Source organism: Monodelphis domestica, chromosome 2 (genome assembly GCF_027887165.1).
Source record: "Monodelphis domestica isolate mMonDom1 chromosome 2, mMonDom1.pri, whole genome shotgun sequence".
Taxonomy (NCBI): Eukaryota; Metazoa; Chordata; class Mammalia; order Didelphimorphia; family Didelphidae; genus Monodelphis; species Monodelphis domestica.
This window is the reverse complement of record NC_077228.1, coordinates 440669060-440793761: the sequence shown is the minus strand read 5'-3', so window position 1 is coordinate 440793761 and position 124702 is coordinate 440669060. Positions and strand designations below refer to the sequence as shown.

General features: G+C 37.3%; 1 protein-coding gene across 2 annotated transcripts; it reads right to left on the bottom strand.

The window, feature by feature from the left end:
• Positions 1–11639: 11639 nt before the first annotated feature.
• SYTL3 (synaptotagmin like 3) lies at positions 11640–117459 on the bottom strand. Of its 2 annotated transcripts, XM_007484833.3 has the most exons (13): positions 117052–117458; positions 99363–100054; positions 95759–95977; positions 76277–76341; positions 56483–56534; positions 54958–55024; positions 53148–53220; positions 46054–46178; positions 35672–35806; positions 22657–22835; positions 19764–19866; positions 15830–16003; positions 11640–12536 (listed from the first exon to the last, which is right to left on the bottom strand). In XM_007484833.3, exons 2-13 carry the CDS (start codon positions 99470–99472, stop codon positions 12468–12470), a joined length of 1371 nt encoding a protein of 456 aa, XP_007484895.1. In that variant the 5' UTR covers positions 99473–100054; positions 117052–117458; the 3' UTR covers positions 11640–12467. The 2 variants fall into 2 exon arrangements, with proteins under 2 accessions (XP_007484895.1, XP_007484899.1); XM_007484837.3 differs by lacking the exons at positions 46054–46178; positions 53148–53220 and having other exon boundaries at positions 117052–117459.
• Positions 117460–124702: the final 7243 nt, after the last annotated feature.

Genomic DNA, 124702 nt, shown 5'->3' with positions numbered 1-124702 from the left:
CCCTTTCCACTGAGCCACCTAGCCTCCTCAATCCCTATTACTTAGAAAGATAGATTTATACCTAAGTTGGGGTTGCCTGAATAAGACAAGATGTTTGGTCTTATTTACCTGTTAGTTTTTTTTCCAATTAATGCTTCTTGGCCATAGATACCTGAGGAATAGCATCGTTTAAGTTGATAAAGATCTGGCCTTGAAGAGTCAAAAAAATGTGGGTTGAAGTCTTTCTTTGGTCCTATACTGGCTGTGGGTAATAATAAATGTCACTTATTTTCTAAATAGTGTGTGGGTTCCATGATCTGTGCACCCTTCTAGCTATAAATCTGTAATTCCCTCACTTTGCCTCTTTGTGCCTCAGTTTCCTCATCTATAAAATAGGGGAGTTGGACTTGGGCTCTTTGGTCCCATCTAGCTCTCTCTGAATTTTAGATTTACTCCACCCTGCTTAGTCTTTAGAAATCTAGCAACCAGGAATGTATACACCCCCACTTAAGGATAAGGATGTGGGGGGAGAATAGCCTATGACCAGCATGTGCTGGCAAGTGACAAATCAGAAACAACTGACTTGATCCCTTGGGCTGTCTGTCCTGAGCCAATCTTAAGCCATCATTGGTACATGTGAGACACAGGAAGTGATGTAAAGAGCTGCCTATATATTTTGTGTCACTTCCTGTGAGGCTCTTGGTGGCATTTGGTGTGCTTGTGACTTTGGCAGTAGAGGTCACTGGGAGGAGCTCTGTAGGGTGGTTTATTTAATCTGAGAAGACTCCTTGGCTTGGCAGCATCAGCAGATCCACAATGCTTGAGGGAAGTGTTTTGTTTTTTTTATCACCAAGACTTCTATATGTCTAAAATAATAGGTCTGGTCCAGAACAAAAAATTTTTTTAATTGATGCATCATGTATTAGTATCCCTTTTGGGAATGGGAAGGCTACCTTAGCTTACAACTGACTTGTTTAGATAAGGCAGCGAGGTGCCATAGCCAGAAGAGTACCTAAGGTTCTGGTTATTTCCCTGTCTGGAATGCTCTCACTCCTTATCTCTGCCTACTGGCTTCCTTTAAGTCAATATCAGGCAGACTCCTCTGGCAGAGTTTGAATCTGGTTTCAGACATTTCCTAGTTGGGTGGTACTGGGCAAGCCACTCAGCTACACTTGCCTCAGTTTACTCAGCTGGAAAAGGAAATGGCAAACTACTTCAATATTTTTCCCATGAAAACCTCAAATGGGGTCATGAAGGGTAAGTCAGACATGACTGAACTAGGTGAACAACAACCCCTTAGCTTCCAGTTTTGCCACCTCAAAAAAGCCATTATTAACCTTTTTGTATGCCCTTAGAATTTGCTTTGGGAATTCTTTCTCCATAGAAAAGCCATCTGTGTGACCCTGGGCAAGTCACTTGACCCCCATTGCCTAGCCCTTGCCACTCTTCTGCCTTGGAGCCAATACACAGTTTTGACTCCAAGATGGAAGGTAAGGGTTTAAAAAAAAAAGGAAAGCCCTTCATTTTAAGGCACTTATTACAACAAGATTGGTGTAAGAAAGAAGAGGAACAAAATAGTGCATTGATTGATTCTTCAGGAAGTAGGAGGGGAGGGGGAAATGATACTGAATGCTCCCTGGGGTTCCCCGCTGCAACCATTTCCTTGAACAGACCAAGGCCATATTTCTAGGGAATAACATTCTTTCCCAAAGCGGCTTATCATTTTCACTTAATCAAGTTCTTCTTGGATGTCTTTGTTCCCTTTATGAAATAATTTCTGAATTGCCGTTCATGTGGGTTGAGAGAAAAGAGTGGGAATTAGCGTTTTCACTTTTTTTTTTAATTAAAAAAATCCTTTAATAGCCAACCCCCCCCCCCCAAACCAAAAGTGAATACTATAACTCATGGGTAGATCAGGATTGGTGGAGGGGTGGTTAGGTTTTTTTTCTTTAGAAGATTTAAGTAATTTAAATTGTTTAAATACTTTGCTGTATTATCCCTTAGTTAATAGGCATTAAGCTTTGAGATAACCATTTTTGGCAGGTCAGTTGCCATAGAAGCAAGTAACCTGCTATTGAAAAAAAATGTCATTACATCATTATTGTTGATAATAATAATAATAACCATAACGTCCATTTACAGTTTGCAAAGCACTCTTCTCATGAATCACTACCTTCATTGTGTAAAACGGACTCAGAAAGGTTAAAAGACTTCAAAATGTAGATCATTGAAGTCAAAAGAGGCTTCAGCTAAGAAGTGGGTCACCCCACTGAGGACAAAGGAGCACTTCAGCTGGAGATTGCCATTTTTGCTTTGGGGGGGGGGGGTATTGGAGGATGAGACAACCACCTTTCCCCCCGGGGCAAGGAAACTCCGAGGGTGTCGGTGTCCCGGAAACAGTCCAACCCTAAGGACCGTAAAGGGTACAGGGAGAGCTGCCTCCCGTCCCTGGTCCTGTGTGTAGGCGGTTATTCCTGATTGCAAAACAGGAAAACATTTCAATATATTGCTAAGTCTATTACGAAAGAGCATGTGGAGCCATGTGAACTAGAATGGAAATCCTGCAGGACTGGAGTGCAGCCGGGGACTCTGTGATCTCATTAAACCTGTTACTCGACCTCTAGTCCTAATCTGGAGATTTATCCTTGGACACAAATTCTCCTTCACGGGAGATTAAGGATCTGTGTGGCTCTCGGGGTCCCGCCATAGTCTCCTTCCCTCAGAGCGGTTCGCCTCATTCCCCTCCCACGGGGCGCCCTGCTGGAGCCCAGCTAACCAGGGAAGTCTTGCTGTTGGGATTTGACAATTCAGCATTTATGGTTGATGTTTTTACTTGAGCTCTGGAGATAATCAACCTTGGCCAGGGAGCACGGGATGGAATGCCAAGTGGCATTCATTTTGCTGTCTCTGCAAGGCTGGAAGGGGAGGGGACGCACTTATTAAAATACTCAGTCAATCAATCAACCAGCAAGCATTCATTCATTCATTAAGTAGCTGTGTGGCAGGCACCAAGGAGAAAACCAGCGGCTGCTCTTAGAGGGTGTCTGTGCTGATAGGAGACAATGACAGCAAGTGTCCAATAAACAAGAAGGCAAATTAAGCTAGTTTGGGACAGGACTTGAGTAGTTTTGGGGGGTGTTTTTTTTTTTAAACCCTTAGCTTCTGTCTTAGAATCAATACTATGTATTAGTTCTAAGCAGTAAGGGCTAGACAATGGGGGTCAAGTGACTTGCCCAGGGTCACACAGCTAGGAAGTGTCTGAGACCACATTTGAACCCAGGATCTTTGTCTCTAGGTCTGGCTCGCCATCCAGCCGCCCCCCTAGGACTCTGGTAGAGACTCAGGGAAAAGTTCTAGTAGAAGTTGGTGATTGTGGAGCATCTTTAAGGAAAAGGGAGGGATTCCATAAAGTAGAAGTTGGGCCATGGTCAGAGGCAGACCCAGCTAGCCAAATGCATTTGAACCATGAGATGAGAACCTGCCTGTTTGCTGCAAGGGTGAATATTGGCATCCTGAAACCCAAGAGGGGGAGGTATTTTTGACCGTAGGAGCAACACTGGTGCCAGGGGCCCAGGCCAGTAGAGAAGATCTCAAAGATAAGTTCCTGGGCTCCCAGGGGTCTGCCATTCATCGGAGCAGTTACTGAACCCTCGCTGTGTCCAAGGCTGCTCTGGAGGTGCAAAGAAGGGGAAGACACAGCACACAGCCCTGGAGAAGCTTTGAGAGCCTGAGGAAGGGCTTAAATCCTGAGTACCATGCAATGAGCTTTGAGCATCTCTAGTTCAAAAGGCAGCTGTCAGAGCAACCGTTACCCAGAACCTCTCATGCCAGCCACACACATTTTGTGAGCCTTCAACATCGTCAGCATTACTGATCTAAATATTCCCTTACTTGGTGGCTCAGTGGATGGAGAGCCATGCCCAGAGATTAAAAGTCTTGGGTTCAAATTTGGCCTTAGATGCTTCCTAGCTGTGTGACCCTGGGCAAGTCACTTAATCCCTATTGCCTACCTCTTACCACTCTTCTGCCTTGGAAAAAATACAAAGTAATAATTCTAAAATAGTAGGTATGAAAGTGTTTTGGAACAGATATGGCAGCTGGTTTGGTGTCTGACAACAGGACCACATGTCCCATTCTCTACACTTCCCCCACCCTGTCATGCATACCCATTATATTATATTGAGTCTAAAGAGCTGCCCAGATGATTCAGACTAGAGTGTGATTGGTGTCTATCCATCACTACTAGCGCCCGGCATTTTTCCTCCCAGCTGAGCCTTCTTTAGTCCTAAATCATGCCAGGCACTTTGCTAAGCACTGATTTGTTTGGATGCTTGAGGAATTGGATGGACATTAGCATTTTGTCAGAGTAGTAAATAGGGATTTTTGTACCTAAAACAAAAGCCATAAATAAACAATTACCAGGAGGTGAGGGGAGGAGGAGAAGCATTAATGTATAGATTTAGAGACAAGATCACTGTTAGGGATGGCATGGGCATTGTACCCCCAGAAACTGGGCAAACTATTATCAGGGAAATTCCTCTGCTCCCTCAGGCCCTCCCAACCCAAAACACCTGACCTGGAAGATTATCCTGCTTGGATCACCCCATTGAATAGAGATGGCCAAAGAGACACACCTCATTCATACATCCTCCAAATCATGAGAACCACCCCCATGCTCTTGGGCAAACCTCCTCCCCCATCCCCTCCCTCCAGAGTCAAGCCCTCACTACTGTAAAAGAATATAAAACCCCCAGAATTGAGGCAATGGGGAGCAACCCTGCTCCACTCCTGCTGTCTTCCTGTCCTCCTGAGGAGCTGCTCTTCCCCCCATGCTGTTCCACCTAGGAAGCAGCTTCTATCGAAGCTGCCTTCTGGTCAGATTCAACATTACTTTCCAAATTAATAAATTTCTCTTTATTTTTAAGCCAAGTTTCAGATCTTGCATTCTCGCAAAAGGTATCCTTCCTGAACCCCACAACAGGGATGCTACCCACCTCTCTCCTAGGTAGAAGAAGACCATTATGTGGCTTCCTATTGATAGACCTAAGCACCTAGTTATCAAGAATAATTAGTTGTTTCTTCACACTTCCCTGATTACTAGGGGAGAGTGTGTAAATGTTTATTTATAGCAGCCAGGTCCTTGAAGCTAACCCCACCCCCCCAAAACCTCAAAGCATCATGTTAGATCTGGATGGATTTCTAGGGGTCATTTCATAAATCGTAGCCAGCATTTCTATAATGCTTTACAAACACAGTATTTTGTCCTCACAAAACCCTGGGAGGTGGGTGCTATTATTATCTCTGCGTTACAGATGAGGCAACTGAGCCAGACTTTTCCAGAGTCACCCAGCTAGAAAGTTTCTGAGGCCAGATTCCTGGTTCTAGATTATCCCCTGCAGCACTCTCGTTGCTTCTATTCCAACTTCTGGATTTTGCAGAGGACTCTGAGATCCCAGAGAAGGGAATTGTCATGTGGAAGGCTCATTCAACTCTAATCAGTTAAGCCTGAGTATGAATGGAGCTTGAATCTCAGAGTTACAGACTATTAGAGCTGGAAGGGACCTCAGAGACCACTTCACTCAGCCCTTTTTACAGAGAAGGAAGCGGAGACCTAAGATTAGTATTAGAGTCAAGGTTGGGCTTTGGTTCTCCCCAATCCCAGGCAATCCCACTCTTTCAATCAGGTTTTGCAAATCTGGCTTCCTTGTGGGTGTCAGGTGCGTGAAGATGCCAGCCTTTTCAGGGCATCAGTCACCCAGTCTCATGAGTCAGGACAAGTCACCAGGTAGAGGAAGGATCTCTCCTTCATTCTCTCTCCCTTTCCATATTCCTTGCAGTATTTCAGCTCCCTTTTTATATGTTGTCTTCATTCACTAGAATGTAAGTTCTCTGAGGACAGGGGCTATCTTTTTTTTGTTGTTTGTATTCCCAGTTCTTAGTACACAGTGATTAGCACTTAAGCGTTTTATGCCTCCGTCTATCTATTTGTCTAGTTGTCTAGCTATCTGTCTACCTATCCACCCACCCTCCCATCCATCCATCCATCCATCCATCCATCCATCCATCCATCCATCTATCCATCTGTCAACTGGGTTTTTGGGACCCCCAAGTTTGCCCCTGTCCCTTGGGAACATACCTTAAGGGAAGTCCCAGACTGACCTTGTTTCAGACTGAATAATAGACCTTAAAGTACTTAATGATCCCAGTTTATTTGGGACTAGTAGATATAATAAAATGTTTCTCCCATTGTATCAAAGTCCTCTCTTTCTCTAGTATCCATTGTAAAGCATCAGCCTCTCCCTGATAATCCTGTCTTGAACTTCTCATTTCCTTGTAACCATTATAAAGCCAATCAATCATACTTCCCTGTCTTTAGCTCCCCAAAAGGTATATAAGATCCCCATGTTCTATAGTTCTTTGGAGAATCATCTGACTGGGATTCTCTCAGAGACACTGTTCCCAGAGTCCCAGAGCCTTTGGCTCTGAGATTTTCAAGCACTTGATTTTACGTGGGAGCCAAATATTAAGGACTTGTCTCTTTCCTGATTAAAGATTTGGTTTTATGACTACGTTAGTGGTTCTGTATTTTTCCAACTTAACATATCCAGCTATCTATCTACCTATCTAGTTAGCTCTCTACCCTCCCCACTCCCCCACCCATCCATCCGTCCATTCTTCAGTCCATCCATCCATCCATTCATCTATCTATCCATCCATCCTCCTAACTATCTAGCTATGTGCCATCTGTCTATCTGTCAGTCATGTCCATTTGTTCCACTCACGATTTCTATGACTTCCCAAATCAAGGACCCTTTCTCTGACCAATACTCCCCCATATAGGTTGTCTTCCCTTTTAGTGGGAGCAATGTACTTAAGTCCCCGAGCTGTTCTAGAGCAGTTATTGACTCAGAGGACTTAAGATTCGGGCTGTTGACATCACTTGACCACATTTCATATGTGGTCATGGCCCAAGTATGAAACAGCCACAAGGAGCTCCAGGGGCCACATTAACATCTGATCATGATGAACAACTCAGTCAGGAGAGTTTTCTTTAGGTGAATCAGTTGATGACACCCTTGATGTATTTTCTTATATAATATTCACCCACATGCAATATGCAAGCAAATATCCTTTTGTTAACTGTGAATGACCTATGAATGATCATTTTAATGTCAAACGTAAACTAATAGGAAATTGGCTTGAATCAAGTCTGGCTAATACAGACACAAACAAAGTATTAAATGTAAACTCTTTGGGGCAGCTAGTTAGCACAGAGGATACAGTGTCAGGCCTGGAGTCAGAAGGACCAGGTTTCAAATCCATCCTCATATACTTCTTTACCAGGTGACCCTGGGCAAGTCACTTAACCACTATTATCTAGCCCTTGTAGCTCTTCTGTCTTAGAACTGATACTAAGACAGAAGGTATGGGTTTTACAAAACCAATATGAAGACATGATGAACATTCTCACTTTCATATTTGTAGCTCCAGGTCTTGGCACAGTTCATGGCACATAGTGAGCACCTAATAAATGCTTTTTTAATTTATTCATTCATTTGCTAGAGAATGAAAAGGGGGATGACAGGCCTAGGAGAAGGGAACCAGAGAGCTAGGCACACAGGGGAGGCAGATATGCTTCCTAAAAGCATGGGCCAGCAAAAGAACATGAGGCAAGATACTAAGATTGAGGCGATGTGTCAACACAGAGAAGAAATTCGGATGCCATAGGAAGGAAGTATGCCCTTCCCCTCCTAGGGAGGAAGTACTCTACCTTGGGACAAAGCTCCATTTGCCTAGTGTTAGTTAAGGCTCTGCCTGCTTCTAGTTTCTTTAAAGCAAGCCACATCAGACTCTTGGCAATTGTGTAATCTTACAGAGTTAGAAAGATGTCTCCTCTCCTTGCCCAGAGAGGGAACAAACCTGAATCCCAGCTCTAGGACATTATTTGTTAGTTATTGTCATTTTTTTTTCTAGTGGTTAGTATTCAGGATATTCACTCAATCAGTCACTCAGTGAACTATTTGTGAAACTTTGGAACCTGCCTTAGACCTGGGGCACATGCAGGGCCCTTTTCTCATTGCTCAGTTCCTTTCAGGTACTCCATTTTGGAGAGGGGCCAAGGTTGGGTGACCTTTATTTCCCTCCTGGCTTTGCTACTTGCTGGGGGCCATCCTTGACAGAGTCACGTGTGGTAGCTGGGGAGACCACAGAGTGGTCCTTGGCAAGATGTGACTGCCCACTCTATCCCCCTTGCATGACTTCTTTCATCAATGCCCCTTACCTATGAATTGACATATTATTATTCCCCCTAGTCTCAAAAGATATAATGCAAGAGCAAAACACCTGTACCCTTGTTCCCCAAAACATCAACAAAAGATCAGACCCTCAAATCCAATCCCAAAAGACTATCATGGGTTAACTTTTACTTAGGTACATAATTCCCAGCAAAACCGCAGCTACAGGCCAAGCCCAAAACTTTCTCATGAAGCCAGCACACAAATCATTCATAGAGGCCCATACAATACGTACAGGTACAGTACAGGTACACTAAGCTTCAATATGCCTCAGTGACTCAATTACACAAAGCAGTAACTCAAATTCCCTAGTAAGCCACCTGTGACGAAATCATTTATCTTGTGTGCAACCTTTATTCTGTCTTTAATCACAATACAAAAATATAGAATGTTAATCAAGTGATTTGTTAAAAGTTAATGTATAAGAAAACATCTAATGCCCAGTGGACTTACGCGTCGGCTATGGGGGGTGGGGGGGAGGAAAAGAAAATGATCTATGTCTTTAACGAATAATGCTTGGAAATGATCAAATAAAATATATTAAAAAAAAAAAGTTAATGTATCACTTTTCCAATTATCTCTTTGATTTTGTATACCTGTATGCCAAGAAAATGGGCATAAAAATAAATCCCAGACCTGGGAATGTCAGAGCAGCTGATATGCAAAGCAGTCCCATGGCCATTATGATTAAGCTGTCTTCCTTTTGTTATTTATTTTATTTTATTTTATTTATTTTGGCTGATCTTTTGCCACCTGGCGGGAACCCTGGAGTTGTGAATGAGGCTGGACCCTGACCGAGACAGCTACTGACTTTCTGGGTTTCAGAACTATATTCAGAAGTAGCTAGGTGGCTGAATGGATGGAGAGTCAGGCCTAGAGACAGGAGGTCCTGGGTTCAAATTCGACCTCAGATATTTCCTAGCTGTGTAACCCAGGGCAAGTCATTTAATCACTCTTCTGCCTTGGAACCAATACTTAGTATTAATTCTAAGAAAGTAAGGGTTTAAACTTTCATCCCCCAAACCTCTTTTCCTTTAATTCCCTTTTGGTTGTTGTCTCCCCCCATTAGAATATAAGTCCCTGAAGACAAAGGCTATCTTTAGTTTTGTTAGTGTTTGTATCCCCAGCACTTAGCACAGTGCCTACCTAGCACATATATAGTAAGTAACAGCTTAATAAACACTTTGTTGCCTTGTCCTGATTACCAAGTGCCTACTATTTGCAAGGTACTATGCTGGGAGTGGGAGAGGGAATATAGAAATAAATTTAGTGATTTTTCTTAGGAAAAGAGCTTACAATCTAGTAGGAAAGCTCAGATATGTACATGGATAAACAAGATACAAATTAGAAAAGGAGGAGTGTATGAGAGGCATGTCAAATGATCATATTAGGAAGAAATACCTTGGGGGGGAGGAAGGTATTCCAAAGAAACTTACCATGTGAAATGGTAAACTTTTATTCTGAACTTAACATCAAATAAAATGGTCATTTCCAAGCACATAGTAAGTAGAACAGAAAAGAGGATTGTTCCTGAAATTGCAGATTTCTACTATGCAAAGCTTTTTCCTCTTTAAATACAATCTGTAATTTTGAATGTTGTTCTGCTAGATTCTGCTTTTCTGGCCTTCTGTCCTCCCATCATTAAAAAAGAAAAAAGATACCTTAATCATCTCCCCCTTTCACTCTTCCTGCCTTCTTTCCTTCTTTCTTTGTGTCTTTTCTTTCTTTCACTACTCTGTATCTCTGGAAAATGAAAGAACTATTATAACAAATATACAGTCAAGATAACAAATTCTTTCATTGACTGGGTCCAAAAATATGTCTTATTCTCCATCTTCTCTCCCCATCAAGTGGTGGGTGGTGTGCTTCATCCTTAGTCCTCTAGAATCAGAGTTAGTCATTGCTTTAGTCAGAGTTCTCAAGTCTTTAAAGTGTTTTTTCTTTATAATAAAATAAAACAAGTACTTTTCGATGAGTTTGGGGATAAGGCTCTCCAGATATGACAATAAGAAAGACTTGGCACATTAAAACACTCACACACACACAATTAATATGACATACTTTTTTGAGGCTCTACTATGCTTGAGAAATATTGACTGCAGGATTCACCTTGGGCATTTACTGTTTGAAAGAGTTACCCAAACCTGTGACTATGGCAGACATGCCTAGCTATGCTGACTGTCCTACTGTTATGGGGGTTCAGATATGTACCCCTGGGGTTCGGGAAGGGTACCTTTTGCAAGAAAGCAAGACTCCAAAACTTAGCTTAAAAACAGAAAGAGAAATTTATTAATTTAGAAAGTAATGTTGAGAGTGGCCAGGAGGCTAGCAAGGTGGGACAGCAAGATGGGGAGCAGTTCCTGGGAGGACAGCATGAAAGGAAAGGCTGTTCCTCCATGAGGACTGCATGGATGGAATACTCTTTACAACAGATGCTATGTCATGGTGTAGACATGACTTTAGAGTGCTAATCCCTCAGGCATTTGGTGAGGTGGGGTGGTCATCTGACTGGGGTCTGCCTGGAGGCATAAAGATTCATCTCTTTGTCCATCTTAAATCTAGAGGACAAAAGAGGGTAAACATCCCAGGACCCTAGGGGGTTCCTTGGGTGTTTCTAGGTTCAGAGTCTGGAGGAGGATGCAAGGGCAAGGGAATTTCCCTGATAATAGTTCACCTGGGTTTCTGGGGGTACTGTGCCCATGTTACTACCAGGTTCTAAGAGACAATAAGCCTTGAAATTTGCCACCTGCCTATTGGTCCAGAGCCATCAAATTCTGGGAGGGGAGGAAAGAATGCCAGTTTGATCTCTGTTTAGAGAGCAGGTAGAACCCTTTCCCTTCCTCCCACCCCAACCTTAAGTTAGATCTTAATCATTCAAAACACAAATATACAGTCTGTAGATTTTAATAATTCTCTAGTTTCTCTTCTACCCAATATCTGCCATTTCAAGGCTATAGAGCAGATCCTGTAAAGGGAAGGCAAGGTCAAAGAGAAAGATCAAATCAAAACAATAATCTAAACATTTTTCCTGTGCTGGGGGAATTGTTGGTGAGTGGAAGAGATTGACACTGGTGGCAAAAGCAAGAATGTGAATCCATGAGTTCAGTTGCTCGTTCGTGAGTTCATGAAGTCTCCCCAAAACTCTTCCCCAGGCTCATCACCCAGAAGGAAAGGCAGAACAGCTGTATATCAAGGGTTGGGCTGGGACACAGTTGTTGGAACTTTTGTGGTGGTGGAGGTCATGTATTTAGTAGCATCTGACATTCTTCAGATGCTAAATATTAAGAAGACATGGTGGTAGAAACTTGCCCTGGGGGTGTGCAAAGAAATCAGATTCCCATTGACTGAGTCAGTGTGGAAAACGAGTGTGAATCACATGAAGGTGAAATTTAATAAGAAAAAATGTAACAAGGAACATGAATTAAACAAAATTTAATGTACAAGATGAGGAAAACATGGCTAGATTGTGGTTTATCTGAAAAAGATCTTGGGGGGGTTTGAAAGTATTTAAGTAGATTACAGGATTGATAAACACCAGGGCAGGTAGGTAGCTCATTGGATAGAGAGCCAGGCTAGAGATGGATTCAAATCTGGGCTCAGACACTTCCTAAATGTATTGCCCTGGGCAAGTCACTTAATCCCAATTGCCTAATCTTTACTACTCTTCTGTCTTGGAAGCAGTATTTAGAATTGATTCTAAGAGGGAAGGGAAGGGTAAAAGAAAATGATATACACCAACAGTGATACTGCAGCTTGAAAAAGCCAATTCAATCATGTGTATTTTGCTCTGGTCAGCCCATATATAGACTATCATATTCCCTTGGGACCATGAATTTTAAGGACATTGACAGGCTCATTCAGAAGACGGTAACCAGCATGGTAAAAGCCTACAGGATCATGTCATATAAGGATCAGTTGAAAGAACTAAGGATGTTTAGTCTGAGGAAGAAAAGGCAAAGGAGACTTGAGTGTCCAAAGGACTGTCCCTTATTCTACTTGGCTTCAGAGAGTATAATTATGGTCCATAAGGAGCAGCAAGCCTGATTGAGGATTGATATTTGAAAAAAAAATTCCCAGCAATGCCACAGTGGAAATGGGTAGCTTTGGGTGGGTGGCATGGCTCCCTTCTTCCCTGATGATCTTTGAGCAAAGCTGGATGAACCTTGCAGGGTATGTATATTACGAGGAGGTTCTTCAGGTAGAGGTTGGACTAGATGACTTTGGAGATTTCTTCCAACTGTGAGATTCTGTGATTCTGTGATTCTGTAAGGGAGGAGAGAAAAAACCACCTCATGAATCAGAATCAGCCTTGAGGGATTAAAGGTGTGCCCTCATTTATGGAAACTTGCAGTGCTTTTGTCCTGGAGCAAGAAAATGGAGGAGGGGCCAGGGATTGGAGCTTTGATTATGTGGGCCTCAGCCTTACCCTGAAGGAGGCAGGTAAAATGAGGATTCAAGGAAGGAGGTTGTAATACCCATCTCCATATTGAGCCTTGAGAGACAATGTACAAATCCTTGATTCTAATGGTTTCCTAGGAGGTAATAACTTGTTTGGACAAGTAATAGTAAGAGAGCCCAATTTCTATAGAGCTAAATTGGCATATTTATTGGCCCCTTCTAGTTTCTTTATGGGAAAAATATATTTAAAGGGGTGCAGAACAGATTTAGAGCTTAGGGTGTGGGTGGAAGGAATAGTGTAAATGTGAAAACTGGTGTGTATAACACAAAGCTCTCATTCTCACTCCTGAACTATTTTTTTTTCCCTTTAGTACAGGCCAGCATTTTTCATACCTGTGGAAACTCCCTCCAGGGATACAGATAAGTTATCTGTTTACAATATATAGTCTTTAGGAGTTTCCTGGGTACCCTGAGGGTTTAAGTGATTTTATTCAAAGCCATACAACTAATCTGTGTCAGAGATGAGATTCAAACCCAGGTCTTCCTGACTCTTAAGGTTTTATTCATGAACTGTGGCTTTTGACTTCTCACCAGGTTCTCCCCTCCAAAATTTAAACAATTGCGATTTGGGTGTCTTTTCAATTTTACAATAGGAATAAAGGATCAAAGGTGTGTTGGAAACTGGCCATCTTCTATGAAATAAGAAGCATCCCCATTCTTCCCTCTCTGCTTCGAAAACCATTCCCTGATGCTTTAAGTTCATGGATCTACTCCTTCGCCCACACCTCTGAGCTTGAGCCTTTTTTATTCTGCAAGGCATGAAACAACTTGCTCAGTGACATGTGGAAGAGAAACACTTGGGGTGCAGTGCTGTGAGCTAGAACATGAGAGAAAAGGGGCTGTATTGAGCTTCCTGAGTAGATCCATTGCTATAGGAGTTCTATCACTGGAGCTGTCTTTGGTGGGTCAACCTGGAAGAAGCCCGTGTCCACTTACACCACCAATCCAAATAGATTCTTCCATGTGACCTATCTAACTGATTTGAATTGTGCAAGTTTCACTTCTTTGCATGGAAAACATTCCTTTGCCTTTACCCTTTATGAGTTATGAGCAATGTATTTGCTCACTTTGATGACTCTTCAGTCACTGGACTTTGTGAGTTTAGTCAGTATTTAATTGACTGGGGGGGGGGACAGAAAATACCAAGGACACCTTTATAAGCCCCAGGCTTAATGAATTCTATTCCCTTTGAAGTGGTAGTGGCAGTGCTCATTATTTGAGATTAGAAACCAGAGGCTCTTATCTTTGTCCTTTTTTACATTTTGATGACCACTGGCTAATCTAACTAAACACAATTGATTCTGAAATGACTTGGGTGCCAGAAACTTGGGTGCCAGTCATTTGCCACCTGGTAAGATATCGATTTCATTTTTGGTTGATATTAAGATGCATCACGCTCAAACCTTCATTAGAAACTTACTGGTATGTGAGCTTGGGCAAGTCACTTGACTCTGCCTTAGTTTCCCTGTCTGTAAATCCAAATCCCTAGGAATGATAATCTTTTCACACTCCCAAACTATCATTAACAATTATGGAACTAATCCTGAAGTAACTACCTTTTGAGTTCAATATACTGTACTTGGTGAAGTTTTCTAAGGATTATTAGCTCTAATTAGCATTTCACTAATGTGTGGAGTGAGAAATTAGTGTGTTATTCTCAATATCTCCAAAAAGCTAGTAAAAACTGGTTCTCCCCACCCCCGAAAGTGTTTTGAATTGAGTCTTTTGAGTTTGTTTGGGAATTTGCCTGAGGCAGGAGTCCTAGGCTAGACTGTTCTTAGACCCTGAAGTACCCACTATCAAATCTTAAGTACCAATCTTGAGTACCCTTTTGTCTTAGAAATCACTGCTATTGTATCTTGAAGCTTCTCCCAGGAGGTCAAGCTCAATGGCTGGACAGATCCTCCTATCAGCCCCTCCCAGATAATCTAGTCCCCAAACTTTTCTCTTGGCATCTTGTCTCCAACTTCCAGATCATCCATTTAAAATGTTAAAATGCTTGATGGTTTGCCCCCACCCAAGCTATTCTCCAATTTCTTGAAGATGTTAATTAGCTCAAATGGGTGCATTATAAAGCTATTCAATATTCTGTCTCCAACCATTGTTAAGATATTAAAACCCCTTCGTGGAGGCTTAATTGTATCAGGATTCTCCTATAAATAAGGGATTTTTCTGCCAACTTTTCCATATTTCTCTTGAGTCTATAGCTTGAGATATTGCCCCACCCCCCATTTCTCTCTCATTATATTTTAAGTGATGGATTTTCCTGGTCAAGTTTTTTGAATAGTGGTTAAAGAGGGTGTTTCTAGGTCTCCTCAATTTCCTCTCCACACAACGAATTACTTAAAAGTTATAGTTCTCAGGTACATTTGAGTGTGAACTTCAGATTATAATAGCTGAGTAGAAAAAGTGAGGTATAGATGTTACCTCAAAGGCAGAGGAGTGGGTCAAATGCACCTTGACTTCAAAGCCTTCTCATGCCTGGGATTCCAGGCTGTGGATGTCAGGATTTTCAGGGTAGGGTGGGGTGATCAAACCCAACCAATATTGACTAACTTCAACTGAAATTTGGAAGGAGGTTCAGGAAATTGAGTAAGGTGCCAAAAGGAAGTCTTCGATAGGAAACGTGGGCACTACTGTGGTAGATCCTTTACTCTCCCACGGTTTCTTAATCAAATAATTTTTTAAAATATCCTGGCCGAATGATGTCCTCTTCATTATCTGTCATATCACACTTAGAGCATAAACTCCTGAGGATCTGGCTTAGGTGTCTCTTTTTGTTTATCTTATAATGAGTTTGCTTTTTTAAAGAAAAATGACTAAGAAGACATTTAAATATTTAAACAAAACCTTGGCAAGGATTTTTCTTTTTAAATCACAAAATAAACTGGCTCTGTAAAATCTTACTCTGATGTCTGTTTGCCAATTTTTGGCATTTCTTGCCTACAAAATTCAAAGCAGAGTCCTAGTCATAAGATATCCATGAAGGCAGATTGATTGAGATCCAACCTTTTTCCAGTAAAGTCTTCATCCCCCCTGACTCCTGAAGAGTTAGTTTTAGGAGAGATTTCTCCTACAATATTGAATCTAGGGATCACCTTGGCTTTGAGCTGATACCATTGGAATGATTGTTGTGTTGTACTATCTTCAAAGTTCCAAGAAGCCAGAGGAATCAAAACTTCTCCCAGAAACACTCTCCGAGTGAGTGTTCCCAAGTGCCACACGGAGACCTGAAGCAGCCGGGTCTGCAGCTGGGAATACTCCACACGATACTGCAACACAAAGTAATATGGAGGAATGACTTCCACCTGTCCCTTTGCAGCCAGGAAGACACACATAATATCACAGACCTCTCAATGCAAAAACTAGTGCTGAGAATAGAGAGAAGCACAAGGAATTGTTGGAGTTTCAGGTGTGCTGTCAGAATATAGAGAGAAGCTGCCTGGGACCTGCCTTTACAATGACCCTCTAAAGTACAAACATTCTCCTTGCTTCCCAGGTGTCAAATTTCCATTCCAAATCTGTACAGTCAAGCTCTCAATTTGGAAGAAGCAGAGGTTTACTGTTCTAAATCGGCATCCTCTGCTTAAAACAGGACTATTTGTTCTGGCACTGTCTCCTTGACTCTACCAGGGTGAGGTTCTTTCCTGGCAAGATGTAGGAATCCAATTCCATCCAACAAGCATTTATTAAGAACCTGCTGGGGGGGGGAGGGGCAGCTAGATGGCTCAGTGGATTGAGCCTAGGGATGGGAGATCCTGGGTTCAAATTTGGTTTTAGATACTTCCTAGCTTTGTGATCCTGGGTAAGTCACTTAATCTCCCATTGCTTAGCACTCACTGATCTTCTGCCTTGGAACAAACACTCAGTATTGATTTTAAGACAGAAGGTAAGAGTTGTTTTGTTTTGTTTTTAAACTTCATAGGTGTAAGACTGTGCTAAGAGCTAGGGATATATTTTATATATATATTTGAGATGTATGTGTATATGTATACATATATATCTCTCAAAAACAAAAAACAATTCTTGTCCTCAAGGAACTTAATATTCTAGAGGAATCAAACATTCTAAGCCAATAGCTTTGAAAGATGCAGTAGGAGCTTATTACTTAATCATTACAGTAATGTCACATGTTTGTGACCCTATTTGGGGTTTTCTTGGCAAAGACACTAGAGTAATTTGCCATTTCCTTCTCTAGCTCATTTGATGGATAAAGAAATGGAGGCAAATAGGGTTAAATGACTTGCCCAGGGTCACACAGCTGGTAGTTCTGAGGCCATATTTGAACTTAGGAAGATGAATCTTTCTGTTTCCGAGCCCAGAGATCCATCTACTGTGCCTCTTAGCTGCTTTCAGACTAGAAATGGACAAATTTCCCTAATAAGAAAAAAAAGTAAAAAAAGATACATTTTTCAAACCATAGACCAGGGGGTTTAATTTCCACTTAAGTATGAATGAATGAAAAAGTATTCCTAAGCATTTATTATGCAGCAAACACTGTACTCAGCTCTGGTGTTATAAATGCAAAAAGAAAGATAGCCTGCCCTTAGGGAGTTTATCTCTATAGGAAAATGATGGCCAGGGAAGTTTTTTAAGGTTAAGAAATCACAAAAGTAAAAACAATGAAATGATAGAAAAATTAATTAACACAACAGGAATAAGGCAGAATTATTACATTTACCTAAAAGAAGGGATGCAGTATGTAAAGTAAACCTTTAGGTGGAAAGGAAGCTCCTTGAGGGCAGGGACTATTTCATTTTTGTTTTCATATACCCCATGATGAGGCAATCAGTGCCAGTGAGGCAGAGAGATAGTTCCATATTCATAAAGATCTGGGATTGAAATCAGGGAGACCTGAAAATCTCACCTCTCACATTTACTATCTGGGTAACCCTTTGGCAAGTCACTTTACATCTGTCTGCCTCAGTTCTCTCATCTGTAAAGTGGGGATAATAAAAGCACCTACCTCCTGGGGTTGCTGTGAAGATAAAATGAGATAATCTTTATAAATCACTCAGTACAATGTCTGGCACATAACAAGCATTTAATAAATACTTGTTTCCTTTCTTCCTTTTTTAATTCCTTCTTTTTTTCCCTAATGACTAGTATAGTGCCTACTACATAGTATACGCTTAAAAAATGCTTGTTGATGGATTGGTTGCAAATCAAGAAACTGGAGCACAGAGACTTAAGTGGCTTCACGTTTGGCATATAGTTGGTAAGTGGTAATGTTGGCATATAAAGTCATTTTCTGGCACTAAATAATGAGCTTTGAAAAAAGCTAGAAATTCTAGGAGGGGAGGATAAGGATAAGGAGGGAGTGTATAAGACATGGTGGACAACCAGGACAAAGGAAGATGTGAAATGGAGCCTTAAGTGTGAGGAATGGCAAAAAAAGTACACTTTGGCTGGACCAAAAAGTTCATGGAAGGGAGTAATGTATAATAAGGATAGAAAATCTAATTATTCTTCCAGCTGTCAGTCCTTCAAATATCTGAAGTTTGGTATTTCCTTGGATATTTCCTTTGCTAAATATTTTCTTTTCTAGCCTCAATCTCCCATTCCTTTAACTGAGTCTTAGCAGACATCTCTGATTGAAGAACACAGGAAGTAGAATCAGAGAACAGAACTCCTTCCTCACAGGAAGGGGAGTGTCCTAAGGATGCCAAAAGACTCACCACTTGGCTGAATAGCACATGCTTCCCAATATGGCGCCAGCCCAGCTGACTTCATTACCTAATCAACTCCTTGTTTATAGATAAATAAGGAGCAGATCTCCACCCTGCCTGTAACAAAAGCCAGCCCAGTGATATATCTTTAACCCTGTGGGACCTAACCAGTTTCATAGCCTGAGGGAGAGATGGTTTTGTAGTTTTAAAATCAGACTCTTCTGGGAGGCCAAAGCAGGAACTATTTCTCAAAAAAATAAATCCCAATTCTATATTCATTTTCCATACACTGTTCTTCCCAAAGTGGTGAATACAGAACTGAACTCCAGATGTGGCTTATTGGAGAAGTGAACAATAGGACTAGAACCTTGTTCTGTGCTTCTCTTAACAAAAACTAAAATCACATTAGTTTTTAGGTTTTTATGTTATCTTGTTCACTCATTGAATTTGTGGTCCTCTAAAAAACTCAATCTATATCACAGAAATTATTGTCTAGCCACACATATCCCTTATCTATCTTGTACTTAGGAGGTTAATTTTGTTAACCCGTGTATTGATTTATTATGTTTTATCTTATAACATTCCAGTATGTCAGGAACTTTTGGGATCTTTCTTCTTATATTATTATTAGCTTATTATTATATTAGCTAATTAATTAATTAATTTCTTGACCTTGGGTATCTGGCCAGGTGGAAACATACCTAATTGTCCTATAATCTAGCCCACATCCTTCCACTGAGATTATTGAAACCTGGGGGTGTAATGACCTTCACAATCTAGAAATTTTCTATAGATGACACACATTCACAGAGCCTCAGTTTCCCCATCTGTAAAATAAAGTCAATAATCCTTACCCTTCCTACTCCATAGGATTGTGAGGAAGATGCTGTGTGAAGCTAAAAGTACCAAGTCTATGAGCTGCTATTCTTACTAACATGTTTCTCCATTCACACAGTGTGCTGCTTGAGAAAAACTCTGATATTCATCAAGATTCAGTAAGTCAAAGGAATTTTTTTTTTAACTTGCCCCTTGCCCAGTTCAGAGATGGATGTTGGGGTCCCGTCAAGATCTCTTTTTCACCCTTTTTTTTTAGAAATCATTAGCTAAACATTATTCCCAGGTTCAGTGGACACTGAACTTTTCCTGAACAAAGGCTGAACTTTATTTTTACCTCAACTTGCAACTTATTGACAGAGGTTGAAAGATGTCTATAGGATAGTTGTACATTTGGGTTGTTTGTTTTTTAATTTAACTGAATCATGGACTTGGAAAAATCCATTAATTTGACTTTGACCTTGTAGATATGGGGCCCAGAGCAGCAAAGAGGCCAGATCTTTTGAATGCAAGTTGACCCTGCTAGTACCTTCAGAGTCTCATGAAAGAGAGGATCCACAGTGTTCTTTTTGACGCTGGTCTTCCGCTTGGCCTGAGAGCCTTTATCCGGCAGCAGATAGGTTTTTATATAACTGGGGAACCAGAGAAGGGGAGAAGAAAGAAAAAAAGTCAGTATTCTTCTCTATGAGTGGACCAAAAAAGTTAAGTAACAAATGGTGAACCTTCTACCCCCTTCTTTCACCCCTTGCCCTTTGCTTCTTTTCTATTTTTTAAAAAATTCTTTTTAGTCTCTTACCTTTCATTTTAGAATCACTACTGTGTATTGGTTCCAAGGCAGAAGAGCAGTAAGGAGCAGGCAATGGGGGTTAAGTGACTTGCCCAGGGTCACACAGCTGGGAAGTATCTGAGGACAGATTTGAACCTAGAACCTCCCATTTTCCAATTTTTTAAGTGAATTTTGAGCTAAGGGAATATAATTGGTGACCTTGGAGTCTTCATGTTGTTATCCCGTATAAGCTGTTTTGTACCTTAAAGCCCATTTGGTGTCAAACTTATTTTAAATAAACTTTTTGAAATGCTTTCTAAGTAACACACGTGTCCAGAAACACTTTATGTCCTGCTTTCCACAGGGAAGGCACTTAGTGCAGCCTGTCTGTTCTCCTAATCTAACCCCCTTATCTTGTGATTTTTTAAGTGTTTTTTGATGTTCTTTTTTTCTCCACCTTCCAGTCACTTCCCAATGACTCCCTTAGTGTTGACCTCTAAGAGACTCTTTCTGTATGACAATGAAATAAAATTACTCATAGACTATGTCTGACAATGTATGCCTCATTTTGCACCAACAGTGTATCATGTCTCTGACAAGAGGTGGAAGCATATCATGTAATTTGTACAATAACTTTAAGCTTGGTTAGTCTTGTACTCATTCAAGACACTAGACAAGCCAAGAGCCCTTCAATTTTTATTATATTTTATATATATTATATTTTTATATAATTTAATTATAATCTATTATGATTATTATACATATAATTAATATAATTTCACTTTGAAATAACAAATTTGTATCTTATCTCTGTTTTCTTATGGATAAAAAAATGCACTGTGTTAAAAATCAATCCTAGCATTTATAGAGTGCTTCAAGGTTTGCAAACCTGTTGACCCATTTGATTCTCACTGTCTGATAAAGTGGGTACTATTGTTATCCTCATTTTACTGATAAGGAAACTGAGGCATAGTTAAGTGACTTGTCTATGGTCACACAGCTAATGTCAGGATCTAGATGTGAATTCTGGTCTCTCCTAAGTCCCAAAGTATCCCTTTCTCCATTATGTGATGCTATTTAATACTGGAAAGATATTCTGATAACACCAGATAAAAGAAAGCAATTTCCCTAATAAATCCTAAAGGAGTATGAAAAGAATGAATCCACAAGGGACTGTGATCCCCTTCTTCATCCTTCCCACCCCCACCCACCCAAAGGACCAAATGAGGGAAAACTGCAGCCTAAGAGATTTGAGCAGATAAAGAACTTGCTGACCACATGTATACTGAGGAATGTTGTGGATCTCCTCTGGGGGTTTTAGAAGTCAATAAATTCTCATCTGATGGGGGAGGGACTAAGCCTGGAGAACAAGAGTGAGGGAGGAGAGCCAGTTGGAGGTCCAGACCCACATATACACTCTTACCCTCAGGCTGCAGCTCCTCTCTGGTTCCCCCAGGTCTATCTTTGCTCAAGGAGAGATGAATGGGTGAGCATAATTCAGAGCTCTGTCTTGCCAGGGCAATAAGGCTGAGGCACTGGGGGGGACTGGCATTAGGAGCCACAGTTACCATTCCAAAGGAAGTAAAACCAGAAAGGCACCCTGGAATTGTTTGGGGAATTCACACCCCAAATAGCACCCCTCGGCTCACATGCACTGATTCACACCCCACCAAAATATGTCCTTTTCTCTATTGGCACACACACCAAATTTTACTTAGAATCACTCTCCCTGATTCCACCCACACTTTATCCTCTTTCCAATCTCTGACCACAATCCCTCTATCATAAATACTCAGAGACAGCCTCCAATCAGAAGAGTCCATCAATTACAGGCGCATGGAGGATGCCCTCTGTCCCTCGTGGCCTGGGGCATTGGGCAGGTGAGATAAATGAGTTGCTATTATGTACAGCTGTAAATCCTTCTTGGGGACCAGTTACTTGTCTTTCAAATTGGTGTCCCCAAGGTTTAAATGTGGGGCTAGAAGACTGAGGCTTCAATTCTTACCCTGTAGCCACTAAAAAGGGAAAAGGCCACTGCTGTTTTTGAAAATCTCTAAGAGCTTGATAAGAGTTAATAAAACAGACAGTGGAAGGTATTAAAAGATACTAAACAGGAGTTCTCAAAGTATGGCCTGGGGACATCTAGGGTACCAAAGGGTCCATAAGATGAAAACTATTTTCATCACAGAAGAAAAACATCTGATTTACCACTTATTTATATGGGTACATGATTTGGGGTTTTGGTTTTAAGAGATTACTCTCTTACAAAAATGAATAATATGGAAACAGGTATCAGGTGATAACACATGTATAACCCAGTGCAAATCCTTGTCAGCTTTTGGGAGGGGGGAGGGAAGAGGGGAGAGAGAAAATGAATCATATAACCATGAAAAAATATTTAACATTTAAAAAAGAATTTTAAAATAAAACTTTTCATAATAACACTGACATTTGATTTTGAATATGATGAATATCAATAGATATAACTCATATGGACAAGTGCTGTTGGCATGAGTGGCTCAATAATTTTTAAGAATATCGAGGGGTCCTGAGAGTCCTCATTTGAGAGCCACTGACATAATGTAAAGGAAAGAGGTCAGGGAGGAGAGAGAGTATTTTTCTTTATTGTCAAATGAAAAAAACAATAACAACTTACGGATTGCACTTTTTCTTCTTTTCTTCTCCAAAGGCTAGGTTCTTACAGGCTTTGATACAGATTTCTAAAGTAGAAGCCTTGAAGTCATACTGAAGGGCAAATTCTATTTCTCCAGTTACATTAGCATTGTCAAAATCGCCCACTTCTGTACAGGTGCTGCTAATGCTTGCCAGACTTCCCTAGAAAGAGAAAAACAGATAATAGAAAATCAATCTGCTCCGCTCTTGTCAGCTTTCTGTAATTCCTGATTTCAAGATATCAAATACATCAAAATGAACAAAACTGAGAGACCCTGATGTTTTTACATGTCACAATGTTACCATTTTATCCATATTTGCTTAAAAATGACCTAGTGCTACCCCAGGGTCTGGACCTCAGATACACCTGAAATTGGAAAGGCACGGACGGAGTCAATGACATCAACGACTTCCAAAGAACCAGGGTCTAACTGGGACTTGGACACTCTGGGGACCTACCTCTTCACTCCACCTCAGTGCTCCACAGTAAGTTTTTACTTAGGTCTCATCATGATAGTTAATAGCAAATATTTTAAGGATTACAAAGGATTATTACATATATTATCTCACTTGAACCTCATCAAACTTTATGAAGAAGATAATAGGTATTATTCCCATTTACAGGTGAGGAATTGAGTTCCAGAGAAGTTAAATAACTTGCTATGGATCATATCCATAGGGTATTGGGGAACTAGGTAGCACAGTAGATAGAATACAGACCTGGAGTTGGGAAGACATGAGTTCAAGTCTGATGTTACTACCTATGTGACTCTGGGCAAGTGGCTTAAATTCTGTTTGCCTCAGTTTACTCTTCTATAAATTAACTGGAGAAAGAAATGTCAAACCACTTCATTCTTTTTGCCAAAAAAGCCCCAAATGGGGTCATGACTGAACAACTATGACAAAAAAAAATGGGTCAATGGGTCATCCAGGTAATAAGTATTTGACACAAGATTCAAACTCAAATTCTCCTGATTCTAATTCCAATATTCTTTCTATCCTCTACACTATCTGGAAATAGGGACTTATGCTTTTTTGTATTCTTTTCTTTGTATTCCCAATACTTAGTTCCTGGAACATAGTAGGCAATTAAAAAATATTGTTCAATTGACTATGCCATCATTTATAACTATGCAACTGCTAGAACTCTGGATTCTGAAATTATCCTCTCATATTATTCATCACTAATTTCATCTCTCTTAAACATATTCAACTTTTTCTAAATCTTTGCTCCTTATTTTATGGCTAGTCTTGCCCTGCCAAGTCTCAACCCTGAGTTATTATTCTTGTCTTCATTCCTCCTCACTTCTTGCCAAAAAAAAGTTAAAGAAAATCATGAATTCTGTGCTGGCTGGATCCCCTATAAATTTGTTATGTAATCTAAACTGAGCCCTCACTGCAGCAAGGTTATCCTTTTTCACCTCTAATTGATTTACTTTCCTACTCACTACAGTGGCTTTTCCAAATCTTTTTATCCCTCTTCAAATCTTCCATAATTCCTGTCCCTCTATTCTCTTAGCTAAGAACCTGGCTAAAAGTAAAAAATAAGGCCATTTTCAAAATGTTTCTTCTTTTCATCTCTTCTTCATTTCATCTTACCCAAATACCTTTTACCTTTATCTCTTCCTTCCCTCATCTCACATCAATTGATTGCTCTTATCCTAGCAAAGGAAAACCCTCTATATTGTACAAGGGATCCTGTTCCATCTCTTCCACAACAAAAAGAACTTTTCCTACATGTATACATGGGTATATAATTTAAACATAAAGGATGATATCATAAGCAAATTAGGGGAACATGGAATATTTTACCTGTCAGATTTATGGATAAGGGAAGAATTTATGAGCAAACAAAACAGAGTATTATGGAATGTAAAATTGATTACATCAATTAAAATTACATTTTAGTACTTTATTTTTTCCTCAATTATTTCAGAAAACAATATTTTAACCTTCATTTTTAAAAAGTTTGGGTCAAATTCTTGCCCTCCTTCCCTCTGTTCTTTCTTTCCCTTTCCTTGAGATAGCAAACATATGTGTAATAGTGCAAAACATTTTTTTCTATATTAGTCCTTTGGAGAAAGAGAACACAAACAAGTGAAGAAAGAGTAAGAGTGTGTTTCAATCTGCATTCAGTCTCTATCAGCTCTTTGTCTGGAGGCAGATGGCATTTTTCATCACAAGTCCTTGAGGAATTTCTTGGATCACTGTATTGCTGGAAATAGCTACACCATTCATAAATGTTCATCACAGATTTTCTGTCAGAACATACAATGTTCTCCTGTTTCTGCTCACTTTGCATCAATTCATGTAGTTCTTTCCGGACTTTTCTTAAATCATTCTTCTCATCATTTTTATAAGACAGTAGTATTCCATTATAGTCATATCCCACAACTTGTTCAAACATTCCCCAGCTGAAAAAAGAGCTGCTATAAATTTTTTGGCACAAACAGGTCCTTTCCCCTTTTAAAAAATCTGTTTGGAATATAGGCCTATCCTCAATCTCCCTGAAACTTTTCTTTCCTCTTTCTCTCTTTACTACCTCCTCTTAAGCCTACAATTAAAACAGCTGTATGATCAGAGAAGTGGAAAACATTTTTTTCTTTTCTCCTTAAATTGAATTGATCATAGCTGGTATTTTAACCTTAAGCTGCAGGGCCCTGAGGTCTTAGCTGGGGAAACTGTTTCCAAATCTCCCTTCCCTTAGGGAACAAACCACCCTCACTGACAATACTAGCTGGCTAGATTACTCTTTACTAGCTGTGAGGAAAACCTGCAGAAAGTTTTGGCCTTGTCCTATTCCTGGAGGTCTACTTTCCTTTTTTTTCCCCAAGCTCCCACATGTCTCTAGTTTTTAAAATTAAGTGAGAAGTAAAAAACCTGGTAAAGCCAGCTAGAAAAGGTGGAGGCTTTGCTCAAAGAGGGAAACCCTGAAGGGGACAGAGAGAAGGCTTGTGACCCTCCCAAATTAAACAAAAACTCAGCCTTAGCCTCAGGCAAAAGGCTTTGTTTTCTGTCCCCTTTGGCCTAGAAGAGTTGATTGGATTAAAAGATACTACACCCATATCTTTTGTTTTCACACTTTGACTTTACCTCCTAGCCAGTAGCGACATCTACTGACTAAAACCAGAATTATAAATAATTTTTTAAAATATATGAAAATGGGGGGCAGCTGGGTAGCTCAGTGGATTGAGAACCAGGCCTAGAGACGGGAGGTCCTAGGTTCAAATGCGGCCTCAGCCACTTCCTAGCTGTGTGACCCTGGGCAAGTCACTTGACCCCCATTGCCTAGCCCTTACCACTCTTCTGCCTTGGAGCCAATACACAGTATTGACTCCAAGATGGAAGGTAAGGGTTTTAATAAAAAAAAAATATATATATATATATTTATAATATGTTTATAAATATAATATATATATATAAATGAATACTATGTTCTACGAAATTTTCATGGTGTTTGGAAAAATAGGGACATTAAAGATTTCAGAATGCCTCTCATTCCTTATGTTCTTAGGTCATTTTATTTTTATATTCCTAAATATTGTGACAAGAAATGCTACCTTGTGAAAATTTGAAGCTAAAATGCAGGCAAACATACAAAACCAATTAGATAAATACTTCTCACAGGGTAAAATGGCAAATACTGACCCCACCCAAAACATGTCTCACTTTTACAAGTTTGTTTCTGAACCTCTAAATGAAGAAAATCCTTCCCCAGAAATGGAGATGGAAGACACCTCTCATATAGCTCAACTGCTGGACTGCTTCTCTCGTGGTCTGCAACTCTTGGCTGAACTTACTTCCCAAGACCCTTCTGAAATCCCAGCTTCTCCTGAAATCCCAGTTTCTATTGTTCCTTCTCCTACCCCCAAACCAATTCCAGCCCCTAGGAAATCTCCTCCTTCTAAAGAAACTATTTCTAGTCTAACTGACAACCATGTACCAAATTCAACTAGAGGCCTTTTCCCTGATGAGAAGTACCTGAAATAGGACGCAATGGGAATATGGTGACTTTACTGCCCAAGACATAAATGAATTCATATGAAATGTTCCCACATATGAACAAGATCCCTTTATGGTAATGAAAAAGATGGTAGACATAGTTTTTCAGTAAAATCCATCTTACAAAGACGTTGGAAACTTACTCAAGGCTTTCTTAATGGAACGTGAGAAAAATAAAATAATTTCTCATATCAATAAAGTCTAGGGGCGCAATGCAGCACACTGGCCATCTCAAGATCCCGAATGGGACTATAACAACTCTGAAGATTATTTACAACTATATCATTGTAGGGAGGCCATACTTATTGCTATGAGAGTGCTATGAAAGCACAAATAAATGGACAGAATTTGAAAAACTTAAGCAAAATGATGATGAGACACCCTCCAGATTCATGGATAGACTAATTGAGTTTGGGGGGTCGATACCTAGATTTTGAACTTTCTAAAGAAAATTACACAAGACAAATTAGAAGACACTTTGTCAATAACTCTTGCAAAGTGATCAGGGATTATTTTAGAACTTACTGCCCAACATGGCTTGAAATGGATCTTGATAATTTGAGGGAAAATGCTGTATATGTTTCAAAAGGAAACAAAGAAAAAGAGAGACTAATGATTTCATGGATTTCACTCAACCAATGGCACTTGCCCCTCTCCAAGAATCTAACTATCGATCCATTACCTGCCAATTCTGTGAGAAGAAGGGCCACAAAATAATGGAGTGTAGAAATTTATTAAGGCTAATCAGAAATAATATGCAGTTTAATAACAACTATAGAAATAATAATTATAACTATAATAGTGATAATAGAAACTACAACTTTAGGAATGACAATTCTAGAAATAGAAATTGGGAAAATGATAACTCAGACCAAATGACCCAACAACAATATAACTTAACTGGAGCTCATCCAAGAAATAGTAAGGGTGCTACTGCCCCTCCACGTGGGGCAGAAGGTGGTGTCCCTTAGATTCTATTGTTTTTGTATATATTAACCCTTTTCAGTTTTGTCTCTCCTCCACATAGTAGCAAAGAAGGAAGATAGAAGAAGAAATGGATTTTTGAATACAGTACCTCTGTGATTATGAAATATACACATTTTTAACATTTTTGTTTTTCTTCCCTATTGATGGATATGCACTATTTTGTTGCACTTTATTTGTGCCATACAGTATTTGATTTTTTTTCTCTAATTTTTTGCATTTGAAGCACATGTCACCAGTATTGAGACTGATTGACTGTATCCTATCACATGCATTGGAGATAATAATCCATAGACAAGTAGATACTGTCTTTTGGGAACACATTGAATTCTTGAATTTTATTTTATTATTGCTTTTCTTTTATTTTGATTAGAATATTTGTTTTTTTCCCCTTTTCTCATTTCTTGTACTTAAGGTACATAGGATCAATATTATTTTTTTATTCTGCAGCAATATAAGTTTAATATATACACACACACTCACTCACACACACACACACACACACACACATAGTAAAAGAGAGAATCTGCAGGGCAAGACAAGCATGCAACACAAAGCAAAAGAACATTATCTGTCAATCAAAAAGTAATATTCCATTTGAAATGTTCTCAGGAAAAGGCAATTGGAAGCTAACCCCACAGCTGAAGAACTTCTCTCTTGGCTTTGGAGAGGGGAGGGAAGAAGAAGGTTTTGTGTGGCTGAGGGTGGTGACTGAACCTCAATAGCTAATCATGTCTCTGGACTTGAATTAACCAAGCTGAGATTATCTGGCTGTTTGAAGAAGAAGAAAGAAAAAAACAATATTTTTCCTCTTATCTCTCTCTGACTACTCTGATAGTGACTGATTGCCAATACTCCCAATACCTTCCTAACTCCTTGTATAAATTAGGGAATACCCCATCCCTCTTAACTCATCTTCTATCCTGTCCTATCTTCCCCAATAAACTTCCTTATTTGAGAAAGAGAGAAAGAGTATTTTTTCCAAACCTCATAGTCCACTCTGGGAAGGAGGGGGGAGGGGCAAAGCTAAAGGCTTCAGACGTGGAAGGTGAAGGGAGGTATTGAAGGAGGAGGAGGGTAGGAAAAATATTAATCAAGTAGTCATCTAAGAATTGATAGACACCCTCAGGTTTCCCCTAGTATCTCTCTAGTCACTCCAGAGTATCCATTTATTACAATTGACACACCAGTATCTATTCTAATACAATATATACTTGCAATAATATTAATGCATACCCAAAAAGCTTGAGACCGTGGGAATCTACCATTTATTGATAAATGTTATGGGACTGTGATTAATGTTTGTGTCTGATTCTCGGAAATGGGATCAAAAAAGCAGCCCAGACTTCATCTATACAGTGCCATAGAAGCACAAACTTAACCTGAATAGTGCCAAAAAGAATACACAGGTCAAAAGAAAGAAACCAATCCAGGTAGGACTGATGAACTTCTAAGCCAATACAAAAGGACTTGAATCTAGTGTGAGACTCGAGGTTGCGATGCTTGACATATATTAAGATGTAGGATTTCCTTGTATCCACACTCTTTGTGAAATACTCACAGACAGGTACTGAAGTTTGGCTATCATCCTGGCTCCCACTATCCCTGAGAATGAAAAAAAATCAGACCAGGGAATGACATTTCACTATCACACACACAAAAAATCTAGTCCTTTTTCTCTCTTATAGAATGGCAACTTCCGGTAGACTTGGGTGCAGATGGGTAAGTGAAATATTACTGCATTCTGTCCTATAAAGTTGTGGGATAGAAATTACTTTAATTGGACCCTAATACAAGGCTCATTAGAAATTTAATTGGACGCTAATACAAGAGACTATTATGATTTTATTCTTGTTTACTCAAAATTTTATGTACATAGATTTTGATATTTGGATTCTGATTTTGAATTTTTTCTTTCTCCCCAAAGTTTAACTTTCTTCCATTTTTTTCTTTATGTTTTTGAGGGTTTTTTTTTCTTTTGATAGTTGACTCATACACCCCCATAACTCAACCTTGCATCCTGAGCTGAACTGGGTGTTTCTCAACACCTACTTCAAGGGGAGATTGTATTTTCAAAAAATCCAAGATTTAAAATTTTTGTTTGAGAAAGATCTTCAAGGAAGCTTGCTAACTCCTAAAATCCAGAGAATGAACAGTTTGCAGAAAGATGCCTGAAAAACCTACACTACATCAAGAAGATCCAGAATGAACATTGGGTATGGTTGATTGAACTGAAGATTGATTGAACATTTAATTTAAATGTATATTCTTATGGTTTTTGTCAATGCACCCAGCAAAACATTGGTTTTGCTGTCTCTTTCTCTTCTATTTCCCTCTTCTAACTATTGTAGTTTCCTTTTAGAAGGTGAAATTTTGTATGTGCCTATAGATAGAAGATTTAGAGGTACAAGATGATTATGTTTAGTGAGCAATTGGGGAGACTAGTCTCCCAATCATCCTCAGGGGAGATTGTGAATTTTAGATTTACTCCACCCTGCTTAGTTTTTAGAATTCTAGAAACCAGGAATGTATACACCCTCACTTAAGGATTAACTGTATAGGAGGATGGTCTGTGACCTGTGTGTGCTAGTAAGTGACAAATCAGAAACAACTGACTGACCCCCTGGGCTGTCCTAAGTCAAGTTTAAGCCACCATTGGTACATGCAAGACACAGGAAGTGATGTAAAGAACTGCCTTTATATTTTGCGTCACTTCTTGTGAGAGGGGCTTTTGGCGTCCTTTGTGGCTTTGGTGGATTTTGGTGGTGGAGTTGACTGGGTGGAGCTCTGAAGTGTGGGTCTAGGTGAGACTGCTTCCTGAACAGCCACATGATGAATGATAAGGCTGACTCTCCTTTCCCTTGACCTTTCTGAAGGCACCAGCCTCCAAGGAGGCTCACCATCTTGGAGGAGGCCTTGTGGCTGGAAGCTGAGCTAGATTTAATCTTCTGGGAAGGTCCCTTGGCTGAGGTCTCTGAATTCCCCCTGGCTTAGGCCAGGCTGGGGCAGATCTTCTACTCTTTTCCTTCTTTCTCCCTCATTCTTAATTTCTTCCTTCTATTGTAAATAAACCATCATAAAATTCTATTCTGACTTGAGTATTTCATTGGGATTTAGTCTCAACCCTAAATTTTACCCATAATGGTAGCGATATTGTGGGATCAAAGGCCCTTTATAGCCCATTAGATATAGTTCCAAACTGCTCTCCAGAATGTTTGTATCAATTCACAACTCTACCAGCAGTGCATTGATGTTTCAATTTGCCACATTCCTGCCAGCATTTATTATTTTCCTCTTCTGTTACATTAGCCAATCTGCTAGGTGTGAGATTTTATTATTTGGGAATCATCTCTGGTGACCAATTATTTAGATTTTAAATCAAAACACTAAAATTATCTTACAATACATAATTACATCAAATTTAAAAAGGGTTTGTACAAATAAAACCAATGCAGCCAAGATTAGAAGAAAAGCAAAAAACTGGGAGAAAACAATTGTCCAGCAAGTTTCTATGAGAAAGATCTCATTTCTTAAATATATAGTGAACTGTGTAAAATTTATGAGTCAGGGCAGTGAGGTGGTACAGTGGATGGAGGAGTGCCAGGCCGGGAGTCAGAAGGACCTAGATTCAAATCTGGCCTCAGATACTTTTCAGTTATGTGATCCTGGGCAAGTCACTTAAACCAGTTTGCCTAGCCCTTGCCCTTCTTTCTTAGAGTTGTCCCTACAACAGAAAATAAGAGTTAAAAAAAAAAAGGAATATGATTCATTCTTTGATAGTTGGATATGAACTGATAGTCAAAGGATGTGAACAAGCAGTTTTTAGAAGAAGAAATCAAAGCTATCTATATTCATTTGAAAAAATGCTCTAAATTACTATTGATTAGAGGAATGCACATTAAAATAATTAATATGACAAAAAAGAAAAATTACATATTGGAGGGGGTGTGGAAAAACATGGACACTATTGCACTGTTGGTAGAGAACTGTTGCACTGTTGGTAGAACTGATCTAACTATTCCAGCAATTTGGAACTCTGTCCAAAGGGCTATAAAATTGCATACCCTTTGATTTAGCAATACAACATACTAGGTCTGTATCCCAAAGAGATTAAAAAAGAAAAGAAAAGAAAAAGACCTCTATGTACAAAAAATTTAGAGTAGCTCTTTTTGTGGTAACAAAGAATTGAAAAGCAAGAAGATATCCATCAATTGAGGAATAGTTAAACAAGTTGTGGTATATGATAGTAATAGAATATTATTGTCAACCTTTTAATCAAGAGTCACATTTGTTCATTCTAAATTAGTAAAAGAGAAAACCATTTTTCTATAAAGAAGATATTTATTTTCCAGAAAGAGAGAAAATTCAAAGGAAACATTTGTGCTGGTTTAGACAGACCCAAGCCCTAGAGAAAGTAGAAGTTACAGTTCTTGTTATGGTGTTTCGAGAAAGAAGGGAGAGAATCGGTTAAGACTGGGCAATGTGGGAAATTTCTGCCTAGCATAGGAGAAGTTGTCAAACTTTTGGAAAGTCCTCAGGTTGAGATTCAGATAAGATAAAGAGAAAACACTCCTTCAGAGCATGTTGACCTTTTCTAGTGGTCAGAGAAACATTGCAAAGTTATTTTCAAGACATAATCTCACTGCCTTATCAGACTGATCCAGATATTCCAAAACAATTATAAACATCACAATAGCCATTGGAAACTTGTTAATCTTTGGCACTATTATGCTATTAGAACCCACAAGACAAACTTTCTGAAAAACCTGGAAAGATTTACAGGAACTGATGCAAAGTGAAATGAGTAGAACCAGGAGAATGCTGTACACAGTAATAAAAATATTGTATGATGACCAACTATGAATGATTTAGCTAGTGTCAGTAATACAATAATCCAAGATAATTTTAAGGGAATTTATGGGGGAAAATGCAGTCCATCTCCAGAGAAAGAACTGGTGGAGTTTGAATGCAGATTGAATTATATTTCATTTTAAATTTTTAAATTTTTTATTGTCATGCGAAACATACTTTCATATTGGTCATTGAAAGAACAAACTCATACATAACCAAACCCCCCTCCAAAAACTCATAAATACACTGTTGTGAAAGACAACTTCAACAGTTTTTTCTCTGGAGGTGGATAGCATTCTTTGTCATGTCTTTCAGTATTATCCCAGATCATTGTATTGCTGAGAGTAGCCAAGTTTTCACAGCTGATCATCATCTAAAACTGCTAATATTGTGTACAATATTCTCCCAGTTCTCCTTATTTTGTTCTGCATCAGTTCTTTTAGATCTTTCCAGCTTTTTCTGAAATCATCTTGCTTTATCATTTCTTATAGCATAATAGTATTCTATCACCAACATGTACCACAATTTGTTCAGCCACTCCTCAATTGATGAACATCCCCTCAATTTCCAATTCCTTACCACCACAAAAAGAGTTGTTATAAATATTTTTGTACAAGTAGGACCTGTTCCCTTTTAAATTTTCTCTTTGGGGTATAGACCCAATAATGTTATTACTGGATCAAAGGGTATGCACAATTTTAAAGTCCTTTGGGCAGAGTTCCAAATTGCCTTCCAGAATGGTTGGATCAATTCACAACTCCATCAACAATGCATTAGTGTCCAATTTTTGCCACAACCCCTCCAACATTTACCATGAAGCATACTTAAAAAAAAACACATTTTTTTTTTATTTTTACCTTCCATATTCTACTTATTCTAAGGCAGAAGAGTGGTAAGATATAGGCAATTGGGGTTGACTTGTCCACGATCATACATTTAGGAAGTATCTGAGGCCAAATTTGAACCCAGGACCTCCCATCTCCAGGTCTGGCTCTTTCTCCACTGAATCACCTAGCTGCCCTGAAATATATTTTTCAAACTTTCATTTTTTTCCTTTTTCTTTTTGTCTGTTTTCTTTTCCAAAATAACTCATATGAAAATATTTTCCATGATCACATATCTATGTTAAATTGTTTGCTTTCTCAAGGCTATTTATATAGAGACTCTCTTTAGATTTCTCTGGAGCACCCAGAATGTCTATTCCCTCTTCCACATTCGTAGATTTTCCCACTATTTGCAGATAGTTAAGCATGTCTCCCCATCTTATTTTCAGACAAAATTTCACAGATTCACAGAACATCAAAGTTGAAAAAGACCTCAAACATCATCTAGTCCAACTGTATATGAATAGGGATCCCATTCCAGCTAAGTAGGTAATGAGCATTTATTAAGTGCTTACTGTATGTCACCCATTCTATGCCTTGAAGTACTGAGGATATAAAAAAAGCAAAAAAGATAATCCCTACCTTCAAGGAGTTTACCTCTGAATAGAGGAAAATAATATGTAAAAGATGAGCTGCAAATAGAGGATGGGAGTTGAAGATAGTGATAAGAATTACTTGGGCAGGTGGCAAAATCCTTAGGATCCAGAAGCATAGGAATGGTTAATACTTTATTACGGTTTTGCCACCTTCTTGTCCTGACATCACACAATGCAAACTCATTAAAATATTGGTGTTAGGTATATGTTTTTATCATTACAATTTCCTTCTTTAGAGATAAGGAAACTAAGACTGAGACTTTGTCATTTGCTTAAAGTTACATGATTAGTAAATGTTAGAGCCTAGAAACCTAGAACATAGACCTAGAATCCAAGTCTTTCCAGGGCTCCAAACACTGAACCACATTGCCAGCTCATACTCCTACTAATGTGGCCGTGGGGAAGCAGAAAGTTGTTTATTAGTTCCCCATTGAGAGAAAGTGCTCACTTCTAGGTTTCATTTATGATGTGTGTTAGATTTAAAATAGTTTTGAGCGTTAAATAGTTGTAGATAAGAGAGTGGGAGCCATAAACTGTGATAATTAAAATGTTTGGCAGCAAGGGAAATATATAACAATTATGACCGCTGAAATATGTTTTCTACTGTGTCTTGGTTTTATATAAATATAAGATGGTCACCAGCGAATATATTCCTAATTTATGAATATGCCCAAGCCAACTGGGTTTTATAGAGAAATTTAATTTATAATACACTGATTAATCAATAGAAAAAGAGAGAAAGTAAGAAAGGAATAAGAATGAAGGGCCTCAAGCCAATTAGGCCTAGACCTCAGTCCTAAGAGATAAATCAGTCAGTTGGTTTCATCACTCACCCAAGATCTCTCTCAGTAAGGCTTCTCATGCCAACCTCAGGCTCCACCTTCAAGAGTGCCTCCTTTCAAGAAATGTTTCCAGATAATCCTCCTCCTGTCTCCTCCTGAGTTCTCCTTCCACAGCCTCCTTCAAGACCTCTCCAGGAGCTCTCCCTCCAGGACCTCTCTCCTCTCAGACCTTCTTCAGAGCATCCACCCTCAGTCCTCAGACCCCACTATCTTTAAGCAAAAAAACTAAGTTCCCTCCCCTCAGTTCTCACATCTACCAATCACTGTCGATGTCTCCCCTGTGCCAATGGTGGCTCTAGCTTAACCCAGGACCGCCCAGAGGTCTGTTTCCTTTGCACATGTCTGTTGAAGGTCATATTCTCAAATAATTAAATCTTGATCTTTGCTGCAGCCCTTCCTAAATCCTGTTACTCTGAGTAGGGTGGAGATTGTAGTTTCCAAGACCTGGTTCTGTCATTCCAAGTATCTCTATTGTATCAATTCTAAAATCAATCATGACTCAAAAAACTTCCTGTTCTATGCTTAAGCATAGGTCAAAGCCCTTTCCATTGTTTAGCAAAAGGTTTCTGTCCTAAAGTAGTCTTAAGTAGGGAGGAGAAGGATCCTCCCATGCCAAGGAGTTTCATATTCCAATAGAGTTCTTACTATCAGTAGGAAAATTTTTCAAGTATGAAAGTTCCCAATGGGGAAATTTCCAACATTCATAAGTCTAAGAAATTTTAAGGTTTACATGTGCCAGTCTATACATATGTCCATATCACAATTATATCCTTCATATACAGTTTGCATTGTTATGATATTCATGTAAAATGTGCCAACCATATTAGATCAAAACTTACACGTTTGGTGCCAGCAGAGAACACAGAGCTATGAGTAAAAGTAGGTGAAATATTTTCTTGCTGCAAGATGGGATTAATAAAGCTTTCATCATCTTCTTGGTTGCTGAGTTTAAGATGATCTGATAAATTGGCAGTCTGAAAAAGAAAAAAAAGTAACTGATCATAAGGTTTGCTTACCTGTTTGCTTTTGTTTGAATGGCTGGTGAACACAGGAAAACATGCACAAGCTGACATAATCTATGTATAACCCATTCATCAATATGCTAATAATGAATATCTTGGAAAGTAGCAAATGGGGGAGGAAGGAGCAGAAGTGGAATTATTGCAAGTATCTATAAATCACCCATCTAGATAGAGGAAATGAATGTTGAGTTTGTAATATTACCATAGAGATTAAATATACTCAACTACACAGGACTTTAACTTCCTAAGCACCTGATAAATCACATTAAAAACAAAGAATTTGATGAATTCTTGATTCATTGAAAATTTCATCTCTTAGAACAGGCAGTAGATAGAGTACTAAAGTTGCAGGTCAGGAAGACCTAGATTCAAATCCCACTTCTAGAATTTCCATTAGGTAGTTAGAGATGCAATACTGGAGTTCACAGGGGAAAGATTCAGATATGTGTATATATATATATGCAGAGAAAAGATCATTAACTCCATTGGAGCTGATCAGGTCACCAAGAGAGTACATAAAAAGAAGAGAGTCTAAGATAGAGCATTAGAGAACAGGGGGTGTGACATGGATGACAAGAGCACAAAGGAGACTGAAAGAGCAGCCAGATAGGTAAGAGAACAGAAAAGGAGCCCTGTCACAAAAACTCAGAGAAGAGAGCACATATAAGACAGGTCAGTCAGCACTATCAAGTATAGTTTCAAAATCAATGAAAATGTAAAGCTCTTTGAAATGTTAATACTATTATTATTGTTATTATCATTATCATATGGCAAAGAGGTCAAGAAGGATAAGATGTGAGAACAGACTATTATCAGTGTAAACATTACCTATAGTAGAATATTGATAAATATATGGTTTGGTTTTTAATAAAAATCTCTATTCCCTAGAAGCAATCAACACATGGATTCAAGACTTTTCCGTATTTTAGTTTTAGAAGTCCTGAAACAAGAAGAGGAAGAATAATAGCCAATAATGACCCTCTCCCTCTTTTAGCCACTATCTTAGCATTTCCCAGTGAAGTAAAAACTAAACAATGTCTCAGAAAAAGAAATTAAACACTTAGACTGCAGTCAAAGTTCAGTAAATCAATGATAGGTCACAAACTACCAGTACAACCCTACTCACAAGCCTAACAAAATTATTGTTTGGCAAGATGGTCTAGTAGAAAGAACAATGGTCTTATGCTAAGGGACCAGAATTTAAACTCTGGCTCTGCCACTTACAAAGCATGTGATTTTGTATAATTTGTTTCCCCCAGGGTCTCAACTTCCATAGACCACAATAGCTAAGAAGCTCATCTTCAGTCCCTTTCCCATTCCCATTTCCATTTGCAGCTCTGCTTTTGAGCTATGGACAGCAAGTGAATAGAAAAAATCTCGAGTCATGTTGAGTTATGTTGACTCAAGAACTTGGAAGATTCCAATTATATATATATATATATATATATATATATATATATGTATGTATGTATGTATTTTTAATATTCTACTAGATGCCCTTGAGCAATCTCAAGCACCATATTAACTGGGCATACTCCCTACTACCTATTTGAAATGAAGATTAAATTTCAAATCAAAATATAAGGATGAATCCCCTGGGGAAATCTAATCTAACAAATATGGTGGATCTCTTGTATTCCTATCTTAGAATATATCTCTGGCCTCCAGTGATTGAGAAAGTGAATTAAAGTGATGAATATTGGTCTATGTTCTTAGTTATCATTACTGATTCACAGAGTAACTTTTGGAAGATGACTCAAAATTTCTGTGTTTTTGTTTACCCAACTGGAAAGTAGACACTGGTGCCATCTACCTCACAAAGATACTGAGACTTATAATTAATTTTGGTGAGATGTTTCAAGATTCTTCAATTAAAGTAACTCTGCCATTATAATATAGTGTCAGTATAATATTAAGACCTTTCTAATTGAGGAACATCATGGTATAATTGAAGCTTGACAAGTGTCCTATTTAAAGGTATGTTAGTTACATTTTAGCCCAAATAATAATTATTTAGCATTTATAAACCATTCTGTGTTTATATGTAATCTGCTTTATAATTGTTTTGATCATCCATTCTTCGCCATTGCTATCTCCCCATTTTATAGCTGAGGATACTTGCAAAACAGGTAAGGTGTAGACATTGTCTAAATAACAAAGTGGCCTGGGCAAGGGGTAAAGCAGAACAGCCTCTACTGTTTAATTAATGAATGTTTACAACTGCTCAGCACCAATAGGTGTGAAGATTGGATTTAGCTATTTCCTGATTGTAACAATGAAGATACTTAGTTTAACAAAATCAGGAATGTCTTGGGAACTTTAAATTACTCCACCCTACTTAGATAAAGTTGTAATCTCCTGATTGAACAATGAAGGTACTTAGTTCTTAGTTTACAGTGAAGCTAGAACTTTAAAATAAGTCTATTTTTAGATCTTAATACAAAAAGGTGTTAAGTAACTATAAAGGTTAAATTAATCACAAAAAGGTCAAGTAAGTAACAAAAGGTAAACTTAACAAAGAAGTGTTAAGTAACTCTAAATATATAATCTAATCAAAAAAAGATGAGAACTAAAGAATGGGCATTTAGAGGAGGGAACACAAGGGTGAAAGATCTATATATTTGGCTCACTTCCTCTCTCCGGGACCTTTCTGGTGGGGGAGAGTTGGCTGGTGGCAGCCTGCTGGGTCTTTCGGCATCTTAGCGTGGCTACAAGCTATTGTCCGGTTCAGTGGTGAATTTCTGGCTGGGTTTTCCTCCTTTACTTTCCAACTTTATCCTCTTAGAAGCTTCTAATCTTTTTCAGAGACTAGAGGAAGGGATTTTAAACTCTCCCTGGCACAGGTTAGGCAGGAGAAATCCTACATCCTCTTCCCTCCTTCTCCTTAAATTCCTTCCCTCTATATTAATTAAATTACCATAAATTTCCAGACTGACTTGGGTATTTTATTTGAGATTTCCCTTGGTGACCAATTAAATATAGATTTTAAGTCACAGCCCTAAAATTATCTTTACATAGGATCACTGTGTTATTCCATTATACTCTTTTCTAGGGCAAGGAGCAATAGAGACCCTTTAGCATGTCACATATCTTTAGCAATGTTCCTATTTCAGTCAGTTAGCACTCTCATAACAATAAATAATTATGATAATTCATTTATATAGTGATTTATACTATGCAAAATGCCTTTTTCAAATAGCTGAGAAGTAAGCTAATGGATGTTAACAAATACTATACTTCAATTTCAGTAACATGCTAAAGGACATTAGGATAATAATGCGAAAAAAAATAAACTTTAAGATGCTGAGAATTGGACCATCCACAAAAGATGCTATAAATATGAAAATCATGAAGTGACATGAAAATATGAGTTGAAACTGATTATTATTCATTTCATTCTTATCTTTTTTTTCAGTGGAGTTCAGGTAAAACTGATGGAAAAACAAATATTTATCTTGCTATTATTTTTTAAAATGTAATGTCCTGTGGACTTTTGCACAGATGGATCAAGTAGCTTCTTTTTATAATTGAATGAAAGTATTAGGATGAAAGTTTGTCTTCTGTAGGATCACTGAAACTATCTTTGAGATAACTCCAATTGCAGATAGAATGATGAGGATAACAATATTTATTCTGTGACTTTGCCTTCTTCCCCTAGGTCTCTATATTTTCTGGAATTTTTTCATATGAAGATAGAGCCCCAGGAAAGACTGTTCTTTTTGGATCCTTCTCTTTGCTGTAGTTCTGTGATCCAGAACTGGGTAATGAGTGGCAGAGTTCTTCATTCCTAAATCCTGTGCTTGTTTAGAGATCCTCTGGGATCTCCTCCTGCATCTGTTTCCTACTGTAGTGTCCAGTCTCAGCTGCCTCTCACTTATTCAGTGCTAGAATCCTCTGAACCAACATAATCCTGGTCACCCTGTGTCCAGTGTCCTCAGATCTCTCTATTCAACTTCCTAAGTTTCCCCGAGTTGGAAAAATGATGCATTGTTACTTTTTCTTGGATTTACTGATCAGAATTTGATCTGGTTACTTTTCTAGATATTTATGAGATTTGGTGAGTGAGTTTCTTCTCCTTATTCAACCATTTTAACTTTGCCTCCAGTCTCAATATTTTAAAAGTTGTATTATATATAGCTAGGAAATTGTGAGTATTAGTATGTTGGAAAAAATTACTATAATTAATGGAAGAATTCTTACTTTTTTGTTTGATGAATTTCAGATAGAAATGGACCTGGAAAAAGTCACTATCATGCTATTATTCTGCAATAATATACTAGTCTGGATTCTATAAGATAATATTTTGGTAATTTCTAGTGGCAATGACCTGATCGTCAACCATTATCAAATACCCTTCATTTTAATAAACAAATCTTCATGAATCAGGTATTTGTTCATCACTTAATTGCTGACATATTGTTAACAGTCTAAGTTCATGTGGATGTAATTCATGGAACACATTTTGATTCTATTTTTGTATCTTAGCCACTGAGAGAGAAATCACTTAGTTCCATTCACTAGGTCCAAGTGGCATATACTTTTTGTCAAAATTTACTATTGCTCTGTGGAGTAAAATCTGCTTGTTCCAAAAATATTTCCAGAAATTTTTAACATGTTTTCCATGTACTCTGAAAGTGTCTATTAATCCTCATTTTGTTTTGGAAAGAAAAGTATTCAATCTTTCTATTTCTGTTGGGTAATTTTACTAATATTATGTAGTTTTTTGTTCAGACATTTTAGATCCATTGTTGACTATTTTGCTATGTCAAAAATATTTAAAATGGTATTTGCATAGATGCTAATTTCTCTTAATGTGTTCTTTACTTTAAGCTTTAAGATGCCAGTCAACCTCTTAACATAAAACAACTTCACCTTTCCCCTTGATAACCTTCTGTTTGATATGTCTTGCCTAAGGAAGACCAAGGTATTTGTATCTATTGCTGTCATACTCTGTATTTAAGTTCAGAGTCTATGCTTCCTAGATAAAAATTAAGAATTTTATACTTGTGAAGCCCAAATGGCATATTGATATTGTTAAATAAAGTTTCCATGAAATGAAGAAGTTGCTTAATCTGCATTCCAGGAAGTCATAATCTTGATGTCATTCGTGTATATCATGTGATTGATGTGATATTTTTATATAATTCCTTCTTTTCTTTGAAAGTCAAACTCAAACTTTTCAAAACTGCTCATAAAGGCTCAGGCTATGTAGAATGAAAGTATGGTTATACTATTTCCTTGGAAGATGCTGTTTTTTTAATTAATTTTTTCTGAGTTTTTCGTCACAAAAATAAACATAAGGGCAGCTAGGTAGAACAGTAGATAGAGTATCAGCCTTGGCATTAGGAGGATCTCAGTTCAAATCTAGCCTCAGACACTTCCTTGCACTATGACCCTAGACAAGTCTCTTAACTCCAATTGTCTTTCTTCTATCTTAAAATTGATTCTAGGACACAAATTAATGGTTTAAAATAAATAAATGAATAAACAAACATGGTGACATGTTTTAAATAGAGAATAATTCTCCATGTGGATATTAAATGCTCTCACATTCTTTTCATTCTTGAATCTATTTTATATACGTGTAATAGAGAGTCCCTGCTATACATCCACATAGATAGGTATTGCCCTTCCTATCCATAATGACTGGTTTTGCTTTGAGAGAATTAGTATTATGGCAGTATAACACATTTTTAAAGCATGCATATTATGGTTTTTTTTTTACATTTAGGGTTTTGAATTAAATTCTGCCACATAGAACTTTTCCCTCTTTTGAGCTAAAAGAATCTATTTGTATTTGAGAGAGATAGTGTAACACAGTAAATACAGAGTCCTAGAGACATGGAACTGAGTCAAAAACTGCAATAATCAACAAAAGTGGAATAAAAGTTATGGTGCTTTTAGGAGGCTTATTACTCTTTTAACAGACCATTTATTCCTTTTCATGTTCCTGGGTGGGGGTGCCATTTTTGCTCCTCAGTTTATAATATTATTTATATTGGCTAGATATTGATGTCATCTTTCAGTATCTTTCCATAGTCTCTTCAATAGTTTTGTTACATTATGTCTACCAAAGTGATATTAGATATTTCTCCGAAGGAATATAGTTAGATTGTGCCTCCCCTCCACCCCCACCCCCTTTGGCACTTAATGGGACAAGAACTGCAATATATACTGCCGTGTACAAGTCATAAATGTATTTTATATAACTTTATGACATTATTTGATGTCAAATTATTATGGGGAAATGTGATTGCTCTTGAGCCCTCAGACTTCCCTCCATAGCCAGGATTTTCTCAACTTCTGCCAAGCTCCCTTTCCCATGTAATGCTTCATTCTCATTTTAGGCTCTGCTTCTGACTCTGTAGACTTTGCCCCCATGGCCCCAGAACAGGCATCTTTTGGGCTACTCTATATCAGTTCCTTTTTATGTACTGTCTTTTCCCATTAGAATATAAACTCCCTGAGGGCAGGGACCATTTTTTTCCTCTTTGCTTGTGTTCATATCCTCAAGGCTTACCAGAGTGCCTGGTACATAGTTAGTATTTAATAAATGCTTGTTTTCTGCCTATCTGCTAGTTTTTTAGAAAATTATTCTATTTTGGACTATAAATTGTTTTCATGTCATCAAAGACAAAAAGAGTTTTTTGAAATGAAATTCTTCCAGTGCTAATATCCCCTTCAAAACCATTCAAGGCTCAGATACTCTTTTTACCATCCATTTCATTATTAGGTAGCATTCTGGTCTATTCTTTGGAAATTAAATGTAGATGTCAAAGGCCTTCAAATGCTCTTCAGCTTTTTCCTCTTCAGATTTAAGTAGTTCCTCAGTTTCCACTCTTTTTTAATCCAGTCTGAGTTTAAGAATGAAGTTATAACTGTGAATGATCTATTTATTCACAGCAATGCAGTGATCTAAGACAGTCCAAGAGATTCATGATGAAAAATATCATCTGCCTTCATGGAAAGAACTGAATAGATTCTGAATGCAGACGAAAACATACAATATTTCACTTTTTTTGCCTTTTTTTTTGTTTGAGATCTCTTCCACAAAAAATGTTTTACATGACTGTTCATGTAAAATCTGTTTCAGATTGTTTACTGTCTCAGGGAGGAGAGGGGAGTATGAGGGAGAGAGTGAAGGAGAGAATTTGGAATTCAAAAATTTTTTGAATGAATGCTAAAAAACTTTTTTATATGCAATTAGGGAAAAACAAAATATTATTATAAAAATGAGTTTATTTCTTATGATTGTCCTGCATTGATCTAAAATGTATTATTACATAATGCCAAGCCTGGGTTATCATGGACAAAAATGAATATGAAATGCTTGTCTTTAATTGATGTTTCCAATTTTATCATCATGTCAATACTGGTATAAGATAAAAGCATTCAGGTCTTCAGTTCATTTTACATTTACTCAAGGTTTTTCTGCCTTAGTGATAAGCACCAACGGCACCAAAATATTTCTAGCAAGTAGGGTACTGATTTTTCAGATTTGTTCTCATATATCTTTATATGACATATCAGAATGCAAAGGATCACTCATCATACTGCTGCCTCTTTGTCAAGCTGTTGTGATCATTTTTAGTAGGTCTAGTCTGCCACCATATAGTCTCTCATTTATTACTTATAGACTCATAGAAGCAGTTCTGTTATTGGATGGGGTGCTAACCCAATCAACAGTGAATTTATCAATAATATGGAAATAGGTCTTGATCAACAATACATGTAAAACCCAGTAGAATTGTGCATCAGCTACAGGGTTTGGGGGTAGGGAAGAGGGTAGGGAAAGAACATGAATCATGTAACCATGAAAAAATATTCTAAATTGATTAATTAAATAAAAATTTGCAATCCAATCAAAGGTGAACTGCTAACCCAATTGGCCAGTGTTTCAGGCTTCCTGCTATGCCTTCACTACTATCTAAAGGCATACCACATCATCACCCTATATCGCTCTGACTAGCACCCAGTATTTAACCATTGCCTCTCTCACTCATAATGACTAGTTGGACTTTATTATTATAACAAATGTTTATAAATACAAGTGCTATGATTTGTCTATTTAGGATTTGAGTTTAAATTTGATCACCCAGATCCTTTTCCTCTTCTGATATGGGAGAACCCATTTGTGTATAAGAGAGGTGGTCCCACATAGTGTGGACAGAGTACTGGACTAGGTATTAGGAAGGTCAAGATTTGAATTCCACCCTTGACACTTTCTGTCTTCATGATCCTAGGCAAGTCCCTTAACTTCCCTTCACCTCAGTTTCCTCACCTACAAAATGAGAATGAAAATAACACATAATATAATACCTACATCCTTCAGTTGTTATGAGACTTAAGCCTTGAGAGTGCTGAAAGTACTATCTAAATATTGGTTTTATTATTATCTTATTATCCATTTATTGAAGCAACCACATTAAGTTTCCTTAAAAAAAAGTAACAGTTCACTTTCTAGGTTGACAGGGGCTCAGACTACAAAGAATAAGCTTTACTTCATTATTCAAAATTGTCCTTCTCTATCTGGTCTCCTTTGGCTCAAAGGAAAGCAAAAGGGAGTTATTTTCACTTTGGGTTAGTCAAATAAGACACTAGCATACCACAGATATGCAAATCTTCTCATTTGTATGTCATATCTAAAGTATCAACATGAAATCCATTTGCAAGGTTTGACTTCTCCACTGAAGGGAAACAAGTAATGAAGGAAATCTATCCCTGGTATATAAATACAAGTGGCCCATTAAAAAGTTGAGGTTGAGTTGTCTTGTTTTTTCTTCTTCTTGGCAAATTTTGAGAAGTAAAACCATGGGAGAGGATTGAATTTTTTGCTTTCTCTAAAAGCTGAATTGGGTAAAATATTTCTTTTGGTTTGGTTGCCAGAAGAGTTTGTCTCTTCAGCTGGGTAGCATGAGAACCAAGCTGCTTTACCAGTGTTCTCTTGAATTCATTTTACTCCTTTAGTCAGAGATGAAGGCAAATCAACCCTTATTTGAACTGAAGGAAACTCGGATATTTAATCTGAAGAGAAGACGTGGGCTGGGACTGGAAAAGGATCCTGGTAGGTTTTAAGTACCTAAAGGGCTGTAGTTGTTCCACTTGGCACCAGAGGGCAGAATGAGGAACAGTGATTATAAATGGAAAGATTTAGGTTTGACGAAGGAACAACTTCTAACAATTAGGGCTAAACCAAAGAAGAATGAGGCACTTGGAGAGATGGAGGGTTCCCATCGTTAGAGGTCTTCATACAAAGACTCCATGGCCACATCTCTGCTTCACTGCAGAGGAGGATTTTATTCATTTAGAGATGGAATGGAATTACAATTTTGAATTTCCCTTTTGACTCTGGCATTCTGTGAAATGTTTTACATTTTTATAGAAGACTTTCTAAACATGAAATCACTTTAATAATGATGAGGATGAGGATGTCTATTCACATTTTTATAGCACTTTGGCATCTTGTCTCATCTCATTTGATCCTCAATACAACTCTGTGAGGTTGGTAGTCATCCCCAGTTTGCTGATGAGTAGTCTAAGGCTCATCAAGGTTAAGTCACTTGCCCAGGATCACAAAGCTAGTAAATATTTGAGGCAGAATTGTAACTCAAGTCACAGATATTCCCAAATGGCAACCCAGAGAACACATAGTTTCAACATTCGATTGCATTCTTTCCCTTTTCCATACCCAACTTCTAAGCCCATTCTGAATTCTGAACTTTCATTTCTTGGTATTGCTAAAATAGGAGCTTCTTATTATTTTTTCAGTTCGCTTAGTTTTGCCATAAGAAAGTTAAATTCAAAGCCAAAATGAGATGGAAGGTTATTGAAGGAAACAATTCTTATTTCATCCTATTCCAATGTAGTGAGATGGAATTGACCTATCAGAGCCAACTAATGGAGTATGCTCAGTTGCCAGTCTTCCTGGGGGATTCTTAAACTGGAATCCATAGATAGATTCCAAGGAATCTATGGACTTGCATGTGAGAATCATATCTTTATATATTTCTGACCTCTAATTGAAATTTTATATTTCTTCTAATTATGAATGTAGGTAATTAAGCTTCACCAGATTAGCAAAGGGACCCAAGTGATATAAACCAATTTAAGAACCATTGTGTCTACACCAATCACCAAGAAAACTCAGTTCTCGGGGCAGCCCATGGAACCCCAGCTTGAGTTGGGTTGTTTGTTTGTACCCTGGTTGTCAAGTTGATGGCAGGATCAGATAGACTCCTCCTCTCCTTCTGTTCCATGCCCTCCCTGTAAGTGGTGGTTAGAAGATGTTTGTCAGAAGTCATGTCATTCTGGGACTTGGAGATTTCTATAAAAAAAAAATGCAAGGAAAGGACAATCTAGGTACCCGTTTTCTAGGTTTTCTTGCAACCCAACCCAGTAAAGAATAAGATAGGCTTGGGCAGAAGTAGAGGAAGTAGAAAGATGCTCCAAATTCTGTAATGCTCTTCAATCAAGGCTATAAAGCTTGTGAACCTTGTGAAATTTAATTCAACAAATATTTCTTAAGCAATTATTATGTGTAAGCATGTGATAAGTATTGACCATACCAAGAAAAACCAAACAGCCCCTCCTGCCCTGGAAAAGATGACACTACTGGGTGGGGAGGAAGGTGAGGAACTCAAAGAAGTCAATGAAAGATAGTTTGGAGAAAGAGAGAGACAGAGACACACAGAGAGAGAAACAGAAGAGAGACAGAAAGAGTTGGAAGGAGGGAGGGAGAAAATAAACAAATGGGCAGTCTGGAAAATTTTTGGTTAGGAGGTGACATTATCTGAGCCTTGAAGGAAGGTAAGGATTGTGGATGAGACAGAGGTGGGGCACTATAGGCATGGAGGACAATATTGGCAAAGATAAAGAGGCAGGTTATGTAATGTAGAGATAATGGAATAATTAGTAGACTAGTTTGGTTGGAATACAGAGTGTGTGGAAAGAAATATGAAATAAATCTAGAGAGTTAAGTGAAAGGCTTAAATAAGGCAGTTTGTATTTTATCTTATAAATAGTAGAGAAACAAGGATCATTTTTGAGGAGGGGAGTGACATGATTACATCTGGAGCTTTTATTTTGTAACTGAAACAGTGATCAGTGTTGGGAATTCCTCACGAGGAGCACTCAAATGGTTTACCTAGAATTAGAATCAAAGGCAATACTTAAATTCAGGTCTTTCTGATTCTGAAAACTTATCTCTTATCTGTTGTACAATACTGCTTATCCGTGTTTTAAGAATATTACTTTGGCAGCTATGTCAAGGATTGGTTTGAAAGGAGAGAGACTAGAAATAGGGAGATCATTTGGGAGACCAGGGCAATAGTCCAGGAAAGAGATGATGGGGACTTGAACTGGAAAAGTGGCAGTGTGTAAGTGGAGAGAAGGTTAATGAAATGAGAAATGCCATGGAGGTAGAATCCACAGGACTTGTCACATGACTGGAAATGTTTTTTAGGAGAAGGTGAAGGGCAGAGAAGAGTTGAAGATGACTCTAAGATTGCAAACTAGAAGTTTGGAGGAGGGAATGGTTTTGAGGGGAAGAAAATTAATTGCATTTTGAACATGTTAAATTTGAAATGCCAATGGAACATCCAGATGGTGATATCCATAAGGTATTTGGCAGTGGATGATTAGAATTCAAGAATGGGATAAGGGCTAGGTGTATAGATTTGGGAGTTATCTGTAAAGAGATAATTGAACCCAAGAAAACTAATGAGATCACTGGAAGAGCTTAATCATAGTAAAGGAACCAGGACAGAAGAACTGTGTGTGTAGGTGGGGAGGGAGAACATTTATTTTAAATAGGCAAGTGATTATGGACAAGTGACAAACTATCAAATATTGAGAATAGATTATGTTTCACTTTGCAAAGATGAGGAAGGAATAGAATTCATGAAAATAATGTGAATCTGCCTCAAATTACTCTGGAGTTGGAAAATGACTATTAGTGCCAAAGTTGTAGAGAAATATTTCTGGTCAAATACTATCCTTCTGTGCTTGTTCAGTTTAAAAATTGGCAGTCTAACAAATTCAGTCTTTTCAAGGAGTTCTTTGCAAATGTATTATAAATAAATAACATTACAATGATTCTTTAACAGAGAAGTACTAAATGGTATTTAGGGCATCCTCATGACAAATTTTGAGTTATAGTCTATGATCTGCTATTTAGTAACTGCCTAAAACAAAAAAGAAGAAAGTGAATAGAGTTTAATAGAAAAAAAAGAAAGTTTTCCATCCTCAGATAAAGCTATATCTTTGTTTCCATGTTGTCCCTGATTCACCCACCTCTGAAATATAGAAGCTATGTGACTATAAGCAAGATATTTGGCCAGTCTCTCTAAGCCTCTGTTTCTTCATCTCTAAAAGGTTATACCCTTTTTAAGAGAGGCAACATGGCAAGGTGAATGGAGCTTTCCTGGAATCAAGAATCTTGGTTTAACTCCTGCCTCTGACAACATTATGTGTATGATCATGGATAAGTAATTTATCCTCTCCAGGTCTTAGGCTCTCCTGTAAGAATATCAGTTCCTGATACATTATTGGTCTACAACAGAATCACAGATCCCCACCCACCTTATCCTCCCACCCCAAAACTAAAACAAACAAACATCTATGGATCCAGCCTCAATCAAATGAGATCATATGTGTTAAACGCTCCATAAATCTTCAAGCACAATATAAATATCAGCTGGTTTTATTTTACTGTTAGGAAAATAGGATCTCAAAAGCAAGCTTAAATGAGCATGGAGCCTGGCCTGCCTACCTTCATAATTCGTGCAACATTTGACTAAATACCAATTCATCCAATATTTAATGAATACCTACTCTGCCTAGTACTAATTCCAATAGGGCCAACAGATAACAGACTATCTTATCAAGGAAAAAGAATTGTGCCACTTCCCTCAGTTAGCCATTCCAATATTTCTCTTATACCTTAGTAATGTGCTAGTGTTTCTCAGCTCTGGCATCACCCCTTTCCAAAATACCAGTTAAAAATTTGCTTTGTCTTAAAGTGATTTTCTACTTGAGATGGGAAGGACTTGAAGAATTTTCATTTCTCAGTGTTGTCTCCAATATCCAGTTGTTTAGTTCAACCCCTAATCTTCTAGTTTTTAACATTGATTTCATTGAAGGAAAAAGTGTCCCTAGATAATGGAGGGAGAGAGAAGAAAATAACTGAGAGGGGCTGGACCTGTGATTAAGTACAGAGAAGTCCCAGTTGAAGAAATTACCTCCACTACTCTGCATCTTATATCATTAGAGTGTTCTGATGCTACAACAAATTTGACACATGTTCATGGTAAGCCCATGATCTATCAATAGGTAGGAATGAGAATTAGAATAGAGGAGAGCAGACTGTTTCTGAAGCAAAAAAAGAATTTCCATCATATTCCTCTTCTCCTTTTCCAAGGAGGTTAATCATGTGGAAATTTCAGAGATTTACTACTATTAAAAAGAACCTAGCTAATTCATTTCTCCATGAAATGCTTTACTATTTTCCTTTCAATGAGTCAATAGTGCTCAGAACTGGGAAGATTTCAGAAATATATAGATGATGATGCCAAGTTGCTCTGAAAAAGCCTCAGTGATGATGGGGCTTTACCAAAATGGGTCACACCTCCCTAAAGTGAGAGGACACTGCCCTCTGATGGATGTACCAAATTCCACTGGAGTATCCTGAGTCCCACCATTCCCCTTTATTTCCTTCTTTATCTTTTCATCAAATATATACACTTCCAACTTCACCAAAACAAAACTTTCTTCTGTTCCCTCTAACACTACTGGAAAACTATTAGTGTCAAAGAAGAAAAGAAATTGATTAGAAAATATAGAAAAGTTGAATAATGACAAATTTGCTACTGTCCAAATGGATGAATGCATTTCCTCCACAAGTAACTCATATCCAAAATTAATGGCACAGTTTCTTTAAGGTAGGTAATTTAAATATTATTACCTCATTATCCAGAGGAGGAAGGAAGTACAGAGATGTAGGGAGTAGTGTGTCAAGTGCTAGGTTTATATATGAGTGTGTGTGTGTGTTTGTGTGTACAATGAACATATAGGGATCTTTGATCAAAGCTAGAAGGTCTTTTGGAAGTCATCTATTCTGCATTGGGGTCCATAGGCTTTAACAGACTGCCAAAGGGGTCTATGACATAAAAATCTAGATGTAATTCAATGCTCTTATTTTATAGATGATGAAACTGACTCCCAAATAAAGGCATTAGTTATATAGGTAGTAAGTAGCACAGGTAGATTTTGAACACAGTTGTTCCTGATTCCAAGACCAGATCTCTATCCACTACCCACATTGCTGCTTCTTTTAAAAAAATGTGAATTTAAAAATATTTAATTAAATAATATCTAAATAATTTTATCTTAAATATTTAATTATTTAATGTTTGATATGTTATTTAATATTTAATATGACAAATATTTTAATTTAATATTTACTTTCTGTTTCTGAATAATTCCAAGGCAGAAGAGCAATAAAGGCTAAGCAATAAGGGCTAAATGTCTTTGCCCAGGATCACACAACTAGGAAGTGTCTTAAGTCCGATTTGAACTCACAACCTCTCCTTTCCACTACTGAGTCTCTGTCCACTGAGCCACCTACCTTCTCCTACATTGTTACCTCTTAACAGCTTCATATTTAGTGTTTCTTCTACTTCACCATGCTGTCTCTGGTTCAGGTTAGGAGTTTAAAATCAATTTCTACTACCAGAGAGGAAAAATTGCCTTTCCAGTCCCCAAAATAAAGTAAAATAAAATCTGTTTCTCTGTGTAAGCATATATTTATGTACCTGGGTATTTGCAGATATCTGCTTGCATGTTCTTCTAAAAATCATAAAAGAGGATCCCTCTGTCTCTATGTGTATGCATGTATGTGTTCATGTATGTGTCCATGGCTTAGGATAAGGCTTAGGACCGCAGGAAACTAATTTTGGTGGAATACTCAGTGTGTGGGCTGGATAGGAAAGTTGCACGTGATTAGTAAGAGTAGCACAATACTATAGCTCAAGAGTTGAAAGGGATCTCAGAGACCATCTAGTCCAACTCTCTCCTTTTTTTGTAGATGTGGAAACTGAGGCACAGGGAAATTGAGTGACTTTACGATAGTCACTCAAATAGTGGGTTTGAGAAACAATATTTGAACCCAGTTTCTATTTCCAAAGACTGTACCCATATGTACACCATACTATCCACTGGTGACAAAAATGGTGATGAAATTAATTGGGGCTGTTAGATAAACTGGAAGAGATAGGATCAAGTTAATAAAGCTTATGCTTTTTGTTAGGATATGAAAATCTACCTGCTAGGATGATACAAGAATGATAATATGAGGGATGACAAATTACCTGACAGGGCAAACAAGGCATTTTAACTGTTTAACCTCTATTAATAAACAAGCAGAACAAAAAGTTGTTCTTCTTGCTCTAGGTATAAAAGGAATGCCTGTCAAATACTATTTCAAGGAATAGTACCTATGTCTGCCAAACAGAATAAATGGGTTTGGTCCAAATTCTGGTTACAAGCCAGATGAAGCGTGGATCATAAGAAAGGAAGATGGCTAATTAAAGACCATCCCAGAGCCCTGATATTCGCTATCCTAGAAGGCTTCATGTGGAGCTATAGCCAACATGTTACTAGAGGTCCAACAAAAATGAAGAAGGAGGACCTAAGAAATACAAAGCATCCAACTTGGTAAAAATGATCTCTGAGGACCCAGTCTGGGCCAAAGATATGGGCCAAGTGTTAAATTTCCAATATGAGCATGTATTCCTCAGACATTGGTAAATGCTACAAATCAGGGCTCAATTTGTTGTTTGTTGATTTTATAGACTTAAGAAAGTAATGAAGAGGGGCTGCTCAGTAGCATAGTAGATAGAGCTCCATATCTAGGCAAGAGAGCCTGGGTTCAAATCTGACCTCAGACTCTTTTTAGTTGTGTGACCATGGGCAAGTCTTTTAGCCCTGATTGCTTAGCCCTTGCCTTTCTACTATCTTAGAATTCATGCTAAGACAGAAGGTAAGAGTTTTTAAAAAAAGAAGAAAAAGTGATGTAGAAAATGTTCAAAGTGTGTCATGGGTATATCTCTTACTTTCCCCCAGAAAGCCAGTTATTAAACACTTACTAGCACATTCCTGGATACAGATAATGCTCAGGGAGGTTTATATTTTAAGACAAATGAGTAGGGAAAAAATAGACTGGCCCTGAATGTTGGGGTGTTAGGGATAATTTAGCATGCCACCACCAAAAAAGACAACTTTACTGATCTAAGAAAGAAGCAAGGCTAGGGAAATACTAGAGAAATATCAAACAAAAGATTGAGTCACAGCATATATGAAGACTTTTTTTTATATTCAAGTATCACATAAGTTTAACTGAGCAGGCTTCTTGTTTCACGTTGCCTTTGCAACAGTCCAAAATCAAGTGAAAAAATCCAAATAAACCATCAAATCTGCTGCCAGGTAGTCTCCTCAGATCTCTGTAAAGTTGAAGGGGAGTTATAATGCTAGGGGTGGGGTAGGATGGAAGAGTTAGGGCAGCAAAGAATCTAAATAAATCAAATTGGTTTTGAGGAGGATTTTTGCTAACTCACAAATAAAATAGCTTGGGGTTTTAGTTAGGATGACTAGCCTAGGACATTTATAAGAAGTAAAATGGAGAATGGATAAATCTGTAGCCTTATTTCTCTTGGCAGTTAGCTTTGATATATAAGTCCCTTGAGAGCTAGAACTACAACATTTTTTGTCTTTGTATCTACAGTGCCTGGCACATAGTATGAACTTAATAAGAGATTGTTGATTGATTATTTCATAGGGAAAGCACCAATGGCTGCTCAGTCCAGTAGGAGGCACTGGTCTATGAATATGCTCTAGAATGTTGCTACTCAGTAAAATGGAAGCTTCTTTTTTTCTTTTTCTTTTTCCTTTAATCCTTACCTTCTCTTTCAGTATTAATTCTAAGACAAAAGAGTGGCAAGGGTTAAGCAAATGGAGTTAAGTGACTTGTCTAGGGTCATGTAGCTAGGAAATATCTGAGACCACATTCAAACCCAAGTCCTCCTGGCTCCAGGTCTGACATTCTATCCATGGTCCTACCTAGCTGCTGCTAAATTGCAATTTCCTTAAGGGGAGGAACTGTTCTGTTTTGTCCTTTATCCTCATCAACTAGCACAAAGAAGGAGCTTGATAAATGCTTGTCAAGGTATTTACCAAATAGTCATTGATGGGTGATCTTGCCTAGGCCTATTTAAGAACAAGCCAAGGGGCATTCACTTACTTTTTATGTGTGTGGTAAGAGACAGAAACAAATTTTCCATCGATTTATTAAATCCTTTAAGCTGACCAAGTTCCTGTATTAAAACAGAGAGAGTAAGAGTTATGTCTGGCCCCAAAGTCTCTAAACCCCCAACTTTACAGCACAGAGATGTGTGTGTGTGTGTGTGTGTGTGTGTGTATGTGTGTGTGTGTGTGTGTGTGTGTGTGTGTGTGTAAAGATCAACACATTGCTGTATTTACAGAGTTAAGTAAGAACTGTATCCTTCATTGTCTACCTGCTTTAGAAGAGGGTAGCTGTCAATTGTTCAGAAAGAGAGCAAGCAGCATTAAATAGTGACTTCTTAGAAGTAAAAGAACCAATTTTTCATTGCTCCCTACCCACTGACAGCTTGCTGTACCCACCACCTTCCTCTCTTGAAAGTCTTGCTTTCTCTTCCTCCTCTTCCCAGCCTTCCCATAGCAGTATTATAGGGTAAAGGCTACAAGGGGAGCCTGGACAGCAGCTTGGTGCTACTGAATGTTTCTTCCCCAAGCAGAAGAAATAGTAAAGGAATGGAGAAAAGTACAAAAAATTAGGTCACTTTTCCCATATAGGGTCACCTTCCCCTAGGAATAATGCAAGAGAAGCTTAGGGAAAGAAGAGAATAGAATTTATGGTGGTATTCATATCCCATCTTGAAATTAGCCATCAGAATGCACAGATATTTATTCCTTTTTATCTTTCTGCCATATGCATCTTCTGTTATGTTCACCTAAATACAGATTTCATATGCCCACTAACATCCAAATGCATAGACACAGATTTCTGCAAACAGATCAACATATAGCTACATATATGCATTTCTATAGACACATATTCCCATCCCAGAATCTATATGGTTATGAGACACACATTTACAATGATATACAAAGGACCAAAGCTGCAAACAGTATTGGACAACTGGCGGTTTGTACCAAGGTACCAAAATTCAAAAGGTGCTGACACCACTGTATTTCTGCAATGTAGTAACAGCAGAGTATAGCAGCTAGTGAGCAAGAATAAATAGTTAAACTAGGAAGCTACCAAATGGTTTGTACTTCCTCCACTGATGAATTCTTCCAGGGCTCACTATACACTTCTTCCTTAGCAGTGGTTTTGTGGTGGCCACCCCCAACTCCAACTGAACTGAGGTTCAGTCATAGTAACTAGCCCTTAAGTAGTAGATACTTAAGTGCTTATTAGTTGATTAATTGATTTTGTGCTGCTTACTTTGTGCACAAAAAATTAACTAGTGATAGCTGTGCATCAGATCATAGACTCATAGAATGAGGAACCTTGGCCATTAAATAACCCAACCCTCCCTCACAGCTTATTCATTTTGCAAATGATTACGATGTGGTTGAAAGAGGTTTCTTGGACACTCAGACATATACCAACACAGTCAGAGGCACACATTAAACAGAGCAGGTATATAGATCTCTATGGAATTGAAAGGCAGAATGTCTCGCTGAATAGGTAAGTTAAAAAGTCATGGAACTAATTGGTATCATGGGACCTCAGGAGGCTATCAGAAGCCAAAACTTGAGGAAAAGCAGTGTCCCATTAGAAAATTAAGGCAAACTGGGAGAGAATGTTACCTTGATTAAATTATTCAAGACAACAGCTTTTGGAAACATTCTAAGCTGTCTTTAGGAGACGTGTGTTCTTCTGACTAAGACAAATAAAATTTAGGACCCTTTTCTAGGTCCCTCAGAGATGCTCTATTCATCCAACTCCTCTTTCTCGGTCTCTCTTTCCCCACAGAAGCAAACAGCACAAACAGATACATTACCCCTGTGTTGGATCCAAAATGGCTTTCACTGACAGGAGGCGGAGTGGGAGGAACCACAGAAATTTTGCTGCAGTGAAGAAAATATACAGGAATAAGGAACCAAACATAAAATCAAGGTAGGGAGTATGGGGGGAAAGTCATAGCACTATGAAAAACTTAGCTTTCTCTGCTTTTCTTTAAGTTTTATACTCTGTAGAGCTTGGGAATGCTTGAGTCTCATTCTGTATCAAGTCTTATAATTCACTATAATTAATATCTCTATAGGCTGTTGATAGAGAAAGGAAGTTTTTCATCGTCTAACATGTGAGTATTTCACACCATTTGGTCATATTCTACAATCAATCAGGACTCTTGAGATGACACTATAAGGCTGCAGAGTGGAATTGCTAGTGGGGTTCTTTCCTCTTATAGTTGAAACTCTTTCCTAGCCATGACCACCTTTCTGAGTCTGGTTACTCCTGATGAGGAAATGCCATTGAGAAAATGGCCTCAGCATTTGGGAGGGAAAGGATTGCAAAAAAGAATTAACTGAGAAGGGACTAAATGTTCAGAGACTACTTGCAAAGAGAAGTCTAAGAAAACAAAGATGGAAAACTCCTTCTGATAGTAATTTTAATCCTAGGTCAAGCAATTATTGTTCATGGGCAAATGAGAGTAAAGTTTGACTCAAGTCAACTGCAAGTGGGGCTGATTGCCAGATTAGGAAAGCTAAGTTTCCAAGAATTAACACAAAAGGGGAAATAGTGAAGACCATTTTGCTGTATAATTTTCCTCCATTGCTAGTGTTTTGGTTCCATGTGGACCAGAATTCAAGAATGCCTTGAAGAACCAAGCTACATTAATTGACACAGTATATTTGAAAATAACAGAGAGAGCAGAATGAAAATTTTTATTTCAAAGTAAAGTGATACCTGCTTATAATAATTTGTATTTAAAACTTATTTGCAGATAGGAGAAATTACAGTAAATTATGATAAAATTAAAATTCTTTTGTCAACTGAGACAACTAGTGTATCTGGACCTTTTATTATCAATGTATAACCTGAATGAGAATTTAAAATCACATACCTGCATTTTATTAAATGCTTCTATATCATTAAATTTCAGGGAAATTTGAAGTTCCTGACACATAGTAGGCACTTAAATGTTTCTTAATTGACTTATTGAGTATGTGCTGCTTGCCCAAGGCACAAAAATGCCTAGTAGCAGCTCTACATAGGAGCATAGATAATCTCTTGGAATGTTAAAGCTTTAAGAACTCTCAGCCATCTAAAATCCAACCTAGTAATTTACAGATCATTAAATTTCAGGAAAATTTAAGGCAATCAAAGAAAATACTTAGCTTCAAAAACAAACCTACTATAGAATTTTCCATAGGGACATTTAGGAATCAAGGTTTGATTTTTTTTTTTTAAAGACTTTGGATTTCAAAGGTCTGACATCTGGAAGTCAAGAAATTTAAAATTCTTTTCTGATATCATAAAAGCTTCCTTGTAGGACAAGTTATCCTTTATACCATACTAACCTCAGTTTCTGATAAGATTTCAAGAGCTTTGCACCAGCTGTTTCATGTTTGCCTAAGAAAAGATAAGAGAATAGAGGTCATTTATTAGCATGGACATAATTTGGAAGATTCAAATACAGGAAGTCATGAATAAAAAATTATTATTTTTCTAATAGTGCCTCTAATGATTAAGATCAAAAGAACATCTTTCAATCCTAATTGCTGAGCAGGAAAAGCAAATTTATTTGAGGTTAAGTTAGGACAGTTGTTTGTCAGAGACAGTAGTTCTCAAATTCTTTGGTCTCAGGACCTTTTACATTTTGAGAAATTTTTGAGGACCTTGGGAAGTTTTTGTTTATGTGGATAAAAATCCATTGATATTTACTGTATTCAAAATTTAAACACTTTATTGATTAATGTGAAAATTGTTTCTTTTGGATCTACCAAAAGCATCTCAGGGACCTATAAGGGTTCCTGAACCACACTTGGAAAAACTTTAATTTTTAAAAATATTTCAAACCAGCAGGCTTTCATTTCTCCTCTAAAAATTTACTTCACAAACTGATACATCACATTCTAAAAATATCCTCATTGAATGAAAGAACGAAAAATACACTTATTAAACACTGTGCCAAGCACAAATCTAAATGCTGAGGATATAGATACAAAAGGAAAGCCAGGCCTGACCCTCAAGGAACTTAAATTGTAAGGAGGACACATTTAAAAGAATGGTGGCCAGGGAATAAGTATTTTGTTTCAGAAAGTGGTAAAGGAGCCACAGGAGAGTAGATTGGGATTCCCTTAACAGAAGTTACTTTTTTTCCCCTCAGAGAATAATTTAACTCACATATTTTAAATGTGAAAGCAGTCTAGGATAAGTATGTAACAGGCTGATCTTCAGATCAGGAAAAGATGGGTTCAAATGTAGTCTCTGACAAATACTGAGCAAGTAATTTAATCTCTCAGGGACCTATATAATCCTCTGAGATTATAATTACAGTTAAATAGCCAATATGTACCAATGGAGGGATTTTGCATAACAGGAGTTCCTGTCATGGATGAAGTCACATGACCCAATTTCCCCTGATGCCTACTCTAGTTTTGGAGGTTTGGTTTGGTTTTTTGATGGAAGAAAGGAGATTTTTGCTTGTATTTCTGTGAAGTTTGGGGGTCAAGAGAAGTGGGGGAAAAAAGCAACATTTTTCTAGGGGTCGTGGAAATGAAGCTTGTGAACAGACTTCATAGGTCTGTACTGTCACTCCTGCATGAACTATCAAGGAGAGTGATTTCTCATTTTAAATGGAATTGCTCAGGTAGATTGGGCACTGCAGGGGATGTCAAAATGCCTGCATATTGAGAGCTTTAGTGACACCCATTAAAGGTCAGAGATTTCAGTCAGATTTCCTTTTCCTGGGGTAAGCATATTTCTCAGGTCCTTCTCATTGTGCCCGCATCACCTCAAAAAAAAATATCAGTACTGAACTGAAGATATCAAGTCTCATTTCATGTGAGATCAGTCCCAGAGCTAGGCAATGTTTTACAAACAGTAATAGCAAATGTTTGTTTCATTGCACGGCATTGAATTTACATTCTACACATTTAGAAGGAAGTAATCTGTTCCATATTTGAGCAACAGATATCCTTTTCAGGTGACCTAAGCAATGAATGACAAGGATATTGAAAAACAAACCAAGCATGTCCTTTGCAAGGTTGGGAGACAAGAATTTGTTGCCGGGACAAATGGGCACATCAGATTCCAGTGGTTGGAAGCTATAAAGCAACACCTAGGTCGACTTTCCTACTTTAATGAAGACCTAAGCCCTAATAGCAATAGCAAGTATTTGTATAGGTTTTAAGATTCTCAAAGAACTTTGCATTACATTTTCTCATCTGATCATCACAATAACCCTATGAGGTAGGGGCTGAAACCTCCATCTTACAGATGAAAATAATGAAGCTAGGAAATTATAATTTGCCTAGGGTCATTCAAATAATGTCAGAGGAAGGATTTGAACCCAGGTCTACCTAACTCCTAGATCAATACTATCTACTATGGGATACTTCCTCTCTTGCAGACATCACATCAAGTTTTTTAAGAACTTTATTAGCCCCATTTACAAATTCTTCTGTAAGGAGAGAGACAAGAAAGGCCAAGGCAGGAAGTCTCCAAATGTTACGTGTCTACATGCTCTAAAGCAATTTTCAGGGAATATAACTGTTGAGCGACCACAGTCAGGAAGAAAAGAAAAAATCCTTTGAGGGTGCACTGAAGCATACAATCCAATAAAGTGACAATTCCTTCCAATGTACCTCACTGACTGCTGGGAAAACAACATCAGTCAACAGACCAGCAATCAACAATATTTATTAAGTACATATTACATTGCCAGGCACCAAGTGCTTAGGATACAAAGATCAAAGTGAAATAATTCTGTCTTTTCACAGAGCTTCTATTCAACTGGGGGCGAGGACCTGTGCATGTATAGATTACTACAAAATATATAAAAGGTAATTTTGGAAAAGAAATAGGCACTTTTATTTTTTGAATTAATTTATTTAGTCAATTTAGAACATTATTCCTTGGTTTACAAGAATCATATCCTTTCCCTCCCTCCCCTCTCCCCACCCTTCCCGCAGCCAACACACAATTTCATTGGGTATTACTTGTGTCCTTGATCAGAACCTATTTCCATGTTGTTGGTGTTTGCATTAGAATGTTGTAAAGATTAAAATTTAGGGGAGATGGGGAGACTGAGACAGGTGAGGCAGGTAGAAATTAGTTTCTCTATTTTTTACAATGTACATTTAAGTCTACATCCCCAGCCATATCTCCTCTACCCATGTATTCAAGCAGTTGTTTTTCTTCTGTGTTTCTACTCCCACAGTTTTTCTCTGAATGTGGATAATGTTTTTTCTTGTAGATCCCTCCAGGTTGTTCAGGATCACTGCATTGCCACTAATGGAGAAGTCCATTACATTCGATTATACCACAGTGTATTAGTCTCTGTGTACAATGTTCTCCTGGTTCTGCTCCTTTTGCTCTGCATCACTTCCTGAAGGTTGTTCCAGTTCCCATGGAATTCCTCCACTTTATTATTCCTTTGAGCACAATAGTATTCCATCACCAACATATACCAGAATTTGTTCAGCCATTCCTCAATTGGAGGGCATCCTCTCATTTTCCAATTTTTTGCTACCACAAAGAGCACAGCTAGAAATAGGCACTTTTAGCTAGCTGAGGGGTCCCAAGAAAAACTCCAGTAGATAATAGTATTTGTGGTAAATTTAGAAGCTGCATAGTATTGCTTTTTGTTTTGTTTTTAAACTCTCATCTTCCATCTTAGAATCAATACTATGTTTTGAAGTGAAAAGGGCTAAGCAATGGGGGTTAAGTGACTTTCCCAAGGTCACATAGCTAGGAAATATGAGAGGCCAGATTTAAACCCAGGACCTCCCATCTGCAGGTCTGGCTCTCAATCCACTGAGCCACCTCACTGGCTCCAGAAGCATGATATTGTTAAAAGTAGGTTGGATTTGGCATTTTACCTGGGTCCTGTGGGAAGCTGGGAAGTAGAAAATGAGAAATGAGGAGGGAGGGCATTCCCAGGCATGGGGGACAGCTAGTGAAAATGCCCTGTGTTTGGAAATGGAGTGTTATGTCAGGAACATCTAGGAAGCCACTGGATCATGGATTATGTGGAGGAGCATAAGGTATGCTATATAAGGTAACTATGAAAGGTTAGATGGGGACAGGTTTATGAAGAGCTTAAATGGCCTTTTTAAAGGGGATCTGGATTCAATTCTGGGTCTCCCTCTTAATAGTTGTATCACCTTGGGCAAATAACTTAGCCAAGTTTTCACAGTTTATCGGTATACAATATTGCCATTACTGTGTACAATGTTTTCCCAGTTTTGCTTATTTCACTCTGCATTAGTTCCTGCGGATCGTTCCATCTTTTTCTGAAATCATCTTGCTTATATATCTCATGGCACAGTAGTATTCAATCACCAACATGTACCACAATTTGTTCAGCCATTCACCAATTGATGGACATCCCCTCAATTTCCAGTTCCTTACCACATAAAAAGAGTTGCTATAAATATTTTTGTACAAGTAGAACCTTTTTGCTTTTTCATTTTCTCTTTGGTATACAGAACAAATAGTGTTATTACTGGATCAAAAGGTGTGCACAGTTTGTGCCCTCATAGTTCCAAATTACCCTTCAGAATGTTTGGATCAGTTCACAACTCCACCAACAATGCATTAGTGTCCCAATTTTGCCACATCCAATCCAACACTTATCACTTTTCTTTACTACCATATTGGCCAGTCTGAAAGGTGTGAGGTGGTATCTTAGCATTGAAACTTGAGATTCTTCAGAGGTAGAACTAAGGAATATTCATATGACAGACAATAATGGAGACTGTTTCATTTCTTTCTCAGCAAAGTCTCCAGGACAGCCCTGAACGCAGGAATAGTGGCAGAATACCAAAGAAAGAGATATGGCCACATTTAAAAAATTAATTTCATTAATACACAAGATGGAAAGGATGATTAGCAGTTTTTAGCCTAACTTGCTCCTTGGTTATCAATAGCATGTATACAAATTTAAGTCCTATATTGATCAAAAAAGGAAATGTGTGTTTATATTTAAACTATCACACTGGAACTATTAGTATAGCTAAATGAGCAAACCAACAATGTCTGCTCTTTCTGAAACCTTTTTATAGACTACAAAACAAAATCTAATCACTCCTCATCCCACTAAGAATAATAAAAGCAGAAACATGAATAGAAACATGAAAAACATATTGCTTATGCCTATATCTGATGCTGCTACAATTCTTCTTTCTGTGGTGAGTAGCAGTATCCTTAGGCAGTCAGTGTCAGTCAGTAAGTATTTATTAAATGCAAATTATGTGCCAGGTAGTGTACCAAGTACTGGGGGTACAAAAAAAGGGTAAAAACCCAGGCCCTGCCCTCAAAAAGCTCCTATTTGAAAGAAGTGACACAAATATAAGTAACTAAGTACATATAAGATATATACAGTATATAAAGGAAAAACTAAGGCTTCTGCAGGATGCTAATTAAATCTTGAAGGAGGTCAGGAAAGCCTTGGTTGAACTAGGCTGAGAAGAGGGAGCTAGCCAGGGCCAAGACAAAGCCATAAGATATGGAAACAGCAAGTAGGTCAATTTATCTGGATTGCAGAATGTATAGAACTGAAAAAATACAAGGGGACAGGTTTTGAAGCACTTTAAATAACCAATAGAGGATTTTATATTTGTTCTTGTAAATAATAAATGAGCTTCTAGAGTTTATTGAAGTGGTGGTGGGGTTTGATATGGCCTGACTTATATTTTTGGGATATCACTTTGGTGACAGTGAAAAATAGATTGAATAGGGAAAGACTTGAAGTAGACAGTTTAACTAGAAGCCTATTGCAACAGTTCAGGTAGAGGCAAGAGTGGTTGCCATTTGAATGAAGAGAAAGGGACACATAAGAGAAATGTACCAGAAATGACAAGATTTGGCCAACAGATTGATTATATAGGGGTGGGTGAGAAGGAGGAGTTGAGGATGACACCAAGGTTTCAGAACTAGAGGACCGGGAAGATAGTGATGCCTTCAATAGTAATAAGATATTTGAAAAGGGAGGAGAGTCTGTGGGGAGAAAGAAAATGATTTCTGTTTTGGATTTGATTTTGAGATGTCCGGCATTTGACTTGAGATGTCCAATAAGTAAGTAGTAATGGACATTGAAGTTCAGGGGAGAGTACAAGACTTTAACTCAAATAGAGTTGATAAGAAATCACTAAGAGTTATAGTATAGAGAGAGTCTTGGGGGACATCCAGGATGGAGATGAAAATCTAGCAAAGGAGACTGAGAAGGGATGGTCAGACAAGTAGGAGAACCAGGAAAGAACCGTGTCAGGAAAACCTAGAAAGGAGAGAGTATCCAGGAGATGTTGCTCAACAATATCAACAGCAATAGAGAGGTTAATGAGAAAGCAAGAAGACTGATGAAAATACTTGAGATCATCAGGTCTAAAGGCACAAAGATTCACACAAAACATACTGGCCTCAGTAGAGCGGAGTCCCCTATTTTTATCTTCCCTGTGCTAATCAAAATCTCAGCTAAGAACTGGGTTCCTGAGGGTCTCCATTTCCTCTTAATCACACCCAATTCTCTCAGAGAGAGGAAGGAGCAAAAACTAGCTTTCTTTTCAGACAGTCCAACTCTAGCCTGCATTTGAGAATACTGACTTTAGAGGCAGAGGTGTAACTTACAACCCAGACTGTAAATCCTCTCCTAGAGAACTGGAAAGTTCCCTTCTACTCCTATGCTAGGAAACTACCCTTCTATATCCTCCTCAGAATCATTACTTAATATCATTCAGTTTGGATATGATAATGACTAACATATATATATTTAGAGCCTGAATTCCCATAACTGAGATTTAGTATAAATACAGGCATGATTTCCTGTCCCTAGGAATCAGACATCTTATGCAATAATAATATAGACATGGGAATTACACAGATTACAACTGGTATAGTAGGAAAAAGCTATGTATTTAAAGCCAGTGGACACGAGTTTGAATCCTGGCTTTGCCATTTGCTTGCTGTGAGACTTTGGGCAAGTCACTGAATCTCTAGGGTCTCAGTTCCCCCATCTGTAAAAAGGAACAGTTGGATTAGATTAGCACGAAGGTTTCTTCCAGCTCTAAACTGATGATGCTACAATATAAGAACTTTGCCATTGAAAGGCTGGATACAGTTGACTAGGGAAGATGATGAATCGGTCAGACTTTATACTATATTATGGTGACATAGTAAATCATTCACCTCCCACACACTTAAGTGCATTTATATCCTACTGAGACATAATGTCTTCTATTTAATAACTTGCTAATTTGCTTCTTTCAATTTCCTCAACACTTTAGGAAGCAAGTAATTTGTATAGGAAATTATGTCCTTATACAAGTTCTGTAGGCAGGGGCCCTTGAATTATGAAATCTCTGGCTCCAAAAGGCCCCTATAAATTAATCAAGGGACCAGAACTCCTAATAAGTTATTAAGGAAAAAAATCCCAAGGAGACCTTATAATAATAGTTATACTTCTCTGAAATGATAGGCACTCTTGTTGGTGGTGTGCAGATATTTCTAAACAATTGCAATACAATTTCTAGTTAAACCTTAGGGAGTTTCATGAACAGAATAGATAGCAAAATGAGTAGGTCTTTGCAATTGCTGTGTTATGTTTCAATTCCTCCCCTAATATTTACTAGTCATGGGATACCGGGAAAAACGCTCCAAACATTGAATAATAACATTATTGACCCAAAAAGGAATCTCAGAAGCCATCTAGTCCAACCTGTTCACTTCATAGACACAATTTCAGAAGTTAAGTGACTTGCCTAAGGTCCCATCATAGAAAGTATCAAAGGCAAGATTTAAAGCCCAGTCCTTTGACTCCAGTATCAGTGCTCTTTCTCTTGAAATATGCTACTTTTCTTGCCTCTTCTATAAAATGTGAGATATCAATAATGCCACCTAATTTACAGAACTCTTTTGAGGATCAAACAAGATCATGTAGATCTTAAAGCACTCTATAAATAGCTAACAGGTACAGACTTGAAGTCTAGAAGACCTGAGTTCAAATATCATGCTTATCATGTCTCTGGGCAAGTCACAACCTCTATATGTTTCAGTTCCCTTATCTGAAATGGAAGTAATAATAATAGTATTCACTTCCCAGGATTGTTGTGAGGATAAAATGAAATCTGTAAAGCATTTTGAAAACCTCAAAGTGCTATATAAATGCTAGTTATTATTATTAGCTATTTTAAAAAAACACATAAAGGCTATAAAACAATGCATACCCTTTGGTCCAGTAATACCATCACTAGGTCTGTATTCCAAAGAGATAATAAAAAAGAGGAAAGGACCTACTTGTACAAAACTATTTATAGCTGTTCTTCTTGTGGTAGCAAAGAATTGGAAACTAAATGGACATCTTTCAATTGGGAAATGGCTGAACAAATTATGGTTTATGATGGTGATGGAATACTATTGTGCTGTAAGGAATTATGAATAGGATGATTTCATAAAGAGCTAGAAAGACCTACATGAACTGATGCAGAGTGAAATAAGCAGAACCAGAAAAACATTGTCCACAAGAACAGCAATATCATGGAATGATCAAATGTAATAGACTTAGTTACTAACAGCAATATAATGATCCAGGATAATTCTGAGGAACTTGTGACAAAGAATGCCATCCACCTCCAGAGAAAAAACTGTTGTAGTAGAAATGCAGATGAAAGTATATGATTTTTCACTTGTTTATTTGGGTATATGTTTGGGGGTTTGGGTTTCATAAGATTATTCACTTATAGAAATATGTTTTGCATGCTAATACATGTAAAACACAGACTGAATTGCTTGTCAGCTCTGTGAGGGGGAGGGAAGGAGACAATTTGGATCATATAACTTTGGAGAACTACTATGGAAATTTGTTATTACATGTAATTGGTAAAAGATCTTGTTTTATTTTTAAAAATTAAAAAACACAAAAACATGAAATTTAACTTCTTTCCAGAAAACCAAGGAAATTAATGGATTTCCTCTTCAATTTCTCTACTTACAGGGGGCATCTGGGTAGCTCAGTGGATCGAGAGCCAGGCCTATAAATGGGAGATCTTAGGTTCAAATCTGGCCTCAGATACTACCCAGTTGTGTGACCCTGGGCCAGTTACTTAACCCCCATTGCCTAGCCCTTACCACTCTTCTGCCTTGGAATCATACACAGTATTGACTCCAAGATGGAAGGTAAGGGTTTAAAAAAATTATTTTTCTACTTACATTCAGAAAGATTACATACACAAGTAGATTTTGAAGCATGGAATATATAAATACTTGCATATACAAGTATGTTTTATAGAGTGAGTTCTAAGACTACACCCTCCCCCCAAACCACTATTTGCATTGGCATTCTAAGCTCCTGGAGCTCAGCTAGCTGCTTCTCCACCTCAGAGATTTAGGGGTAACACTGAGAGGTTGGGATGGTTTTTTGGAATCATCTCTCATAAGCCCCCATTAGCATGTTTCTCACATTATCAGTTGATATAAATTAGCCAGACAGATTTAATTAGATTTTAGAAATGGGTGTTTACTAAGACTTTATAGTAAGAAGAGTAGGTACAAAGCATCTCTTTAGAGGCACAAGTCTCCTGTTACTCTATATGAAATTGGAGAGAAAATTGGCTCATTTTATAGGCTCAATTGCCAGAACTCCTTTCCTCCCTTAATGAGGTCCTTGTGAAGTTCCACTCAAGTATGCTGTGACTTTCTCTAGGTTCTTTTTAAAAAAAAATTAATTTATTTTTGGGGGGGGGGGAGACCAATGCATTTTTTTATGTAGTTTTTAAAAAATGTAATTAAAAAAAATTTTTTTTGGTTACAATAATCGCTTTATTTTCCTCCCTCCCCTCCACCCACCCTTCCCACAGCCAATGCACAATTTCATTGGGTATTACTTGTGTCCTTGATCAGAACTTATTTCCATGTTGTTGTTTGCACTAGGATGTTCATTTAGAGTCTACATCCCCAGCCATATCCCTTCGACCCATGTATTCAAGCAGTTGTTTTTCTTCAGCGTTTTTGCTCCCACAGTGTTTCATCTAAATGTGGATAGTGTTCTTTCTCCTAGATTCCTCCAAGTTGTTCAGAATCACTGCATTGCCACTAATGGAGAAGTTCATTACATTCGATTGTACCACAGTGATCAGTTTCTGTGTACAATATTCTCCTGGTTCTGCTCCTCTCACATTGCATCAATTCCTGGAGGTTGTTCCAGTTCCCATGGAATTTCTCCACTTTATTATTCCTTTTAGCACAATAGTATTCCATCACCAACATATACCAATATTTGTTCAGCCATTCCCTAATTGAAGGGCATCCCCTCATTTTCCAATTTTTTGCCACCACAAAGAGTGCAGCTATGAATATTTTTGTACATGTCTTTTCACTTATTATCTCTTTGGGGTACAAACCCAGCAGTGCTATGGCTGGATCAAAGGGCAGACAGTCTTTTAGCACCCTTTGGGCATAGTTCCAAATTGCCCTCCAGAATGGTTGGATCAATTCACAACTCCACCAGCAATGCATTAATGTCCTAACTTTGCCACACACCCTCCAGCATTCATTATTTTCCTTTGCTGTCATGTTAGCCAATCTGTTAGGTGTGAGGTGATACCTCAGAGTTTTTTTTATTTGCATTTCTCTGATTATAAGAGATTTAGGACACTTTTTAATGTGCTTATTAATAATTTTGATTTCTTTAACTGAAAATTGCCTATTCACGTCCCTTGCCAATTTATCAATTGGAGAATGACTTGATTTTTTTGTACAATTGGTTTAACTTTTTATAAATTTGAGTAATTAGACCTTTGTCAGAGGTTTTTGTAGTGAAGATTGCTTCCCAATTTGTTGCTTCCCTTCTAATTTTGGATGCATTTGTTTTGTTTGTACAAAACCTTTTTAATTTGATATAATCAAAATTATTGATTTTACATTTTGTGATTTTTTTCTAGCTCTTGCTTGGTTTTAAAGTCTTTCCTTTCCCAAAGATCTGACAAGTATACTATTCTGTGTCTGCCTAATTTGCTTATAGTTTCCTTCTTTATATTCAGGTCATTCACTCATTCTGAGTTTGTCTTGGTGTAGGATGTGAGATGTTGATCCAAACCTAATCTCTCCCATACTGTCTTCCAATTTTCCCAGCAGTTTTTATCGAATAGTGGGTTTTGGTCCCCAAAACTTGGATCTTTGGGCTTATCATAGACTGTCTTGCTAAGGTCATTTACCCCTAGTCTATTCCACTGATCCTTCTTTCTGTCTCTTAGCCAGTACCAAATTGTTTTGATGACCACTGCTTTGTAATATAGTTTGAGATCTGGGACTGCAAGTCCTCCTTCCTTTGCATTTTTTTTTCATGATTTCCCTGAATATCCTTGATCTTTTGTTCTTCCATATGAACTTTGTTATGGTTTTTTCTAATTCAGTAAAAAAAAGTTTTTTGGCAGTTCAATGGGTATGGCACTAAATAAATTAATTTGGGCAGGATTGTCATTTTTCTTATGTTAGCTCGTGCTACCCATGAGCAATCAATGTTTTTCCAATTGTTTAGTTCTAGTTTTAATTGTGTGGAGAGTGTTTTGTAGTTGTGTTCATATATCTAGGTTCTTAATAGTCCTGACGCTTCATTTTTTTCAGTGGGACTACTTTTCAGTTCCTAATACAAATACTACCATCATCTATTACTATTGTGAAGGCAATACTGGGATGTTGGAAGTCAAATATTTTCCAAATTTGGGAGTTCACAAGGTTATACTCAAGTGGGAAAATATAAAGGTTCTTTCCTCACCATGACCAATGACTCCCTCTTAGGGATTTGGCTTATATTGCCTCTACCATTGGGCTGGTCAGACACTTGAATGTCTAGATTCTAAAATGGCTTGCTATTTTATATGAGACCCATCCAGGTCAGAGTGTGATGGAGTCTCTTTATCCAATCTCAATATGCTTTCTGTGTAGCATCATTTCATGATACCCATTGGTTTTTATTTCTTCAAAATGCTTTAGTTTTTATAACTGCTTTAATGTCTTTGACTCATAGACTGATTCCATAGAAGTACAATTAGGGAAATTTATTGATTCAGTCAATTCCAACCCTTATTTTTTTTTGAACTGGGCATAGAGTGAGTGGTATCCCCAGCTATATTTCTTACCAGAGGATGACAGATATGTGGAGCAGGATGGATAGAGCATCTTGTGATTCTATAACAATAATGTGGGGTGGAGGACAGAAAATGTCATTGTTTCATATTCCTGCTACTAAACTATTGGCATTAAATCTCCTATGCTGGCTGTTATTTCCCCAGTTAGAATATGACGATAATACTGTCTTGCTTGCTTAGAAGGTCTCCAAGGGATATAATGAAAGGATTAGTATTAGTAAATAGCTACTGTGAAAGGGCTTAAGTTACTAAGAAAAAAGGCACCATGTAAATATATGGCACAATACATCTCAGAGAACATGGGCAAAAGAGACCTATACTCTAAAGCTGAAAAGCAAGAATTACTTGATAGTAGTTCTTTCTAGATCTTCTTAAGACATTGTAGTTTTATCACGTCCATAGCATCAGGATCCTTGGCTGGCATATCCTCACAGCAAACACAGTACAAGTACTGTTATCTCCTGTGAACTCTGGGGCAATGTATACAGGATGGAGAGTCATTAAATGTGAATTCAAATACTTGTTTTACTTTTCACTAACTTGTAACCTTAAGCAATTTGCTGAGTCTCTCTTGACCTCAGTTTGTGTCACTCTAAAACACTTGATTTGGAGACTACATTGAAGAGCATCCAAAGATATTTGACCAGTATGAAAGAAGTGCTATAAAATAGACTTTTCACTATATTATTATTATGTAAATGGGGAAACTGAGGCCAGAGAAGATAGATGACTCACTTCTAGTGGTAGAATAAATGGGTCAGTGCTCAAACTGATGTTCTCCTGACTTTTGTCTTCCTGCTCCACCTGAAGGACTCAAATAAATATATTCTATCTAATCAGTGCATGACCCAGGATCTAGGTCCAACTCAGAGATTATAGTGACAGTGATTTATATCCATGTTCTATCTTAGAAATCTCCTGTGTCACTAGAATGAAAGCCAAAGCATAACTATGGGCACCACTTAATATACCTGTAACTACCTCAACCCCAGTACATTGTTACTTCCAGTGATCATTTAGGGTATACCTGAATCAATATAAAATCTGTCATCTACAAATTTCAGACTTAGTTGGGTATAGCTAGGGGCAGGATGGTCTAGGAGCTGAAGACCTCTTCCACTGGGTCTCAGTCTGAGAAAGTGGGTAGAACGACTGTAATACCTTGAATTCTCCATGTGCTAAAGGCTATTGATATCTGGACTGGATTATACCATATATCAAAGATCTCCAAAATCCTAAAGAAGTTTTCCCTAGGTTCCATGATGGGCATAGCCCCCCTTTTTTAATTGCTTTTCCTCTCTGTCCCTGAGTTTCTTCATTTGCACAATGAAGATAATATATCTTTTATTGAAAGGTATGAGTCTCTAAAGCCTCAGATGCCAAAGATATTCTTCTAGATTCTTCAACTTCTGATAGTGTAAAACAAAATCACATAGATAGGAAAATGGAAGGCACATTTGGGTACCTTATGTAGAGAAGAGAGTAATATGAGATAAGTTTAGAGATACAAAGATGAACTAGTTCTTGCCCTCACAGAGCTTACTTTCTATTTGAAGGAATAACATGTACACAAATAATTAAATACAAAATATATACAAATAAAAAATAAGTGGTGGCTGTGTCCGGGAGGGAAGACAGTACTCTCTGAGGAAATTAGGAAAGACTTTCTATAGAATGTGGCATATGAACTAAGTCTTGAAGGAGTCTAAGAGATTCTAAGAAGAGGGAAGGAGGGAGTACATCCCATACATGTGGGATGGTTAGTGTAAAGGCATAGAGACAGAAGATGGGACATCATCCTGGAGCTCATACTAGACAAAGAAAAGAATACTGGCATCGCTCAATGGTTCTCAAAAAGTTCAGAAGAAAGATAACTAACTAGGATTCCATAACCAAAGATCCTAAAATATAACTCCATAGTAATGGGAGGCTCTCAATAATGACTTTTGACTATACTAATTGCAAATAATTCTAGTGATAAAGATAAGGATGATGGGGAGTAGATTTATAGTGTGCTCTTCCCTGAACTCGAATTGTTTTTTGTTATGTTTCTTTTATGCATATACAAAATGTAAACAAGAGCATATTACCAAAAAATGCTATGGAAGACTATGTGTGTATGTACAGTATAAGCAAGGCTAGAGGACAATATGGACTGAGGCTTGTGAAAAATGACAGAGAAAGATTTTTCTGTCTCAGGCAAGGAAAGAAACAAAGAATTAATAGGTCAGATGACAGAGAGAAGATGGAACTAGCTGTTTTGGGGTCAAAGAGAATGATCTTCAGTTTCACAAGGGTAAATATGACTAAGATGGAACAGGAAAAGGTAACACTATATTGTGGAGAGAGCCCTGGACTTGGAATCAAATGACTTGATTTTTATTCCTGGCTCTGCTCCTTCCAGTGTGGAGCTATGTAAGTTGTTTAAGGTATTTGGGACTTAATTTCCCCTAATATAATTAAGATAGGCCTAGATTTAGGATTTGGGCATTTTTAGTTGAACATAAACTTAAGAGAGAATCAAGAAGAGGGAGATTAACTGCCAAAGATTGCAGAGAGGTCAAGGAGGAGAATTGAGAAAAGACCATTGGATTTGACAATTCAGAGACATCAAAACTTGAGAGAAGTTATTGTATTCAAACTATTTCAAGGAATGTTGTACTGAAGACATTTCATGGGCAAGGCATGCCTTTATGGCTTCCTAGACAAGTTTGTTTATGTCTTCTTTCCTTTAGTCTTATTAAGTGTTCTTTCCTTTGGTACAGGATCTTGTGAGATCTCAACAAGCAGATGCCATTTCCTCCTCTCTCTCCTAGGGGACCTGAGCAGTAAGGTTGCAGCTAATGGAGTAGTTGTAGTGGCAACAATGACAATAGTAGAGGCAGGGACAGACAGGACAAGAAAGCAAGCAACAGTCAGAGAAAGTGAGTAAGAGAAAAAGAGAGAGAGAGAGAAAGGAAGAGGTGGGAGGAGGGAGAAAAGGAGAAAGGAGGTGAGAGGAAAGGAGAGGAGGAGGAAGAGACAGACACACACACACACACACACACACACACACAGAGAGAGAGAGAGAGAGAGAGAGAGAGAGAGAGAGAGAGAGAGAGAGAGAGAGAGAGAGAGAGAGAGAGATGAAAGAGCCTATATTCAGCAGAGAAAGCTTGAGTTCAGATCACATTAGAGGGATGGGACACTGGTCTACAAGATAAGAGAGGATGAATGGCATGACTGCTTCAGCCATGGGTTTCCTTCTGTAGAAGACAAATGAATAATAATGTATTCTTTATCACCCTGGCACACAGATACTCTCAACCAGTTTCTCTGCCATTAAACATGAATCTTCTGTCTAGCTGCAGGGCAGAAGAATTATTTTTTGCCCTGTAATCCTGCTGCTCATATCCTGTTATAGCAGTCCCTGGGCACACTGAGGTGGAGACACAAACTTCAGGACCTGTTTTTGACTACCTAGAGCTTCAGTCTAAGAGGAAGCTCAGTGAGAGAATCAAGGGGCTGGGTTCAAATCCTTTCTCTGACACATAATGGTTCCATGAGCTACTGGACAATTACTAAACTTTAGCATCCAGTTCTTTAATAAACCTGTTGATTATGACAATGTCAGCACTTAATCATCCTGACCAGGTTAACTTATTATTATGCAGATAACTTATTAGAACAATTCCTAATGATCCTTTTTAAGGGTCAAACCAAACTGGTTTAGCTGAGAGTAACAATATTTTTTCCTCAAGATTACAAAATAAAATAATTACCCTGGCAAAGTATTGAGGAGACCATAGCCATGGCTAGCAGTGATTATCTTAATGGATTACCTCCCTAAATTATGTTATTCTCCAATAAGTAGCAATTTAGTGAAGGCTAGAAGTGGAATTTTCCATTAAAAAACAACATATAACTGACATGGTGGAAAGGGCACTGGACTTGAAAGTTAAAATGCCCGAGTTTGAGACTCAATCTGTCATTTACCCACTATTTGATCCTGGGCAAAATGACTTGCTCTTTTAATATCTCAGTTTCTACATCTGAAAAATAGAGATAGTAATTTTCCCTACCTTCTAGCATTGTCATAAGTACTTTGTAAATTATAAAGTCCTAAAGAAAAACAAGCTATTAATATTAAAATGATCTCAATTTCCCACTTTGTACATTTGAACTAAGAAACAGCAAAATGTCACGGTTACAAAATGATATAAATGAAATCATCCACATTACACAAGTTAGCCAGAAGAGGTCACTAACTCAATAATGTAGTAAGGATGTCTAAAGACCAACATTTTATGCTTGTTACAGAATATCCTTTATTAGTTATTTGGGTGATTTCCAACGCAATTATCCAGTGTTTTGGGATATTCTACACAATGGAAGCAATAATTTCAAATTGACAAAATGAGTTAAAATATGAACTTGTAGAAAACAAAATTAAGTGTTGAAAGAATGCCAGTGTGTGTTTTTGATACAGCATTTCAATTCATTTAGCATTCATTAAGGTCCTACCATGTAGGAGGCTCTGTGGTAGGTAATACGGATACAGAAACCAAAATGACAATGAAAACTAGTTTTTGCCCTCAATGAATGTTATATTTTACTGATGAATGCATCATGTAAACACACTGAGAAATACAGGATAATTTGAGGAAGAAGCCCTCATCATCAAGGATGAAGAAAGCTTTGCTTGTTTTGTTTTTTCCCATAGTTTGCCTTTCCAAATTGTCATTAGAAAAGGTGCTATAACAAACATTGTTTGGGTTGAGGCTTTGGACCCAAGACATTAAAAAAAACCAATAGATTAGAAGGAAAAAAAACCTAGTAAATTAGGATTCGAACACCTTTGAACAAACCTATGGAGCTCCTGAAATATTAAAATGAGGTGGGGGCTTTTTTTTTCTTTTGTTTTTTTTTTCTTCTTAATAACTTGATAGGAATGTGAAGCTAGGTATCTACATTTACACTGATGGGGCTTTTTGGTTTTTGTATTTTTGTTTTTTAGACCTGGCTATACTTTTCCCATCTTTTATTCATCCTCACAGGCTCTGGTAGTACATCTCACCTTCTCCATCCCTAAAGGACCAGAACTTCCAAGAGTTAGGAGGAAACTTTCCAACTTTTGTTTTTCCTCCTGAAGTGAGCTCTCATGATAACTTAGAGGAAATCAAAAGAAATCTTAAACAACTCTGGCAAAGAAAGGGCTACTGAAAATCTGGTTAAAAATAAAAGTCTTTTGCTTCAGAGAAAGAACTGTTGGAGTGGGAATGCAGATGAAAGCATACAATTTTTAACTTGTTTATATGAATTTATGTTTTGAGGTTTTGGTCTTACAAGATTAATCACTTACAAAAATGAATAATGCAGAAATATGTTTTGCATGATAATACATGTATGCCCCAGATCAAAACTCCTGCCAGCATCCGGAGAGGAAAGAGAAGGGAGGGAAGGAGAAATAATTGATCATATAACTTCATAAAACTTAGGTAGAAATTTGTTATTATATGTAATTGGTAAAAAAAAAAAGATAAAAAATTTAAAAATAAAAGTGTTTTGGACCTGGAGGTTCTTTGAACTTAGCAGTAATGCTGAGCTTTATGATAATGCTGATGATTTTTCTTTTTGATGAAGAATTCATCAAGACTTGGTAAAAAGTGAGTTACTTTCATGGTCTGGAGTTTTCTTGTTTAGAAAGTTAGGTATTTAGAGCAGCAGCCAAGTAGCTATGAAAAACAGAATTTAGAAATATCTTCTTCTTTCAGAGGTTTATACTTGGCTCCATGCCAGTTTAATTTGGGGCTCATCTGAGCATTTCAGGCCAGAAATTGTCTCTATTAGAGAGAACCAAGAGAACATGGTAATAAATCTCATACTGACATTTCTTTTCCTAAAAGAGATTGCATAAAATGGAAGGTTTCTTTTTGCTAGAAAGTTGGTATTAGCTTGTATTATCCAAGGAACCAACCTATCTGGAAAAGGGGCCCACCATCTCAGCTGGCACTAACAGAGAAGCCCAAGAACCTTAGGAACAACAGCACTATCCCCAGGCCACCAGCCTTCCTTTCTTAGTCATCAACCAAATGAAGAACCCTTATAGAATTCAGTCTGGCGTCAGATACTTACTAACTATGTGACCTTGGGCAGATCACTGAATCCTGTTTGCCTCAGTTTACTTTATATCTTATAATAGATACTAAGTATTGGTTTTAAAGCAGAAGAATGGTAAGGGCTGAGAAATGGGGGTTTAAGTGACTTGATCAGGCTCATATAGCTAGGAATTATCTGAGGCCAGATTTGAACCCAGGATCTTCCTTCTCCAGTCCTGATCCTCTATTTACTGAGCAGCCTAGCTGCCCTCACAATACATTTCATAAAGTGTACACGTCAATACTCAAATGAATCAGTTTTTCCTCCTTTACAATGCATTTTTATTGAGTGAACAAGCATTTATTAAGCATTAAAATTTTTAATGTAATTAGGAAATAGTTAATAAAATAAAAATATCTAAATTTTTAAATGTTAAAGTATATTTATCAGAAAAGCACAGTATACAAAACAAACCAACATGTATCTCTACCCACAACCATAGAACTTATGAATTCATGCCTAGTACTGTATCTTATTATTGCATTGTACATAATAGGCATTCAGGAAAACTAGGTTTGAATTCCAACTTTGTTCTGTGATAGTATGGAAGGAGAGTTGTCCAACAGAGCTCTGATACTTATTCATCGGATGACTCTGGGGATAGTTTATTTCTTCAATTCTTAGTTTCCTTACCCATAAAATGGGGATAAAAGTACTTTAACCACTTCTTGGGGTTGTTGTGAGGGCCAGATGAGATTATATATATATATATATATATATATATTATAGAAAACATTTTTAAACCCATTATTATTACTCATTGAATGAATGTCTCCCAATATGTCACGTGTAGTCACTCAAACATTTGTTGAGCAATTGTAGTTTACAAGTCAGTGTGGGGATGCTGAGATGTCTAAGATCCACTGATTCTCCTCAAGAAACTTATGATCCAGCCCGAAAGAAAGACACATAGATATCAATGATTACAACAAGAGGCTGTATGTAATAAGGAAGCAACATGAAGAAGCTAGATTTGCAGTCAGAGATTTTATTGTGTCTCAATCTTTGTAGCCCTATTTGTTATTGTTGTTGTTTTTGGCAAAGAGACTGGAATGGTTCATCATTTCCTTCTCAGACTCATTTTACAAATAAGGAAACTGAAGCAAACCAGAGTTAAGTGACTTGCCCAGGGTCACATAGTAAGTAAGTATCTGAAGCTGGATTTGAACTCAGATCTTCCTGACTGCAGAAGGGGAAGGTCACTGGGCTGAATGCCCTCTAAATTCCCTTTAGCTCTAAATTCAATCCCAGGAAGTCCTATACAAGTAGTAGGAAAAGGGGTAAATAGGAATTTTAGAGTAGGGAGATTACTTTGGGCTAGATTAACCAGGGAAGACTTCCCAGAGAAAATGATATTTGAGCTAGACCTTGAAGGAAGATTTCAACTTTGACAGGAGAATTTAGACTAATGTAGAATGGGAGCAGGGATCTATGTGGGGGAGGGGCATTGCCTTTTTTGAAGAAAAAAGTTCATAAGCAGGAGGTGGGTAGTTCCATTGTATTTGGGATGCCAGCAATTCAACTTAAGCTTGAATACTGGGTAACCCTTATAAAAGCTTTAAATTCTAAATATCTTCAACTTCTTACACAAAAGCTAAATATAATTTAAAACTATTATTATGGGGGCAGCTAGGTGGCTAAGTGGTTTGAGAGCCAGGCCTAGAAATGGGAGGTCCTGGGTTCAAATCTGGCCTCAGACCCTTCCTAGCTGTGTGACCCTGGATAAGTCACTTAACCCCCATTGCCTAGCCCTTACCACTCTTCTGCCTTGGAACCAATACAAAATCTTGATTCTAAGATGAAAGGTAGGGTTTTTTAAAAGCTATTATCATACAGTTTTATTTGATAAAAACTGAAAATTATGGTACTTACTTTCATCTGGAAATTTCTTGGCTCGTTCCTCAAAGAACCACTCTCCAGTTTTGATTTTTGCATCTCTGAAAAACAAGTGAAAAGGCAAGCCTCAGGGTAAAGAGATGTGAAAAGGACACACAGAATCCTGTTCTGCAAGAATTCCAGATGAAGAAACCAAGCAAGGCACAGAGAAGTTAGCTCATCCAGTGATGGTCAGCCTAGGTCTTTCCTTACTCCTTTTCAAGTGTTCATTCCCCCTATATCTCTAGATTCATTAACTAACGTATGTATTATTTTTAGCTAATAATAATTCATTAATATTTTAAAAGGTGGGGTTAGTTGAGCAAATCAATCAGATTACCCCAGCATGCCTGAAAAGCAATTCTATACTCTGGTGCCTTAGCCATGTGAGACTCTTTCATGATTGAATCAAACCAGAGGAAGGCATTCCATCCCAAGTGAGAAAAGTGCATGATCTGATGCAAGTCTTATATTTTCAGAGACTGATCATGTCATTCAGGGTTCCAGAAAAAGGGAGATAGTATCCCATCTACTAAAATCCCATAGGAAATGTCAGCTAGACCAGGAGACATGAGGAGTTGTGAAGAAAAACATTTTGAAGATACAAAAAGAAACTATTTTAATAAGAATGAAAAAAAGGGAATTGTTTTAACAGACTAATGTGACTATACAGGGGACTTTGCAACCAATTTAGAGAAGAAAAAAATGCACAGAATATAGTTACATGAGTAAATAACAGAGAATAAGTACAAAAATACAAAATGGCCTTATAGGAATAATACCATCAATATTTAAATTCAGACTGAGCTAGTAAAGAATGCTGAAGCTAGTAAGAAATGCTATGGCCAAAAGAAAAACATTTTTTAAATAACCCTCACCTTCTGTCTTAGAACCAATGCCAAGTATTCATTCCAAGACAGAAGAGTGGTATGGGCTAGGCAGTTGGGGTCAAGTGATTTGCCCAGAGTCATACAGCTAGGAAGTATCTGAGACCACATATGAACTCAGGAATTCTCATCTCTGACCCTGGCACTCTATTCACTGAGCCACCTTTGAGAGTTGCCCTCAACAAAATATTTTTCAAATTTTTGCACTTTAAAAAAGCTGTATTGGGGGAGGCAGCTTGGTAGCACAGTGGACAAAGCACCAGCCCTGGAGTCAGGAGGACCTGAGTTTAAATCTGATCTCAGGTAATTTTTATCCATGTGATCCTGGACAAGTCACTTAACCCTAATTGCCTAGGACTTGCCTTTCTTTTGTCTTGGAATTGATACTAAGATAGAAGGTAAGGGCTATTTAAAAAAATAAAAAGCTATATTGGGGATCAAAGAAGGAATAGCACCATTGATGAAGGTGGATAGGAAAACAATAAGTAATAATGCAGGCAAAGGTAGAGATGCCCTGTTCTTATTCTGCTACTCTGCCAAGGAGATGGATCTTGGGCTTGAAGGGAAATGAACAACAATGGCTAAAAGAAAGTTGATACCTGATATAAGAGAGAAACTAGTAAGGGATACCTGTACCTAGCAAAGAATTCAAGTCGCTTCGCTGTGAGGATGCAACCTAGGGTAAAGAATAAAGCTGTTAGTTGTGAGGGAGTGCTGAACCACAGTCACTTTGGGTGTGTTTTGGTCATTTTTTTCTTGGGGGTAGGAAAATGGAAGATATTTGGATGTGCCTGTAGATTAGTAACAGAATGGAAATTATCTGTATATATATTATATTATTAGGCATGTTTGGACTCTTGTATTCAGACATTTTTAACTACTGCAGATTCTGTTTGGAAATTCCATGTGCACTTCCCATTTTTTTTTAAGGGTTGGTTTGGGAGACATTTGACTTTTATGTTTGCATCTCCTTATAATGTTGTTCAGATCCATGTCTGGATTTAGAAATGGGGGAGGGGGGTCATTTCATGCAAACATAGCTGTCCCAGTGCCAAGTGCAGTAGATTCTTAATGAAAAATGAATGAAAAAAAAAAGCCCTTAATTTCTGCCTTAGTATCAATTTTAAGACAGAAGAGTGGAGGAGTTTGCATAGCAATATGTGAAGAGCCTTAAAATGCTAGAATGAAAGATTTCTATTTTATTCTAGCCACTGAAGGTTTTTATTCGGGGGGGGGGGGTGATCAGATTAAAACTATATTGGGGGAAGGCAGCTAAGTGGCTCAGTGGATTGAGAGCCAAGCCCAGAAATTGGAGGTCCTGGGTTCAAATATGACCTCAGAGACTTCCTATCTATGTGACCCTGGGCAAGTCACTTGACCCCCATTGCCTAGCCCTTATCATTCTTCTGCCTTAGAATCAATACAGAATATTGATTCTAAGACAGAAAGTAAGGGTTATAAAAACAACAACAAAACCCCCTGTATTTTAGGACAGATAGATTGAAGGAGAAAGAGAAAACGCAATGGAATATTTGTGGGTTGACTATTAAAATTGACTATAGATGATAAAAAAAAGATGCCTATGTTAGGGTGATACCAGTGGGAATAGAAAAGGAGAGCTGTGAGACATTATGAAAGTGGCATAACAGTAAATAACTACTGACTATGAGATTAAAGCGAAGGAAAATGTTAAATATAATCACATCAGTTTGTGTGTATATGCATATATATATATATATATAATATGTGGGTATAGGTATGTGTATATGTGTAGATAAATAGATAGATAGTTTTGGCAGGGAGGGGTAATACATTTACAAAGGTTGTTCACATAAATAACTATTTGCCAGGCTTCACCACTTCACCAATCTGTCTGCTCACTTTCACTCCAGTCATACTAACATCAAATAAACACACACACACACACACACACACACACACACACACACACACACACACATTGCTTCTTTTCTGGCACAAACTATTAGAGAACATTATACAATCAGTCAACTGGTGTCTATTTTCATTGCTGAGTAGAGGGTCCTTGGGAAATAGTCATCAAGCTTCATAATATATTTGTTGTTGTTTTTTAAACCCTTACCTTCTGTCTTGGAGTCAATACTGTGTATTGGCTCCAAGGCAGAAGAGTGGTAAGGGCTAGGCAATGGGGGTCAAGTGACTTGCCCAGGGTCACACAGCTGGGAAGTGTCTGAGGCCAGATTTGAACCTAGGACCTTCCATCTCTGGGCCTGGCTCTCAATTCACTGAGCCTCCCAGCTGCCCCCTTTCATAATATATTTGTAAGACTGCTCTTACAGTATAGAACTAAGAAGCATAGGATCAGAAAAAGAAATGGGATCAGCCCTGAGCTGGAACAGGCAGGTCATACAATTTAGGCTCCCACTCACATGTGTCTCCTCTCTTCAAAAGCCACTATCTAGTTCAGATCCTTTTTACCTCTCCCTTAGATTATGGTGATAGCCCCCAAATTGGTCATGGGACATTGGCCTAGGCTCAGGACCTGGAAAAGATCAAGTTAGGATCCAGGGGTAAAGGAGAAGATATAAAATAGGGAGTTCCAGGAAGTGGGCTCTCTCTATTCCCTTGGACTTGGTGGTAAAAGGATGTAGGCTGAGAGAGAGAGAGAGAGAGAGAGAGAGCGGTGAGAGGAGAGCTCACATGGCTAGTTAGGAATAGGTTTCAATCTCTATCTATCTATCTATCTATCTATCTATCTATCTATCTATCTGTCTGTCTGTCTGTCTGTCTGTCTGTCTGTCTGTCTATCTATCTATCTATCTATCTATCTATCTATCTATCTATCTGTCTGTCTATCTGCCTATCTGTCTATTCATCTATCTATCTATCTATCTATCTATCTATCTATCTATCTATCTGTCTGTCTGTCTGTCTGTCTGTCTGTCTATCTATCTATCTATCTATCTATCTATCTATCTATCTATCTATCTGTCTGTCTGTCTGTCTGTCTGTCTATCTGCCTATCTGTCTATTCATCTATCTATCTATCTATCTATCTATCTATCTATCTATCTATCTGTTTTCTCTTATTCAAGAAAATATCAATAAACTATGAAAATTAAGGATCACAGTTTTAATTCAGTTTTAACCCTGGTCTTTGGTCATAGAGAGGACTCCTGACATATGCATTTATTGGTTACATGACAGCCTAATCAATAAATTAATATTCTAGCCCCACAACCAATCTCTCAAATATTTATGATCACTACATCCCTCTTCAATCTAGCTTCTATTACTCAGTTACCAAAATTATATTATGAAAACACAGATCTGACCATGTCACTCTCATGCTCAGTAAACTCCAGAGGTTACCACTAGAAAAAAATAGTGCCCATCCTGTTTGACACTGAAAATTCTTCACAAGGTGGCTCTAAGGTCTTTTCAGCTTTTTAATACATTAATGGATGGTCCTTTCAAATTTGAATTTTTGTTTACCTTCACATAGAATATTCTGCTTCTTGTCTCTACACTTCTCTCAGGTCTACCCCCTTGGAAGGCACTCCTCCCCCTACTCCTGTCTTTTCTTCAACCCCAACTTCTAGTGATTTCTCTCTTCTCACACCCATAATTACCTTGCATTTACATTGTCTATATTTTGTTTCTACTTATATGGGTACCTGTTGTTTTCCTGAAATTCCCATTTTGTTTTTCTGTTTTTTTTTAACTTAAAAAAACCCTTTTTTTAATTTAAACCTTTACCTTCCACCTTAGAATTAATACTGGGTATTGGGTCCAAGGCAGAAGAGTGGTAAGGGCTAGGCAATGGGGGTCAAGTGACTTGCACAGGGTCACACAGCTGGGAAGTGTCTGAGGCCAGATTTGAAGCCAGGACCTCCCATCTCTAGGCCTGACTCTCAATCCACTGAACTACCTAGCTGCCCCCTAGAATGACTTTCTGGAGGGCAGAGTCTGTTTGTTTTTTCTTTGTTTGCCCTATCACAATGCCTATCACAATACCAGGAACACAGTAAGTGTTTAATAAATGATTGATTTATAGAAATTGCTTCCAACAGGAAAGAAACTCGACTCTACGATCTAAGCCAATATATTAATAAGGGCTTATGAGTCCATTCATCTTCAGAATTTTTTCTTTCTAGCTCTTCAAGGAAGGAACTATGCCAAGAAAGTGTAACAGACTAATGGTGCAGTAAATATATTCTCATTTGAAGTGCCCCTTTCTATTACTAAGAATGTCTCTTTCATCCTAATAAACATGACATGTTTCATCAAAGTGAGAACAAAAGCAGTGTGCTGGACTGAGAAAACCTCAATCTGATGAATGTACTGACTTTCATATTCAGACATGGCACTTTGGCTCTGACTCAATATCATCCTTAACATAAATGCTTTGAGTTCTTTTTTCTAGTAGTGGTGATGGATTGAGGGCTGATCCATTCACCATCTTTCCTCTACTCATCCTTATTATCAGCAGCACACATCTGTGAGACAGATAGATGACTAGGAATAGGGATGCAGTCTATGGCCATAGAGGAGCAAAATTAAGTGTCCTGACCAAGGATCAAACTCAAGAATCATGTCACTATGGAATTAAAAGGGACCTCATATAGGCCAGTTAGTTGCATGTATACCTGTTTAAGAATCCCTTCTACAGGAATTGCCAACAAGTGATCATCTGACCTCTGCCTCATGACATCCAGCAAGAGGAAAAAAATCTACTTTCTCCAGAGGCAGTCCATTCTACTTTTGGACAGCTTTAATTGAACTTATTATTGTTAGCATGCTATAAATAACTGTGCAAACAAGACAGATGCCTGATAAATACCACTTATCCATCCTCATAAAGACATGAGCATCATGGGAATTATAGATGGGTGGGAGGAGGAGAAAGAAAATCCCTTGTAGAGGAGTTACCCAATTTGCTAATTGCCTTCCTCTGCTTCTTTAAATAGTTTCCTAAAAGTCTTACTACAATAAAACTTTTGAGATACATTATATTTGGGGAGTATGAGTACATCATTAAGACTGTCCATCTGTTATCCTTCATTCATCCTATATGACTAGCCTGCCTCATTTTCAAAGCATGTATATCTTTGATAATATCTTTGAATATCAACAATTGTATATAAGCTATCATTTAATAAATGTTGCAACCTCCTTCCTCCCACCATATGTCCTTTGTTCTTTGAGTCACCTGTAATTTGGGTATTTCTGAGAGTAGTCTTTCAAGATTCACTGCCACATAGTATTAGTAGGAAAACCTGAGGCATAAACCATTGGGATTTTGTGCCATAGAATAGATTGGGATCCTTAAATATATAATGTACTTTCTCCAGTACAATCCAACTCAATTTTCTTCTTCTCGGTTTTGCAATTAATACAATGTCATCTTGTAAAACCTTTTTATTTTGCAACACAAAAGAACCAGTTAGGTAAGCATATTGGTATCCAGTCTACCATTTAATATCTATGCATCTATAGTTGCATGTCAGTCATATGAATTTAATGCATATGTAAGAAAAACCTTTTTGCAGACAGTCTTTAAGAATGTCCTTTGTTCTACCAAGTCATATAAAAATTTAACAAGAACTTCCAGTTAAAATGGCACTGGGGTCAAACCCAGAGAAGCCCAAATCTCCCCCAAATACCCCAGGAAACTTCTAAAAATGCTCCAAGAGAAATAATAATAAAGAAAACCAAAGGAAAATAATGACAAATTATTCTATCCATCCCAGAACTATACAAGATTACTAGAATCAAGGATCCTGTAGAAATCCATAATGGAGATAAATCAGCGTAGGTAGAAGGTATAGCATGAAAATAACATCCAATCTACTATCCTGATCAGTGCCTAGTAGCAGATATGAGCTATAGCAGGAGATAGAGCCTAGATAGGGCCAGCGCAATATCTAAACAGTGTATTTTCTCACAGCCCCACCCAACCCATAGATTGGGTTAGAATAGTGCCAGGTGGTCAGAATCCAAGCTACAACAGAAGATAAATTGAAACTAGGACCTAGCATAGTACTTAGATGACCCAAGTCTGAACTATAGCTAGAGACAAGACCAGCAGGGTACTCAGACAGTCTGACCCAAACCAAAATAGAAGGCAGCTTCAGTCATTCCAGAGCCCCAGCAAGAGAAAGGATATGTATAGACCAGAATAATACCTGAGAAGCAAGGTTTTTAGATTCTTGCAGAAGCAAAACAACTGATAACATCTGGATAGGACCTAATAGGGTCCCTATCTTACACAGGTCAAAAGCTAGAGGAATAGGAATATCATGGCCTAATAAAAACAACAATGGTTTTGAAGTCATAAGACCGAAATTGGAAAGCTATTTCCCCTATGGAGGGAAGAATAGGGGAGGTAAGGAAAATTTTTCAAACAGAAGGATGGTCTGCATAGACATCAAGAACTCTGATCATTTGTGGAAATTTTGATTCTCTGATGCCCATTCGGCTGGAAATGTGCCTCTTAAGGAAACAAAAAAGATTTTATTTTATTTTTAAAGAGTAGTGGGGAGCACTGTTTTTAAAATCAGTTTATTTATATATTTTATGTATGATTTCTATAATGTTTATATTTTATTCAAATTTTATAATAGCTTATATATTATTTAAATATTTTGTTTATATAACATAATTTTTATAATAGCTTATATATTATAAAACTTATAATTTATATCTTACATATTATTTAGATACTTTATATTATATAATATGATTTATATATCTTATTTTAATTTGTAATTCATGTTATAACAGATTTTATTTATATTTTATATAACTTATGTTTCTATTTTATAGATCAATTTATATATCACACATTTCTATATTTATATTATATAATATTAAATTATATAAAATATTATATATTTATTGGTTTATGTGGGGAAGATTTCAGATATAGAGATATAAATTTCATGGGGTGACACTATTAAGTTGCTCCTGAGGCGATTACTATTAAAGGAAAGGAGCAAGGTAGAACCAATAGGAGAGGAGCTAACTGGGGAATGTGGAAAGAAGACAAGAATGCCATCAATCCATCAATCAGCAAGCATTTCTTAAGTGCCTACTCTATGTCAGATTCTGCTAGGCAGCTCCTAATTGAATTAATTAGCTTTTCTAACTAGTGCTAAATTAAATTATTTCTACCTGTTGAAGAAGAGCAAGTACTTTAAACACCCTCTAAATTTTGGTGCTCTAGGGCAAAGCCCCAGTTTGCCAGTTTTAGTTATGGCTTTAGGGTGCTATAAAGAATGACAGCTGAAATGCACTTGTAAATTTGATTAAATAAATGTTTTCTAATAAAATAAATGAAGTTCCCCCTAGCAGAAAATGAATTCCAGAGTATTACCATTGCCAAACACTGTTTGCTAGAGCAATATTTTTATTTTACGTCTGAAATTACTGCTGTTGACAAGTGCTTAAAACATCACCTCCCTGTTTTGCACAGCAGGAAGCCTCAGCACTCCATCCCTGCAATTCCATCATATACTCTCATCATTTACTGGACAAAAGTAAGGAGTCTGGTCTGCAGAGCTGGCATTCTTTAAAAGCCTGAAATAGCATTACTCATCTTGACTATGGGTCTGCTCTTTGACTAACATTTTAGCAGCTAGGAAACCCTGAACTTCAGCTGGTCTGCCTCATTAGTATGATTTAAACACCAAAAGCTTTTCAACATAACAGAATTCTATCAAATGGAGCCACATACCTCTTTTATATCTTATATACAAAAGCATATATTAATTTGCAATAAAATTCATGATCCTCAAATAAAATAATTTTGTATAATGTTTTATGCTAGATTATCATACATCTAAGTCAGTTTCCTTGTTAGAAAATTAACTGAAAATTAACTGGGTTTCTCTCCTCCCCTAGACTGGTCACTCTAATATCAGTAGTTTGTAGGGGAAAAGAAATAACTGATTCTTGTGATTAAAACTTGGTAACTGTGGCATGAGCTAGAGAATCAAGATGAAGATGAAGAAGCTATTTTTTCAAGCTGACTAGGGAAAATGCTGCTGTATATTTGACAGGCACCTTCTGTTTGACACCAGTGATGCAGTTTTGTCCAGTTATATCAGATATGAAGACACAATTCCACCTTTGTTAGTAACTCTGCCTTCTGTCAACAGGCAGGTTTTGGAAAAAGTCATTATTTAGCAAAAAATGTCTAGGAATGACTAGTTACATACACACACACACACACTGCATCTCTTTATATCACAATGATCAAGGATTGAATTTAATTATATGGGTAAATACTTGGGGAAAAGAGGTAAAATCAGCCAAAGGCCAAAGAAAGGAACGAAACCCTCTGAAGCCAAATTGAGAGGCAGAAGAGAGAAAGAAAGAAAGATAGACTTGGAATCATAAGGACCTGAGTTTGAATTTAATAACTGTGTGACCTTGTACAAATTAATTTTTAACCTCTCTAAGCCTTGGTTAACTCATCTATCAATGGGTCAACCAACTGGCCCCTAAAATCATTTTTTTCAATTAGCAAAATTTTATTTTCTCTCCCTTCTAGTTTTAAAAAATTATTTTTTCAATGAGCAAAACTTTATTTTCTCTCTCTCCTGCTTCCTCTCTGCTGTAAAAAAAAAAAGAAAAACAAAATTGTTGTACCAAATATGGATAGTTAAGTTACTCATCTTAGCCTCTTATAATTGAGGATATCTGCTTTACAGTAATAAAACTGATCTCCTGAAGGCTGCCAATGATTTTCTGGCTAAATCCAATGACCTCATGAATCAACTAATTACTTAAATTCCTCCCATTTTTCCAGACTGACTTCATATTATTTCTCCCCACCTTGCTCACTACATTTCAGCTACCCTGGTTGTCCCTAATGCAAGAAATCCTCTTCCCTTTCCTCTCTTGATTCCTTCATGGTTCAGTGTAGCCAATTGCTACATGAATCCTTGATCCCTACAGATACTAGTTACTTCCTATCCTATACAATGATACTATATTTATGTTCTATGCATACTGTATTTACTTTTTTGAGCACATATTGTTTCCTTTTAGTAGAATGTAAACTTTGTAGACACAAGGACCACATACTTTTGCTTTTGTATTGATAGTATAGGAAAGAGTTCTTTGCCCATAATACAGTAAGCAATTAGTGAATGGTTTGTTTGTTTTTTTTTAAACCTTACCTACCAGTTCAGAATCAATACTATGTATTGGTTCCAAGGCAGAAGCATAATAAGGGCTAGGCAATGGGTCTTGCCCAGGGTTACTTGCTACTATCTGAGGTGAAATTTGAACCCAGGACATCCTATCCCTAGACCTAGCTTTCAATCCACCGAGTCACCTAGCTATCCCCTTAATGAATGCTTTTTGAATTGAATTAGTTCAAGTGATATATATTGAATATATTCTCCTCATCCTCTCTGTAATCTTTGATGCTTCTCTCTTGAAATTGTCCTTCAAAATCAAGCAAGAATTAGAAAGAGTTACAAAATGCAAAATAAATAATCTGGAATACATCAAATTAAAAAGGTTTTGTACAAACAAAACCAATGTAACCAAAATCAGAAGGGTAGCAACAAATTGGGAAACAATCTTCATAAAAACCTCTGACAAAGGTTTAATTACTCAAATTTACAAAGAACTAAATCAATTGTACAAAAAATCAAGCCATTCTCCAATTGATAAATGGGCAAGGGACATGAACAGGCAGTTCTCAGCCAAAGAAATCCAAACTATTAATAAGCACATGAAAAAGTGCTCTACATCTCTTATAATCAGAGAGATGCAAATCAAAACAACTCTGAGGTATCACCTCACACCTAGCAGATTGGCTAACATGACAGCAGAGGAAAGCAGTGAATGCTGGAGGGGATGTGGCAAAGTAGGGACATTAATTCATTGCTGGTGGAGTTGTGAACTGATCCAACCATTCTGGAGGGCAATTTGGAACTATGCCCAAAGGGTGCTAAAAGACTGTCTGCCCTTTGATCCAGCCATAGCACTGCTGGGTTTGTACCCCAAAGAGATAATAAGGAAAAAGACTTGTACAAGAATATTCATAGCTGCACTCTTTGTGGTGGCCAAAAATTGGAAAACGAGGGGATGCCCAACAATTGGGGAATGGCTGAACAAATTGTGGTATATGTTGGTGATGGAATACTATTGTGCTAAAAGGAATAATAAAGTGGAGGAATTCCATGGAGACTGGAACAACCTCCAGGAAGTGATGCAGAGCGAGAGGAGCAGAACCAGGAAAACATTGTACACAGAGACTGATACATTGTGGTACAATCGAAGGTGACGGTCTTCTCCATTGGTGTCAATGCAATGTCCCTAAACAATCTGCAGGGATCTAAAAAATACTATCCACAAGCAGAGGATAAACTGTGGGAGTAAAAACACCGATGAAAAACAACTGCTTGACTACAGGGGTTGAGGGGATATGAATGAGGAGAGACTCTAAATGAACACTCTAATGCAAATACCAACAACAGGGAAATGGGTTCGAGTCAAGAACACATGTGATAACCAGTGGAATCGTGTGTTGGCTATGGGAGAGGGAAAGGTGGTGGGAGGGGGGGCGGGGAGGAAAAGAAAATGATCTTTGTTTCCAGTGAATAATGTTTGGAAATGACCAAATAAAATAATGTTTAAAATTAAAAAAAAAAGAAAAGAAATTGTCTTCTTCCTTTGTGTCTGTGACACCTGGTTCTTTTCCATCTCTAGAACTCTCTTTCCACCTCCTTTGCTGACTCTTTTTTCTCCCAAACTCTCCTTGTTACAGCTATTTGCCAAACCTTTGCTCTCTGCTTTCTGTTTTTTCTACATTCTCCCTCTTGCAGTGAGTCCAACCACTCTCATGGCTTGTCATCATAATCATGGCTAGCATTTATATAGTGCTATAAGGTTTGCAATGCATTTTATTTTTTTTATTTTTATTTTTTTTAAACCCTTACCTTCTGTCTTGGAGTCAATACTGTGTATTGGCTCCAAGGCAGAAGAGTGGTAAGGGCTAGGCAATGGGGGTCAAGTGACTTGCCCAGGGTCACACAGCTGGGAAGTGTCTGAGGCCAGATTTGAAGCAATGCATTTTAATAGTGTTAACTCATTTGATCCTCCCACCAATGTGATAGGGAGGTACTATTTTTTGTTTTGTTTTGTTTTAAACCCTCACCTTCTGTCTTGGAGTCGATACTATGTATTGGTAACAAGGCAGAATAAGGGCTAGGCATTGGGGGTTAAGTGACTTGCCCAGGGTCACACAGCTGGGAAGGGTCTAAGGCCAGATTTGAACCTAGGACCTCCCGTCTCTAGGCCTGGCTCTCAATCCACTGAGCCACCCAGCTGCCCCCTAGGGAGGTACTATTAATATCTCTATTTTAAAGATGAGGAAACTGAGGCTTATAGAGATTGGCTTGCCCAAGGTCACACAGCTGAGAAGTATCTGAAGTAAGATTCTGATCCAAGTCTTTCTAACCCAGGCTAGCCTTCTATTAGTGACATTACACTATTTCTATTACTACTCTTCAGATCATGCCCAAGGTTGCATCTCTAATTCTGATCTACACTCTGGGTCAATATTTACAATAACTTATTGGATTAATCTATATAACTTTTTCTTTTACTGCTTTTACTATGTCATTTCTCTGCTTAAGAACCAATAGAAGCTCTCAATTTCCTGATTCTTCAATCCAGCTTTTAAGACTTCATAATCTCTTTCTCTCTACTTCGCCCCAGTCTCTATCTAACCTTATGTCCAACTCGCCTACACTCACCAAGCTCATTTTTATTGCTCCGCCTTTGCCCTTACTCTTGTCCTAACCCAAAATGTCATTCTTCATACCAACCTACCAGCTACTCTTGGTGAATCTAGATCTTCTCTGTCCTTTAGGTCTCAGTTAGAGTTTCTCCTACATAAAGCCTTTTCCATTTAATGACCTTTACACTGATCCTTCCTTTTTTGAACTGGTGTCCTCCCAGTCAGCATCTCATAGCTTAGCACTTCATTGATATTTGATTTTTCCTATATATTAATTTTCTCTCCTCAAATAGGGTTGTGTGCTTCTTGAAAGCAGAGAATATGCCTTCTCTTTTTTTGGCATCTCCTCTAGTTTCTAACTCTGTGGTTAAAAGTTTTGAACACTGTGGTTAAAATTTACATATACAGCATAATTTTGCTATTCTTAGGCAATTTTAAAGTTATGGTTTTATCAGTACTATTTGCAAGATTATAATTTTTTCATATGTTTCTCCTCATCCTACAACTGACACCAGGGTCCCTGCCCTGAAAGCAAATGGATCAGAGAAGGAAAACATAGTAAAGTTAAAAGAAAGGGATGGGAGGATAGTGAGATACAGCAGGAGCCTTTTTTTTTTTTTGCAGGTCACAGTTGGGAGAATATTACAGCAGCAGATACCATATATTACAAAATTTAAAAAAAAATTTTCACTTTAGCATTCAATAATTTTTTATTTCTTAGTTCTTACAGGTTTGAAACAAAGTATATAAAGCCTACTAGGAGCAAATTTCTTTATTTCTAAAATGAGGGAAGAGATAATCAAACAACTTCCTACCTAACTGTAAGATTCCATGATATTATAAACATTTTGCAAATGTAAAACAGAAGTGGCCTATGAGTAAATAATTGAAATGGATACATTTCTGCTTCAATAGCAGCCCCTCTGCAAGTTTACTATTATTATTGCAACTATCTTCTGTATTTTGAAAAGCCTTCTTTCAAAATAAGGAACCTGGGGTTTTAGAAATCACATCTCATGTACTAGGAGGATAAAGCTTTAATGACATCTAAACCCAAATTTATAGGTTTCAAAATGGCAGTCTTCCTGGGAGATTGCCTCACCCAGCTGTTCAGTTCTGATTTCAGCATATCAACTCTGAAAAAAAAATCCTCTAATGTTTTTTGACATTCTGCTTTTTAAGATCTATGGTACTCAATCTTAAAAAAAATGCTTTTTTGGTATCTGAAATGGAAAAAGAAGATCTTGAAATCCTTCTAAACCAGGGGTTCATAGAATTTTTTAAATTGTGTACCTTTCTGGCAGTCTAGTGAAGCCTAAGGACTCCTTCTTTGAATAATGTTCCTAAATACATAAAATGACATATTTAGGATTACAAGGTAAATGAATTAGGTTGAAATACTCATCAAAATGATTTTTTGAAAATTAAGCTCACAGACCCCCTAAACATTATCAAATGGAATTATATATTTTCTTCAGAGCAAGGACCAGTTTTCTATTCAATACACGACCTTCTCATTGACTTTGCCTGCCATAAATTTTGCTTTTCCTTAAACAGATACTTATCTAGCTAAAATTAAGCCTGGGGAAAACTAAGTAGAGACAGAGAGGGGGCAGTACATGTGGAACATTAGTAGGAGAGTACAAGGGACAGTACCACTTTGAGTATGTGCTGGGAGATGGAGGTTCCCCCACAGAATCTGTTGGATCAATTCCGTGCCATGCTTCTGAAGTGAATTACAGGGATCAGGATGTTCTTATGAGGATTAAAGTTTCTCATGGCAAGGAAATGTCCTTCCTCCTACCTTATTCCAATGCCTATAACCCTGATTCAAAGTCTTGTTTTCCTATGCCAGTTTGAGAACTATTTTGTTTATTAAAGCACAAAGGGCACTAACCTAATCAAATTGAAGAAATGTGAGATGTAGAGAAGTAGTTGTACTAAATGAAAGGCAATAAGATGTAATGACTTGAATACTAATCATAGAGTCAAGCAACCTTGGTTCAAATCTGTCTTTGTGATACTAGGCAAGTTATTCAAACTCTCAGAACCTCAGTTTCCTCATCTACAAAATGAATATTAATAACTGTATAACCTGCCTTACAGGGTTGTTAAGAGGATCAAATGAGATATTGTAAATAAAGTCTTTGCAAACTTTAAATTGCTATAGAAACATGAATTAATAAAGGTCATAGTGAATTGGTATAACATAGAAATAGAGAAGATATAGTTCTAGTGGAAATAGGTTAAACAACTTCACTTTTCTTTTGACTGCATAATTGAAATGGATGAAGCACCTAACACTGAGAAGCAATTTAAGTAGACTTGTGTCATAATGTCAATGAAGATAATCCTTAAGGATTTAGAAGTTAAAATCCAACTGCTATATTCACAATATATTAATGCTCTTAATATCCTTGTTCCCAGTGCCTTTCATATAGCTGTCACTGCTTTATTTAAGGCATGCTTTTAAATTCTAGGGTTACAAACTACTTTCCTAGACTCATGTACTGTCAAATTCTATCCCCTTTTAAAAATTTTCTTCACATAAACCATGGATCAAAACACTGAAAATACAGTGAATTATGTTGTGCATACAAATTCATACAAAGTTATGTACACACTCATCATTGATTGGTTGGCAGAATATGATATATGTTGGATCTAAATACACCTTTGATCTTAGGATATCTTTGAATTCAGGATACCTTGAATGGGTAATCCCAAAAAGGGAATGAAAAATATTCCTTTTTTAAAAAGCAAAACAAAAACAAAGCAAAGATAATAAAGCTTTCTAACTACTTTAAGAAAAACCATTCCCACTTTCTTACGTGTATTTTTTCCTTACCACTTCATAGGTTGCTGAGAATGAAATCAATTATTATTCTTTAAGTTTGAGGAAAGAAAATTCTCCCTTTTGGTTCTGACCCAATTGGCCATTCACCATAATTACTATATGCATTCAGGAAGGCAACTCTCTGCTTATAGTATTAAAAATATTAGAGCAAAAATGTCTTTCAAGGTATACCTTTGTAATTTCGTATACAAGCCTTAATTACATGCTTGGACCTTCTCTAACAAGATGTAATGAGGCTTCATCAGCCTTTGTGTTCACAAACCGTGTTTTCACAGCATCCCTTAACTACAGACTTGGAACTTAGGTGATCTTAGGCAAATTGCTTAGGACTTTCACTTCTTTATTTATCTATAGAAGTCATGATAGCCCAAAGTACAAAATTGCTGGATATAGTGTCAAAAGGCTTAGGTTCAAATTCCCTCTTTTCTACTCATTCTCTGTGTCACCTTGGGCAAGTTATATACCTTCTCTGGGCTTTCATTTCTTCACCTTTAAAGTGATGGGGTTGGCTCCTGACAGAAATGATTAATTTAAGGTGATTTTTCACACATCAGAAAAGCAGGCTTTTGTTTTGCTTGGATTTGCATATTTGATACAAGGGTTTGGGTTTGGTTCTTTTAATTTTTTGGAGGGTGAAGAGTAGAGAGGGCTAGTGACAGGGTTAACAAAATAAAATGAAGTTAGAAAGGTAGGTCATTGAAGCATTTTTCAAAGGTACAAAAGAGAACAAGAGGGAAGATGTATAGGAAACAGATCAATTTTGAAAATAATGCGTTAAGCCTAAGGGAGTGTCCATCAACTGGGAAATGATTGAAATAAAAGGTGACAGATTAATGTAATGAAACACTATTGTGTTGTAATAAATGATGAAAGGGGCAGTTTCAAAGAAATATGAAAAGACTGCATAGGAACTGTTGTAGAGTGAAGTGAGCAGAACCAGGAGAACAATAAATACACTAGTAACAGCATTGTAAACATGAAAGTACACATTTTTGAAAGACTTAAAAAACGATGGCCACTCCAGCTGTGTGACCCTGGGAAAGTCACTTGACCCCCATTGCCTAGCCCTTACCACTCGTCTGCCTTGGAGCCAATACACAGTATTGACTCTAAGACGGAAGGTAAGGGTTTTGAAAAAAAAATGATGGCCACTGCAACAAGGATTACAGAGGACTGATGATGAGGTTAACTATTTGCCTCCTAAAAGAGACATGATGGACTCAGTAAAGGATGAGATAAATATTTGGATATGACTGATATAAACATTTTTTTTTTGCTTCATGAGGAATATTTGTCACAAGGTTTTTCTTTAAATAGGAAAGAAGGGGGGCAGCTGGGTGGCTCAGTGGATTGGAAGCCAGTCCCAGAGACTATAGATCCTGGATTCAGATCTGGTCTCAGACACTTCCTAGCTGTGTGACCCTGGGCAAGTCACTTAACACCCATTGCCTAGCCCTTACCACTCGTCTGCCTTGGAACCAATACCCAGTATTGATTCTAAGATGGAAGGTAAGGGTTTTAAATTTAAAAAATTTAAATAGGAAAGAAAAGAGGAAGAGATAAAAGATATTTTTCTTTGAAAGAATAAAATTTAAAAAGCCTTAAAAAAATCCAAAGTATAAAAAAGGATAAAAGAATTTATTATAGACAGAAAGAGAAGTATACAAGCTGTACATTACTCAGATTTGCAGCTTCATGTACAATCCTTTTTTTTCTGTTCAACTTTGTATATAGAAATGCTCTTCTTATTTTGTGCTTGTTAAGTTAAAAACTTAAAAAATAATAAATGTGGAAAACCCCAAAATGAATAGGTTGGACTAGATGACCTCTAATGTCCCTGCCTAAATTTATGAGTTTATGCACTTATGACAGGGTGGTCTTTGAGGTCTTTTCCAGCTCTGGCATTCTGCATTTCTACTCTAATTCTATGATATCTATCTGATTGTGTCTGGGATGGCATTCTGAGTTTTTATAGGAGAACCAAGGTACTGACAGATCTTTCCAAGCTGGAAAGACTTGAATGGTCTCTCAACCCAGAAGGGATCTGTCATTCCATGACCAGCCTGTCTAAATCTGGAGATACTCCATATCAGGCGATGAATTAATTTTGGAAACAGCAGTTCACAAAAGTATGAAAAGGATGCAGTCTCTATCCTTATTGACACAGGGGAAATCACAGAGCTTCTGAAGCACTGAAGCTAAAAGTTTAAAATCTACACAATAGATTCCAAAGATCTCTTCCTGATAGAATCTGATCTTCCAAGAAAATAGCCATCTTTCTTCTGATGAAAGCCACTCAATCTAGGTTTTACATATGTTAGGTCCCCCCACCCCCAAGATTTCAGGGAGTTCATGAACTGGTCTGGGAAAAAAAGTCTAAGCACTGTGATTTCTCCACTGTGAATGAGGACAGAGATTGCATCCTTTTCACACTTTCATGAGTGGCTGAAACAAATATCACCTGCTGAGCAATCTCTCCAGATTTAGGCTGGCTGGTCATGAGATGACATAATAAACTCCCCAAATTGGTTCCCTAATAGAGAATCTAATCATCTAAGAAAATACCCAACTTATATATGTAATGTGGCTATAATGTAGGGGCTCTTAACCTGGGGTTCACATACCCTTAAGGCCTCCCACAAAATTCTGGAATTTCTGTGAAATTGTCTGGGGAAAATTATTTCCTTCAGTCATTTAAAGATAGTATTCTGAAAAGGGGTCCATTTATAGGCTTTTTCCAGTTCCCAAAGAGGGCTATGACATGAAAAAGTAAAGAAATTCTGTTCTTGTGTGTACTAATAGGGATATAATGTTAATTTGTCTCTCTCCTTATTTGTGTTTTTCCCCTGAAAAAATTTTTATTACTATATTGGACAGCTGGGTGGTTCAATAGAGAGAATGTTGGACTTGCAGTCAAGAATTCCTGAATTCAAATCTTTTCCTAGACACTCTCTCTGTGGAAAATTATTTAAACTCTCTCAGCCTTAGTCTCCTCATCTGTAAAGGTAATAAAAATAATAGCACCTGCCTCACAGAGTTGTGAAATTCAAATAAGATAAAATATATAATGCATTTTGCAAATTTTAGAACACCATATAAATGCTACCTATTATTTAATGGATGTTCTCCATGCCTTCAGTCCATAATGCAGAGGTTACAGAGCTATTCCTGAAGTCAGGGAGACCTGGGTGCTACCCATGGCAGATGTGTTCAGGCCATTTGGCAAAGGAGTGCCTATTTTTGGCTGTTTCTATAGTGTTCTTTTCCAAACCCCAATTCTTTTGCATTAAAAGAAGAAGAAGAAGTACACAAAGTAAAAGCAAAGAAGAAGCTGACCCAAAGATTGAATTCTAAGATAATGGCTTTGCTGTGACTTAGTAAAAGATGTTCCAGAGTTAAATTATACTTCAATAGTAATGGTTTTTACAAAATCTCTGACAAGTCCACTTAGAGACCTGCAAACTCCACATAATTTTAATGTGATATGAAGTTCAGTCTCTTTGTTGTCTTGGTCATCCTGTTCTGGACACTCTCCAGGTTGTCCAAAATAGAACTCCTGATCTAGTCCTACCTGGGCTGAGTATAATTGAACTATCGTCTCTCTTGTTCTGGCCACTTGTGTCTCTCTTAATCTAGCCTAAGATCGAATGAGCATTTTGGGCCGCTTTATAAAGGTGATTCAAAATGAGCTTGAGGTTCACAAAAACCCCAGGTTAAAAGATCACAAGAACCACCGTCTTGTCATACTTCCCCACAAAAGCCTTATTCAGTTGACTTTTTTGAACACAAGTATTGAACTTTACACGTTCTTATTAAAATTCATTTTATTAAATATAGTCTATTGCAATGAGCTGTCTAGATCTTTTGGATACCACTGATTTTTTGCCTGATATATTAGCTACCCCTCCTAGCTTTATGCCAAACAGACTTGGTGAACATAGAAACAACCACTAATTTGAAAATACCTTGACTAACCACTCTGGACTACTCACCCATCTGCAAAGCAGACAGTGCATTTCCACACGTAGGTTTTTCTCAAAAAGACCCGACATTCCGAACATACTCGATGGCTGCAGCCCTGGCATACACCCCCTCGGTTTATCACTAAGCCCAGAGACTTCTGGCATCGTGCACAGGACTTCTCTTTGTATTCCTGATTGGTGTTCTTTGCTGGTCTCCATCGAAGATTCTGCAGGTGCAGTTTTAGTTTCCTATAAACCCAAAGGACCAAATGATAAAGCATAATTTAGCACAAGTTGGTACTAATCCTCAATCTTTCTAGAGTATAATTTTGTTCCGTTCTGGCCCGCTTCAATCAAGGCACACAGGAATATAGTAGTAATATATTCTAGTTAATATTATTTTACATATAACATATTAAGGGCTCTCCATTCACTTTTGTTTTTTCCATGCACCATTCTTTTATCTTCATTGTAAAACTCTCATGCCAAAAAAGGGGGAATGCTCCCTAAGACTCCTTGTCAATGCACCTATCAATCATTTTTAATATGCTAACAAACACCCCAAATGTAGTTTGACCTGCCATGAAATATATAATATCTTTGAGCCCCCATGTATCCTGGTGAGATAATCCTTAAATGTATAGATATTATGTAGGGAATAATTATTTGGGGAGACTACCATGTTAATTTCCCAAAGAAAGACTAACATGAAAACTAACTGGTAGTAAAGTAAGAACCAGGAAAATTATATATATATATATATATATATTCATATATATATATCACTACAATATGTATGTGAAGTAAAAAGAACAAAAGCAAAATAACTGAAATTGAATGCTACAAAATTATAATGATCTAGCTTGATATCAATGGAAAGAGATAAGGAGGTACCTTCCTGACTGCTTTGCAGAAGTGGGGGATTATGGGTATACACTCCATATAATGTCAGACTTTCGCAATATGTTGGTTAGTTTTTATGAAAGTTTTTTTCTTTTTTTGTTATAGTTCTCTGGATGGGGAGTAGATTGGAAAATTTGATGATGATGAAAAACTTCTGCCACTTAAGCTGATGAAGAAAGGATTCATTGTATTTTTCCCCCTTTAAAACCACATCTCTTTCAAAAGCATTAAGAAAAGCACAGGGCACCAACATAATACTGGGTTTGTCTGAAAAACCAGTGTGCATATACATATAAATTCAGACATACATAACAGCTCACATCTATTCAGTTATGAGTAGAAAGGTCAAAGGATCTACAGATATGAGTTATATTTGATGATATAAAGATAAAATATATCTATAAGATATATTTTAAAAGTATTCTTTCCAATCCTACCATTCTATGATTCTTTTCCTCCTACATTCATCTCTCTATATGACTAGATAGTGAAAACTAATGCTCAGAAAAATGTCTCCAAGCCACTGACAGTTCCCTGATGATAAAAGAAAACTTGATCTCCTCCAGTCATTCTACTCACTGATGCAGAAAAGTCTATGAATGTATTTGGAAGGTTTTTCAACAGTAAGGAATGAAATAAAAATGGTTCTCTGAATAGCTTCCAGATAAATAGAAAATTTGAACACCCATTCTGATTATTCAGATTCTGCAAAGACATTCTAAGTAGATTTCTTTCTTCATACTTTTTAAATTTGTATTGACAGACTAAAACTTCTGCCACTTAAGCTGATGAAGAAAGGATTCATTGTATTTTCCCCCCTTTAAAACCACATCTCTTTCAAAAGCATTAAGAAAAGCACAGGGCACCAACATAATCCTGGGTTTGTCTGAAAAACCAGTGTGCATATACATGTAAATTCAGACATACATAACAGCCCACATCTATTCAGTTATGAGTAGAAAGGTCAAAGGATCTACAGATAGGAGCTATATAGTTTAGGCAAGTAATTTCATCTCATAATCTAAGTTTCCAAATCTATAAAATGGGACTAATAATATTTATATTACCTATCTGATGGGGACCACAGTGAAGACTCAGTTGGGTAATATATACATGTATGTGCTTTTAAACTTTGAAGTACTTTATAAATGTGGGCATAGTTTAAATATACAAAAGCATTGTCTTATTAAATAATAATGCTTATTAACTAGTGGGGAAATCCTTGTAGTGAAAGAATCATTCTCTTCTATTTCATTTCTATGGATCAAGGACATTTACATGAAATAATCCCTTTTCTCCTAGAAAGCAGAGACAGTCAAGAAACATGAAAAAAACAAATAAAAAACTGTTTCTATTTATATTTTCAGTAATGTCTCCAGGCTGTTCACTTGTTTCATTGCCCATTCCCATTCCCCATTCCATAGCCTTGCTAACTCAGTCAAATGGACAAGAGAGTGCATCAAATGACCTCTTTGAGGGGTTGATCAGTGATTTTTAAGAAAAGGACATTTCTTCACATTCACTGAATACCTGCTCGCTGCTGCTTCAGCTTTTTCTCTTTCCAAATGAAATGCAAACTCAGGATCTTATTTAAATGTGTCAGCAAAGAAGTTATTTTATAGGCCTTTCTAGGTCTTAATCTTCCTGTGTGTAAAATGAGGAGGAAGTTGGACTATATGATTCCCAAACTATAAAACTCTTAAAAAAATCCTTACCTTCTCTCTTAGAATTATTACTAAATATTGGTTCTAAGAAGAGAGGTAAAAGCTAGGCAATTGGGGTTAAATGACATGGGATGGGGGGGTCATACAGCCATATTTAAATGCTAAAGAATATAATGTAGTAGGAAGAGCAATGGCTCTGGAGTTAGAGGCCCTGAGTTTGTAGTCTGACTCTTTCACTTTCTAGCTCAGTGATTTTGGGCAACTTACAACCTCTCTGGGACTTAGTTGCTTTATCTGTAAAATGAGAAGGTTGAACTATATGATCTCTAAGGTCTGTTCCAGCTCTAAATGCATAAAATTCTCTATATATCCCTATAAATGTAGAGAAAACTAAAAACTGAAAATTCAAATTCACAAACTTAAAACCATATTAGCTCCTCTTAATATGCTGGTAGGTATATGGAAATTTAAGTGTGGGGTGCATATATGAATGAACTTCTACCCCACCCAAACCCAGAAGCTATGCACTGCCTCAAAAATGAGGAGATTTCGGCTTTGGACTGATAAAATGTTCTCTGTCAAACTGAGCATTTCCCTGAGAGCTTGTTTATTGATATTAATTGGCACCTCACCATCTGAGTTGGCAGCCTATTTATTCAGTAACAGGTTCCAGCTTTCACTCAAGCAGTTTTGTACCTTTAACCACCAAACTCCCAATTCTGCTAGCAAATACTAGAAAGTTCTAACCTGTAGGGTACTTGCTCTGTGCAGTATACTGAAGGATAGCCCATGGGGTCAGTCGAGCAAAATTTATTATAGCAAAGCACCACTGAAAGTGACTAAAAAAGGCAGGTGTCTAGATTTCTGCCCACTTTCTGATTTCAGATGGACAGTAATGTTGACCTCCACTCCAATCGGACTCCTTCATCTTAAAGATTTTCTCAGAAATAAAAACCACTCCCCCACTTGTTAGTTTCTTTAAGAGAAGCAAAAGAGAAAAATGCAACAAAGGGCATATCAAGAAAAAGAAAGCAAAATCATGGCATCATGCTCAAATGCCAACATACCTTATTCTCTCCTCCTCAACCTTTTGCACCACTTGATCCCGGTACAGGACTTGTAGCACCATTTCACGTTCCAATTCCTTGAGGGAATTCAGATTGACTTCTTGGGTCATCTTTTCCTTTATTTACCAGGTTCCAACCTTGGTTAATTTTACCTCATTCCACCAAAGTTCCCCCTGTTGCTTTGGCTTCAGTGGTCTGAAGAACAGTGACTAAGAGTTCTCGAAAGAGCTAACCTCTCTTATTTCATTGGTGATTGTGGTTTTGTTCTTTGTTTTTTGTTGTTCTTTTTTTTCTCACTGTGTCATGCTCTTTGGGAGTGGAAGACATCAAGAGTTTGTCTCTGCTTAGGTCATTATTTTCAGAACCTTTCTGCCACCTGGTGATTATTTTGACTGATCATCCTTCAAAGACAAAAACACTTCCACCTTGGGAAGGTGGTTCCAAAGGCAAGGTATGCTCTCTTAGATAGATATTTTGGCAGGCAAAAAGCAATATGCAAGCTAAGGAATATTCAAAAATAATATGAACAGCTTGCTTTACTTGTAATACTTCATTGAGTTCCCCATGGCTGGCAAGGATGGTCAGGAATGATATGGACAGGAGACCTGCTTAGATGACCTCTAAATCACCTTCCAACTCTTTTGAGGGTATATCAGTTATCATGCAAATACAAAGGTAGACACATTCAAGACCTATAGAAAAACAAAGAAAACATATTTTTCCTCTCATTTTTCATCACCTAGAATAACCAATTTATTACTGGACAGAGGTTGAAATGTTATACAAAAGGCAGAGCTCTTTTTTTCCTGATTTGTTGCTATGAATTTTCAGATGCATTAAAAAGATCATCCCATCTTTTAATGAACATTAGATCATTCAAATGAAAATACAATCTATGTGCATGCTGGGACCTTAACCACTAAGAAGAGAGATATTTATAAAATATGGACCTTCCTGAGCTTTGATATTAGAAATTAGAAAAGAAATATTCTTAACTAGTTATTCATTTATTATACCAACCAGACTATATAATAACAAACCCTGCACACATAGTAGATGCCTAATAAAGTGTTTATTGAATTGAATATTTGATACTAAAATCACTTTAAATTGAAATTGCTCGAATTGGAAGTTGAGGTTATAGAGATATTTAGAGGCATATGGAGGAAAGGAACCATCTTCATGTGAGAGTTTCATCAATTATTCATAGTTTTTACAGGCTGTCATATGAATCATGCCTATCTTATTTCTGTTGGGACTAGATAAAAGGTTCTGCACATATTCTGCTTGTTATCTTTTCAAACAACTTCTCGCCCACATCCCCTTCCGTCCTTTCCTATCCCAACTTAAAATAAAGCCTAGAAAACATTTAGTTCACAGTACAATGGACAAATGTGAGCTAATTAATTCATTTCAGATATAGGCATTTACTGCAAATAAGCATTCAATCCAGAGACCTTAGACAGCAAAGTAAAAACATTAAACCCTTTTGTGCTTTCTCCTTTCTCAGATAACCATAATTCTCAGTTTACATGTTGTATTCCTCATTTTTCGATTAGCATTTATTAAGTAGCTATCATGTGCCAGGCATTGTGCAAAGTTCTGGGAATACAAGACAAAAGCAATCCCTTCTTTCAAGGAATTCAGTCAGCTGGGGGAAGGGAGAAAGGTATATGAATTAAATGACCAACACAATTATTGCTATTTTACAGAGAACAGAGAGCCTTCTGGAATGAGGATGAAACAGTTTCTTTACAATAGTGTCTTTCAATCCCTTTTTTTCATTTGAGGAAGTAGAGTTCTTAGGGAGATTTACCTCAGCTGGGTAGTGGGAAGGAGGGGTCTCTAAGATCTAGGAACGAACACAAAGTTCTGAGCATCTGTTATATGACACAGTTGAACTGAGAGTCCCAGGGGAAGCAATAGAAGACAGTTTGGTTCAGTCCAGAGCTGAGAAGAAGCGGTTGATAGGAGAGTTCTAAGAAAGGCTCAGAGGAATGATCTGATCTCAGCTCAGGTCTTTGTATTTTCTGGTACAGCCTGGCTGAGGAGAAGAGTGAGTTTCATAGTCATTGGCTGAGAATTCTGTCCGAGGAGAGCTACATTCCTTTCTCCCTAGGAAAGTACAGAATCTCCAGTAGATGGATGAGGTGCACATATCCCTGAAGATAAGACTCCTGTAAAGGACTGAAAAATAAAAGTTCCTCAAGGGCAAAGATGGTCTTCCTTTTTTTGTATTAGTACTCCCAGTGTTCAGTACAGTACTTGGCACATTGCAAGCACTTGATAAATGCTTCATCACTCATTCATTTATTCTCCATTTGTAGATATATGATATATAATTCCTAAAGCATCCATTCTTCCCTCTAAGGATGTATATATATTTGTGAGAGTACGTTCAAGGTATAATAAAAAATATGATTCAATTAATTAAACACTTCTGTTTAATTGAAATGTGTACTAAGTGAATACTGTGGTCCACTGGTAAAACTAAAATGTTTTGGTAGAGACTCAAGAATAGGCTTTGGAGGAGATTTTGACCCACAAATGTATAGAATCTGGGGTAACTAACCAGAAGCCCAGTTGCCTATTGGCTCCATATGTGAGTGCCAATAATTTCTTTTCTTTTTTTCTAAACCCTTCCATTTTGAAATCAATACCAGGTATTGATTTCAAGACAGAAGAATGGTAAGGCTGAGGTAATAGGGGTTAAGTGACTTGCCCAGGGTCATACAGCTAGGAAATGTCTGCACCAAATTTGAACCCAGGACTTCTCATCTCTGGACCTGGCTCTCAATTCACTGAGCCACCTACCTGTCCTCAATAATTTTTTAAATGATAAATTTGATGGTTTGTCCTCAGTCCCCATCTTTTTTGAACACTACAGCATTTGGCACTATTGACTGCCACATACATTGGCATACTCTCTCTTCCCTGGGATTTTGTGATATTGTGTTGCTCTGGTTCTTCTCTTTTGTGAAGGCTCTTCAGTCCTCTTTACAGAATCATCATCCATGAACATATACACATATATACATATGTGTACACATATATGGACTTGTAATTTCACTAGTGTAGGGAACTTCTTTTAAAGAAATTTGTTCTACTGAGGCTGCTAGGAGGCATAGTGGATAAAGTGCCTTGCCTGGAATCAGAAGGACCTGGGTTTGAATCTGACCTCAGACACTTCCTAGCTGTATGAGCTTGGGCAAGTTGCTTAACCACAGTTGTCTAGCCCTTACCTCTCTTCTGACAATACCAAGAAATGATTCTAAGTAGGAATGTTAAGTGTTAAAAAATAAAAAGAAACTTATTCTATTCCTGTCGATCTGTAACTATTTTGCAACTTAGGGTCCAAGAGAGTTGCCTGAGCCACTAAAAGATTAAGTGACTTGCCCAGGGCTACAAAATTCAAAGGGTCCAAGGTCAGGACTTGAACATAAGCCTTCTGTACTTCAAATGGAACCAGGAAGATGAGCTCAAATCCAGTCTCAGATGCTTACTATCTGCATGACACTGAGCAAGTCACTTAACTGTGATTTGCCTCAATTTCCTCATCTGTAAAATGGGGATAATAGTATCTACTTTGCAAAGTTGTGAGAAATAAATGAGATGGCTGTAAAGTACTTATACCAGCATCTAGAACACAGTAGTTACTACATACAGGTTTATTTCCTTCCCCTTTCCTCCCTTTCAACACCTAAATGAGGCTCTATCTACTGTTATACTCTCTTTCTCTGTTGCTGTGTCTATATTTCTGTCTTAATACACACACACACATTTATTAGATAGCTTCTGCAAGTGGAAAATATGCTGAAATCAGCTGAATAGGGGAGAAGATGGCTTTGGTGGGCTCATAATAATAATATTAGAACTGTTTGGTGTTCTAGGAAAATTTATAAACCTATAAATTGAAGAGAATGTGCTGACATCTCCTAATAAAGGACATTTCTCCACTTGGGAATTATATATACCAATGAAATCGTAGGCACAATATTCATATAGATTTAATATTGATATAATTTCATTTTCTATGGTGTCTTTAATATAACATAGTTTCCTGTTTGGCTCTTTTAATTAGATTTGTGTCTTTTATTACCTCATTCAAAGTGTGTTCAAAACTCCTGCCTTTCTGCATTTCGTTTAAACATAATTGATTTTATAATAGTCTCTATTCAATCTAGCACAAGGTGAGGGAGAAAGAAGAGTTGAAGGTGATTCTGAGACAACGGAACTCAGTGATTAAAAGGATGTTGCCCTCAATAGAATTGAGGAAGTCTGGAGAAGAAATTGGTTTAGGGGACAAGATTTAAAGAGTTCCATTTGGCACATTTTGAACTGAGATGTCTACAGGATATCTATTTGGAGATGTCCAATAGACAGTTGGCAATTTGGCAAAGACAGGTTGAATATGTAGATCTGAGATGTTTTTGCAAAGTGATAATTACCAAACCCAAAAGACTTGATGAAATTATTAAAAGAAACAATATAGAAAGATAAAAGAGAAGGATCTAGGAGAAAGCCATTGGAGGCCATCTTTAGTTGGGTGTCTGGCCATGGATGATGATTCTTCAAAGAGGACTGAGAAGCAACAATCAGACAGGAGGAAAACAAGAAGAGGGCAATTTCCAAACAACAACAACAACAACCTAAGAAGGAGATGGGTCCTCAATAAGCGGTGTTTAATGGTATTACATGCTGCAAAGAGTCCAAAGAGGATGAAGACTGAAAATAAGCTATTGGATTTAGCTGTTAAGAGATCACTGGTAATTATGGAAAGTATGGTATGGTCCAGTGGTAAGGTCACAAGCCAGATAGCAAGGGATTGAGAAGTGATTGAGAGGATAGGAATTGGAGAAAACACAGAGGGCTTTTTCTGAGTTTTTAAAAAATTAATTCATTAATGTTGGGTATTTTTCCATGGTTACATGATTCATATTCTTTCCCTTCCCCTTCCCATAGCCAACGAGCAATCCACTGGATTTTACATGTGTCATTGATCAAGACCTATCTCCATATTATATATATTTTACTAGGGTGATCATTTAGAGTCTACATCCCTAATCAGATCCCCATCAAACCATGTGATCAATCATTTCAATGAGTTTTCCTGGGGACTTAGTATAGTAGCTTAGAGGGATAGCAAATGATGTTTTGAGAGGTTTGGGGCTTTATTTTGTTTTGGTTTTCAGAATAAGGGAAACCTGGGTATATTTGTAGACATCAGAGAAGGAATAATTAGATAGAAAGACTAAAAATGAGAGAAAATGATGAGCTGTGGGTGATAAGTATGAATTAGATTAAGGGAAGACAGGTCTTGATCTAGGCTAAAAGGCCCATTTCTTATTTAGAAAGTGAAAGAAAGGAGGAAAGATAGAGGTTAATTTTAATGGATTTCAAGGTATAAAAGTGGTAGTCTCTATTTTTCCTGTGAGATAAGACCTGGGTTCAAATCCTGATTCTATCACCATTTTCATCAACCTAGAAAAGACACTTAATCTTTCTGATTTAGTTTCCTCATCAGTAAAATGGGGATAATAATAGCAATAGTACTTACATCACATGGTGGCTGTGAAGATCAAATGAGATCATAAAATTGTTTTTCAAAATTTAAGCATTCCATAAATATCACCTATTATTATTTTTATTGAATCTAAGTATAGCATAGCATTGTATGCTACACTCATATTAAATATATTAAATACAGAAAGATGTACCATTGAAAAATTAGAAGAAAATTGATTACATTTTTCAAAAATATGGGTGGTTATGAATTTTAAACTAGCACTGACATATTGAATATGATAACAAGAAAAAACAGGCTAGTTTAATTACATAAATGTGAAGCTTTTTTCACACAAAACAAATGAAGCCAGAATAAAAAGGAAAAATGTATACTGGAGGAAAATCTTTACTTAGAACATGACTGACAAAAATCTGTAATCCAAAATTTATTGGGAATTGACATAAATTAAAGAGATATTTCCTAATAGTTAAGTGATAATAGAATATTTAAAAATAGCACTCAAGATTAGATTTGTATCAACATCTCACACCCTACACCAAAATAAACTCAGAATGGGTGAATGACTTAAATATAAAGAAGGAAACTATAAGCAAATTAGGTGAACACAGAATAGCATACATGTCAGATCTTTGGGAAAGGAAAGACTTTAAAACTAAGCAAGAGCTAGAAAAAAATTACAAAATATAAAATCAATAATTTTGATTACATCAAATTAAAAAGGTTTTGTACAAACAAAACCAATGCAACCAAATTAGAAGGGAAGCAACAAATTGGGAAACAATCTTCATAACAAAAACCTCTGACAAAGGTCTAATTACTCAAATTTATAAAGAACTAAACCAACTGTACAAAAAATCAAGCCATTCTCCAATTGATAAATGGGCAAGGGACACGAATAGGCAATTTTCAGTTAAGGAAATCAAAACTATTAATAAGTACATGAAAAAGTGTTCTAAATCTCTTATTACCAGAGAGATGCAAATCAAAACAACTGTGAGGTATCACAGATTGGCTAACATGACAGGAATGGAAAGTAATGAATAATGGAGGGGATGTGGCAAAGTTGGGACATTAATGCATTGCTGGTAGAGTTGTGAATTGATCCAACTATTCTGGAGGGCAATTTGGAACTATGCCCAAAGGGTGCTAAAAGAGTGTCTGCCCTTTGATCCAGTCATAGCACTGCTATAGCAAAGAGATAATAAGGAAAAAAAAACATGTACAAGAATATTCATAGCTGCACTCTTTATGGTGGCAAAAAATTGGAAAATGAGGGGATGCCCTTCAATTGGGGAATGGCTGAACAAATTGTGGTATATGTTGGTGATGGAATACTATTGTGCTCAAAGGAATAATGAAGTGGAGGAATTCCATAGGAAGTGGAACAACCTCCAGGAACTGATGCAGAGTGAAAGGAGCAGAACCAGGAGAACATTGTACAGGGAGACTGATACACTGTGGTACAATCAAATGCAATGGACTTCTTCATTAGTGGCAATGCAGTGATCCTGAACAACCTGGAGGGATCTACAGGAAAAAACACTATCCACATTCAGAGAAAAAGCTGTGGGAGTAAAAACACAGAAGAAAAACAACTGCTTGAATACATGGGTCGAGGGGATATGGCTGGGGATGTAGATACTAAATGAACATCCTAATGCAAACACTAACAACATGGAAATAGGATCTGATCTAGGACACATGTAATACCCAATGAAATTGCGTGTCAGCTTCGGGAAGGGTGGGGGGAGGGGAGGGAGGGAAATCATGTGATTCTTGTACCCAAGGAATAATGTCCTAAATTGACTAAATTAATTTTTAAAAAATAGCTCTCAAAACAAGCATAAATTTAAAGAAAGAAGCACAAACTATCAAGCTATAAATAGTATTTTTTAAAGTATTCAAGATGGCTAACAGTTAGAGAAAAGCAAATTAAAGTAGCTTTAGTAATTCCTCATACCAGAATCATAACCAGAAAAGGCCAATTGGGTTTTGCTCCAGAATACCTGACATCTTAGTGGCAGGATACTTTCTCCCACTGGTGTTTCTCCTATACATTTTGCTTCTTTTTTGACTTTACACTATAATTCCCTCCATCTGTACAGCATTGCCACCTCTGCCCCACTCCCAGATACCATTGCTGTATTGTTTTTAGAGCTTAATGATCTTCTGCAGTACTAAAAACATAGTCTTGTTATCTTTTATGTCAAAAGAGATGACACTTGACTCAACTTCTCTCACCACTCTGTATCTGAATTGATACCTCCCCCATCAGGTTATGGGTATCTTTTCTGGGAAATTTGTCACATCTCTAAGTACCAGACTATGAACAACCCCACAAAAGTCACCTGTGGTATACTAAATGTGCATATTGGCATACCTCAGCCCTGATGGATCATTAAGACTTCCTGAAGCACATATGAGCTCCTCCTTGCCCAGTACACTTTGTTATAGCAGTGACTTGTCCAGAAGTAGCCTTGGGGTATTGTCAGGACTCTATCTTCCCACCATAAGTCTTCTATGTCTATGGTCTCTCCCTGAAGTCTTTTTTTTTTAAACCCTTACCTTCCATCTTGCTTGGAGTCAATACTGTGTATTGGCTCCACGGCAGAAGAGTGGTAAGGGTTCTCCCTGAAGTCTTCAGGTATCAAAATTGCTTGTACCAGGTACTAGAATTACTATTTGCTTTTCTATCTCAGCCCTCTGGAGTTGGCAAATACCCCCAGAATGGTACATGTGGAAAATTATTAAATTGCAAAATTGTGTGTTTCATTGCTCACAGTCGCTGAGTTGCTTTATTAAGTTGCTTTTGGTGATTATATAGCATACTGTCAAAGACCCAATTAGGCACACAAAGGAATTTTGTATGATGTCTCCATCAACATTTATCAATAAAGTAAAACTTAAAAGACAAGTAGACAAAAATCCCGGTTGAAGCCATTCAAATCATGAAGGTAAAATCATTGCAGCAATTTTTAAAAGTATATGGGTATGTTGAAGCTTGGTTCTAACAGGCTTGGGAGGCTTCAGATACCCGTGTTGTCGCTAAAGTGTCACTATTAACTTTATGTGTCTCTTTCTGATGTATTTTTCTATTTTTCCTATTTTCTATTTCTTTCTGTTATCCAGAGGGTCACCTGATGGATGAGTTTACAAACATGTTCCCATATAAGTATAATACAAGATAATACATAAGAATAAAAAAGAGGCATGGAATGCTTTGTGAGGTCCTTGGGAGAAAGAGCAATACTGACTGACTGTGGAATAGAAGGGAAACAAGAAAGGCTTCATGAAAGAGGTAACTGAGCTGGACTTTAAAAATAGGCAAGATTTTAACAGAGATGCTGGGGAGAATGTTTTGGACATAGAGTATAAACAGCAGGTGCAAAGGTGTAGAAACAGGAAAACAGAGAAGGTATATACAAAGGAGAGGGAATAGTTTAGTTTGGCTAAAGCCTACAATATGCAAGGAGAATAGTTTGAGATAAGACTAGTAGGGCAGCTTGTAAACGTTTTGAATGACAGGCTTACATGCCTAACCTTTACTCGGCAAGTCAGAGAGCCGTGTTTTGAGTCTAGAAATGACGTGATTGGTTGGTTGGTGTTGGTTTCTTTTTTTGTATGAGGAAGATTAATTTAGCAGTGATGAAAAAAACAGACTTGGGGTGGGGAGGAAGTGGAGGTCAGAAAATTGGTTCAAAGATGTGTAAATTGGTAATAATGAAGGCCTATACCAGGGTGGAGGCAGCGAAGGAGAGGAAGAGACAGATTCAAGAAACAAATGGAGTCCAAATGATTTGAATTCTCAAATGATTTAAGGAAGCCCAATAGCATGTTAAGGCTAAGAAGATCTACCTAATCCAACAGCAAAAACTTTTTAGGAGCCTTGCAATGAATGCTTTTTCGATCCTCACACCCACATTGTGGAGCATAAATTAATGTTTCTTCACCTAAGATGGAACTTGGCCCTTGAATTCCTGTCACTTTATAGTCTTTTTAATACTCTTATAAACTAATGGTCAAATGTAAATTGGTTTTCAGATGATTCAGATTATCTTTAAAAGACACCTACCACCTGTTACATTTATTTCTCCAGAATCTGAGTTAGAAAGGAATTCAATGTCCATCTAGACCAGCCCTTAAATGAAAAAAAGCAACAAACTCTCCACATTATACTGAAACAGGAGTTATTCAGACAGTTCAAAGACCTTTATTAATAGGGAAGGAACTCACTATCTCCTGAGGCAGCCCATTTCATTTACAGACAATTCTAAATGCTAGAACATTTCCCCTGACATCCAATCTTAATTTATCTCTTTGTAATTTCCACTCATTGACCCTGTTGTATTTTTGGGGTCAAGCAGAACAAGTTTAACCCTTTTCTGGCAACATTTCAGTTGCTTGAAGACAGATTTTCATGTTGACCATGAGTCTTCTTTTCATCAGGATGTGTCAACCAATCATCTTTCAGAACAAATTTAAAATCTGCAGTGGGGTGGTGCAGTGGTTAGAATACTAGGCTTAGTTTCTGGAAGAATGGAGTTCAAATGCAGCATCACACACTTACTAGCTGTGAGGCAAGTTGGCAAGTCAGCAAGTCACTTAACCTCTGTGTGCCTTAGTTTTCTAAATATAAAAATGGGGATAATAATAGTCCCTGCCTGCTAGGGTTGTTGTGAGGCTCAAATGAGATAATATTCTTTACACAGGGTCTGGCACATAGTACATACTATAAATGTTAACTATTATTATCTTTATTCTAACTGCCCTCTTCTGAACAATCTCCAGCTACTCAACATCTTTCCTACATTGAGTACTCGGAACACAGTATCATGTGGTCTGACGATTCCAACTATTTCATAAAATGACAGTCTACCAGATAGCTAATATCAGTGTCTGGCAAACTAAGCTAGATTCCAAAGCACTTTTAAGAATATTGAGTCTGCAAACTGTAAGGTTGTATCAATAAACTATTTATATATATACACATATGTACATCAATGCACTATGAAACAACATCAGGACATAAAGGTGCAATCTGAGGTCATCATGCCAAGGTTGGTCAAAAGTCATGATGCTACAAAGAATTCATTGAATTTGATAGAATGTCACAGATCTTTGAATGAAGCCTATGATTCAGAAATGTAGCTCTGTGTTCACATAAACTAGGTTTAGACTGAAGGGTTTTTCAATAAAAATTTCTTGCCTCATTTAGGGTTTTCTTTTAGAATATCTAACTCAGCTCATGTCATCCTTATTCATAGTTTTCCTTAGAAACATAAGAATTTGTTTTATATAAAGAGTTCTATAAAAAAGAGAATAAGACTCAGTTTCTATGCATGTTCTCAGGCTAATAACATTGAACATAGGATAGGCTTTATTTAACCAAACAAAAAATTTTTTAAAATGTATGTATCTCAACCTAGAAACAGTCGAGACATATCCTTTAATAATATGCATGTGCTATATAAATACCCTTTACATGTCAGTGCCCTGGAACAAAGCCTGAATGATTCTTGGATCACACCCTCCTTTTTTATTTAAAAATTTTAATTTATTTAAAACTTTTAATAATTTATTAATTACTTTTTATTTAAATATTATTTATTAATTTTAATTTAATTTCATTACTTTTTTAAAAAATGTAAACTCTTAGCATCAATACAAAAATAAAATGTATTGATTCTAAGCCAGAAGAGAAGTAAGGGCTAGACAATGGGGGTTAAGTGACTTACCCAGGATCACACAGTTAGTAAGTGTCTGGGGCGAGATTTGAACCTAGTACCTCCCATCTCCAGACCTGTCTGTCAGTCCACTGAGTCACCTAGCTGCCCCTCATACCCTTTTTAAATTTCTTTCCTGAATTTGAAGTGATTTAATTATACTATTAAACTTCATTACCTATGTTATATCTTTCTTTCTTTTTTTTTTTAAACCCTTACCTTCTGTCTTGAAGTCAATACTGTGTATTGGCTCCAAGGCAGAAGAATGGTAAGGGTTAGGCAATGGGGGTCAAGTGACTTGCCCAGGGTCACACAGCTGGGAAGTGTCTGATGTTATATCTCTCTTGATATTCTTCAGAACTTGAAATCCTTCAGAATCAGAATCATCTACAGTATCCCAGAAATCCTTCATTCTTCCTTCCTTTCTTTTCTTTTCTTTTCTTTTTTTCTTTTTCTTTCTTTTTTCTTCCTTTCTTCATTCTTTCCTTCCTTTCTCTTTCTTTCTTTCTCCTTCCTTCCTTCCTTCCTTCCTTCCTTCCTTCCTTCCTTCCTTCCTTCCTTCCTTCCTTCCTTCCTTCCTTCCTTCCTTTCTTTCTTTCTTTCTTTCTTTCTTTCTTTCTTTCTTTCTTTCTTTCTTTCTTTCTTTCTTTCTTTCTTTCTTTCTCTTTCTTTCTTTCTCTCTTTCTCTCTTTCTCTCTCTCTTTCTCTCTTCTCTCTTCTTCTTTCTTTCTTTCTTTCTTTCTTTCTTTCTTTCTTTCTTTCTTTCTTTCTTTCTTTCTTTCTTTCTTTCTTTCTTCCTTCCTTCCTTCCTTCCTTCCTTCCTTCCTTCCTTCCTTCCTTCCTTCCTTCCTTCCTTCTCTTTCTTTCTTTCTTTCTTTCTTTCTTTCTTTCTTTCTTTCTTTCTTTCTTTCTTTCTTTCTCCTTCCTTCCTTCCTTCCTTGCGTGCTCTGTAATACTGAATTCTAATACTTAGAATTAATATTGGTGCCAAGGCAAAAGACTGATAAGACCGATGCAGTGGGGATCAAGTGACTTGCCCAAGGTCACACAGTTAGCAGTATCTGTTTAAAAATAGAATCTTGTTTAAAAAAAGAATCTTTAAAAAAGAATCCTGTTTGCTCTTTGAAAAAATGAACTCCATAGAGGCTAATTTGCTTTTCTAAGGTCACACAAGTAGCACTAAGCAATCAAATCTGGAGCTTCTGATGTAAAATCCAGGATTTTCCATTTTAACTCTCTACTCCATGGTTTAGAGCATTTCTTTAAAGTTGAGAAAGGTTTCCTTGGGACAGTGAAAAACAAACTAAGTTATAACTGGTTAGTTGTACTAAGTGCTATGGGAATATTGAGGAAGCAAATTATATTCCCTCAACCCCAAGATGTTCTACTCTGTGATTATAGAGTCAGAATGGGTCATCTAGGGGACTGTTTTTGTAGATGTGAATGAAGGACTCACCAACACTGAAGGTGAGTAGAAATGGCTGGTTTCATATTGATAGTCATATACCCTAAGGAAGTCAAAAACAGAAAGGTCCCATATATACAAAAATATTTATAGCAGTTCTTTATGTAATAGTAAAACAAAACAAAACACTACCAAAACTAAACAAAATGGTGTTCATCAAGTAACAAATGGCTAAATAAATTGTACGTTAATGTAATCTAGTATTACTACACTATAAGAAATAATGACTATTGAGAAGTACAGCAATAAAGTACAACAAACTAATGATTAGAACAATGGAAAGAACAAAGACAGAAATGGAAACTGAATACTCTGAAATTATGACCAAACCTGGTCTCAAAGGAAAAAAAATGAGAAGTTTCTCCAACCAGTCTTTGACACATGGGAGACTATGAATGAAGAACATTACATACACTGTCAGAAGTGTATGTAATGTATGTTGTAAACCTCAAAATTTCTCAGACTTATGAATGTTAGGGGTTTCCCCCATTGGGGAATCTTCTACTTAAAAAAATTCCCTAGAGGATGGTGAGAACTCTACTTGAGTGTGGGGGCTCCTAGCTATGGGAGTGTCCCTGCTCTACCCTACTTAAGACTGCTTTAGGACAGAAAACTGTTTGCTAAACAATGAAAGTACTTTGATCCATGCTTATGGAAGGGACAGGAAGTTCTTTGAGTCATGACTGTTTTAGAATTGATACAATGGGATACTAAGTACCTATAAAGGTGGGGCAACTTATAAACTACTTAAACCTAAAAGGGTGATAACTTATTCAGAGGTTTTTTCTTAATGAAATTTGTCGACACAGCAGCATTTTTTCCTGACTTACTAAAGAGATTAAAACTACTCAGCTGTGAATTCAAAATGGGTGGTCCTTTAGAAACATCTACAGTGATTGGTAGATGTAAGGACTTAGGGGAGGTGACAGAGGAAATTTTGCCCTTAAAAATAAGAGCTTGGATCTTATTCAGAATCTCGATTTCTGATTCTTATTCTGGAGGATCTCATTCTGAGAGACTCATTTCCTTGAGGACTGATGCTTGAGGGCTCTTTCCTTGGAGACAGATCTCTTTGAGGAGAAGTGCTCTTGGAGGAAATCTCATTCTGAAGGAGAACTCCTTGAGGAGCTCCTCTGAGGGGCTCTGTCCCTCTGCGGTAGGAGCTCTGGAGGCTCTTGAGGGAGGCCCTTTGAAACAATCTCTGGCTGGAAGACTCTTTGAGAAAGGACGCTGGCCTGGTGTCACTAGTATCCTTGTTTAGTCAGACCTTGTGGTGAGTGTTAAAAAAACTGACTGATTTTCTCTTTTAAGACTCAGGTCTAGGCCATATTGGCTTGAGGCCCTTCATACTTATTCCTTTCTTACTCTCTCTCTCTTTCTTTGATTACTCATTGTATTGTTAATTAAAATCTCTATAAAGCCCAATTGACTTGGTCATATTCATAATTGGGAATATATTTCCCTGGCGACCACCTTATATTTGATTTAAAAACTAAGACATTGTAGTGAAACATATTTCTGCGGTCAAATTTACTCACTCTCTCTTATATCTATCACAATTTATATCTTCCACCATTTTAACTCACTACAGTTTAAGACCTCAACCATTTTAAATCTCACAATGTGTATGTGTTGGTAGACTTGATGAACTGTTTATTCCCCTCTGCTTTTTGTTTTATTTTGTTTTGTTTTGTTAAAAGGATTGATCTCTGGCTGAGAAAAGGACATACTGGGAAATTGAGGTGATATAAAAATAAGAGATATCAATTTTTTTTAAAGCATGGGGTTTAAGAAATATTTTATCCCCATTCTTTAATTCCAAGCTGGTAAAAGAGCTAAGACTATCCAGAAGGCAGGATGAGTAATTTCATAGTTATTGACTCCGTAGGAAGTTAATACTTCAATAGTTTAGTACAAACCAGTTAACAAAAAATGGAGAGATAAGCAAAAATCAAGTTCCAAGGGAGCTAATCAGGATGGAAGGAGAACAGAAGTGGGAGGGAGTGGAAGATCATTTCTGGATAGTGGCCATTTTCATTTTCCAATTTTTACTCTTTTTACCCTGTTATTCATCAGCAATTCAGGTTGACAAATTTTTCTAAGGACATACTATTTGTAAGACATTAGGGAAACAAAGTAAAAAAAATTAAAGAAGTAATATCCTTCCTTGAGGAACTTTCATTTTTTTACTGGATGGATACAACTTGCATGTATTTGAGGAAATATACAGTATATTTGGACTAAAACAGAATAACTTCTGGAAGAACAGAGTGCCAACAAATGAGGGAATCATCAAAGGTCTATGCAGAGAAAGCCAGGAATTCATAACCTATATTTGGAGGGATATGTAGGAAGTATTTGACACTACATCCAATCACATGCTAGAATTTTGAAACTCTTACAAATCTTTTTTTTATCAGCTGACAGAGGAAGCAGGGCACGGTGAATGTCTTGCTGAGCATCAGAAAGTCCTGGGTTCAAGTGTTGCCTCATATACAAACTAGCTTTAAGCCAATACACAAATCACTTAATCTTTCAGGATCCTAGGCAGCTTTCTCTAAGACAAAGATAAAGACAATTTGCTAAGCTTTCTTCATAGTCTTTATACTGAAATTAATGCAAGATTGAGTCCCCAGGGATTTGACAAGTTAGAGAAAATTTCAGGGCTGGAAGTAGGAAAAAAGATGATAGTGGAAACAGAGTTCTTGCATTCTTAGGTAGTACTTTCTTATTCTTTTCATCCTTTGGGTCTATTACACATGAAAAGCAAGTTGTCAGAGCAGGGGAAAAGAAACTCAACACAAAGATAGAAAAAAAATTACACTGGAATTGAAAGAGAACAAACTGGAGCAGGTTTGGGTGAATGATTACATTTTACTGTTGCCCAGAACTTTGAAGTAAATCACAATGTACTTTCAAAGAGTACAAACCCCTAGCACCATCTCCACTCATGTGGCAGATCATTTCAGAGAAATGGCCACCCACTTCTTAGATATCTATTTACCACAATCGCTTCCGTGAGAATCTTTGCTGTTGGAGAACACAACCATACCATTAATTTACTGTTTCAGAGCTCTGGGGAAAATGTGAATGACTAAACTGGCCTTGACATTTTATCAGTTTTTGAAATGCATCATTTTTGGCTTGAATGTTCAATCAAGTAAGCTAGAAAAAGATAACAAGTTAAAAACATTTTTTTAAAAACCAACACTTTTCTTTGAAGTCCCATAATCCCAAAGAAGAGATATATTTTGGTTGTTGTGTTTGCTTGTTTTTCATTCCAGGAGATATTTTCCAAAAATGAGAAATCACAAATACACATACAATGATACCCTATATTTGTATTAGATTATTATTATTATATTATTATATTATGCATAGAGGATGATTAAGCATAGAAAACTGAAAAGTAGGGGGTCAAGCGATTAGGAAGAGACCAGTGTTAGAAGAAAGCAGTATTATGAAATACAAAGGCAGGGAGAATGTCCAAAAACTATATCTTGAGCTTTAACTTCACTGAGATTTTAGTTTATATGACATTTTGTCATGTCAGTAGATGACATTTTGAAAAGACATTTGTTTCCTAAGAAGACACACTCATCCTATGGTATTCAACTAAGCATATTGCAATTTGGGAATCAGAATAAAATTGGGGAGATAGAAGACAAAATGCTCTTAGAAGAGCCAAAACAGATTTCCATGTGTTTATAAATGATAATTTCAACTTGAAGGTATTCAAATTTGATGGGAGAGTTTCTGCAAGTATTTTCCATATATCTATGGAAAAAATTGATGAAGAATCTTTTCAGGACAATTTCTAACTTTTATCTCCAAATTATTTACTGCAGGTTAGATTTACAATTGCATTAGTGAAGACATCAGCAATTCAGCTATAGCTTAGGATCTTAAAGAATTAGCTGGAGCCAATCTGGACTTAAGTGACTTGGGCAGATTTGAACCAAGGTTTTCTTGAGATTGTCCCTCTACAATAGAGATATTTCTCAACTTTTAGGTAAACTTCTAAAATTTAATCTTCATTTTTCCATTGTGCCCTCTCTTCTTTTTCTTTCTCTCCTCTACCATGAAATATAGCAGTGGGATTGGTAGGGAGGAGAATTTTATCAATACTTAAAAGGTTAAAAGGTAATAAGTTTGACAACTTATTCTCTGGTCCTTGAAATTTTTTATTCTCTTAGAGCTGAGAAGTTAACTGATTTACCCAAGGTCACACAGGTGATAACAAAGATAGTCAAATTATGAACCCATATTTTTTTACTCTAAATTCATAGGTATATATGTAATCCTAATTTATAAGACCTCTGGGAGAAAAGAATATAATGAAGTTGACTGATTTCTGAATCTTCAGTAATGAAATCAATCGAAACCTAGAGACCAAAGAGGTACACAAATAATATTATGTTAACACCTTTTTCAACTACAGCTATCAGGCATGACAATTTCCTATTAATTTTACAAGAACGTACTTCAGAAGATCATACATCTAGAAGGAATTTCAGAAGCCATCAAATCCATTTATATTCATTCTATGTATGAGAAATCTGAGTCTTGTAAAGATGAAGTAACTGGTGCAAGGTTGCAGAGGTATTAAAAGGTCAGATGTAAGATTTGAACCCGGACTCTAGAGTCAATGCACTTCTCATTCTACCAGGTTACTGCCACCAATATAATTTCTTCCTTGTCATTTTAACTATCCTTTTTTCCATCCTATTTTTTACTTCCTAAGATAAAATCTGGAGGGCATTTTCAAGATTCATGCATAGGTTCTGAGAGTCCAGATCTAGTCATCTTTTCAGTACATCAATTTTTCTCCTGCCTAACTTACTACATTTTCAAGATCCCAACTTATATTGCTTCCCTTTTCATCAACTCAGCAATCTGAAAGATTTTACCGGAAAAAAAAAAATTCTTACCAGAATGTTGTTAATTAAATTAGACTGAAAATATCTGCCCTACCTTTTGGATGCACCTTAGCAGGAGAACTCATGGTAGCCTGTCCTGGAGATGAGGAAGTCACTCTTGCATTTTGGTTTGAAAAACTGACTTCATTCTCTTTCCTTCCTGTTGGGTCCAAAGTAGGAGTAGCAGTTCTTTGAACCACAGGCTTCTAGCTCATGGAGACTGTGACTATTGTGGCTATTTTCATTCTATGTTGAATAGTTTCTGTTTCCGCAAGAACAAAGCAAAGACCAGTAACCACACCAAGTAGCTTTGTAACTGCCTATTTTTTAAAAAGTTAGACTGGAGGAAGTATACAGCTGATGTGAGCAAAATATATTTTATTACTTTCAAGGAAATCTCCACCAAGATCAGAGGCTACGAATATTCAGATTTTATCACATTTGTGAAGTTTCACCCTTTGTCACAATTTATCAGCCTGGTGTGTTACAAAACATCATAGATTTGGAATCAGAGGGTCTGGATTTGCATTCTATCTTTGCCACTACAAACAATGTGACCTTGGGGAAATTCCTTAGTTTCACCAGTCTTTTGTTTCCTCATCTGCAAAATGAAGGCATTAGATAAAATGAGCTTCAAGGTCTGTCCCAGCTCTAAATCTATCATCCCATAGGTTGTATTTGTCAAAGGTCTTTGATAGCATAAATTTTATTTGTAGTTAGTTTCATGTAAATTTTGTGATAATCTCAAATTACTTTACAAATATAAACTCTTTTGACAGGCAAGAGGGTGATTTTTACCTTAACCTTTTTGTGCTTCCTCATCTGTAAAAGAGATTAGACTAGATAATCTCTAAAGTCCCTTCTAATTTAAACTTTCCAAAATCTATGATGTAAATCTATGAGGAGGTAAAGGTGAACTAGAGATTAGAATGATCAAAGGGACTTCAAATTTTGGGACTGAAAGGCAGATTGAAGCATTGAGAGAGTCAAACAGGAAAGATTTGAAAGAGAATGAGTTAGAGGTATGGGGTAATCAAGGGGACAGGCATAAAACTGAACATTTTGTAAGAATGGATTTCAAGGGATACTTTAGGAGAGATAAAATTTAACAAAGTAATTTCACCAGATTTCAGTCTGGGATTTAAGCAAGATAGGTCTAGTTCCCTATTTAGCTTCTGCTAACTACAGGACTATTCAACAGTATACAAACCCACTTTTGATATATACACACATTCAAGGAGATTCACTAATCCCTTTTATCATCATACAGGTCTTAATCTTCGTCCTAGTTTTAAGAAATGAAGCTGTACATGTTGTAGAATAAGGCAAATGTCTCAAACCTAGAGATATTGGATCCATTTACATACACATGAATCAATCAGGCAGTCAATAAACATTTATTAAATACCTACTAAGTTCCAGGCACTGTGCTAAGCACTGGAGATATATAAAGAGGCAAGAGATAGTCCTTGCCTTAAAGGGGCTCACACTCTAAGGGGTAGACAACAAGAAAACAAATATGTACAAACTATATACAAGATAAATAGGAAATAATTAAAAGAGAGAAGCCACTAGGATTAGAGGGGTTGGGGGAAGCTTCCTGTAGAAAATAGGGGTTTTGGTTGGGGCTTGAAGGAAGCCTTAGAAGTCAGCATTCCAGGAGAAAAAAGAGGGAGAGCATTCCAGGCATGGAGGAAAGCCAGAGAATATGTCCAGAGCTGAGGCACAGAGTATCTTAGTTGAACAGAAAAGAGGCCAGTGTCACAGAATCAAGAGTACCTGGTAGAAACAGAGGATCTTGTATGTGACACTGGAAGTAATATGGAGCCATCGAAGTTTATTAATTTCATATTTGCATCTCTGTTTCTTAGCACAGTGCTCTGCACATAGTAAGCACTTAATAAATGTTTTATTTATTCACTTATTCATTAAATGTTGTACCTTTTATTAATTTGTTTTATTTTCTTGATATTACTTTGTAAAATTTAGTATAATTACATAGGATATTTCAATTTTGTGCTCCTAGATAAAGGCAAGGGAGAAAATTCTATTTACCCACGCTTAGGATGAAACTTGTCTTTGTTATCTCAAGTATAGCCATGCATACCTAAGCTCCTCAAAACCTGGCACAGAGCCTAACACATAGTAATTGTTTAATAACTGTGAAATTGAGTTGAATCAAAAAAGTTGTGAAGGGTTACAGATTATAACCAGAAGAAAAGTACTATCTGGCACTCTTTATGGTTAGGTCTTAACAGTATCATTATATTGGCACTACTTAATAGAAAATACCTTCCAATATTGGAAACTGACTCAACTCATATTTTATTTAATTAAAGTAAACACAAATATAAAAGTAGGTGATGGCATAGTTTAAGGACATTCCCTTACCATGTAAAATCATGACAAATTATAGGGAAAGAGTTCTAGAGAGGGAGCAATGTATGAATTAGTAAAGGCACCCCCCGCCCCAATTTTCTGGCTGGATGAGAAAATGTATTCTATATTTCTAGAGGCAAGATGCACTTTATTAATCTCTTTCTACTACAAATGTTCCTGCTTATTACTCAACCTGGCAAGTGATACCAAAGTATTTATGATAAAACCAGGAGGAAATCTGACACTGAGACACTGCTGTCTCATTGTAGTGTCTGTCTAGTTTCTACTCAGCTTTTCTCCCCCTATTCCTCCAGATCTTTGCTGATAACCATTAAAATTAGCTACACAATTAAGATTAGTGGCCACTAGTTTTTCTTTACCTAAGTTGGCAATGAAGGGTAATAAGAAAAGGACAAAGATCACAGGAAAGGGATTTGGTTCCTGAATATAGGCAATCAGGACTAAGTGCTTCTAACTGCATAAGAAGCTTGTTGCTTTTTCTCCCTTCTCCTCTCAGGGGAGAAATCAAAGAAAACTCCAGAAGAGTAGAGGCAGTTGCTTCTTTCCCTAACTCATAATCACTAGAGAAGAAAATTATTCAGAGGGTGTTCTTAGTTCATATCACTCATGGGGTATGCACCAGCCCAATAACACATTCATTAGCCTCAACTGCCACCGTAGTAATAGCCATTAATTAGTCTCAGTCTCTTTCCAAAGTATAGGCTAAGACAGCAGTGAACAAACCTCTCTTTAGATCATACCACTTTGAAAGAAATAAAAACTTATAGGTCCCCAGACTTTACTCTGAAGATAGCAATGTGAAAAACCTGAAGTGTGGAACAGTGGCCCTTCCACTCCAGGAGCAGAGCCCAACCTTAACACAAAGTTAAAAGTTAAGAAATGGGTTGGGGAAATGAGCATAATAAATAAATATAACCCCACCCAACTCTCAACAAACAAGCAAAACCCTGACCATGGAATATTACCATTGTGGCTTGGAAGATAAAATGCAAACTCAGAAAAGAACAATGTCAAAATGGCTACATGCAAAGTCTCAAGTAAAATGTGAATTGATGTCAAATCCAAAAGGAATTTCTGGAAAAGCTTAAAAGGGATTTTAACATTTGAATAAGAGAGTTAAAAGGAAAATTGGGAAAAGAGCTGAGAATAATGCAAGAGAATCATGAAAAAAGAGTCAACAGCTTATTAAAGTAAGCACAAAAAATGGAAAAAGATGTATAAAAATTCACTGAGGAAAACAACTCTTTAAAAAGTAGAATTGGAAAATGTCAGAGAAGGTACATATAACCTCCTGATCTCTAGTAAATTATTCTCCAAACAACTATGATATAATGCTTCACAATATATTTTGGAGTAGCCTAACTCACAAAAAGACAGAGTGAAATAATTTTTTAGCCCCAAATAATTTAGAAGGCTAACACAAAATATCTATTGTAGTAGGGGTGGAAGTGGCTCATGGCGACAGGCCTTGGGAAGGCTGAATCAGTAGCAAAGGCTTCTGTTGCCCACAGCCACAGACAATAAGGGAAGCTGGACAACAGATCAGAAGATTACAGGTGTCCCTTTGCTGCCTCTGGGTGCAAGACTCTTGTCATATTGCCCATACTCAAATCGAGGTCACAATCATGGATCATAGTCTCAAGATGATGAGGAACATTAGCACACACCAGCACTTTTAGCCACAGGGGAGCAGGGGACCTTGGTTACAGTTCAAAGGTGGCAAACAGTGCTTGTGGTTGCTCACAGTACAGAGCATAGACTGGGAGAGTATTAAACACACTTCTCCTTAGATCATATCACCTTGGAAGAACTTAGAAGAACATAGATTTCCCCAAAGCTAATTCTAAAAGCAGCTGCACAAAAAAACCTGAAGACAGGAACAATGGTCCTTTCACCACAGGAACAGAGTGCATAACTATAACAGTTTCTTAAGTTAAAAGGAAAGAAAAAGAAAAGAAAGAAAAGAAAAAGACTAGAAAATGAGCAAAGAATAAAACAAAAAACTCTATATAGAAAGTTATTTTTGGAGAAAGGGAAGACTGAAATGCAAACTTAGAAGACAACACAGTCAATACTGAATTAGGAGAAATATTAACAGGTTTTCTAATACCTAAAATTTTATCATTCCAATTTTGAATATTTTAATATATTTTATTTGATCATTTCCAAGCATTATTCGTTAAAGATCATTTTCTTTTCCTTCCCCCCACCCCCCATAGCCGACGCGTAAGTCCACTGGGCATTAGATGTTTTCTTGATTTGAACCCATTGCTTTGTTGATAGTATTTGCACTAGAGTGTTCATTTAGAGTCTGTCCTCTGTCATGTCCCCTCAACCTCTGTATTCAGGCAGTTGCTTTTCCTCGGTGTTTCTACTCCCATAGTTTGTCCTTTGCTTATGAATGGTGTTTTTTTCTCCTGGATCCCTGCAAGTTGTTCAGGGACATTACACCACCACTAATGGAGAAGTCCATTATGTTCGATTATACCACAGTGTATTAGTCTCTGTGTACAATGTTCTCCTGGTTCTGCTCCTCTCGCTCTGCATCACTTCCTGGAGGTTGTTCCAGTCTCCATGGAACTTCTCCACTTTATTATTCCTTTTAGCACAATAGTACTCCATCACCAACATATACCACAGTTTGTTCAGCCATTCCCCAATTGATGGGCATCCCCTCGTTTTCCAGTTTTGGGCCACCACAAAGAGCGCAGCTATGAATAGTTTTGTACAAGTCTTTTTGTCCATTATCTCTTTGGGGTACAGACCCAGCAGTGCTATGGCTGGGTCAAAGGGTAGATATTCTTTTGTCGCCCTTTGGGCATAGCTCCAAATTGCCCTCCAGAATGGTTGGATCAATTCACAACTCCACCAGCAATGAATCAATGTCCCTACTTTGCCACATCCCCTCCAGCATTCATTACTTTCCTTTGCTGTAATGTTAGCCAATCTGCTAGGTGTGAGGTGATACCTCAGAGTTGTTTTGATTTGCATCTCTCTGATTATAAGAGATGTAGAGCACTTCTTCATGTGCTTGTTAATAGTTTTGATTTCTTTATCTGAGAACTGCCTATCCATGTCCCTTGCCCATTTATCAATTGGAGAATGGCTTGATTTTTTGTACAATTGATTTAGCTCATTATAAATATGAGTAATTAAACCTTTGTCAGAGGTTTCTATGAAGATTTTTTCCCAATTTGTTGTTTCCCTTCTGATTTTAGTTATATTGGTTTTGTTTGTACAAAAGCTTTTTAGTTTGATGTAGTCAAAATTATTTATTTTACATTTTGTGATTCTTTCTATATCTTGCTTGGTTTTTAATATATTTTATTTGATCATTTCCAAGCATTATTCGTTAAGGACATAGATCATTTTCTTTTCCTCTCCCCCACCCCCCATAGCCGACGCGTAAGTCCACTGGGCATTAGATGTTTTCTTGATTTGAACCCATTGCTTTGTTGATAGTATTTGCATTAGAGTGTTCATTTAAAGTCTATCCTCTGTCATGTCCCCTCAACCTCTGTATTCAGGCAGTTGCTTTTTCTTGGTGTTTCCACTCCCATAGTTTATCCTTTGCTTATGAATGGTGTTTTTTTTTCTCCTGGATCCCTGAAAGTTGTTCAGGGACATTACACCGCCACTAATGGAGAAGTCCATTACGTTCGATGATACCACAGTGTATTAGTCTCTGTGTACAATGTTCTCCTGGTTCTGCTCCTCTCGCTCTGCATCACTTCCTGGAGGTTGTTCCAGTCTCCATGGAACTTCTCCACTTTATTATTCCTTTGAGCACAATAGTATTCCATCACCAACATATACCACAGTTTGTTCAGCCATTCCCCAATTGATGGGCATCCCCTCGTTTTCCAGTTTTTGGCCACCACAAAGAGCGCAGCTATGAATAGTTTTGTACAAGTCTTTGTGTCCATTATCTCTTTGGGATACAGACCCAGCAGTGCTATGGCTGGGTCAAAGGGTAGATATTCTTTTGTCGCCCTTTGGGCATAGTTCCAAATTGCCCTCCAGAATGGTTGGATCAGTTCACAACTCCACCAGCAATGAATTAATGTCCCTACTTTGCCACATCCCCTCCAGCATTCATTACTTTCCTTTGCTGTTATGTTAGCCAATCTGCTAGGTGTGAGGTGATACCTCAGAGTTGTTTTGATTTGCATCTCTCTGATTATAAGAGATGTAGAACACTTCTTCATGTGCTTGTTAATAGTTTTGATTTCTTTATCTGAGAACTGCCTATCCATTTCCCTTGCCCATTTATCAATTGGAGAATGGCTTGATTTTTTGTACAATTGATTTAGCTCATTATAAATATGAGTAATTAAACCTTTGTCAGAGGTTTCTATGAAGATTTTTTCCCAATTTGTTGTTTCCCTTCTGATTTTAGTTATATTGGTTTTGTTTGTACAAAAGCTTTTTAGTTTGATGTAGTCAAAATTATTTATTTTACATTTTGTGATTCTTTCTATATCTTGCTTGGTTTTAAAGCCTTTCCCCTCCCAAAGGTCTGACATGTATACTATTCTGTGTTTACCCAATTTACTTATGGTTTCCTTCTTTATGTTTAAGTCACTCACCCATTTTGAATTTATCTTGGTGTAGGGTGTGAGGTGTTGATCTATTCCTAGTCTCTCCCACACTGTCTTCCAATTTTCCCAGCAGTTTTTATCGAATAGTGGATTTTTGTCCCAAAAGCTGGGATCTTTGGGTTTATCGTATACTGTCTTGCTGAGGTCGCTTTCCCCCAGTCTATTCCACTGATCTTCCTTTCTGTTTCTTAGCCAGTACCAAATTGTTTTGATGACTGCTGCTTTGTAATATAGTTTTAGGTCAGGGACTGCAAGGCCCCCATCGTATGTGTTTTTTTTCATTATTTCCCTGGATATCCTTGATCTTTTGTTCTTCCAAATGAACTTTGTTATGGTTTTTTCTAAATCAGTGAAGAAGTATTTTGGTAGTTCAATGGGTATGGCACTAAATAGATAAATAAGTTTGGGTAGGATGGTCATTTTTATTATATTGGCTCGTCCTATCCATGAGCAGTTAATGTTTTTCCATTTGTTCAGGTCTAGTTTTAGTTGTGTGGCGAGTGTTTTGTAGTTGTGTTCATATAGTTCCTGTGTTTGTCTTGGGAGATAGATTCCTAGGTATTTTATTTTGTCTAAGGTGATTTTGAATGGGATTTCTCTTTCTAGTTCTTGCTGCTGAGCTGTGTTGGAGATATATAGAAAAGCTGATGATTTATGTGGGTTTATTTTGTATCCTGCAACTTTGCTAAAGTTGTTGATTATTTC

Coding starts and splice junctions, on each gene's coding strand:
- SYTL3 (XM_007484833.3), bottom strand. CDS start 99,472: ATGACCCAAGAAGTCAATCTGAATTCCCTCAAGGAATTGGAACGTGAA. Junction 22,836..35,671: donor TCTCTGCTGGCACCAAACGT/GTAAGTTTTGAT, acceptor TTCTCTTTCTAG/GGAAGTCTGGCAAGCATTAG. Junction 12,537..15,829: donor GGTATCAGCTCAAAGCCAAG/GTGATCCCTAGA, acceptor CCTCCCTTACAG/AATCACAGAATCACAGAATC.